The 144,179-nt window shown below is 40.7% G+C and overlaps 2 protein-coding genes across 2 annotated transcripts in view; one reads left to right on the top strand and one right to left on the bottom strand.

Moving 5' to 3' along the window:
* Positions 1–36,571: 36,571 nt before the first annotated feature.
* Positions 36,572–125,858, bottom strand: plcl1 (phospholipase C like 1). The gene is given in 13 exon segments (XM_038721353.1): positions 36,572–39,320; positions 41,337–41,446; positions 42,066–42,141; positions 44,728–44,931; positions 48,848–48,889; positions 48,891–49,208; positions 55,960–56,136; positions 56,486–57,599; positions 58,896–59,287; positions 60,547–60,834; positions 60,953–61,240; positions 61,336–61,410; positions 124,919–125,858. Coding segments are annotated over 13 exon segments (3,471 nt in total). The 5' UTR covers positions 125,099–125,858; the 3' UTR covers positions 36,572–39,113.
* Positions 125,859–142,284: 16,426 nt separating this feature from the next.
* The window catches only part of rftn2 (raftlin family member 2), a 24,930-nt gene continuing 23,035 nt past the window's right edge, over positions 142,285–144,179 (top strand). The window contains exon 1 of the mRNA XM_038721349.1: positions 142,285–142,687. Within this exon, the coding sequence (XP_038577277.1) occupies positions 142,549–142,687 (139 nt within the window). The 5' untranslated portion in view covers positions 142,285–142,548. The remainder of the gene's footprint in view (positions 142,688–144,179) is intronic.

The following is a 144,179-nucleotide window of genomic DNA, read 5'->3' as shown; positions in this document are numbered from 1 at the left end:
TTCATAGCACAGGTGTCTACAGGGTCAAGTCAAGTCAAATTTATTTATATACAACATTTTATACATAAGCTCAATGTGCTTCACACACAACAGATGTGAACAAAATAAAATAAAACATGAACACATATTTAAATACAGAGATCCCAACACCCCGTGCCATTTCCAAACTAGCCACTGTCACTGTCACTAGCTTCGGTAAACCATACAGTCTCTCGTAGAGGGTTTCTTCAATGTTTTTGTTTCTTGAAACATGAAACATGCTCCTGGGGCTTGCTGTCCATGTTCTAAGATATATTAGTATCTATTGCAGCAGCTGATATTAAAACAGCATTGAGTAAGAATTGGCCACGGTAAGAATTCATTAAAACCACTTGACTCCCTAGAATTGTATTTCATGTAATCCCTTCTCTCACTCTTTGACAAGACACTTGTATAAAAACAATTAATTTAAATTATTTTTTAATTATTTTACTTCTTAATTAAAATGATTTGCTTATATTAGTATTATGTCATGTTATGTGCTCAGCTGTAATAAACTAATATTATGTTCTACAGATGCCTGTTTGAACTTTTCAATAAGTGGGAAAAAATTTCCTTACGGTTCCCCTGGGGTTGTAGTCGGCGTTAACGGGCCAGTGGCTAAAAGTGTTACTGCAAGACGAGCAGCCTGTTAACGACAAGCGGTAATCAACACAGTATAACATCTAACAAGTCGCGTTGTTTTAAACACGGGAATAAATTACTTCGAATTCACTTGAACAAATAGTCACGGCCTTATCAGCACGGTGAATGATGTATATAACATTACTTAGTTCTCTCCCGCTTTACTCTTCTCCCGGCCCTGCCCGATACAATCCAAGTCGGAGCTGCTGTAAATCACCTCAGTACTGCATTCCCTGTTATCAAACTGGCCTCTATTGGTCTTGGAGGACCACGTTCACTGGGAGGCTGCTAAACACGGTTCGGTTGCCCGCTGGTCAGGCCCACTAACTGAGCTAAGTAGCTAATGGCAGGGCCTGCAGTTAGCAGAAGTGCCCCTTCCATGAGCGGTGCATGCCGGTAAGTGACTTCCGTGTTACAAGAGAAAAGGCCCATGTTGGAACAATCCTTAACAAGACACGGTTTCCGAATGCATTTTCAGGTTGTTTGTTTTTTTCTGCAACTAACTGACCAATGAAAACTTGGTCGGCTAAGACTCTTCTCATAAACGAATGGTTAGGTCGACTATTAGATGGCACCCCTGATTAGAATATCAGACAATGTGGAGTAAGATCATTTTTCCAGAATGTTAATCACCAGCCTATAGTAGTAAGTATGAACAGGACATTCACAAAATCCAAAACAGACTTGACAACACTGATAATAGACTTTTCACACAGAGACTAAACCAGAGCAATACTGATCCTTTAATCATCCTTATCATTACAGCCCACTCACACTCAACTTGCAGGGTCACTAAATACTCGTATTGTGTGTGATAACCTGCCCCGGAGTTTGTGAATGTTCGTGTCTGCACCTCTGCTCGTGTGTGTCCCTAACAGGTGTGTCCCTCACGCTACACTGCCTCCTGCCTCTCAGCTCGATCTCTGTGTCTCAAACACATGAACATGAACACATACACACACACAGAGCAGCCTAATCAGTCGCGCTTCACATCAAAAAGATGGCACAGTGTGAGCTGGATAAATAGCGGTGGCGCATGTGTCTTTGTTATTAATAGTAATTGTGTGTGTAAACTGTTTCACATCAACCCACTCTATTACAACAGCTGCCCTGCAAATCACCACAGGATGTGGCAGCTGATGACTTGTGTGTGTCACAGAGAAAGAGCTTCCATAAGCACACCCACCTTTTTCACAAAGGTGTATGGATTGGGAGTTTTATATGAGAAAGGGGACCAAGTGCACTTTTATCAGAGGATTATTGCCATTTCATTGGTTGATAAATAGTGGTTTAACAGTCAGGATATTGGAGGGAAGAGAGTATTGGATGGGTGTGTTGTGTGACTTATACACAAGAGGACGGCCCAGGTTGTTAAATTGTACTCATAAGCCAGCAGTTAAATGTTGGTTAATGATGCGCCCAGAAACACAGAGAGACAGACAGCAGAGCAACCTTTGGACCCTGCAGAGTGTCCTCAGGATAATCCCTAGTCATAAATATCACCCTATTCACTCTGCACGTACACGCATGCATGCACTAGCACACTATAAAGTAACTGCAAACACACACACACACACAGTCATTGGTTTTGGCTATGAAGAGGTCCTGTGGTCCATAAGGGTCAGTGGTGGTTGTTACAGTCGTTGCTGCGCACAAACACAAACATACACACGCCATCCCTACCGCCCTGGCCACAGACGCCTAGCCATGCCTCATGATTAGCATTGCCTGCTCCATGCTTTTGTTTTTTGCTTTGTTTGTTTGCCACTGTGCAGAAATATTTCTGTGGAATCTAGCGTGATTGCACCATAGGTTAGCGACACCCATCTATTACAGCAAAGAGGAGCCTTGTATTTAGACTGCCTCAGCGGCAGCTATATTTATCAGCGCATGCCTAGCCGGGGCCAGACGCAGGCCCAGTCGCTCAACTTTACTGCTGAGCTTTCCCCACACATTCCAAAAGCCATCACGATACATGTCTAAAAGTGGCCTGAAGATGAACAGCAAATACACAGATCGCAAAAGTGTCATTGCATGTGTGGAAAGTAACATTTATTTGTAGCTTCATTCAAGGATAATTTTGAAGTACTTCGCTTGAGTATAACATTTTTGTGCCTCTTAACTTCTACTCTTCATCATTGCATTCTACTTTGCAGATTACAACAAGATGTTACAATTCAAAAGATATAATAATAATTCGAAGATGTGCTGTAGATTAGATATTAAACCTAAAATGGAAGAGCTACTGTAATATAGTTTAAAATCATACCACGTGGACCAACTCAAACAATAAAATGATGAGTAGAGTTTACACTCTGAGAGGGACTTTATGCAAATGAGGACCTATACTTATGATGTATAAGGGTGTTTTACTGACCCTAATACCCCCAATTATAAATGGATTTAAAACATTTTATAAATTTTTATTTATCCACATGTAAAAACCCAAAGATCATGGACAACTGGCTACTCTACAATCTGGCAAACTGAAGTAAGGATGCTGAAGTAAGATTTTCCAATGCAACTTGATTTCATCAGCATCTTTGTATCTGAGTCCTTCTTCCACCACAGTTTGACTTTTTTGCATATGTTTTTTAATAGAAGGTAAATTCTGGACACAACAAAGAGTCTGCAAGCGGCATGTACATGTGTGTAAATTGGATTTGTTGTCAAGGTGAGGTTTGATCTGATGACAGTTGGGGGGGGGGGTACTTTGGGAGCAGTTTTGGTTGCTAAAGAGACCCTGTGTTGCTGCATGACTTCACTGCCCTGCCCATTATCGCCTCACACAACCCAACACACTCTTGTTTACCATGTTTGCAGGCGCTGATTCCCTAAATAATGCAGGATAAGAAGAAAGTGAAGGAATGACTGCGTGTGTGCGCATCCAAACCCAAGTTACGAAGATAAAGACTGAGCAAAGAGAAAACATGAGAAGGTGAAGGAGGGAGGGGTGGGAGTAGAGGTGAATCAAGCAAATCATCACTTTGACTTAAAAATGCACTCATTATGTGCAGTCATGAATAATTTTGTAGCAAAACACTAATTTTGCATTAGACTTACAGTGTGCTGATTCTGCAGCTCAGGAATATTCAAACACTCATGGGGATTTTTTTTCTATCCACCACACTATGTTTTTTTCCCATTTAGTGATGCTTTTCTGGCACAGAGAGCGCAGCAGTGAATATAGGTCATAGACGCGGTGGGCTTACTGGTGGCACTAAGGATGGTACTGCAGGTCTCCAGGCGCCAGTACCAAGGGAGTCCCCTCTGCAATGGCTTTGCCTATGTACACACACACACTCCCACACACACAAAGTGGCTTGCACACCACGTTGCTATTAATACAGCCACATCCATTTTAATATTTAATTGCGTTGATGGACTGCATCTGTGCTGCTCTGTGATGCAAACATTATTATACATACTAAGTGGCTTAATTGTAATTAGAGCTGAAAATTTAATTAAACTCAACAATAAAAGGAGATCACAGCATTTTTTTTCCCCTGAGCGGACCCTTTCTTCCCCCTCGCTGCATTTTAACTCCTTCCATGCTGCAGCACTGCTCTTGTCCAGATGCCTCGGCTCGGTCGGTTGGTTTCACTACAGAACAAGTGAGCCAACGTTTTTTATCTAACACTTTAAATACTTGTGGTCAAATATTAAAGCTGAATTTGGAAAATATGTCCTAAATAGTGGCTTAATGCTTTGTTGTTGAAGAGCATAAGAAACACTGTCACCTTATAGTTTATCATTTTGAAATCTGGAACATATTCTACCTTATTAAAGGAATAGTTTGATATTTGGGGAATTGTCTTTTGTGCTGATGAAAAAGTACATATGACTCTAATACCTGAATACTATGATCTAAACAAACAAGTCACCATATTTTGAGAGCTTTAGAGGTGCTTGGTCCTCTTCTCTCGCTCCTTTGTAGAGAGCATATTAATTTTTTGTTCCATTGCCTGGTATTTTACATTGTCAGTGAAAAATAAAAATAAACTGCATAAGATGTCCAGTAAGATTGCCGGGAGCAGAAAACTAGCATGACGACCTGCGAGTCCCGATTGGTGAGGTAGGGGCAGGCAATTATTAAAGATGTATCACATCCGCTATTTGGCGTGTACGAGCTGTTACCATCAGGCAGGCGGGATAGGGTGCCATCCCTCCGACCCAACCAACGCTGATCAGTGAATTCAATTTGAATACTCTTTAGGACGAAAAATGTTCTAAATGTTCTAAAACATTAATATCACTCTTAGTAGCAGAAATATATATTTTCATAATTCTATATGATTATAGTTATCTCTCATGACTCTTTGCATCCTGACCACCCAGATTGGGAACCACTGTCCGTCATTCTCCCTCTCAGTACATCACAATAACACAGACTTAAAACAACAATATATCAACACACTCACACACACACACTGTAGATGCAAGCAGCAGTGGCCGTATGGTGGTGTGTGTATTATTCATCAGGAGCGAGGCCCGTCGGCGTGGAGTGTTGCGGCCTGGTGTGTAAACAGCTGTGTGTTGCTTGACATGCTTTTGCACTCTCAGCTCAGCGCTAACCGGGTCTGTTGGTACTGATCAGACCAGAGCTGAGGCGACAGGACAGCCTGCCAAACAACAACCACTGGCTTGGCTCTGCCCCACCCCCGTCCATACACACACACACACACACACACACACACACACACACAGACAAGGATACAGGCACTTAAATTGTCACATAAATTGACAGACCCTCACATATGGATACATACGAAACACAGACACATAAACAGAAATCAACACGGCTTTACAGTAATACATAAATAAATGAACAGACCTCCAGTGTGTCTTGGTTTTTGTTTCAGGTTACACAACTCTTCTCAAGCTGCTGGCTCCATGTCTGGAGATAATAGTTGGGTGGAGACCAGAGGATATTTACTTCTATAAACTAAGAACAAAGACACACCGGTTCCATAAGGACCAAATGATGTGGTCTCAAGTTAGTCAATAAACAAGGTGAGAGTGTGAATCAGAAAACTTCAGTAGACACTTCACAACATCTTGGATTCAGAGTGCAGTTCCATTTGTCTTCTCTATGTCTTTTTAATCATATTAGTCTTTGTGACCGTCACCAGATTGTCTTCAGGCCTGTAGAGGCTGTCATCACATAGTCCTTTTGCAGAATAAACATGGGTGGTGATGACGCAGTGGATAAGACACATGCCTTTGGTGTGAGAGACCCGGGTTTGAATCCACTGTGAAACACCAATGTGTCCCTGAGTAAGACACTTAACCCCTAGTTGCTCTAGAGGAGTGCGACGTCTGACAATTATATTTAGATAAAAGCGTCAGCTAAATGTATGTAGTGTGTGGTGACTATTCAGCCCATTTGAACAACTGGTACAGAGATCACTGCAATTAGGCCTAGCAGGCAATCAGCATGGACACCATCAAACAGCTGGGACCACCATGTGGGAGCACGCCTTTTACATGAAGGTCTGCTTATACAGTTCATACAATTAAAGAGAAGGCGTGAGAATGACTGACACTGGGAGACAAAGAGAAGATGGAAAAGGAAAGAGAAACAGAGTTAAAGCAGGGTGGGGGGAGTGTGGAGAGGCGGTGTTTGGAAGGAAATGTTCAAATCGATGCAGGGACTAATGTTTTCAATGCCCATTCTGTTTACAGAGCATGTAGCAGGCCTGATGATATCCAGACTCTTGGCTACGATCAAATGAAAACCTTCCACCAACTGCTTCTAATGCTCGTGTCTGAGCGGTTTTAGTCAAAAGCCTCGGCACTGCAAACGCCATGAACAAGATGTTTCAGGGCACTGTACTGTGCTAGAGTGGATAATACTAATACAACTTATTATGACTACGTAGAAAGTCTTGATGCATGGTAGCCTTGACATTGTGATTTAAAATAATTTTCCATCGTCACTGAGAACTCTCGAATTCTGATTGGATGGAGGGCGTGGATTATCTTTTAATAAACGGACAGTATAACCAAACATTTGATGCAGTTATGTAACTTATGCACCAGTAATAAACTGTAGGTAAGGACAGCAACAGAGAGACCTAGCTAAAGAGCTTTGAGCTGAAGATAAGCAGACTTGGAAAAGTCAGAGGTCAGATTGAGAGGAAAAAGAAACAGCGATAGAGAGCTCATGTGTGTGTGCTTGTTTTGTGGGGACCAAAATACTGGACCCCACAAATATAAAGGGCTTTTTGAGGGAGGGAAACTTGGTTTTAGGGTTCAGGTTAGAAGTAGGTTAAAGTTAGGGTTTGGGTAAGGTTAATGGTTAGCACGTAGTTGTGATAGTTAAGGTTAGGGTAAGGCGCTAGGGAATGGATTATGTCAATGATGGGTCATGACCGTAGACTGTATATAAAAAGGTCATGACATGGCAGGAATTTGCCCAGAGCAGTGTGACGCATGAGCTACATCAATGCACAAGCTGAAAATGTTTCAATTCAACATTAGAAAAAAAACAGGAGAGACTGGAGGGAAATAAAAGGTTTCTGGTGAGTTCAGTAAGAGCTGAACAATACTGGAAACTCCCACCACAGACACAGTCAGTGCATCCGTCTCTGTGAAGTTAGTGCAGTACATTGGCTGTCAAATTTATGGTCAAATTGGCACAAATCCCACAAGGCGAAAACCTAAATAAAATACTTCTCAAGATTTAACCTACAATTTTAAATTAGTCCAGGCTCATAATAAATGTAGGGAATACTTGGAACTGAAGAAGAAAAAAGGTTTAAAGTATTTTTTTTGCCTAATTGAAAGTTATTACTATATCGATATATGATTCCAGTGAATATACAATTGAACAAACTGAACTGATTAATGAGGGAAATTTGGTGCTTTTGTTTTCCCCTGGCATTTTTATGTTTTTGCAGTCATGTGATTCGAATGACGCTCAAGGCAAAATGGACGAGATTCTAAAATTTTGGCTAAAAACCTATTTTGAGGTCAAAATGACCTTTGACCGTTGACTGAAAAGTGTCCCCTATTCGGCATCTGACCAAAAAATATGGTCACAATCTCTTCCTTCCCTCAACCTTCCCTCAAAGTGTTCCTGAGATATCGTGTTCACATACTTATGATGTCACAGTGAACTTGATCTTTTGGATATAAAATGTCATCACTTCATCATTTTATCCTATTAAACATTTGTGTGAAATTACATCATAATTAGCATATAAATTCTTGAGTTATGGCCAAAACGTGTTTTGTGAGGTCACAGTGAAGATGACCTTTGACCACCAACATCAAATCAGTTTTTCCTCGGGTCCAAGTGGACAGAAAACTGGAAAACATAATCACTCCGGCCAAGGAGACATAAAAACTCCTGACCCAGTGGCACTCTTTCCTCTTTAGGTACTGCTGAATTCATTCTGAGGCACAGGAAGAGCAGTCATGATATTTGAAACAGAAAAGTGAGATCAAAATAAATCATGCAAGTAAATAAACAGTGGGTATTTTAACTTTGGTTACATGGGAAAGTGGTTTGCCTTTGTGAAACTTGTCAGGGATTTTCGGTGCATTACTAAACACTAGGGCCCAAAATTGAAATACCGCGTTATTGGCAAGCCAAGTAACAGCAGAAACCAATATGTTCATACCTTCTTACTTTACATTTCAGTGCATGTTAAATAGGTATGGGGATCATACCCGGTTCTAAAAGGACCTGGTTCGAAAATTTCTCAAAACCCGAAAATCAATAAGGTCCGATCTTGTCGATACTGCGGGTCCTGTAATTTAAGGTTATGTCTCAAGCGTCAAATCTGATTTAACTTGAAACGTGATGGACAGGATTTTTAATGATGGCAACGAAACACAGTATTAAACGGGCCTGGGACTGTTTATCATCTGGCTGCATTCTCTGCTGCTCTCTATCAGCTCCTACATACACACACACACACACACACACATACAGCGGCCAGCAGAGATAGATGCCGTGCTGTTGCAGTGGAGACGGTGAAGTTAAGTTAGCTCTTTATTACTATATGTATGTGCAATAAAACCTTCGCGAGTAAAAAGACTACTTTATACATATATATATACTCAATGCACAGATCTGTCTGTAAGGTAAACATGTAGAAAGGGTTCATTTAATCATCTCTGTCCTCAGTCTGTCATCCTGTATGTTTTATACAAGCACAGCTAACGTTAGCTTGCCATTAGCCAAGTGTTACAAACAAGCTAAGCAGAAAGCTGTAGCATAGACTGCTCTGTAGTCTTAAAATTTGGCACATTGTTGTAAACTCAGCTGCTGACTGAGACAAACCGGCCGCTCCTCCTTCTACCAGGTAACGTTACCTGCAGGCAGTGAATAACGGCAGAGAAGAAGAGGAAGAGGAGGAGGAGGGACAGATACAGACTGATGTCTGAGTTTTTATTCTTTATTCTATTTTTATTCTCACTCACTATTGTGATGTCAGATGTTTATAGTGACTTTGCTGTTGTAAATGCAGAAACAACAATTCAACAACAACAATTCTAATCCTATAATTAATTGAGCACAAACAAGCAGTTAACATGCACAATTCAGTATTTGTTTATTTATCATCTCAATATATAACAATGTTATCGCATATTGAATATTTTCCTCATACCGTGGGTCTGGTCTTACCAAACAATAATAAAATATCGATAGTGGTATCGATAAAGAATCGGATCGTTAAGCAGTCTCAATATTGGTATCAATGTCAAAAAAAACTAACAATCCCCATACTTAGTGTTAAATGAATAAATCAATGCTTCAAAAATTTGACAAGCAATACGAGGGCATTAATGGTTCAAGAGCAAGGATGGATCGCCATGTGATGTCCGTGACCCGAATTCAAACTTGGAAGCTGTAAGTTTCATGTTGTTGTGCTGTTTATTTTGTAGGTTAGCTAACTTTGCATTAATTAATGTGCTAATATTGACGGACAGTCCAGAGAAACTATGTGAACGTTAAAACTCATTTGAAGCCCATTAAATAATGAGCATTGCAAGTTGAATACATGTTGCTTTTTGCATTTTTCTGTTGCCTCTGGTACGATTTTAAAATGCACAGCATTGTGGGATTGTTAGTAGAAAGTAAACATGCCATGGACACTACTTTTTTCATTCCATTGTCGGGATTTATGAGGGCACTGTAGAGCTTATATATTTCACACTCACGTAAAATGTTGTAAAGTAAATTTAGTGCACTATACAGTAACTACACAACACAGTCCAGACCAGTTCCAAGAAGAGAAAACATCACGTTCTCTCCCTACATCTTCTCCATTGTTACCTTCTTTTAGGACTCTACTGTTGATTATAACTTATTGTATATACACAGGGAGAAGCAGATGATGTGTATTGTAAGCGGGGAAACTGTGAACTGTGGCTGGACGATAGCTGTTAGCCAGCAAACGTCAAACTGCCTCCAGTAAAAAGGAATATTAAAAAGAACAAAAATACATTACAATAAACATTCAAAGCAGCATTCAGTCAAAGGTGCATCCACCAACAAAGCTCTGTAATCTGAATGGATCCAGGAAGTACCTTTCAGCATCATTAGCTAATTGAATCCAGTATTGATTCCATATCAGTAATAAGTGATATATGGGGCTTGTATTAGTTATATTAGGTTAAATAGGCAGCCATAAGGTCATGTGCATGAGACATTTCGTATTCAGTCATAAATTGATCTGCCATGTTTTATTAGATTGGTGTGTTGCAGTGGTTGTGTCGGATACTTATTAAAAGCACAGTGTGGTTGATGCAGTGCAGCAGGTAGCAGAGGCATTTTTACAATACATGCACATGGAGTATATTTTCAGTTGTTACTCATTTTGACATTCTGATTTATGTAATATAGGTTTTTGAAGCACGTTTCTAAACACACGTTACAAATGATGATTTACTTGTCTGTCAAACTGTGCTAAGGAAGTGCTAAATGAGATAAAATAAACTCCAAACGTTCTCTGGTTTTAGCTTCTCAAATGTTTTTCTTTGTCAGTCTAACTGTCAAGTGAATATCTTTAGGTTTTTGAGTGTTGGTCTGACAAAAAAAGCTAATTGAAGGCATCACCATGGGCTCTTAGAAACTGTAAATGGAATTTTCCTCACTGTTTTTCGATAAAATAATCAGCAGAGTAATCAACAATGAATATAATCTATTATATCTTTACTGTGCATCAGCAAGATCTGCAAGTGTGATTAAAATTTTACAATTGACTGGAGTGGTTTTGAAGAATCTGCCGTTTGCAGAGGATAGATAGTCAATTTTATTAGTGAAGGCCAGAAAAAAAATCCTCATAAAAAATTACCTGGCTGATACTCTTCTTGTAATTTCATCCATTTTTATAGGCTGGTCAAGGTTTAAAGTGCGTAACAACCACTGCGGCAATGTGTTTTCCGTGTTTTTATGACAGTTGAGTGTGATGTATTGGTAAATGACGTCGTAGTTAATGACAGCACTGTTTTATGAGTGGTGTCACTTGTCAATGCAGTGTGTAACCAAACCCACACTTTGACCCCTGATGGTGTGATACAGATGTTGGTGACACTGTGTGTGTGTGTGTGTGTGTGCACGTGTGTGTGAGCATGCATGACTGCATGCATCGCTGTGCATGTGTGCCCGTAATGTTCAACGCTGCCCCTTAATCAACACTGCTCAATGTAATTTGACCATTTGTAAGCATTACCGGATTAGTGTGCCCAATTATCTGCCATCCTCAACGCTGATATGAACAAATGCCGTATCCATAACCTGGACTTAATAGACGTATGTTCGGTTGATGTATCACGCAGCTAATTTCGTGATTACATTTTCAGTGACCAGACCTTTTCCTGTCTGCTAATTGCAGCAGGTTAAGTAGCAAGCAAGGCAATACGAATCTATTGGGTCATGTTCCAAACACAGAGGTCTGTTCTGTATGTGGACTCGCCCTCATCAATCCTCAATCATGTACATGTTGTGTGTGTGTGTGTGTGGGTGTGTGGGTGTGTGTGTGTTTGCACATCCATTCCCTGTGAACTCTCGCCTTGTCCTATTGATGGCTTTCATATGACCACCCTCTATAAACCCAGCATCTCCATTAAAATGAAATACATGTTCAGCAGTACGGCAGGTACATTTTATAACTCTAGTAAAAATAAAAGTGTTTTACAGCATTATTGTTTTCAGACAGTGGGTAATGACAGAGATGAGGAGGGATTTTATAGTGATTTTATGGGGGTCGTCTTTATGGAGAATCTGGTGGTTATAGATATAATAAAGGGACTGATTCTCACGCTACCTGCTGACATGACGTGACCTGGGGCGCCTTTGGCCAGAAACTTTATTTAAAACGTATTTCATTAAACAAACTTGATTGAACTTGTGGACAAACTCAATCTCGTTATATATCTTCTTGATGAATACATTCATTAATCACCCGCTGACTGAATAATAATGTGGGCAGCTTCTGATGAATTTTGTAAAACACCCACACCTTATTCTTATTTTACAACTATTAATTTTTATTAACTGGGGTTTGGATAAGTTTCGCTGAGCTCTTTGATCTGATCTTCGTGTGCTGTTCTATTTTACATCTATTCAAAATTAGCTCTGTATGAATGTGTTTGCTATTGTACCAGAGAGAGAAGAGCATGTCAATAACTGAAGTGGCTGAGCGAGCAGTTTCAAAAGGAATGAAGGAACCTCTAATGCTTCTATTAATGCCTGTATGTATATTTTACAAAGAACATACAGTATTAAAATAACCGTAGCACATAAGTGGCTCAGAATCTGCATGAATTAATGACAAGCATCAATGATCAAAAGTCAAATTCAAAGGGAATGCATTAATCACTATTATTTAATTCATATTCATTTAAAATGTAGAAAACCAATATATGATTATGAATGTCTATCATTAGCTGGGTGTTCTTTTTCCTGTATCGAGATATTTCAGACCAGTGTGTCAAACTGCAAATAACATCTCCAAATAAAAACGTCTCACCCCCAAGTCGTCACATATGGACGCTTGGTCAAGACCCTTTTAGCATCACTGTTCAAAGCATAAGGTATAAATTGCAATGTGATTACATTTCCATTAAAAACCATGTAAACCCTGTATCGTGTATATATATCAACTCTTGAGGAGCTAAACATGAAACAGTTTTCAGTGAAACCACCAAGTGTTTTAGAGTACTTCCAACATGATCTAAAAGTGGTTGGGGATTTCTCCTCAGCTCCAAAGGGAGGTTAAAATAGGAAAATAATAAAGGTTGAAGAGGTGAGGTTTTCACGGCACATTGGTGATTCGTGTGTTCTTTGTGTAGTGGGGGCGGCTCACAGCTCGTTTCAGTCTGGGTGTGAGCAGATGCCAAGTAGCGCTGTGGTTACCTCCCCTCTCTCTCTTTCTCTCTCTCTCTCTCTCTCTCTCTGTTGTTGTCCAGTGTGTTTACGGGCCAGAAAAGGCCCTCGTTTGGCCCGGACTGAAGGCGCCTATGTGGGTCAGCTCTGGTTCCTAAACCCCCTTCATCATCTTGACCACAGGCTCAAGCCCTGCCCAGAGCAGCCTGGGAAAAAAACTCCACTGGTCACTGCATCGACAGAGGTGATGGGAAACAGCCAGCAGGACAGAACGGTGTGAGAGGTGTCGGGAGTAGCGGGATAGACTGATTTAGCAGGCCCCTGTGTTCACTCAACCTGCAGGTACAGTTTTTCTCTCCAGATGTCCTGTTCAAACTGGCAGCCAGTTCATCACAGCTTATCAAAAGTTTATCTAAAGCTAATTCAATAATTTATTGACATGTGACACAATGATTATGATAACGTAAAATTTCTTTGATGATTAGACCGCATCATGATGATTTAATGGTGTACCGTAGAGGTACAGAAATCCCCCCCTATGGAGACACTATGGGGATGAAAGTTGTTGTCAATCAATGTTCTGTTGATCAATTCATTATTTTCTAATGATATCATCAAAATACAAGTCTACTGAAGGTCAACAAAGGGTAAAACTGATAATCACCCAGCCTAACAGTACAATTTAAGATTCATAGTGTCATTTATGCTGATATGTAAACTAAAATCACCAATTTGAAAGCCCTAAACAGCGCCTACATGAAATCTTTTGTACCCATACAAAACAGCGATCAGGTCCGTGTCGTAAACTTTGGCATGCTAAGCAGGCCACCATGACATCTACTCACGCTCGCTCCTCAGCAGATAAATTCCCACAGGACACATATTTTAACGCACACTGGTTATCATAAAACATTTGGCGGAGCAGAGCGGCGATCCTATACTTAGCAGAGTAATGACTGGTGCAGTTTTACACGGACATGTATTCCGATTAGACTGTCATTTGGAGGGATGCCTGCGGCGGCCACAAGGCCACCAGATACAGTTCACATGGAAAACAACAGAAAAACAACATGTATGCACAGATTCAGATCCGCTCACCGTCACAAATGCATTCACACAGATGTCCATCAATCACATCTGTTTCAAGCCGGAACTGTATATGCAGTCCTGTGAAGTGATATTTCACAGCACCCCGTCCTCTCTCTCAACACACACATACACACACAAACACCTCAGCCTGATTGGAGGGTGTTGGGTAGGCAGGGTGAGAGTCTAGGCCAAAAGCAGAGGCCAATATTAAAAAGGGAATATGCTGTAGAGCCACATGCTTTCCCAGGTCTCTACTGCTCCCTGTTGGTCGCAGAGGAAGCCTTCCACCTCACTGCAGTCCGTCATCTCTGTGTTTATACTCTCTGTGGTTTGTGAGGTTGTTTAAGGCAGTGGTTCTCAAACTTTTTCACATCAAGGACCCCCTAAACTGACACAAATTTGACCCCATTTGATAAGATTTTTTTTTTTTAATACAGAAAGTGTATGAAACCCATGATCAAAATAGTCCTACATTCTGTCATTGTTACTCAGTGACCCCCTGAAGCCCTTAAGGACCCCAGTGATCCACGTTGAGAACCGCTGGTGTAAGTATTTACACTCTCATGTTCATGTATATCCCTACCAAAATGCCTTCAAACTCAAAACCTACAGCGCTTTCCCTTCAAAAGGCTCCCAAGAACCCGAGATGGAGTTTATTTGATTGCTGTTCAAAATATGTGGTGTCACTGAGGGATAACAAAGCTTGTAACCCCTCCTGCATCACAGAGCGCAGCATAACACCCCATCTGCATCCACACAAGCAGCTAGAGTTACAGCCACTGACCACCGCAACCTGTTATTCAAGCTTGTCTCCTATAAACACGCCACGTCTCTCTGGCTTTGCCCTCTTTCATCTCATCCTCCTTCTGATTGTTGTGGGGAGGTGTTCTTGAGAGAAAACCACCCCCCAACACACACACACATACACAGAGTGAGAGTCAGTTACCACTCTCTGTGAGGAGCAGTACACAAATATATACACACTTGAAAGCATGCAAGTGAGGTCCAGCACAAATATAAGCAGTAGACACAAGGGCAAAAAACAATGCACTGTATGCAAGACGCAGACCAGAGGAACCGCTTTAAAAAGTTTTTGTGTACTTGTGTGTCCACGGCATCTTTTTTTGTCTTAAAGTCAAATCTTGTTTTTCTTGAAATTAGTGAGAGCAGACAGGATGTGGTTAATTCTGTTGCTTCTTCTGTTTCTTCTTCAAGAACAAACCAAGAGAGTTTCCTGAAAACCAGAGTTGCTATCTGGAAAATTACACTTTTCAATTCAAAAACCACGTCAGATTCATTTTCTTTGGAGAATGTCTGAAAAAAAAATCAGAAAATCAGATTTGTTCCACTTAAGATGTTGTCTTGAATTACTTGCACATGTCAGACAGTAGTAAGAAGTAACCATAAAACTGTATTTAAGTACAGTACTCACTTGAGTACTGTACTTAAATACAGTTTTATGGTATTTTAATCAAGTTGCTCCATTTTATGTTACATTCCAGAGGAATATACTACACCATTTTAAAAACTGCTATATGACTAACTTTGCAAAGTAACATTTTACAAATAAAAAAATCCTCTCGTGATAATATGCACAGCAGGGCTGCAACGACGATTGTATTGGTCTGTTAATCTGTCGATTATTTTCTCGATTAATTGTTTTAGTTGTTAGGTCCATAAAATGCCTCATGTCTTGTTTTGTCCACAACTCAAAGATATTTTACTGTCATAGAGGAGTACAGACAGCAAAAAAATATTCATATTAATATGAATAATTTCAATATTCATATTTAAGCAGCTGAAATCAATCCGATTAATTGATTATCAACATAGTAGGCAATTAATTTAATAGTTGACAACTAATTGATCAATTGTTGCAGCTCTAATGCACTCATAATATATACAATAATATAACACTCACATTGCTGTATTGCTATGTTTATTTTAGTAAATCATCTTAATACTTCTTCCACCCCTTTTAAATACAATGTTGGGATACTTTTACTGTAGGTGAGTATTTCCATTGTATGTTGCTTAATACTTCTACACTACTACATTTTAGGAAGAAGCGCTTTACTTTTGCAGTTAAAATGTTATGATCAGTTTATAAAATCCAATGCATGTCATATATTAAAGAACAGTATATTAAGTTATTAAAAACAGCTCCACCTCAATGACAATTGAGACAACTGTCCAGTCAGAGGTTTTTGCTACTTGTCACTGTGCAAAAGTCCTGTATAATGAGAAAAATGTAACCAAAGGTGAAAGCACTCGTCGTGCAGAATGACCCATTTCAATATTTATTATTGGATCATGATAATTCACACACTAATGTGTTTGTAGCTTTAATGTTGCCATTGGTAAGGGTAGAGCTAATGTGAATTTACCCCCGTTGATCAACAGTCTTATCTTCACCTACAATAATACAGCATAATTTATGTGTTGATTAGATATTGTATTATTAATCCGGAACTGCAAAATGCCTAGCAACTAAAGTTATGAAATAAATGTAGTGGAGTAAAAAATACAGCGATTCTCTCTGAAATGTAGTGAAGTGGCAGAAAATGGAATAATTAATGAAAAAGTACAAATACCTCAAAATTATATAGTAAAAGTAGTTAAAGAGTAAAAGTACTTAGTTACTTAAATTAGGGCGAAGGAGCAGATGTAACTTTTCTGTGGAAAAGAGAAGGTTTTTTGTAAGTTCTAAAACATCTCTGGAGGAGATCTTCAACATAAAAGAAGCATTACTTTTGATTGACATAACATTTTTCTGTTCACTTTTTACCTGAACGAAAGATTTAAACCACATTTTGAATGCAGGACTAATGCTGTAGTCCTGGTTCAAAATATGTCTCCCCCCTCTAGCGAGAGTCAACTACAGGGTGTGATTTCACTCCTGCCTGTTGTTCATATGGAGCTCCAATCTTATCAGAGAAGGCTATCTAAGCAGAAGAGGCAGGGGGGCACAGGGGAGTGGAAGGTATGACACACTGCCTGGTCTGAAGCCCAGACACCCAGCTCCTGTTACCAACGAGAAAGACAAGAAGAAAAAACACACTGGTGGTGCTAGGAGTGGAGTACAAGCTGAGATCTCCTGCAGAGTAAACAACTATCTCTGCTAACTGTGCTAACTGTGGGTGCCTGTTTGCATGCACTTTATGTGCATCTGTATAAATATGTGTGTATGTGTGTCTTGACTGATATATTGGAGCCTCTGGGTGTCCAAAAATGCATGTCCCTCATTTGTGTGTCACTTGCTTTTTTTTACAAATTGCTCAAACTGAGCATTTGAACTTATAGCCACACTGACAGCAGGAAGTTGTGAGAAAACCATCAAAGGGAAAGAAACAACCAAAGAGTTGACAGTGGAGAGGGGGGAGGGAGAACGAGAGTGAGGGGTTCGGGAAGGAAAAAAAAAACGGAGAGAGACAGAGCTGGAGGAGAAAGAAGATGTCGAGTCAGAGCGAGTCGGCGACATGTGTTATTTATTTCCCCCATGTAAACACAGAGAGAAGGCAGACATAATCAATAGGAAACTCCAGATTGTAAATAGACGGCTCTAATAGCCTAAACACTGGCCGCTATAGTTACAGTCACACACACACATATCAGCAGCACTTAGACTCCACACACAGAGACGAGGAGGGAGGCAATGCAGTGGAGGGGGAGAAGGGATGGGTTGGTGGAGTAAAAGAAAGATGTAAGAGCATAAGGAGCGAGAGAAAAAGGAGAGAAAGAAGGGGCCAGGCTGGGCGGGCCACCCTTATTTACCAATAAAGAGCCCTGATGAGAAGATAAACACACAGGAGACAGTCTGGGTAGAAGGAGGGAGGGAGGGGGAGAGTGAGATGGGAAGGAGAGAGGGGATTTGAGCTTTTATCCTCCACTTTTTTCCAGCAATAAATAAGCAGCAGTGAGAAGCTGAGAGCAAAAAGGTGTGAAGGTATAGACTTTGGAAGTGTGAGGAAACAGATCCCAATTCCCAAAATCATTTACATTTGCTCCATACAGACTGTATGCTGAGGGACCAGTTTGTCCGTTTTTCTAACCAATCCTGAAAACTGCACTAACTTTTAGTAGTAGTAAAATTATGTATGTGTAATGTCAAACTGTGGATACTGTATTTTGCATCTTTTTAGCAAACCATTTTAACTGCCCACAACCATATTTCATTCAGCGTGACAGCCAACTGTTTGCATACTGATGGACGCCTACCTGTGACTCATAGCATCAGCCTTGACAATGACACATTGATTAATTGACACACATACAGACAAATCAATGTTGAATTCAGATGCACAGTGCATTGTTTTTATATTAATGTGTGGGACAGAACATGACAAATGCCTATGTAAGTGTTGAAAACAAGTGAAGTATTATAATTGTCGGAAAATCAGGACACTTTTGTAGTGAATTTTGAATTTTTGTCTTTCAAATACTTGTATGGACTCCCAGCTTAAAACTGGGAAATCCTGGACAAACTGGGACGTCTGGTCACCGTAATTTAGCAGCTAAAGAGCCAGATATTTCCCTCAGGAGACCAGAAACAGAGCTAAAAGAGAGTGAATATTTTACTAAAATTCATAATGTGGCTAAAAACATGATGTTAATCCGTGTCTGCTGAATGTGTAGTTAGGCTTCTGTTTGCTAAAACCATAGGCTGTAAAAAACAGAGCACACACCTGTCACTCAAAGAGTGAGTTATATAAAAATTCACCTTCTGCACAGTTTTAATGAACAGGGAAATTAGCTATAGAGACCAAAATAGTTTTTTGTACCAGGCTGTAAACATGTTTATTTCTGCTGTGAAGTTGGGCATTTTAACAGGGTGGTCTATGGGGACAAACTCGCTCTGGGAGCCAGCTTTAAGTGGCCCTTTGTGGAACTGCAGTTGTTTTTAGTTTCCTTGTTTCAGCCACTTGGCAAAAATATTTGCCATCTCAACTTAATAAGGTTTCAAAATGTCAATGCTGTGTTTACAGTTTGTTCCACTGCCCCCAAGCGGCCAAACACATCAATTAATGCTGCTTTAAAAATAAAATACTATTAACTCAACCCAGTCTCCTACAAATTATGTCTGAACAGAACTTGTAATAGCAAATGTGTCTTAAATTATGCACAAGACTAGAATATAATATATAATATGTAGATATATAATATTTACATTTACAAGCCATAAAAACACGCAGTATTGGGTTTTAATATTTTACTGAATGCAAACATCATATACCATAAAGCTATAAAAGGACAAATCTAGATTTTAACTTGTGTTGTGATTTGTGAATACGCAGTATTGTGTAGTTTAACTTGGGCAATCAGCACCACATGGCTTTAAAACAATGTAGTTTTGGTAGCTAATAGCTTTCATTTTGTCACTCTTTAGAAATCAGTTAAGTTGAGCAACTTTGCCAAATACTTTCAATACTTACTGAAGTTGGCAAAGCAACTGTCACTGCTCCACTTGCCTCTCTGTTTTTTCTCTTAGTATCAGACGATTAAAAAGTCTGGAGTACTGTTAAAAACATGTATAATACGTGAGTACATTTAATTTTTAATTACAACTTGTCTGAGACTGGTACGTTTAGACATAACCAGTGAGTAAAATGAAACCAGTCTCTTTCAGAACCCCAAATTACTGCTAATTTGGTGATATGATTAGAGAGCAACCTTCCCGTAAACATCAACCATAAGTCTGATGTTGACCCATTAATTGTTTGCAACAGCTGCATAGAAATTGCTTCCCATAAAGTTCATATTTTGTAGAAATTTTCACAGGGTTTTGTTCGTAATGTGAGAACATGCAGTGAGTCCATGAGTTTGTGCTTTGTTTAAATAGCTGCTCTTTTACTTTTGAATTGATATTTGAGCAATACTTGTGCAAGAGTAGTTGTACTTGAGTTAATTGTATCAATGCTCCAACAATCCCCAAGGATGTGGCTTTCAGGGCTCTTGAATTCAAATCCAGTGTGTGTGTGTGTGTGTGTGAGTACACGTGTGGTTTTGGTTGCTCACGCGGTGTCAGAAGTCATCAGGGTGAGGCTGAGCGGCGACCCCATGACCCCCATCAGAGATCAGAAGTGAAGCACTTAGCGGTCGCACCCCCCCCCTTTCCTTCCTCCATGATCCACGCAGACAGCCTTCTCTGATTCCACCGCTGCTGCTAATAAAGGCAGCAGGAGACTAATTCAAGTCAACAGTTGAAGGGGAGTCCTTGAGAGGAGAAGAAAAGTTAAAGGCTGTGCTGTCACTCAGCTAGCAGCTCTGCCTTTTTTTAAACAACTGATATTATACTGCAAGTGAAACAGGAAATTCATTCCAACAGGACAAATATGAAATAGAAGCCATCACATACCTGAGGGAGCACAAGGAACTGCTGCCGTCCTCTGTATTTCAATAGTTTCTAATAGTATGTCTTGAAATAACATAATAACTTAAATAAAGCTCTGGGTCAGGTGTTTCTTTTTGTCTTAGGGTACCAGTCTAATCAATTGCTATCAACAGGTACATATACAGGTAACTACTGCAACTTTGCACAAACATTTTCACAACCGAGACAGAGCATGAATTGCAGAGAAAACTCTGGAAAAGTTTTGATAGTGCTGTAGTAATGTTTTGTTGACTGCTGATTTATGACAGCATACGGTGTGTAGATGCTGCATTTTTAGCTATTTTTGACACTATATTAATTGTAGAATATTTGAAGATAATACATTGATTTTTGTTGTATTTTGGTTTTTATTTATAGCTATTATTATTTAGTCAGATTTACTTTAAATTTCCTATTAGGCCTGCACTGGTCCAGTTGTTGTTAGTGTCAAGAATTCTTTGTGCACAAAAAGGGATAGACTATGATTTATCTTTCTCACTTGAATAACAGTGTCTGCAACGCCCTCAATAAAAGGCTGAGCTCTATTGTGAGTTGCTTTTTTGCTTTGAGGCGGAAATGTATCGTATTGCTGGTCACGCTTTCTGCAACAGAGAGCACGAAATGATTGTTCAAATTCAGACACTTGTCCTCAGCCCTGGCTCATCAATTAAACAGCGCAACCATCAGCCACCTGCATACAGTATACTATGATCACTTTGTGCTACAGAACAGCAGACATAGTTTGATTGCACCTTGAGAGTGACAGTGTATAGCATAGCCACACTGAAACATCCACCTGAGGAAAAAAGGCAGAACAAAGACGAACAACAGAGAGACAAGTGATGATAAACCTCTTTGCTGTACCCTGTCTCCTTCCTGGTGGTTGTTGTCTAGAACGATTAATTGCTGGTGCTGTGTGGGACTGTGGGAGTTTTTGCTCATTTCCCTCCGTTGGAATGCCTGCTTCATTAAATTGACTGAGCAGGACGGTTTTGAGGAGAAAAATATGATAGTTTCTCAGGGTAATAACAGGCCTCAGGATAAGCTATGTTTAAGAGGCTACCGCAATGGCTACCCTGTCCTGCACCGCAGCACTCTCATGACCCTGGCTGCTGGGGACGCACTGGCCAGACACAATTAGTGGTCACAGATACCTAGGTGTGTGTGTGTTTGTGTGTGTTTGCATGTGTGGGTGGGTGGATGCTTGCATGCTTGGACCAATGGGCATGTACACGTGTGTGTGTGTGTGTGTGTGTGTGTGTGTGCATTTGTAAGCCCATAAATCCCACATTCCACATTCAGTATCAGTGTCGGTGCGTGTGTACTGTCTGTCTGTTGTCGACGACGACAGTGTCTACTGTCAACGTGTCCCTAAATAGCAGCTGGCCAGACTGTTGGTCAGTGGAAATCTATCTGCCACCTGTATAAGGCTAAAACATAACCTGATAAAATAATCTTACACATCAGATTTTCAGTTTTTCTTCCTTTTTTTGGTAGAACTATTTTCTTTAAAACTTAAACTCTTTAAAGTCAAACTCCATTTTACTGAAGCTGTGGGGATTTTAAATGGAGTAATTCTTATAATAAAACCAACTACTTACCTCACTTTTCAAAGATTATAAAGTCCAGAAGAAAAAAAACATCTTATTTTTCATGATTACTGATCATTGTACATCATTACCTCTGAATACATTCGTCCACTGTCCGCTTTCAGCACTCTATAGCGGTTCTTTTCAGGCTTCTTCTTTTCTCTCAGATTAACAAAAGGAGAACTCTTTATAGCAAAAGAACAGGAGAAGACATGGAGCTAAGTGTGTGAGCAACGGGGGTCTGATCTCGACAATTTGGCCCTGCAGGAGACGTGTGTGTGTGTGTGTGTCTGCATTAGTTAATCAGAGATTAAGAATCTGTCTATTATGTTTGCAAAGCGTAATTTGTTATGAATCCAACATATTGCAAATTATATGAATTTTTGTGCCGTAATGTAATTTGATTACTTTGACTTCTCAAGCTGATTGCATCAAGTCCATGCAGATATACTGTATTTGCTTGCATCATCATTTTTTCTTTCAACTGTTAAGGTCTTTAATCACTTTCTCATGTCTATTGTCAAAATATAAAATCTTGTTGTGCCTTTAACATATTTTCTACAACTTTGTCATTTATAATCTTGCTCCTCAGCATCCCTATAAAATAGTTCAGATGAATTAACTCTGTTAGGCTTTTTTAATCTATCTTAAGACCTACTGTTTCTAGGTATTTTAAGGTATTTAATTGATGCTCACACTTTTTCTCGTTTATCCTGGGCTTTAAATAGTATGTGATACATTTATTGTCATGTAATTTATTTTATTATATACAGTGTCTACATTCTAACATGTGTAATATTTATGAGGCAGACTGTGTTTTAAAAAAGTTGTTTATTTGTCCTTATAGGTACTCACTCTTACCAGCTGGTTGCAGATCACTACCAGTTCAACTGACATAATTCAGCCACATCTTAATGTCTTCCCTTTATTATAAAAACTGTACAGACCACATTTTGAATTTATGTGGAATTTTTAAAAAATAAAATGTGCATTTCAGCTGCTCTGTGAACCGTGTCGAGGCTCATGAAAGCCTCTGGTTAGCCTCACTATACCTGCTTGGGACCAACAGGCTCTCTGAGACTTCATACACACAAACAGCCAGACTCCACCACTCTCTTCCAAACACACACACACACACACACACACACACACACAGTCTATGGCAGTTCTATTGGGGCTCTTCACATTGTCCAGACGGCCCAGTGTCAGGCAGCGAAATGAATGGCTGTTTATATTAGAAGGCTGGTTTAATGAATTAGACCCACAGCTCCTCTGTGTCAGCTCCAGGCACATACAGACCAGACCCTCTTCTTTCCTCAACCCTCCTTACCCCTTACAAGGTTGGAGGGTGGGGGTGGGGGGGTGCACCCTGATTGCGTCCTTCGGGACGGGTGAGTCAGGACGCCCGACGGCGCCCCTCTAAGGACTCCCTGCTTATTTACAAAGGGCATCTGGCAGAGGCTTCGCATGCCCCCTTCCCTTACCATTCCCCTCCTTACTAGCCTCACCCATCGCATCTCCCCCATGTTAGCTGAGATGGGCAGAGGCCTGCCTGTTTATATACATGTGTGGGAGGGGAAACAGAGTGGGGAGGATTACTGAGCAACTTGCACGTTTGAACAAATATGTATACAACATGAGGTTTGCCACCCAGCCGTACATATATACAGGCCTCCAACGAGACCCACCTCTGTTTCTACTCATTCTGAGTGAGCGGTTCTGCAGAAAAACGGCTGTCATCTCACATCTTCATCAGCCCACTGAGAAGACGAGCTCCTGACTGTGCCTCAGGATAGACAAGAAATAACAGATGGAGAGGAGGAGAGGAGAGGAGCAAACAAGAGAAGAGAGGAAAGGATGAGAAGAGGACACAAGAGAGGAGAGGAGGCTAAAAGACAATAGGGGAGGAAACAGGAATGGAAAATGAGAGTGGGAGTGGGAGAAAGAAAAGAGGGGAGAGGATGAAACAAGAAGGGGCAGGGAGGAGAGAAGGAAAAAAGAAAGGAGTGGAAAGAATGAGAAGAGGAAACAACAGGAGAGTGGAGAGGAAACAAGAGGAGAGAGGAAGATAAAAGAAAAGATAGGAGGAAACAGGAAATGAAAAGGAGAGGAGAGATGGAAACATGAGAAGAGTGGAGGAAAAAGAAGCGGGTGGAGGAAATAAGAGAAGGGGGGAGAGAAGATTACAAGAAAGGAGTGGAAAGGATGAGAAGAGGAAATGAGAGGAGAGAGGCTAAAAGACAATAGGGGAGGAAACAGGAAAGGAAAATGAGAAGAGAGAAGGAAACAAGAGAAGAGAGGAGGAAAAGGGTTAGGGAGGAGAGAAGGAAACAAGAAAGGTGTGGAAAGGATGAGAAGAGGAAACATGAGAGGAGAGAAGGAAACAAGAGAAGAGAGGAGAGGAAACAAGAGGACAGAGGAAGATAAAAGAGAAGAGAGGAGGAAACAGGAAAGGAAAAGGAGAGGAGAGAAGGAAACAAGAGGAGAGAGGAAGATAAAAGAAAAGATAGGAGGAAACAGGAAATGAAAAGGAGAGGAGAGATGGAAACATGAGAAGAGAGGAGGAAAATGAAGCGGGTGGAGGAAATAAGAGAAGGGGGGAGAGACGATAACAAGAAAGGAGTGGAAAGGATGAGAAGAGGAAACGAGAGGAGAGAAGGCTAAAAGACAATAGGGGAGGAAACAGGGAAGGAAAATGAGAAGAGAGTAGGAAACAAGAGAAGAGAGGAGGAAAAGGGTTAGGGAGGAGAGAAGGAAACAAGAAAGGTGTGGAAAGGATGAGAAGAGGAAACATGAGAGGAGAGAAGGAAATAAGAGAAGAGAGGAGAGGAAACAAGAGGACAGAGGAAGATAAAAGAGAAGAGAGGAGGAAACAGGAAAGGGAAAAGAGAGGAGGAAACAGGAAAGGAAAATGAGAGGAGAGGGAGAAAAAAAGAGGGACGAGGAGGAAACAATAGAAGAGAGGATGAAACACAAGAATGGAGTAAGATAAAAGAAAAGAGAGGAGACGAAACAGAGGAGAGGAGAGAAGGAAACAAGAGAGGAGAGGCAGAACAGAAAAAAGGAAAGAGCAGTGGAATGGATGCAAAAACAAGTTTGTCTCTCAAGTGAAGTGAGTCTTGGGAACTGTTTCAATAATTTGATGAATTGGAGTAAAGACATGGTAAAAGAAAAACGAAGAACATGCAGATGTTCTCTGGATGTCAAACACAATTAACAACAGAACGAGACAAAGGAGACACACACATTTCATAATCAGCAATGTTCTCTAGCGTGCGCACACACATTCGAGCTCATACTGGAGCAAATCACCTACTGTCCACATACAACCGTGTGCTATGAAATGATTCCCTTCATAAACCAGTAATCATTTTTTTTGCGCTCATCTCCCCTCATTTTCTTTTGTTGTCCTCCCTCGCCTGGTCCCTCTCTCCCTCTCGTCCTCGTCTCTAATTTACCCAGCGTCCTGCAGTGCACAGGAGCCGCTCAAATTGCCTTTGTCCATTTACGGAACGAGTCTGGGGACAGTGTGTGTGTGGCGTCTTGTTCCTGAGTGTGTGTGAAGGGAGTCTGTAGCAGCGGGGTGGTGGGTTGAGATTGCTGTAATCATGGAGTGCTACCTGTTCATTAAACACACAGTGGGGACTCTGCTTACAGCGTTTACGAACCAATTAAAGCAGCACAGGCTATTAACATTAGCAACATTAGCTAGAGGAGTGTGTGTGTGTGTGTGTGTGTGAGTGCCTGTTTGTGCCACTACAATTCAATAAGTGTGTTTCAGTCATTTGCAAAGCAGTTCCTACACGACCCAAGCTCTGATTCAAGGAGTCGCTTTGTGTCCAACTCGCTGACTTACTTGACTGATGAGTCCACGAGCGTGCAATCAAGTGAGACAATAAATGAAAAGTGTGGTGTAGGTGGGGTGATTCAGGAGGATGATACAGGGATGTAAATTCAAACTTTTTAAAGTTGTGAATGGCTGTGATTATAATACAATGTCTCTGAAGATGCCGTGTGATTGCTCGGGGGGGCTCAGAGAGGTGCAACAGCGATTCGGGTGAGTATAATTATCCACGTAGGCCGCTCTCCAACTCCTCTCCACCTCACACAATGGAGTGTGATTTGATAGCAACGAGCGGCTCTGATGGGACCTCCCCTTCCTCACATCCTAGGTTCATTCATTCATTCATTCATTCATTCAACAACAAACACGCTCCGGCTGCTGCCTTTTGCACATTTAGTAGTTGTGGGAAAGAATTGACTTGAGGTATTTTGTTGTAATAATCTTCAGCTGTTTTGAGACGCATCTCTCTTTCAATTTCAGTTGCAGTGGTTTTGATAAAAGCGATGTATTTGACCGATATCTTTCAAAATGGATAGAAGGATAAAGAGTGATGGGGAGACGAGCTGAACCCCACCAGAGAAAGTACATAAAAGATTAAATGTCTACCGCCATGCTAGTTTTTTCATGCTGCACTTTGGCACAAAGGTGGTTTGAGCTAAGTGCCAACACCAGTAGGCTAACATGCTCACAGTGCCGAAAATATCTTTACTTGTACCTTAAGTCTGGACCAAAGTCATAGACCGATCAATTGACAGACAGACAGTGCCATCCCTTGAGCCACGCATCCCTCAGCATGGTCACAAAACAAAGAAAGAAAAAAAGATTCTTGTAGACTGACGATGCAGGAAAGGCCTGACACAATGTGTGTGTAAATTAAAACTAAGAAGATGCTCCACCCAAAGCTGAGGCATTTAAACTAAATCAAAAGGCCTATTTGCATCAGGCAGGTCAAATGTGGTCTGTGAAAAAAACAATACATTTAAAGTTTAAATCAAAACTTTTCCATCAAAGCTTCACTCTGTCATCTCCTGGGTGCCCCATTTAATACCCATAAAACGATGGACCAGATAATGTCTTAGCTATAATTGTTCACCAGGAGAGGTAGAAACATGCAGTGCCATTGTCTGTCTGCCTTTTGTAGTTAGTTAAAAGGTGGATAAATAAGATGCAATTTAGAGACTTTTAAGACGTGTTTTTTTTCCTCCCTCCTGCCTTAATCACGGTGAAATTACCTCTGGGTGAGGGCTGTCATTAAAATATAAGAGGCACTTGCTTCTTGGATGCTCAAGGCGAGCATGAAGCGCTAATAGCACAGTGCCTCAATGGCACTAACGGTTTTAACAGGCCCTGTATTATCCTGCTGTGCGTGCAGTCGCAGCTACACCACCCACTCACAGAGGACTTCTGGTGATTGTCTATTTGTGGTTTGTCACAGCTGTTTGATGGGATATATACGCTGAGAAAGATGGCTCATGATGTCTTCCAAAGCTGCTAAACTAAATTTATTTTCCTGATAGTTTTTAAGCCCTTTACAATACATGCACATTGACCCACTTAAACCAGTTTATACTCTGAAACTTTATTGCAGCTCACTCAGTATTACCCCCAATATAAGCTTTATTTTTCTGCTTTCACTTATGGTAAAAGGCAAAGTATCTCCTGTTGTACATACACCTTTATTGCTGTCTGCTTCCGGTCTCAGAGACCCAGGTTTGGCCCTTGGTGTACGTCCCTCAGGGTGGCTTCTGGCCCCGGGCTAGAAGACCCTGCTGGCAGGCAAGAAGTGATGTGACCAGCAACCTCCAGATGTTAGCCTGCATTAGGGCCTGACAGCTTGTCATGTCACCGCCTACACTACCACACAGTTCCATCACCGCCCATCTGCTGCCCAACACCTCCTGAGGGAGAGAGAAGGGGGGCCAGATACAGCAACTATGAGACTTTACTGCCCTTCAACAACAAATAAGAGACAATAAATAACAGCATTAACAGGTATGTCAAGATACTTTCCACAAGCACTCATTAACTACCATCGAAATGGCAGTTCAATTAATCGATTAGTAGATCAACAGAAAATAAATCAGCAACTGTTTTGATAATCAATCTCTCATTCCAGTCAAGTAAAAATAGCAAAACATATTCTGGCTTCTCAGGATTTGCTGCTTTTCTGTCACATATCATTGTAAATTAAATATATTTGGGTTTTGTTGGACTGTTGGTCCAATAAAACAAGCAATTTGTGGACATCAACTTGAGCTCTGTGAATAATAAATCAGTAGATCAATCAATAATGAAGATAACCCTTAGTAATAGCCCTAAAATAAACTGTTGATTTTGTACATGTTCAGTCATGATTCAACACATCACTATAAACCTTGATATGATATTAAAAAAGGTACACCCTCCATCCATCCATCCATCCATCCTCAACCGCTTATCCTGCGTACAGGGTCACGGGAAAAAGGTACACATTTCCACAAATTTAAAAACATATCCCTACAACGGACATTGCATTAGATATATGGATGCACTGAACTACCTGGTTGAACTATGAGATAGCTTGATGTTTGGCTCCCCCTCCTGGTAATACAGAGTATCATCACGCACAGCTGATGAGCCAGGCCTTGCAGTCTGTCATGACCACGCACCATATCCATACATGGTCGTAATTATGCATGAAACTGACAGCCTCTCTCTTTTTCATTGAAAACTAGACAATTGTAAATGTGGAGCCTGCTGAGTAGTATCTTAATTTTATTTATACACTTCATGTACATACATTTTTTTTACCATTTACCAACATTTAATAAAGTAAATTTATAAACCAGAACCAGATTACAACCTGTCTAGAACATTTCTCTACTGTGGTTACTTATCAACATGTCTTTAATAAGCCAATAGTGGTGAATAACATGGGCTCTGAGATGAATAAATCTAGCTTGATATATATATATATATATATCAGCTGGATCCGACATGTCATGCAGCAGATAGTTATTAAGCGTATGAGATTCTTCTAAATGTTGCGTAGTATGGACAAGCAGCAGATGCCATAGCTCAGAAGTTTATGATACTTCACGAAGATTAGCAAAGCACAAACCGATTGCTGTTGAGATCAAATATTTCTGTAATGCTCTGTCAAAACCTGTCTGTCCAATGAGCAACAAAGCCATGTCAAGCATTCCCATAAAGCCGATATTATAGAAAAATAACCATCAGAATGGGCTGTGAAGGACAAGATACAACATCACCTCCAACCATTGCCCTGTTTACAGTCAGCCAATGGTAACATCAAACAAAGAACATTCACAAAAGTTATTAAAAGACAGCATTCACACATCATAATGCACAAGCCAGACCACAAGCCAGAGAAATCAAGCTAAGCCACTACAAGAAAGCAATAGGAAATGCAACTACACCACTGTAGGTAGATGGCAACTGCAAGAGCACAAGCTAAGACATGACACACAATCAGATCTGCAGAGAGAAATAAGACAGCCAGCAAAGTTACCTACACACAAACATCGACTGAACATCTGATAAGCATGTTAGAGCAAGCAGCGAAAATACATGGCTTTGGCGAAGGTAAACATTTGTCCCCAACATCTCTGGTTAGAGAAAAGCCTTTTGGGTAAAGGGTCACTCTGGTCCCACGATACAAAAGCAGGGCCACAGCTATTTTGGCATCCCAACAGAGAAAGAGAGTCCCAAATACCAGCAGCAGCGGGGAAGATGGTGGCCCATAATCTGATAAGAAACCAGGGCACCAGTGTGAAAAGTATATCAGACTTTAGAGACTGTGTGGAGGGGGAAAAATGGTTTTTAGTTTTTGAGAGAGCTACTGGACTGATTACCCAACTTTACAAAATAAAAATAGAAGAAAGGAGTAAGAAAGTGTTGGCAGGCAAGTTTAACTGGCAGGCCTATGGATGAACAACAGCTGCAGCAACTTGACTATAGCAAAGGACCATTTTAAAGGAAAACTGGCTTATCACAATTTAGGGTCTTTTTATGGTTTTGGCCATCCTTTCCATCAGTTATGATAACATGGTACTCACCAGATATGTGGAAACATTTTATCACTACAACCAAGTTCTGCAGGGAAAAGAAACACAGTCAGATGATCAGACAGGTTGTAAACAAGCCAAGAGTTTAGCCACATTGTCTAATGAACCACTTCATTTGAAGATAAAACTCACCTGCGATATTGGTAATATTGTACACAGAAAATGCTCAATGTTAGGTAATTAAATCAACTATTTTGACTTAGCTGTGAGTTTGTTTAAAAACATGGAGGATTTTCTAACCTCTTGCCCTGTGTAGCACTTTCATTTTGAATTTCCATTTCCCTGCTGGTGAAGTACCTGGATAAAGCTCACCGGCATTAGGTTATGTAAACGGATAAAACGTTATACAGGCCTCAGCTATTGTCAGCCAAAGATTGTTTGTGTAAAAGAAACATCACTCTGTAACAGTGCATTTCAACCAGGAGTGGACTGTTCATGCTGGCTAGTTCAACCAAACCAACAGAGTGGCGACTCATCTGTACAGAAAGGATCTGCACCATTGCGGGAAAATCTCCCAGTTGAACTTTTATTTACTCTCACAAGCTAAAACCATTGGTCAACGAAGTACCCTATTCAGATACTTTATTTACACACTGTAAAAAATATACTGACTCATTAGAAGTAAAGTCATGTAGCTTATATCCAGAAAAATGTAGGCATGTTACTTCAAGTGGGCTCAATGCAGTAAAAAATCTCTCCTTTGGCTGTTATACTATATATATCATTATAGGGCTGTTATTATTACTCATTCATTAATGTAAGCATGATTTTACACTTCATTTGTAGTTGGGTGAAGCAGAGCTTATTTTGAATTACTTCAACAGATGATATTTTTTATGGATTAATCTGATGATAATTTTCTTGATTATTGGTTTGTAGAAATACTCCTTTACGCCTTTACAATACTTGTTTTGTCCAACCAATAGTCCAAACCTTAAAATTATTAAAATAACTAAAAGCAAAAGCAGTATCTGGAACCACTTAATGTTTGGTGTTTTTGCAAGAAAGATTACTGAACGACTATCAAAATAGTTGCCAATTAATTTTCTGTCAATTGATTATTCGACTCGTACTAAAAGTATCTTTGAACTGCAGTGGAGTGGAAGTAAATAGTAACGTAAGATTGGAATTTATTGGAGGAATGCTGTATTAGACTGCATTTTGCTAGGTATACCAAATAAACTGACACTGCATATCATTCCAAAATTTCAAGCTCATTACCTAATTTCTTAATTAGGATCTCCAGTATGAAGGTATGTAGTGCAGGTTACCTGTGGAAAAATAAGGTGTGAAACTAAGTGAGTAGGCTACACCTGTTGTTTTATGGTTTTTGTTTAAAATGTTGGAGATGCAGGTTGTGAAAATGAATAGTTCTTTTTCCAAATTAAGCCCTGGTCGTTTCCTCTTATTACTTATAAAATTTATTAGAGCTCTGGAGTGCATGTCAGCATACACAGACGGTGTCTTGGCAACTGTTGTAACTGATTCAAGCTGAAAATGTCAAACCAAGGTGTACCCAATTTTGATCAGTGCATCAGAATGTACTTTATTCAAGGTCTAACACAGGCAGAACTTACACTGTGTCTTTCTGTTAGAGTTAAAGAGAGATAACATTCAGATCTGTCCTCGTCATTTAAGGAGAAGACTATCCCGGCTGCAATTTCACAGGCTAGAGCACTTCAGTTTATTTCATTAGTAGGCTACAATTATTTCTCGTTATTTCGAGAAATTGTCCTTTTGTTTTCTCAAGATAATGAAGTAAATTAACCCTTTATCACAAGAAAACAAGCTTTGTTATGTCAAGATTTTAAAATGATTGCAAGCACAACTGCTCTCGGCTTCCGTATATTTTAACTTGTCATAGTGTAAGTGCTTTTACTAATATAACATAATTGATTGCTCTTTTGCTCTGCCCATGACAGTGTGACAGAGAGCCAGCATGCATAAACCCCAGGACCCTGAATCCCGAGCATCTGAATGGAATCATTAACTTTATTTATTTACGCCTGTGCTTATCCTACTATGACGTCAAAATTTCTTTCGGGAAAAGGCCTGTTAGGCAGCCAATAAAAAATGCAATGTTTATTGGCTTCTCAGACAACCAAAATCTGATTACAGATATTTACAGAACAACTTTATTAACAGACCAGCGTGTTTCAGCTGGTGGACAGAACATCCTGGTCTCACAATAAAGTTGTTCCATATTGAGTTGCTGGAGTTTTGACCTCTTCTGACCTGATCCCTTTTCCACACATGTTGGTAGAAGTAGACGCCAGAAATCCCTACTTTGCTTTTAAAATTTACTTGTAAATGATGAAAGTTATACTTACCAATATGGGCAAAACTTTAACTATATGAAAAAAGAGCCAAGTTTTTATATTCTTTTAATGGTCACCGGTGGAGTATGTCATGTGAGTTTAACAGTACAATTGTGTGCCTGAACAAGCCTGAGGTCATCTACATATTACACAGTGTAACAGTATTAGCACAGAGGAAGACAAATTAGAGGCAACAAGAAGATTTGGTCAGGAAAAGATAACTTTATTTAGTCTGGCATACATACTCTTGTTATATATAATTACTTGTCAGATAGAAAACACAGTAGCTTTTCAAAATAAAAGCAAGGTCCGTTTAATTAATTAGATTTATTTATGGTTTTTAAAACACACTTCAATAAATAGTTCTCTTCTTTTGGTCTTTTTTTTTCTATTTTACAAAAACATACAGTGACTGTAAGAACAGAGAGCAACACTGATTAAAAGGTCGGCGGCGTAGACACAGGCCAACACAGACACTGCAGTTGCCACGGGTAATATAGAACCTAAAATACCTTTACACATTTCCAAGTGTTACACAACTTTGTCCACATCACTATGACAGGCATAAACGACTCTCCAATTCAAATTAATGTTAAGCGCTACTTGACCACTGGTCTGCAAAGCTAGGAAGCATCACACACAGAAGAGCAGAGAGAGAGCTAGCTCTAGGTTAAGACACGTGGGTAACAGAGATACAACGCAGCCCAATGCAACACCCTGCTCTTTAGCACAGATCTGTCTACCACTCCCATCCTTCAAACTCAAAATTTTAAATTGTATCACAGTGAAAGACAGATCTTTACAGAGATCTGTTCCACTTTTTAAGGGTATAAAGGGAAGTCGAGAAGTCCACACTTCAGGGATCAGGGTGCAGCATTTGGTTAGAAATTAGATGCAGTATAATGAACATCATAGTAAAGCACTGTAGTGAGTGGCAGACCCCAGTGCCCCTTTGCAGCGGTAAACATATCATCAGGTAAGGTAAATGCAGTGACATATGAAGCAGAGTGTGTGAGAGGCATGATGAGGGCAGGAAAATGCTTCATACCTAAAACCTATTTTTGAATGTTTGAAGGATCACACTGGTGTTTCTGCAAGTTCAGTTAATTTACTACAAATCATGTACTTTGCCTGACTGCCGACTATTTTCCCAAACTTTTGCAGCCTCTGGAGACCTGTAACATGCTTGAGAGAGGCGATCCATCACAGTGAACATCATGCTCAGTTATATTGTTATGAAAGTGGCATGCTGCTGTTGGGGAAATCACAAGTTGCAGAGAACCTCAGAGTTGGTTACTGTCGCATTGATGAACTCTATCGTTACAAATTCAGACCCAGACACCAAATGATGTACATTGTGAGAAAGGTTGTGTCAGTCAGGCTTTTTGCATATAAATGGCTTAAAAATGGGGACTCTTTTTTAATGCATATCACAGAAATTCAGTTGCTTTTATTTGCATCATCACGATGTGATAACATAAACCAGAGGATGATGTTCACTGAAATGGAATTACTTGAAGCAAGTCTGCAAGCTGACTTTTACTGACATTAACTGAAACCAATAGCGGCCTGGAAGGTATACAAGCACATCTATGCATCTACAATGGTATGTTTGCTACTGCAAGTATACAGTAAATGATTTGAAGTAAGTAGGTTAAATCATCCATAAACACAGGTATGGTCCTTTTGGATCATCAGGCTACAAATCAGTGGCTCAGACGTATCTTCCTGACGCACTGCAAAGGTCGGTCTCCACTCAAAAAGCAAGCTGCAAATTTTTTCTTGTTCATATTGCTTTCCTTTTATGCTGCAGCACAGTTGTCACTATCCACCATAGATCTTCTTTGTAAATACAGTGTGTACCTAATGAATTATTCTGAGAATGAAGTACTGAAACCTGACCCTGTATTTCGCTTACGTTCACCTACAAAAAGGTGAACCCTATGACCTTCTACTTCACTGCGTCTCCTCAGGTACAGTAGGCCCCATCACATGCTCACTCTTTAACCTAGTTGTATTACCTGTGTCAGGAGGTATGTAAACCGGAACACAGAAAGCCAACACCGTGGTTTGTTTTACTTGAGCTGATGCATCAATAATGCAAAGAGATCCTCCCTCCAAGCAGATCTCTGAGAGATGACAATGAAAACTGTAGTTTTCATATACTTGTGCACACCTCTCAGAGTAAGTGAAGATCCTCCTGAAGATGCTGTCTGCTTCAGTGCAATTAGGAGAAAATATGGCAATTAGTTTGGCAATGAGGAGAACCACTTTGCATCATCAGGCCAGGAATTAGGGCACCATGGTATCATGACAGACATAAGCACACCAACATTTACACACATACCAAGGCCCCCAGAGAGTCAGAGTGTTATTATAGACCACAACAGCAGGTGCTGTCATTCTGTCTATTCTCACAGCCAACTAAGAGGCTCTGCAGGTGTGCATAGCCAACAACACATGTAATCAAACGTTAGTCCAATATCAGTCCATTTTTACACTATCTTTCAACCTTTGCTCTCTCTTCAACATACACTGAACAAAATTATAAACGCAACACTTTTGTTTTTGCCACCCATTCATCATGAGCTGAACTCAAAGATCTAAGACTTTCTCTATGTACACAAAAGGCCTATTTCTCTCAAATATTGTTCACAAATCTGTCAAAATCTGTGTCAGTGAGCACTTCTCCTTTGCCGAGATAATCCATCCACCTCACAAGTGCGGCGTATAAAGATGCTGATCAGACAGCATGAGTACTGCACAGGTGTGCCTTAGGCTGGCCACAATAAAAGGCCACTGAAAATGTGCAGTTCCATCACACAGCACAATGCCACAGATTGCAATTTGCATGCTGACTGCAGGAATGTCAACCAGAGCTGTTGCCCATGAACTGTTTGTTTCTCTACCATAAGGCGTTTCAGAGAATTTGGCAGTACATCCAACTGGCCTCTAGGGTTGACCCCTCAAAGATTCAATGCTTCAATGGGTGGAGCCTGATTCGACTGTCAATCTCACATTCGAAGCTTCGCAGTGAAACAAGGATCATGCCATTTTTGGTGATATGGGAGTGCTCAACGTCTGATTTTACATAGAACTACCAGTTTTCTACCAATAAGTTAATATACAGCCTATTACAAACGTTTAATGCTGTAAATAAACACGTAAAAAGAAAAAAACTTCCAATAAATGTTTTTAAAGTGTGTGAATAAATCCAAAATTGTAACCCTAACACTGGGTCGTCAGTGCGCATGTGTAGGCGTAGCGTGTATGCGTGTAGTGGCAGTGGAGGAGCACTTGCAGAAGAGACGGAGTCAACAATAAGCCTCAGTTTAGCTTTGGCTCGCAATCGCCGTGCACAAAAACACACATGAATCGACTATCAGTCGACTATAGGCAGGACTTGACAATTCTGATTCCACTATGTAAATCCTTTGGGGACTGCCCTACTGGCCTCACAACCGCAGACCACGTGTAACCACACCAGCCCAGGACCTCCACATCCAGCATCTTCACATCTAAGATCATCTGAGACCAGCCACCCGGAAAGTTGGTGCAACAATCGGTTTGAATAACCACAGAATTTAAGCACAAACTCTCAGGAACCGTCTCAGGGAAGCTCATCTTCATGCGGGTCGTCCTCATCGGGGTCTCGACCTGAGTGCTTCTTCGCACAGCCATTGAAGAGGAGTGGACCAACATTCAACAGGCCCCAATCAACAATCTGATCAACTCTATGCGAAGGAGATGTGTTGCACTGTGTGAGGCAAATGGCGGTCACACCAGATACTGACTGGTTTCCGGACCTCCCCGGGCCCTTCCAACACAGTGAAACTGCACATTTTCGAGTGGCCTTTTATTGTGGCCAGCCTAAGACAATACCCATGCTGTCTGATCAGCATCTTGATATGCTACACCTGTGAGGTGGATGAATTATCTCGGCAAAGGAGAAGTGCTCACTAACGCAGATTTTGACAGATTTGTGAACAATACTTGAGAAAAATAGGACTTTTGTGTACATAGATAAAGTCATAGATCTTTGAGTTCAGCTCATGATGAATGGGAGCAAAAACAAAAGTGTTGCGTTTATAATTTTGTTCAGTGTATGTCTTTTAAGAGCGTATGCCTTCTCTCTCACACACACACACACACACACACAAAGAAAAACACTCACACGCAAATGTTAGTAGGTCAACCTCCTCCTGTGGCTATGACTCAGTACATCAGCTCTGTTACTCCCCACCTGAAGCCTCCGGAAGAGCAGCAGGAATAACAGGATGGAGACAAGTGGAGGTACAAAAGAGGTTAATAGTATTAAAAAAAGGAAAGGGATGTGTAGATAACTGAAAGGCAACAAAACAGAATACAAAAATATGGGATGTCATTCAGAAAAAAACAGTAGTCCTGCACAAGCACTTAAAAGGGGCTTAACAAGTTGGTAAACCTCAGTGTCCTCCCCGTGTTTCAGTGTTTCTCACCCCGTCTACTGCAAAATGCCACCGGCTGGTTGATCTGTTACAATGTTTAGCTGTGACCCTCGTCTCTCATCGGTCGACCTTCCTGCCTCCCTCAAAGGGCAGAATTAACATTCAAAATGTCCCACTCTGCACTTTCAGCTCCAGTAGATTCAGGTGGGAATACATTTGTTCAAATCCACTGTTTAAAAAATACCTATGGTGCACTAGATCATGAGTAATTGTTAATCAAACCTTTTCAAACACCTGCCTTACTTGTCTTTTTAAATTACATCAACCAATGCAAAACCAAAATGCTAACGACTTGGAAATCAAGAAAACAGCGTAGTTTTAAAGCTGGATGATGATGCATTCTGAGACATGTATTTCCATTTCATTTCAAAGACTAAAAAATCCCCAACAGTGGAGATATACTTTTGTTCACCAGAGAATAGTAAGGTGTGACAATATTCAAGGAGGTAAATCTAACAGCTTAGTCCTGTGTGTTGCTTGGCATCACTTTTGTCAAGTTTGGTTCAAACGCAGCATTACAAGATCCAAGAAAATGAGTACAAAAGCTGAAGTTAAAGAACAAATATCAGGTGTTTTCCTGCATTAAGAAGAAATACACAATTACACTCAAAGACCAAGAGGTGGCCATCACAGACAGGTACGCACAACTACAAGCCTTGATCAGTAGACAGCATTTTTGTAGTTGTTTTCATACACATTTATAAGCATCACTGAGCCATACAGTTAGTAATATTGTTTTCAATCTTTCAGCCAGTACACAGCCTCATTGACTTTCTTGTAATGTACCACTATTATTATTGCTACATCAATACAGTGTACTTCATCAGTGCTGCAGGAATCTCTTCTTCCTACACACAAACGCACACGTACAGAGTCCAATTACCTACATGCTGGTGTCGTGAGGAGGTTATGTGATCCACACATGTACTACAGCAGTACTACAGTATCAACACACTTCTCCAATTACTCTTCTCCACAACACCTCATTCCTCCTGTTTCAAGCTATCCACTCTCCAAGCGAACATGACAGACTCAAAGGCTATCAAGTGGTGATAACAAGACCCTGTGTGTGAGTGCTTCTGTATTTTAGTTAAAGTTTAGAAAATGTACTAATCCTCGGAATCTGTCGAATGCGGTAATTGATGTTTTGCATGTATCAACTAATCTGTGGAGTTATTTAATGCCTTTTAAACAAACCAGGAAAGAGCTTAGTATTTGCTAAGAGACTGAAGTCTGAAAAGACAAGTCAGTCAATTAGATAAAATCAGCTGATGTTCAGATGTATGTGACTTTCTACAGCTCCATACTCCCAAACCTCATTGTTGGTACTTTAGATGAGGTCTATTTTTCATCTGAAATTCAATGAAGAACAAAATTTGCAGCTTTGACAGCTTTGGAAAAATGTGATGTAACCAGAACAGCCACCATGTTTTTAGCGTTTGAGGACCAAAGACAAGGGGTACGCTCAGCCAATCAGGTATAGGAAAAGGTTTCATGTGGACATCAAATACTCCCTGTCATTTACTGTCTGTTATATCTGTCTTAAGTTGAAGTTTTATTGCAGTAACTTTAGTTCTATCTAAAAACAAAAGTAGGGATACCATAAAAGCTTTGTGAGTTTAAAAAAGTAGTATTACACCATAAATCTAGGCTACTTGAATTAGTTACTCTTCATCTGTGTTTTATGTGGGTCACATCCTGTCAATCAATCTCTTAAAGAACCTTTCCCTCTCCGCCATGTGCACACACATACAAACACACAATCACATATATATCTTGCTGCCTTCAAAAGGTACATGCTGAAATGCTGAGGCAAAGAATAACTCGCCCCATCAGCTCTATATCAACTCCATTCTGCATTCTATCTCTGAACTGAAACACTAACAGAACCATAAACGTCAGCTCCACAACAGCCCCGTTGTCACAAATTATTCAGGTGTCTATGATTTCCCCTCTAATGAGGGAAAACCCTGCAGAGTTATAATGTGAGTCACACTTTTTTTCTCAGAAAAAAAAAGTAGGAACCATTCAAGCACCTGCGTGGAGTGCCTTTCTATGTTTCACTACCTCAAAGTTACGACATTCATGAAAAGCCTCTCCGCAGGCTGGACCCTCAGTGATAAATTGAACTCACTATAAGGCTTTAACAGATATACTGCTCTGGTCTAGGCTAGTCTAGACACTTACTGCACTGGATAAAGGGATACACTCTGTCAGAAAGAAAATCATGTCTCCTGTGGTGCTTTTTACACCAGTCTTTCTCGCTCTCCTGCCTCCTTTTCTCTCTTATCCTCTGTAATTATTCTGTCCACTCCCTTTTCATCTTTGGATGGGGGAGGGGTATCAGATGCGTCCGTTGCCGTGTGTGCTGCTTCGACGGCCTGACAGGGGGTGGGAGGAGTAGTGCAGCTCGGCAGTGGAGAAGGTGGAGGACGAGGAGTTGGAGGAAGAGGACGAGGAGGTGAGTCCACAGGCTTCACATGCCAAGGCCAGCTGCCTCAGGGCATCCAGGGAATCCATCTTAGCTCCCCGTAACAGATCACTCTGACCCTGCAGCACACAGGGAGAATACATTTCAACTAGAGCTGAAGGTGGAAGTATAGCATTTGATTCTGTTATACAGGCTATTATTAGCTGGGCTTGTTTCCTGGGATGTGATTGGCAGGAGGCTAATCCTGAACAACTGCAGAAATCTTTAGCAATAGATTTAAAGCTGCATTCATTTATGTTTTTTGGGTCACTTGGAGGCAGCTGACCAAGCATTTCCAGTCCAAGTCCAACATTCACTCTCCATTCAGTTCTGTTTTTGTTTTCACCAACTCATGAAGAACACTTCTGACTCTTTAGCTGTGAGATGCTCTGCTTGATTCACCAGCTAGTTGCTGTTTTGTGCTGGGCAGGTAGTCTTCAGAAAACAGCTGCCTGCTCTAGGTGGAAACAAGGTTAACAAGCTGATTCGCAGACTGAAAAACCAAAACAAGAAGCTATAAGAAAGCTTGGAGAGCTAAGGGGAACTGCCAGTCGTGTGCTTTTTCTCTGTGGGTCTGTCACAAAGAACAACCTCTTTCACATATACATAATCATTTAATCCATTGTTAATATAAAAGTAAATGATTACACCAGCTTAAAAATTTTATTAAAGATATTTAAAAAATTAAATCCTGAAAATCTTAAACAAAACATTTGTAAACATGCAAAAAGCTGAATTGTTGCCTCTTCCTGTTTCATGTCAGCATGTATAAAGATCCAAAATGCACATATTGGCTGTTCAAAATGGGCTAAACTGCTGTCTCAGAAGGTGTCTAACAGGACAGCGAGGCATCGAGTGCTGTTCAAAACGGCTCGAACGATCTCTTCCTGTCTCCTGAGATGCCTTCAAGCTGCCCCAGTAATGGCCAATGGGCAGCATTGATGGTGACTTGATGCTGACTATCAACCACAAAGGAGTGCGGCTGCAGCCGCCGCCACCATAGCTTTCAAAAACTGCCAAGTTGGCGGACAAACAAGCCGAATTTGAAATACATGTTTTTAAAAGTTTTTAGTAGTTTTCTCGCTTAGATTTTTGAAAATCTAGTGAGAACTAAAGACTGAACTATCATATTAGCCCGTGACTGTAACCAACCAAGTTTGTTCAGTGTGATTTCTGAGGCGTCTGTTAGCCGTTTGGCTTTTCAATAGCTAGTTAGCTGATGCTAAGGCTAGCGTCTCTTCTGGCTATCAGAGAGAAGACGGCGTGCCGACGCCACACGTTGCCCTAAGTGCTGGCCTAGAAGGCTGTTCGAAACCAATGTAAACAGAGCTGCCTTCACTTGAATGAAATGCCTTCTGCTGCAGCTGTCTATTACAGTATCGAGGAATCAAGGCAACTGCCTTCCGTTTCGAACACAGCCATTAAGTCTTTTAGCAGGTGAACATTTTTGTGCTGAGCAAATTTAATACTCCCTGGTGAATAAGTACACATACAGGTTTCATCTGTCCTTTTCTTTACATCAGAACACAACAGCATCTTAGGTTAAATGCAGTTAATGGGGGACAATTTCACAGTTTAGATTCATTGCAAAGAAGCACATCAACCAAAGCCAGCATGGTGATAAAGTGGTCTTCCGTGTCAAATGAAAGTGGCCTTTTCAAAGCCTAACAGAGCATTTTATTGCAGTGATGAGGAACAGATGGATGCCAAAAGGTAATTAGGGTAAGTGCCTATTTTAGCAATGAGAACAACTAATAACCATTTTGAATGTACTATGACAGACTGCTATTAGCTTTAGCTGAACCATGGAGTGAGTTTGTTCCTTTTTATTGCATTCAACTTTGTATGGACAGCTGGAGTTGTGTGTCCACTACAGTACTGCAGCAGCAAATAAAAAGGTTTAATTCTTCTTTTAAAATGAAACACGGAAGAAAACGTCTTTCAAAATAAATTTTCAGCCTTATTTTAAACTCTTTCAGATTCTCTCAACCGTCTCAACCCCTAACCCTTATTACCACACAGCAACAGGCATTTAACTGCCACAGATCCTATAAAATCCAAGGGTTTTTCTATCATTATGTTTTGCTTTGAGGTACCTTGAGCACAGTGATGTTCCAGGTGAAACTCTCCACAGCTTTGCTTAGCTTGCGTCCCTTCAGTCCCTCCTTTTCCCCAAGCCGAGAAAGATCCTCATGGAAGTCCATGCCTGAAAAACCCAAAAGGGAGCTTAGCATCAGTTTACAGGCGTGGGTTGGCATCAACAATTCAAATTCAGGTGAAATATAACTGTCAGGCTAAGGGGTTGAATAATTTTTGTGACTAACTCGAGGCAAGTGTCAAAAACAAGTCTTTATGGGTTGGTTGTCAGATACTTAATTTACATATTTATGCAAAAGAACCATCCTCATGACATTTATATTGGCAGTTAGAGGTCAGGACTCAACTAAGGCAGTGAGAGGGTTTAAGACATCTACACATGTTTGGTTTTCACTGTAAAGGCGCAGCTGTCATACTGGTGCATTACATCTGAAACAGAACTGCAGTGTGTTACGAGAGCAGATTTATGACAAATGACAGCGCCTTTAGACTTTTCTAATTAGAAACCCATACTGAGAAATTGGGAGTGTCCAAATCTAAAAGGTACAATATCTCCACTTGTTGTGTTGTTTACTGACAGACTCATTCTGTGAGGAGTCGCCCTCACTAAGTTCAGCTGTTTGATGTACATGTCAGACTTCATTTTTAGGGCATATCCTGTCCTGTAGTTGTTTCATTCCTGAGCGCTCATCAAAACCATTCATCTCTCACTGGCCCGTGCGCTTTACCTTCTCTCTGCACCTGGGCGATCCTCTCCTGAACAGCATCTGCATTCTCAATCAGCTGTTTCTGGGCGGCAATCATCTGCAAATGTAAAGATTTACTTTGGGCTCATTATGTTCAATGCCATGGTGCTTATATCAACAAGTGGCAAAGACTTATGGTGACGAACAGTGGGGAATAACTTTTGAGGGGAGGACAGTGGTGTACCATCCTCTCACCCCGCTGTTAGACGTTGTTGCAGCTGCCTCTGAAGCCTGGGGCGCTCTGCCCTGGGCCGCAAAGCATGTAAGGGGCGTCTTTGAAAAGACGAGTCAATGCAACTAGGGTGTTGGTGAGGCTCTCGCCATGCAGAGCGAGCCCTCCGTGGTACCAAAGTTATTGTATCAGAATTTGCAAAGAAACTTAAATGCTAACAATTTGGATGCTCAGAGTTGCAAAGCAACACATAGAATGAAGTTAAATAAAGAATCGGTGGAAAGAAACGGAAGGAGGGAAGAAAAAGACAGAAGTCTCCAGGGCAGCAGATAATCGAGAGAGGAGGATGAGTGTGATGACTAAGCCTTGTATGCGCCCAGAAAGGCTGAAGAGGTGTGATGTACGACTGGAGATCACACTAACTGTGGCTTCGTGACACTGACCTGCTGGGATCACATTTGCTGGGTTCACACTCAAACATCATTAGCTCCACTGACGTGCATAAACACGGTGTGACGGTTAAAAACAAAAAGTACTGAGGTGTGTGTAGGTGTAATAGCTGAGCACTAAAACAGGTGGGAGAGATCCGTCCTGATCTGATGCAAGAGGAGATCGAGTAGGAGGACACACAGCTTGTAGTCAGGGGGTGTGTGTGTGTGTGTGAGTGTGTGCGCGTGTGTGCTTGAGGAGGAGTGTGGGTGACTGTTTCATGCATGTCACCTCGTCTTTCTGCATTTTTAATGCCTAAGGACAGTGTGTTTGCATGTGGGTATGTGTGTGCACACTCGGTGTTGGGTATCACAAAATGTAGATTTTAAACAAGCCAGGGGCTCTAAGCATAGCAGTGACTGGTGAATGAATGTTCTTTTTAGTGCTGATTCGCAAATGTTAGCATTTTAACTTGCTAAGACGGTTAATATGGTAAACATTGTCTGCTCAACGTCAGCATTGTCATTGTCAGCATGCCGACATTACCGTTTAGCTCAAAGTACAGTCTCACATAGTTGCTTTGCTAGTGTGATGGAAATTTTATATTTTACTGTGTTTACTGTTTCACCTTGCAAGCTTCATTATTATAGACCAATGTTTAACTATGTGGTGTTTGATCATGTTATTAGGTTGCAGTTAGTACCCACTGGAAAGATGCTCATTAGAGAGTTTTCTTATCTGACTGTCCATGAGAGGGCTTCATCTCAGGGCAGTTGGTCCCTACTCCCTTCCTCCCTAAGATAGGTGTAATACCCGTACAGTATAAAGTCACCTGTTCTTCACTGACTCTTTGTCTTACATTCTGCAGACTCTGTATGTCTGTCTGACCCTTTGCAAAGAATAAAACCCTTACATGACATCTGGATTGAATAGTTTAGTAAGACTCACTTAAGGACATATTTCCATTACACTAGCAAGGCTTTAAACTCTTAGTCTTTTTTATTTTCAAAGTTAACACAAAGGATAAAGAGCCGCCGCTGTGTGACACAACAATCCATTTTAAACCCATTGAATTTAATTTTATGGATTGGTTTTGCCCACAATTTCAGTCTAGACTCAAATTTACCACCAACTAGATGGGCACAGTACTTTAAAGGAGCAGTGTGTAAGATTTAGCAGAAAGGGAATAAAATATTCATAAATATGTTTTCATTAGTGTATAATCACCTGAAAATAAGATCAGACCTTAGAATGAGCCCTTTATAATAACCCAGAACTGACAAACCAAACACAGACTCTAGAGTGTTTAGTGTTTTTCACAAGTTTCGTGGCTACCGTAGGTTCTCCTACACTCTTGGAAGTGGAGGGTGACGTGAGTCTTATTCAGTTGGTTGCAATCTGCAACTACACTGCTAGATGCCACTAAACCCTACACACTGGTCCTTTAAGTTGGGTACTAGTTAGTATTTTAATTGGCTTAACTAAGATGGTGAACATTATACCTGCTAAACATCAGCATGTTAACTGTAACTGAGGACATGTTGGCATGCGGTCATTAGCATTTAGCTCAAAGAACCACTGTTCCTGAGTACAACTTAACAGAGCTGCTAATGTGGCTGTATACTTTTAGTACTGTATTATACACCATAGTTTTAAGCAACATCTCTCAAACAGGAGTAAATTAGTTGGTGACTATTTTCAGACGCTGATTAATATATATTGGTGCAATGGTGACTATTTGCGCTGTACATGGGATTGACTCATTGCAATGAAGAATATTTCACCCAGTGCGACAATGTGGCTCACTGATGACTTTAATAGTTTAACAGTGAAGCTCTGTGGCACAAAAGGAATAAGTTATATCAGGTCTTTTCACAGGGTTTTGTTGACAATAAGAAAAACAGTCAGCCTTATTGTGGCATTCAAAACTAGTGGTTACCCATTTAAATGAAAGGTCATTTGGGTAAAATCTACTATGCAAACAAACAGGCAGTGTAGTGGGTCCACATCTCTATGCACGCCATGCTCATTTGTCTTACTGACCGTGTCGTAGGCAGCAAGCAGTTTGCGTGTCGGCTCTGAGAGGCTGACCAGAGGCTCCAGACACGGGTAACCCTCCTTCAGCACCATGGTGGCCCCCATAATGCCCTCGGGGCTCTGCAGCCTGGTGGCCAGGCTCTGGATGCACTGCTTCAGTTTGGCCACCGTGGGGAGCCCACACTGCTCTTTGAAACTGGAGGTGGTGCTCTGGAAACAGTATGATGGCAAAATACACAGGGGGGGAGAGAGAGAGAGAGAGAGAGAGAGAGAGAAAAGAGTTTGGGATGGGGAGGAAGAGGAGGAGAGAGAAAATAGTATTAGATCAGATGTACAGTTCCGGCTGTAAAACTAAGCTGGGAAAGGTCAGAAAGGGTGACACCCTGTGCGCACACACACACACACACACACACAAACACACACACACACTACCCCTCCTTTGGCCTGTCATCTGCTGTCTCTCTTGTGAATTAAATCAATATGGCAGTCATTGCTGCTTTTAATCTAGTGAAATCAGCCTTAGCTTAAGCGCATTTGGCAAAAAAAAAGTCAATATGGCATAAATGTGGACCGGAAAAATCATAGCATTTAGATTATTTTTAAACTGCTCCAGGTGTGTCAGGATGCAACACTGCGTTGGTTAGCAGATCTGACATGGATAACAAAATAGGAGTCATGTGTCAATCTGCTGAAATGCCGTTTTGGGTCACTTCATTATGAAGGTAAAAGATATATTTTTTGCACATATAAGCACTAGAATGGAAACTTCTGCTGCCTAACTAAATGCACTTTACCACCTGGCAGAGCCCCAACTGGACTAGCGGTTATCACGCCCCACCTGTGTGGAAGTGTGAGTGTGTCTGTGTGTGTGTGTGTGTGTGTGTGTGTGTGTGTGTGTGTGTCAGACACGCAGCAATAGAGGCATGATGAATAATAACTGACTATGGCAGATGAGCCCACAGCTGGACTCATGGCAGAAAGACAGGGACAGAGAGAGTTTAAGTCGGAGGGAAAGGACAATGAGGAGATTGAAACAGGCAGATTAAAAGCCGTTTATGAATGAGCAAATGTGTTTCTGTGTAGGACTGAGTGTGTGTGTGTGTGTGTGTGTGTGTGTGTGTGTGTGTGTGTGTGTGTGTGTGTGTGGGTTTGTGTGGGAGGATGTCTAACAGAGTGGTTGGTTCAGGGTTGGGTGATACATGATACGATAGGGATTTTGCTCTACCGTTTATACTGAGGAGGCTATTCAACTATTGTGGGAAATGCAAACGCAGATGAATGAGCAGGAGTCCTTTATGGCAGTTTAGGAATTACAGGATTTGTGCCATCAGTGTCATAGAACATCTTGATTTTTCGGGGGACCAAATATAAACTTTAAGTTATTTAATTCATAAAGCTGCACTACATGGCCAAAACTATACAGACACCTAAACATATACACCTGTTATGAATGTTGAAAACTACAAAACCAAAACAAATGCATTCTTGCCAAAAGTCTGAAGAGAAGATTAACACCACTCTTGTGTCTGTGCGTTCGGTACAGAGCTTGAGCTAGGAGACAATTAGCTTAGCTATACATAAATTCAGCAGTGGGAAATAGCTAGCCTTGCTCGCCCCCCGTTCCTGGGCCGCCATCTCCAGCTTCATCCACATGTACTTTCGTTTCTTTCTCTCTCTATTGACCTCCTGCAGCTGTTTCTGTGTCTCCCTTGTTTTCTCTTCTCTTGTGGGAATGGTTTTGGGCTTCCCTAGGGTGTGTCCAATCCAGCCCTTTTCCTTTTCCTCATCTGGATGCATGCTTTCTCTTGATTTCTTTTCTCCCACATATCTTTATTTATGATAGTGTTTGGCCAATGTATCATCAAGATGGTTCTTAGGCTTTTGTTGACAAAAGGTGGGGACTTTTTAGAAGGAGGATTTTGTTTTCTCTCTATGTTTCTGAACCGTAAAGCATCACTGATTTAATGTTGGTGCTGAATATCCAGAGTTTGGTGTTTTAGCATATTTCTTTTGAGATCCAGATGGGCCTTACTCTAACAAAAGCGGCTCTAGACTTCCCAATTTGGGCTTTAATGTCAGCATCTGTTCCTACACCTTTGCTCACAACACTTCCGAGGCTGGTGAAGGTGGTAATGTCTTCTAACTCTGCTTTTTCCAGTCAGATGGAGTCATCGCTGGTGTTGTAGATGCACGTTAAATTGGTCTTAGGTTGATGGGGAGGCCTGTCTTTGCTGACGTTGTTGCTAGCAGGTTTGTCTTTGCTTGCATCTGTGTGTGGGTGGATGGTGTTAAGGCTTTGTCATCTTTGTTTAATCCATACACAAACAGAAATGTCTTTTGACAATTTGTGGTCTTATGAGGCGTTACGTGCTGTAACTATTTCTTTGTGAACACCAGATGAGACAGTGACTTCCTAGAAAGTTGTCGTCACAGAGGGATTGTCAGGCGACCAAGGGAAACACTACACTGATGTACTAGGTGGATGGATAAACTGTTGTTCGACAAGAAATTATTACAGCAAACAACTCCCTCTAATACCACATAATATATTGCCATTTGTGTATGGAACTATTTTAACTTTGGAGAAAGTCAGGCTATCTGCCTCCCCCTGCTTCCGGTCTTTATGCAAAGCTAGGCTAACCATGTCCTGACTCTTCATCTAACTCTCATGGTAGCCAGTACACTTGTTTCACCAAAATGTCAAACTATTCATACAATAAAGAGCCTCTGATCTTCTGGGATGGCTTTGTGAGGGATTTGCTCCCATTCAGAGAGCATTGGTGAGCTGGTCTGGCTCACCGTCGGCATTACAGTTCACCCTAAAGGTGGTGGATGGGGTTGAGGTCAGGATTCTGTGCAAACCAGTTAAAAGTTCTTCCACACCAAACACATTTCTTTATGGATCTAGCTTTGTGCACGGGGGAATTGTCATGTTGAAACATGAAAGAGCGGGGGTGTCCACATACTTTATATCTCATAATATGTACCTCTAATAACAGATACACAGTGAAAGAGGATTCTATTCACATCGCCCACCTCTAGATTGTTTGTATTCAGTGATAAGCTGGTGGGTGCTGTGCGACCAGGTTCTATTTTTGCAGGTATTTATAGATACGCCTCCTCCACTCTTCTTTTGTCACTGGCATTCCTCCTCCACTCTCTTTCTCTCTGGTTTCTTTGCCCTACAAAGATACCTCAGGTGGTGTCTGATTTCAGCACCATCATGTGAGCTACTCCAATTGACCCTCACAACCAGACATCTTCATCAAGAAAGCCTAAAAATACAAAAGCTAAGTAACACCTGATCTGGTGACTCAGCTGTTAGCATTTCTTGCCTGGCTGGGGTTTGCCACATAAGCCAATTTAACACAAAGTGCCAGAGAAAGTGTTTGGTTTGGTGTTCTCACTCAACTCCAGGAGAATCCAGTGCAGGTAGTTTTGATTGTATGTGCCCAGGTTTTGAGATGAACACGATAAAGATAAATGGAAATGTGTTTGTGCTGCTCAAAGCAATGAATGATTGAAAAACTCTTTAAACTTCTCTTTCCAGGAGAATGTCCTGGTTACTCTGGATTATCCAAAATCCTTACTGGACACTTTTAATTTCCTTTCTTTTAAAAAATATCCTGAATGTTAAGACGGTGGTCTGTGGATTACCCAGTGTAGCCAGTACATTCCAGTACACCTCCCCAGGGAGGTGATTTGAAGAGGCGCGTGAGGTTAAAAGGGACAGGTGTATGCTGGTCTTCTGATGGCTCACTTTATGGAGGCAATTACGGTACTTCAAGTAGCAAAACGATGCCATTTATTGTTCTGTTCAGATAAACAGACGTGTGTTTGGAAGTGTGCCTGTGCTCAGACTCTGACTGAACTCAGAACCAGAAGTGCTTTTGTATGTTTGAAGTGTAAATTGAAACATTTTGAAATACAGTGTCAAACTAAAGCCTTTGCCTTAGCACATAAAATCTACACCATGTGCATGGCTTGATACAATGGGATTAAGTGTTATTTTTATGATTTGGATAAACTTTTATAAAAGTTAGTCTATTAAGTCTCCCTTCCTGCAGCTGGGAGGAATATATATTTTATCAATGGCTTGATAATCACAATTCATATCCCCTCTCACCTGAGCATCCTCCCGCAGGTCCGTTGCCTCTTTGAGGTGCACTAGCCGGCTTGAAAGTCTCGTCCACCACCTTGATGCCAGTGTGCCTTAGTGTGACGTACTCCCGCCCACGCCTCCCTACCCTCCTCACTGACAGACCTCGTCGCTGGGCCTTCCCGCCTCCTCGCCGGTTGGTGATCGCCACATGGACAAACAGGCTGGTGTGGGGTAAGGGGTCCCCCGCCATGCCCAGCAGGGGCACATTGCGATAACCAGGCTGAAGGCACTCAAAGGCCACACTGTACTGGCCAATGAAATCGTCCCCAATGTAGTCGTCATCTAATACCACGAAACGCAGCAAGGCCAGCTCTGGCATGTTTACCTAGAGACAAGAAATGAAAGAAAGATGAAGGTGAAATCCATTCATACTGCTGTGAAGCAGTACAAAAATAAAACCACGGCCATACATAGGCAGAGCCTTGACTTTCCAATTATAAGAAGAGGAATTACTAATTCCTTGTTAAATCAATGTTATTTACCTCTCAGAACTCCTGAGCTCCAGTAAATTGCATTTTCCAGAAGGAAGCTCATTTGTTTGATTATCTAGGCTTTTGAAAGTTTAATGTTGTGTCACCTGAGGAGGCGCAGACACCCACACAGCATTTAAATGTATCTGTACATTAATCATCTCTTGATTTGAAATCGTCATGTCCGCTCTTATTAGGAAGAAAAGATGCACTTCATTAAATGTTTACAGCAGCAAATGATGATCAATTAGTCACAATATTCAAGTGAGAAGTTCAGACACTATTTCCTGTTATTGAGTGTCACTCATGAAGCTATTCAGGCTCAGCATAAATGTTAATTACATGCTGCAATGAAAGGAGCATTCTGGTGCTGCTGCAAACGGCTGGTTGAATTATTACATTTCAGATAACACCTTCAGAGGACTTTACCTTCCCTTCGTTTAATAATGCTATAAAAACCAGGACATGTTCATGCAGAGACATTCACACAAACATGAAAATGCACATGCACACACACACACACACACATACACACAGAGTAAGTGGGAGGACAAATGATGCTAGGTGTGTGTCTGTGCATATTCATTCTGTGCAGGGGAACAGAGAAACTAATTTCCCAATAAAATATTATCAACAAATGTCTTTTTTCTCTTCAAAAAGCATGGTAAAGTCACACACACACAAACAAACATAGATGGTAATCTGTGTCCTGTTTATAGTAGAAAACAATCAATAATTTCCTACAGAGAATGAGAATTGACTTGCCCCAAGCCACTGTGTGTGTTTAATCTAAAAGTCTGATGTTAGAAATGTTCTGTACCGCAGCATTAAAGACATTTCTTTTTGTTCCACTCTGTGGTAAAGCGCACTTATTGCACCGGAAACAAAAAACAGCAGGACTATTGTTCATTCAGTTCAAGATTTATATTCATAGAACTCAGCAGCTGTGTCCCAATTCAGAGGCTGCTGTCTTCGAGGGACATGTCCCACAAAGATGTAGCCTACGGAGGTCTGAGCCGCCTGAGCCTTCTCCCAAACTGGGACTGTCCAGCCTCAGAAAAGCTAAAACTAACGCAGCTTTACATTGGTTCAGGCAGAGCATCAGGTGATTGGCTAAAAGCCTTTATTAATCCTTCAGAATCAGTGGCTTATTGACTAATTAGCAGCTGACCGGCTGACCATTAACGTTTTGTTTATTTCTTTGTATTCATTTGAGGATAACACATTTTATACAAATATTTCAGTTTTGTATCAGAGGGCAGATGTCAAATCAGTAAGTGAGGACTAACAAGGTTAGTGTTAATCCCAGTGGTGGAAAGTAAATTGACTGAAAAAAGTACTGCACTTGAGTACAATTTTGAGGTCCTTCTCGTAAGTAATTCTATTTCATTAACAAATGTATGATCAACTTATAAAATATGAATCACTGCAACAGGCTGTGTCTACATAGCCTGTCCTAACATAGCCAGAGGGACTTACACTGAGGTAGAAATGTAATTTCATGAGAAGGTAATAAAAATCACACAGACACAGATGCATGCAGGTTAATGGTAATTCTATTCTAGTATGAGGGACAAGCTGGTGATGGATGAAGGAGCAGAGAACATGTCACACTGACTGAAGGAGGACTGGGCTGCCCCCCTTAGGCTTGGACTGCACTATTATAAAGAATATACCCCGTGTGTGTGTGTGTGTGTGTGTGTGTGTGTGTGTGTGTGTGTGTGTGTGTGTGTGTGTGTGTGAATGTGTCTCCACTTCCATAAACTGTGAGTGAGGGCTGAGTGGTTGAGAGAAAAGCTGAAGTTTCATGCATGGACAAGCCAGAAAGACAGCTCCAACAGACTGTGTGTGTGTGTGTGTGTGTGTGTGTGTGTGTGTGTGTGTGTGTGTGTGTGTGTGTGTGTGTGTGTGTGTCCGCCAAATGATGACTCCAATCCCATTCTCGGTTTTTCAGCAACAAGCCCGTGGCAGAGCAGAAAAGCTCTGTGACAGTTAATTCAATCAGTTTCAAACCAAATGTTCTTCTGAAAAGACAATGAGGCACAGGACACTATCTCAGACTGAATCTCTACTCTTACATTGTCCTTATATCTGGAGTTGTTATGTTACATTCATGTCACAGCTCAGTATGATAGACAATACCGTGTTCACAGTTCCATACGCTCACAGAAACAAATTATGGCTGTAGATAATTTCTTATTTATTTCTTCAAACGCATTAAATTGGGGATTTTCAAACTCAACCAAATAGCTTTTCTGACATAATTTTATGCAAAATTTAAATTATGAAGTCTTATATTAATAAAATAAAGTGGATCTATATTTACATAATACAAGCCTGAAGGGGGAAAAAACATCTAGATGAGACTGTGCCCATTAAGATAAAGAGTGAATGTCTGAACTGGGCTCAAGTACCATTTTGCTAAAACTTCAACTGGCCATAAAAAATAATTTCAAAAAACACATTATATATTTCTGTATAAAAAAGAAAATAACATGAGCATATCAACAAGCAGCAGTTGAGACCAGTGACAGTGAAATTCTTTCTTGTGAAGACCTGGCACATACATTACCCACAATGCAACCCAACTTGCTGACAGTTGGAGATTCAGGTGTGTTGTGCTAGTAGCCTTGAGCCTCTAGCCTGCAGTAGAGATGAGCAGCGGGCTACAGCGGTCTGGTAAACTCCCTCAGGAGCCACTAAATGCTTTATACAACTTTTTCCACAAGACCTGCAGACAGACTTTGATGTTTAAAATCGAGTTCCCCTTTCATGCACTGTACGTAAACCAAAACAATAAATTATCCAGTGTTCAGTTTCATGATCACATTTTTGTTTCACAAAACATTGCACCAGTCACACCCGTTAAACACACACTTAATACGTGTGCATAGGAGTAACGCGTTGCACTGCGTTTAGGTGTGTGTGTTCAGGAAGTGTGTGCTGACATGGCTGCCCAGTGTCTGAGCTGTGTCAAAGCCTGGCAGACAAATGATTAAGACATATGAGAGCATGCTTCAACAGGCTGATACGCACACTTAACCAAACAGCATGGCCTCGACTGTGCCTGTGTGTTTCCTGTGTGTGTGTGTGTGTGTGTGTGTGTGTGTGTGTGTGTGTATGACATGGCACACTGCCCTCCGGTTCATTTGGTTACAATCCTCCAAATGCCAGCGAGACTTGCTCCTTGCTGAAGCTGGGCAGACACAGTATATTAATCTTGTACAGATTTACTAAACGTTTGCGTGAGTAAAAATATGTGCAAACCTGATATCACCAGCAAATTAACATGTAAGCTGATCTAAAGTATCAATATTTCTGATACCAACGTTTCCTGCTCTAGGATCGACACTCAAAGGATCGATATCTAAACTCAGTAATTAGGACTGAGTGTGTGTTTTATCATAAGTATCTTACTGTCACCAGGATGATCTAATTATATTCGGTTGATAGGAACTACTTCTCCTTCCGTCTGTCAAAGTCATGCTTGTGCTACGGCTCTGTGACGGAGCTTCTTTGAAGTGAGCCGCTGGGTCACATTAAACTAGAAATAAAATATGTAAAAGTATTGGTTCGCTATCGGCAAGACCACCCTGGGTATTACTTGGTATTGGATCGTATAAGAATTAAGTGGTATCACACATCACTATTGCGCAGAGATAGGCTGTGGTTATGGTTGCGAGAAGGAGACACAGCCCTAATGAAAGAAAAATATTAGATAATATTATTCTATATCCAAGTGGCACTGGCTGCTTTCCTTCCGGACTGTCCATGGCGGACACCATTAAAACACGAAAAACCCTTATTTAAATACTGCCACCTCCATTGTGTTTGCTCCTGTTCTTAGTTAATTCTTAGTAATCATCCAGGTGGCAGGTAGCCTAATACAATTAGCCTACACGTGCAAAATTTTAGAATGCACACGCAATTTAGTACTCTTTATTTGGGATGTTAGTAAATCCAGCCCTGTGCCTCTTGTGCTCACATTGATAAGCATGGGAACCCCTGGTCAGCTTTTTATCCAGTGACAATTCCAATAAAGTTTATTAAAACAAAACAGCCACGCAACGCAAATGCAACTTTACTTTGTGCAGTTCTACTATCAATGGAAAGTGAGAAGAAAAAAAGAAAATATGGAGCTGAAGGTCTCAGACTACAAATAAACATGTAAAAACTATGACTAATATTTAAAAAACACACTACAGTTATCTTTTGACAGCAGCCATTAAGGAAAATGGACCACGGACCTGCTCAAACTAAAGACAACGACCAACATTTCTGACAAACCCGCTCAAGCTGAATGTCAAAACAACCGATCTGGCAGAAATTTGTCCCGATTGTGAAATTAGTCCAGGCCGCTTTCTACCGTCCTCCCATTTGAAACCCTTTTATTTCTTTTCATCACTAATAAATACTTAAGATGGCAAGAAAACAGCAGGCAAAAGGCTTATCATTGTAACAGGTAAGGGTGATTTCACATCCAATAAGTTTGGTGACGTGGGTCTCAGTCTGCTTTTGCATTTGTGGACCAACCAGACAGTGTGGTAGTAAATACTGCACGTGACACATCTGAATTCGAAAGCCACTCAACATGAATTTAATTAAGAGGAGTATACTGCCCTACAAAGTCTAAGTGCAGTAACTACGCAAACACTGAAAGTGAGAAAAATGCCTATAAAGTTTTGAGACTAGCCAGTCAAACATGTTGTGGTTAGATTGGTGGCAACGTATTCATGTAATACCTTCTTAGGTAGACATTTTTTATAGATAAAAACCAGGACCGCTGATGTGCCCTTTGACCCTCAAAAAGTAGATATTGCACTCTGCCTGGCATTTTTAAATAGCCGGCTACTTGAAAAAGACCCGCGAGGAACCGCGACGTGCATGCAGTTGTCAGCAACACGGAAAACTCACACAAGACCGGTGAATGACAGGCAGAGAGAGAGAGAGAGAGAGAGAGAGAGAGAGAGAGAGAGAGAGAGAGAAAGGGCCTTCAAAAAGCCTCAGTTTAGCCAGAAATTTACAGTGTAAGTTGAATGTATAGCGGCAGCTCTGCAGCTTCTCAGATGGATCTATAGTATAAAACATCAAATAGCTAAATTAATGAAGTAGGTCTTGCACGTTAGCATCGGTTGCATTTTGCAAGCATTTGTGTCAGACAGCCAAATTGTCCGTTCAAATTTTACTTTATGTCTGTCTCTGCCAAAGAGCCAATGTAATTACAGTCAAATACTCTTTTGAATTACAGATATTATGCAACTCTTTGTGAAGGTACATTATGTCAGGAAGCTGAACATACACACACACAGGGAACATGCCATATCAGTTGTGACAGCTTGTCATTATGGCTCAGCCGCACTAATACAGGACTGTCAGTGAGGGATATAAAAGCCCAATCAGCAACATCGCCGTCATAAAATCCCGTCTCCTATAATAAATTCACTGCAGACATAAGTGTATTCATTGGAGCACCTAATTTAAATCTTGATTGTCTTGACCCCCCTTCAATTAAGTACTCTGGGCTCCATTTTCATGCAGGTGCAAAGCCGACAGAATAACAGACGTAGGCCTCTCCAAAATCACATAAGCCTCTTTTACGTTGTTGACAATCTCCGCTTTGGCTTTCCCATAAATCATTAATCTAGCACACTTTTAAATGCACATTAAAATGTAATTTATGCAATAAAGGTCTGTGCAGGGTTAAATTTATGGATGATTCTTAACAATAACCTCAGACCACAATATGCTTCTGAAACGGCACCAAGCAAAAGCAAAATAAGAGGACCAACTTTTTCAGTGAAATCATTGCAGAACTGGGACCTCAGAATGCATCCTGAGCTCTTTCTTTAAGAAAAATAGAAAATTAACAAATTTATCTAGAAAATTAAAATGATATTTTTGGTCCCGTAAACAGGATTATTACTAGGAGCTGTCATGCAGTTATGTAAATGGCTTAAACAGGCTGTATCTTTTCTCAGAATTTCCTGTATGGATATTACTTTGCACATGTGAACAACCCAAATGTAACTGTCTTGTGAATGCAACCTTATAAATACAGTATTATGATGAATAGGATTTCAGTGTCTCACAAAACACTTACTTAGTTAGGTTATATTTTAGGTTATGTAGTGTATAATAATATTTAGGGGAGCTGTATGTTTGTGTTTTGTGACTCTAATTTTTTAAAACTTATTTTGAAAAGAGATTAGAGGAATTAATGTGACACATCTTTACCATCTAACCCAATAATAAATTCCTCCTAAAAACAATGCATCAAGGCTGCATCGTACCCTACTCAAGATTGGAGCGTGGGGTGCCACACTTGCAATCATCTTCTGGTCACCAAAACTGCAAATTGCAAATGTATTAGTTGACAATACCTGGACCTGGACACAAATTCAGTTAACTTTTTATTTATATGCCGCCAATTCATAACAGAAGTTACCTCATTGCACTTTTCATAGAGCAGGTCTAGACCGTCCTCTTTGCAGTATTAATTCCTGTTTCATGATATAAGTAGCTTAAATAACTCTAAATAAACTCATAGAAAATGCAGCAAACAAAAAGAGCAGCATCTGTTCCATTGAACAGAAACTCACGCCTTACTTGAAACTCAAAGGTCTCATCAAACAGCGGGTCGTCCTGGTTCTGAGCAGCGGTGCGTGTCCGCTGTTCAGCACAGTCAGCCGGTACGCCATGCAGCTCCAGAACCACGTACGGGTCAATGACCTCACCTTTAGCCCCTGATCCCTGAGGCTTGGGCAGGTTATGGGCACTGATAACCTGGAGACGGTGGAACATGAAGAAGTTGATGTTAAATGAATTACGTCAGATCAAGTATGAAATGTTTCTTGCATCACAGCAGCTCCATTCACAAAATCACAGAAAATATGAAATGAAACAAAAATGTACACAATTAACAAAGCAGTACAATCACAGAATTCCATATTTAGGGCCCTTCAACATACATTTAATCTGAGATTATGCTCCATATTTAATTTCTGGATTGACTGGTGTACAAAAAAAAGCGCTTCAGTGAGTAAAAAACAATTAAAATACTGCAGCGAAACTCACTCAGAATCAAATGTGTTAGCATAAATCAAATCTGAATGTTAGAAAACAACATCTACACCTTAATCCGTAGAGTTTGAGCCGGCACTCCTGGCACACAGCCCTGCGTGTGGGCACTGAAATACGACACCTCATCCCTCATTACAGCGGGTCGGAGAACATAACCACACCCTCCGTTCTGTGAGAAGCGACCTCTGTGAAGGTCCAGCATGGCGCCGGGAGTCTGCTGGTTCAAGGCCACAAGCTGGACCCCTCCTTTCCAGTATCCTTGAGGGTTGGGGTTACTGGAGTCCAGACGCACTGAACTGGGTCGTACCCGGGTTAGGGTGCGCTTGGTGAACACTACAAGGTCCTCTGGACTCTCAGTGGACAGCCGCCCGGCCTCTCCCTCACCCAGGGAGCACAATGTCCAATAAGGCGGCTCAGGAAGCATTGGCGTGCTGGGAGAGGAGGGACTGCTGGGTGGTGACTGCTGCTGTTTGTGACTGGCTCTCTGGGCGTAGAAGCTGCGGCTGCCCGTCCGACCGATAGCCACCAGGTCTGACAGCTCTTTGTGGAGCCGCAGCTTCCTGGGTTGAGAGGGCGGAGGCACTACCAAGACCACACCCAGTTCTTCCTCACCAGGGATGGTCATTCGCCGTCCTGCCAGAGGCCCCCCTCCTCCTATCTCCTCATCCTCCTCAGATATCTCCCCATCAGAGCCCGGCTGCTCTTGAGGGAGCTTCTTCCCCACTATCAGGATGCGTCCCTTCAGCTGCTCAGGGGAGGGTAAGGTTGTGGCTCGCCCTCCCAAGCTGACAGGGAGGGCCTCTGGAGTGTAAAGACGGGAGCCAAACACTTTCTTCATGTGCTGAGCCATGGTACGCTGCTGGGCAGGAGAGCAGCGCTGGCACAAGTACAACAGGAGTGGGTACTGAGAAGTCAGGAAGGCATACTTATTGACCACCTCCAGAGCAGAGCGGATAGTGACAAGCGTATGGTGGTGGTGATGGTGGTGGTGATGGTGACGAGGGATATCTGGCCCATAGTCCACTCCAAGGAGAGGCTCCCCCTCTGGACCATCAGTCACTCCCAGCTCCACGCATCGACAGCCAGACTGCAGGGCCTTGATCAGACCTCCTAGGTCTGCTCTGCCGTGGACTTGGTCATCCAGTAGGTAGGAGCGGTACGAGGTGCTGAGGGTAAAAATCAACAACATTATTCATGAATTACTCCAAATAGTGTCCTGCTTCTAAATTATGTTTAAAAACTTAAATAACATGTAGTGATCTTACAAAATGTTAAAGAAGAAATGGACTAATACCAGTAAAATAACAATATGAAAAGGCACATTTCAACCCGAAGTGAACATTTTCATACTGTCATAAGCAGCTCCGTCTTACTGTATCTTTCAACGTTAAAAGTGTACAGGGGTAGTTTACAGTTTCATTAAATATCCTTATATACAATGTAATACTGGAGCAATATGTCGACAGTTTAATGTGTATATTTTTCTCAGATGTTTGTTTTGGTGGTGGCACCGTAGGACACGGTGAGTAAGCAGAACCATCTGGCGGATGAGTGGACAGCAACTCTTAAAAAAGGAACCTTTGAGTGAATTCATTCAATGACAGTCGCCTGTGCATACACAAACTGTATTTATGTGGCAGTGGTATGAATGTCAGTGGACGGTCGACTGACGTGATTCAATGGATAATCAAACACAATTTGATTTAGGGGTGAACTGTCCAGTTGACTCTTTGCTAAGCCTCGCAGTTGTTCTACACCGGTCAAGTTTTCCATCTAGCCCGCCATATACTGTATCTCACAAATTTTTGTAAATATTTGATCATGTTTGATCACTACTTACATTGTAGCAAAGTGTCATTTCTTCTGTGTTGTCACATGATGATAACACAGGAAGATGTATAATGTCTAAATGTATAATTATTTTTGAAACAATGGGCATTTTATTTTACATATAAGTAGACAAAAGTGGGCTCTTTTTGGTCGAGGAACCTTCAGTTTGTAGGCTGAAGTGTTGTAATTATATCAGCTGTAGTAAGCTAGCTAATTAACCATCCATGAGTTGGTTAACAGCTCTGTGTTGGACTGACTTTTTTAATGTTCCCAATTTGAGAGGTCACTACATACATGGAACGATGCTAGATGAATGAGGCTAAAGCTAAAGCTAACAGGTCACTGGCCAAACGAAAGCATCCTCCCCAGGTGACAGATGTAACGTTAGCAGACAATAAAATAAGCGTTTGTCTGGTTTTATATTAGTCTAGACTTGTCTGTTTAATCCCTTCCTTACGAAATCCATTCAGGCTCCTAAGCGATGATTGGACAATCGCTGTTCGAAGGAGAGATTAAGCAAACGGTTAATTACTAGATTCATTTGAATGGTTCTGTGAGATTTACTTGCCGCGTTGTGACTGACATGTGGAATAAAATACGTTTTATTTTCAGAACTAAAATACCACACGCACCTGATGTAGTAGTGGGACAGAGGCATGTTCATGTCCTGACAAACTCCCAGGTGTTCGGGGTCGAGCACCTGGCACTCCGGAGACTGCAGGTAACGAGCGAATCCATCCAGACCCAGAAGCCCCCGCTCCCTGCCCTGGGCCGAGGGCTCAAAGCGCCTCAGGAGCTCCCAGCAGCCCTCGGTTGTCGCCAGAGACAAACCCTGCTCAGTCTCCAAGAAGAGACGGAGGTCCTGAGGGTCCAGACACTCGCGGTCCTTCGACAGTTGCACCAATAAGAAGTAGACGTCGGGCCGGGTGCAAAGCTCACAGAATGCCTCCTGGAACTCCTCAAGTGTCACGTGGGAGGTCAGCTTCTCCTTGCTGCGCTGGATCTCCTTAAAACGCAGACGTACCTGGAGGAAAGAGAAATTCGGTGAAAGAGGGGAGAGTCAGGCAGGATCGACAGTTTTTAAAGCGAAAGATGAAGTGAGTTAATTAGTAAAGCCTTATTCATTTAGTGAAGCTGACACATTTGATTAAACTTTAGTTATCTTGTTTTAAAAAGGACATTAAATTGACTGACCTCTAATTCCTTATCTCTTCCTTTCATTTATCCTTTCATTTCATTTTTTTTTTTTTGGGTCTGCTTCCTCTTCTCTACGTTTTTATGTTGTTGTGCTCAGCCAAGGTCTGCCAATATCCTCCCACTCCGATATCATCTTGTTAAATGTGTGAGTTCTTGCAGGTAGTCAGCGGTCAGCTCACCTATCTGGGTGGATGCAGATTTCTATGCTCCATGTGTTTCCAGGCTAATTCTGTCTCTTTGTGTCTGTCTGATGTTCAGGCAGCACAGGTGATAATCCAAACTAACTAAAGCAGCAAACCAACAAGGATGAAATACATTCTACTGCTCCGAATACAGGAACAAACCATTTGATCAGGAGATACAACATCCTGCTGTGGCTGTAGTTGACGGGAATTGAGACGTACAGTCCTGAGTAAAAAGATGACAGTACATGGTGGAGTGCTTCATCAATATCTGAGCTTTGTTGATGCAAGACAGCTGGCAAGCTGTGTTTTATTTTTATGTGTCTATAACATTTAGCTAGTTTCGTTACTTTACTATTTTCTGTGTGGAAAGCTTTGTATGAACAGTCTTCCTCTGCAGTGATTGCATCCAGATTATTTTCATTATGGATTAATCTATTGACTCTTTTGTATGTCTTTGGTGCTCTGCAGGATGTGTACAGCGGGTTTTCTGGCAAAACTATGAAAGCGGTGATAGTGAACCAAAACAATAAAGCTGCTGAAAAACCAAAACAATAAGCTGAAACTCACCACAGATTTGAAGCAACTACAGGGTCTGGTGATGCAGGTTCATCACCATGAGCGGCCTCATTCACATACAAGTAGTCATGTGATCAATTGTTAATTTAATTTTTGTTAATTTAATGATTTTAGGTGTTTTATATTATAAAACAGGTAAAATCATCATGTAAAAATGCGTTTTTGCAACTGGTGGTGGACAGCTTCCTATTTGATACCCAAATGCAACCAGCCAACCCAGTCACTTCGGCCATAATTTGGCCATTTTGCTTGCGTGCAGCATTCATGTCTGCGTGAAGGTGTATTTGAAATTATTTCACACTTCTTCAGAAGATCTCCCACTCACCTTGGCTTCCTTGATACCGGGGCAGAGTTTACAGATGGTGGCGACTGCCACGTCCTCTGACACGATGCCGTAGCCATCTTCATCCACCTGGGCAAACTCCGCCGCCAGCCACTCACTCCTAATCTTGCCTCCCAGGCTGCCCTCTACCGCCAGCCCCCCTCCTTCACCCAGCCCTCCTCCTCCACCTCCCCCAGCTCCCCCGATGATTGAGGGGTGGGCCAACAAATAGCGAAGGCCCGTCACCCATATGTTGGCCACATCTGCCGACAATGCAACCAAGTCCAGGGACTGCAGGGTGGGACAGATAATAAAGATTACTAGGTGGATGGTGGGAACTCTAACAGGTTGTATGAATGTAAATCTCTCTGTAGATCTTTAAGGATGAAGCATGTCTCAACATTGGTACCTGGTAGTCATCCCCATGTATGATAGAGAAGGCTGCCTCCTCAGCCAGCTGTTCAAAGAGAGGGCCGTTATGGAGGAATGTCTCGGTGCTCTTCCCAATGCGAACCTCTCGCATGCTGGAGACGTCCAGCCGAGCCCGGTCCCCATCCTTCTTAGACGGTTCCCAGCGTAAGCAGCTAAGGTCTGCGTCCAGGGTGTAGAAACGACAGTAAACCCTGGAATTGGGCCGGATCTTCTTCAGTTCACACCCACCCTGCATGAACGCCAAGCAGTCTGCTGCACTGCTCACCTGGGACAGAAAATCAACTTCAACTTTATGATCTATGTTCAATTACAAAAAGTACAACAACATTTTTTTATCATGTACTAAAGATGCTAATCTACCTTCTTCTCAGAGGGCATGCTACTGAAGGACACAGTCTTCTTCCTGCCTCCGCCCACCTTCTGCGCTGAGGGATCCTGGGAAAAGACAAAGACAAAATGGCCAAGAGGTCAGAATGAGAAGAAGTGTTTCTACAGGTTGTGTTATTTTATATCTTTCTCATCAAGCTTAGAGGACAAGTTCCTCTTCATGGTATAACAAGAAACCACTGTGACTGATGACAGGAGTTTCTGGTGTCAGAGTTAAAGTTTAAAGGTTATACGTCCATCCAACCACCTTATTTTAAGCTTTTTGTATAGAAAACCAGCACTGTTGTCTGAACCTTTCTTAGAGTGCGCAAACACATATATACACACACACACCTACTTTGTAACCCTGCTAAGATCCCTGCGTTCTGCCTCAGTTCCATCTCCAGCTAGTGACAGATTGATTGGCAGCTTCATCTCTGCGTGGTGAGCAAATGTCAATGTTAAGTTAACTTTCATTAGTGCTACAGCATGTCATTTTTGCTAAATGCCCCAATAATAGCTCTTCACTGATGCGTGATGAGCTGCGATGGTCCTAGCTGAAATGTCAGCAGTTATAATACGTGGTGCTGAGTACAGAGAGGAGGCCTCTTGAACAGTCCTTTTCCCTCCTCCTACCACCATCAGCCAGCAGTGTTTGGTTTGCATAGATATACTTTGCTGATTTAGGTGTATTCACAGTAAATGTTTCTCTTCAGATAGTTAAATCTGAAAAAACACTACAGATAAAAAAGAGACACCTGTAGCAGCAACAACCATCCACAGAAATCCACTCACACTTTCTGCAGAAGTAGAAACCTCAGCATATTTTCTATAGCAGACACCTGAAACATGTCATCAATCCAATCAGGGTTACAAGCAGTTCTTATGAAATTAAGAACAGAAAATTACGAGTTAATCACTTACATATATTTGTTTTTGAACTGTATATATACTGTATATAAATATTTTCTATTTTATTTTATTCTTCTCCCGCTACCCTGTGGGAGCAGGTTTCATAACCATCCACATCCTCTGAAGTACAAAGAGAAGCTGCCTCGTGCTAAATCTCGACTACCAATCACAGACAGACAGATTGAGCTGATATGTGATGAAAATGTGTCCAGATTTTTGAACATCTGTGTTTGTTCAGCTTTGTGTCTTAATACCCAGAACCCTTTACTGTGCAGCATAGTGAAAACATGTCATTATGACATCATGTCTGAATGAAGTAGAAAAACATTTTCTCCCATCATGTATGCAAACCGATGTGTATTTCCTACACCGTGAGTCACTGTCGTACTATATGCTTTGTGTACAAATACTCTCTAAACATTTTTTTCTACTGGCTGCAAAAATGTTTGAGCTTGTGTAAAAATGAATAATGTGTGTCTGTAGCCAGGTTTCCATCCAAATGTAGTGCATATTTTAACCTAATTTACATCTGCAAAAGGAAATGCGAATTAATGCGTGTTTCTAGTCCTTTCAAATTGTTGTGCAAATTTTAGAAGTTAGAGTGCACCAAAATAAACAGCTGGTGGCACCAATTCTCCAGTCAGGCGCCATTAATTCATTGCAGAAGAAGAAGGTGCAAGGAGATGACATAGTTAAAAGAGATCCAGTCACACCTCAAAGGTTTCAGTCTCTGCATTGCTTCACACATACCTTATAGGTTTTTGTCTCTTCAGTGGAAGTGGCATACTTCATGTACGTCATGATTTATTCACTGTTTGTAATGCACATTGTTGCATTTTCATTTTCCCATCTTTTCCATCTCAGCCAAGCATAAAAACTTTTTTAAGATATTCAGCTGCATGAAAAGCACCTAGTGTTTGTGTGATTGGATCTTGTGAGTGTGTGACGAGCTGACAAGCAGACATGGCAGTAACCTGACATCATCATAAATAATGAACATGAAGGCGTCGAGGGCAACCTGAGCTTGGGCTGGAAAACCAGGTTTACAGACTCCCAGACGGCGGGCCTGTTTCAGCGCCTCACTCAGCTTCAATGCCAGAAATCTGTGGTTTTATCTTGAACATTCAATCAATTGTTAATATTATTTTTATGTCATAGGGCACAGTGATTCATTGTTTAACAAGCTGTGGCAGGCTGTTGGCTCCTGGGAGATCTATGTGAAAGCCTCCTGTCGCTCACAGCTTATCTATTGTCAGCAGATTATGAATAAACAAGGTCCACTCTGTCCAGCGCTTAAATCTGACAACTTTACTTCCTACACACTGACAACCCACGCACACACATACAGTTCAGTGGTTGACAGAACTGTAATTAAATCAAAAAACAACATCCATAACTGTCACAGATCCTGCGTGAGACTTTATTACGTGACTATTAAGCCTCCTTTCAAAACTACCCAGGAACCAAAGTGTGCAGTATTTCAGCTGAAACACACAATGATTAACTGATCATGAGGGAGCTAAATTTCAGGCTTTATATGATGTCACAAAGTCCTGTAAACACGCAGGGTGGATTTGAGTTCTTGCAGACCTCGGCTCTGCTTCCTGAGGCTCTGACAGGTCAGACTGAAGGGGGAAGCAGGGTCTGGTTGTAGGTGAGACTTTGCTGAGGAGGCAGTCTGGAGCTTCAGGAGACTATACTATATTATGTACATGATTTTATTTCACACTTACTGTGCAATGTATATGTCTGTTTCCCACGAATATATATGTTTATGAGGTGAAAGAGAAAAAAAAGGTTCTATTCAAGAGAATTAACTTGTCCTTGTGGAAAGGAGAGTTGAAAGGTATGGAACTACTCTGACATCACTGATATCAATTCCTCCAAAAGAAATAGGTCATGTTGGCACTAGAGGAAAAGTAAGGGGATGACAAAAGTTGTCAGAATTCATTCTCTGAGGACAATTGTTGTGAGCTGTTTTAGTCCAGATCAAAAGAGGACAAGTCTAGAACCACTTTAGCTGCACATATGACGAGTCATTCATTTTAAAGATTTCCTGTCACATACGAAAGTGTTGGACAAGTGGGATTTTTGATATGTTGGTGGTGTTACTTGAAAAGCAAAGGGATTTCCAATGTCATCTAAATTCATCCTCCCAGGACCATGAATGTTTGTACCAAATTTATTATATAATTTATACTATTTATATCATAAACTGTATATAAGTGGACATAGTCATCATGACGTCACCCGCTGGTTTGTGGACTGCCGTTCTGAAGCCCCGAGTTTGACAAGACGGTGGAGCTAATGGCTGTGTGTGGAGCTAGCTAGCTTGCTTATCTAGGTGCATCTGTAATTCACTTTAATTGTCATTTCAACCGGGATGATAATTTTGTCTAGCAAACAACAGGCTTAAAACTAAATGTACTCACCAGAGAAAGTGAACAGCCAACTCCTAACACGCTTTTTCAACGGCAACATACTACGAATCACTCTAGCCTGATTGACAGGTCGCCATAGTAATCAATCACAGATAACCCCTGCCCTGAAGCATACTCTGCTTTATGGTCTATTTTCCTCTACATGGGACCATAATTTACTAAATGAACATCATGCTGTGTTGAAGAAGACATGAAAGTAGCGACTGAGACCATGAACTCATTAGGAAAGGCTTTACTGAGGTATTAAATCAGGTGAGAAGTAGCAACATTTTACCATTATTTCTAATGGAACCAGACTTCTTGCTTTTTTTCCCTTGTTTTTGCAACCACAGGAGTCGCCCCCTGCTGGCTGTTCAATAGAATGCAGGTTTAAGTCACTTCCGCATTCGCCTCATTTCTCTGACTGGATTTGGATATTTCTGGCTTAATTTGGATATTTTGCTCTCTAACCAGACCAGTCAATGTTGCCAGAGTCTATTTTGGCCAAGGTAAGATAACTGCAAAATCAACACTTGAAATGAACAACGTTTTGGAGAACTTAACCAAAACTCAGCAACAGAGATATATGTCTTAGCTTAGCTTTACAATGCCTAAATGACATCTGTGAGGACACAATAAAAAATGTGTTGGAATCAACAGTGTGCCATGCTGTGCAGACACACGGCACTCTCGTTGCTTGTTAGGCATTCATCTACTGCAAAGGAAGCCACGGGGGGTCAACAAAGATTCAAAGTCTCATTCAGACTCCTAGTCCCTGCAAAGAGACTGCATGTGGATCATTTGAATGAGCTCTGGTTCAGGGTAATTGAGTGGACGTGCTGGAACATCGATGGAGCCACATTTGGGTTGGACTCACCATGGAGGAAACAGGGAAGGTGAAGGTGAGCTAAACTCCCCGCTCCTTTCATCAATAAATTGTGTTCTAAACAGAAAACCATAAGACTCAAAGTTCTTGTTCAAAGCTTGAGGTCCATTAAGTTGCAGTTCTGTTTCCAACATCAATAATGAAGTTTGGGCCTCAGCTTTTAAGCCATAAATGGATGATAATAGAAGAAAAAAATGCCCCATGGCATACATACCATCAACCTACGGTGTACACACACACCATAAAGCAGCTTACTGACAAAAACACATTCATCATGAAGAAACAACACCTGTATAACACCATGTGGCAGGTGTTATTTCTTCATGGGCAAGCTGTGGCTCAGGAGGTAGACTGGCCTGCTGCTAATCTGCAGTCAATTGACCATTTACCATGTTGGGTTTGAGCATTTTTATTTGTGTATCAAAACAAGGGTTCATTATTTTCAGTTTTTAGTTTCACAATTTGGAAGTGTCACAACCTTTAGCATTAAAAATGGGTAAAGATTTGATTTCATACTATAAATAACAACTATAACAGTTGGATCTTAAAAATACTAATAATCTGTGGTTTGTATTTAATGATTTTATTTTATTCTGAGGGGCTTAATCATCAACTCATCTCCCTTTTTTCACTATTTTTCTTCACTTTCTATAAATGGAGGCATCATCTGAGCTGTTGCTCATTTCTCAGGAAGCTCTTTTACTATATGTTTACTACTCAAAATACATACTAATACTTTCATCTAGCAAGAAACTTTTGGTTATTTGTTCTTGTAAGTGCATGTTTTAGGACTCTTGAGGGTTGTTTTCCTGATATAATAAAACTTGAAAAATGTAAGTGAAGCATGGAAACATAAAATTCATGTGAAAATAATTGAATTTTGAATTACATGTACTTTATTACACTATGAATTGATCCTGGTTCCAACTTGTAGTGTTCACTACAACAGAAGTTATTAATAACAGAGAAAATGCAATAATTCTGTCCTCTAAATCCATATCAGTGGCGTTGTGTGTGTTCGAAGGCATTCTTTTAATTTGTGAAGGGGGCATTTTCAAGCTCAAATGGGGTGTTAAGTTGCTCTTTAAACTTCTGCCAAGGCAGACCCCAAAATATGCTTGAAAGCTTTGGAAAGCAACAAGTAAGTTGGACCTTGTGGTCATTATTTCTGACAAACAGGTAGATATAAGTTTAAATGCAGACATTCTGACTCAAAAAGTTCAGAGTATTTTTGGGCAAAAAGTTTGAGCCCAGTACAAAACACACCCACAGATGACGGCAGGACAAACACAACAGACAGACAGACAGACAGAGAGAGAGAAAGAGAGAGAGCTGAAAATCTTCTCCTCAAACCATTCGCTATACAAACATGTATTGATTTCCAATTCCAATATTCCCACAACTCCCGGCACACGGACAGACACTCAGAGAGGCAGCAAGGTCAGTGTTTCCAATAAAGGCTGCTTGCTTGTTTGTGTCTGTTCACATAACTGTACCATAAAATGTCTTTTTTATTAAGTTGGTCAGCGAGGAGGCTGGACAGATGAGCTTAGAGAAAGCAGGTCAGCGGGTATTTAGGTGGACAGAGCCGGGCGGGGCAGCCATGAATGTTAGTGATGCTCTAGGGCAGCATGGACATTTGGGAACATTGACGTCGTTGTGGCTGTCCTTACTAATCCAGTGTGTGCATGCACGCATACGTGCATGTTTCCACTGTCACTTTGACATCTCGGTGCATGACACACGATGCCATCCAGGAAACTATAGCCACGTCCTAATAAAGCCGCTAATGCAGCTCTCTGTGAGGCCTAAAAGGGCATCTATCAGTTATAATCCATAGCCTGCTTTAAGCTCCATCTCCCTCTCTCTGGTTTGTTTGACTTCCACGCTCTCTTTAGCTCAGATGTGATCATTCTCTCCATCACTGAGTTGCTGCCAGGGAAAAATCTCAGCACAGATGGAGAGATGCTGTAGAGAAATGGGACCAAAAGCTCGAGGGAAAAGAGACACGATCCAAAGAAGGTCAGACAAGACGGATCAAGAGAACGGGTTAAAAATGAAAGGGTGTCCTTTAGAGGAAACCAGAGCAATTAGCTGGAAAATTGAGTGTTTACAGCACCTGGCTCTTCACTCTGTATAAACCCAGCACAGACCCTGTTCGAAACCAAAGATGTTTTGTGTTCAGACGTTGGTCAGCGATGGTCATCAAAGCAACACAAGAGGCCAAAAACAACGGCAGCAACAGCGGCCGTGAAACTGAAGAAGTGGTGGAGTCTACAGACTATGACCATCAGACTCGACAAACTGCAGCTGTTTGAGTTGGAAAAACAAAAGCCCAGGTGTGGGAGGCTTTGAAAGGGCTGATTTTTAGATAGACTCAAGAGAAGAGGTTCTGGAAAGCAATTCAACAAATTAGGGGATGAAAGGAGACTGTTTTCCGTAATGGAAACCGACTAAATCCAAACAACATTACTGTATGATATGACTGCAGGCCTATGACCTGGGAGATTTTATCTTTTCCTCCACATTTCCTCGTGGCATAGTGCTTTAAGATGATCTTGCTTTGAAAATGCAGTATTTCTCTGACTATGAACATATGTGGACGCCTGAACATTACACCCATATGTGAATGTAAGTATGGGCATCAGTCTGCTGCTATAAACTTCCACTTCCACTCCTCTGGGAAACATTTCAAAAGATTTGGTAACCTGGCTGAAGGGATTCGCTTCCATCAGCCACATGAGCATAAGTTGTTAGGTGATTCAACTAACTACATTTAGCTGCTAAATAAACTGAATAAGAAGAAGTTTTGGCACATGGTCTACATTTAAGCACATCCTAAAGGTGTTGGATGGGGTTGAGGTCAGGGCTCAGTCAAGGTCTCCCACACCAAACTGGGAAAACCGTTTATTTACGGAGCTGCATGCACATTAATTGTGCATGATGATATTGAAGCCGGAAAAAGCCCCAGACTTAAAGTTAACCAAAGTATGTGGAGGGAGGTGTCCACATACATTCAGCCATATAGCATATATTAAATATGTATAACAGTAAACATATCACACCCCACAAAATAATGCATTTTGGTCCAATCATGTACCAACAACTGATGGGCCCCACATCACCCAACAGTGTATTTTCAAAGCTAAAACAGAGCAATCAGATGCATTCATCCCCGCAGATCATTACTTCCATTACTCTGTCCCCTGTCCTGCACAGTGACCTTCAACAGCAGTACGACAGACACACATTAATTTCCATATCCACATAAATGAAGTGAAAGTAGCAATGGAACATTAATGTGAAAATCCATTTTCAAATGTGACAAAACTCACACTCTTCACATACACCAGCCATTCATCAATCCTGCACCCCGCCTCAGTGTTTCCATCTATTGACAAATTTGTTTATACAATTTGTTAACCTTGTGCATAATGCTCACACACACAGACTGCTGAACACACCAGACGAACACCTGGCAGTTGCATAAATCCAGTCCCAATCTGATCCCATGATCTGGCTAATGATCCCTCAGCACATTGGCAGAAGATTACCACAATACATTTGTGCGCTGCCGCCCGCATCCACAGTCTTACAGCCACTAATCCACAGCAAAGGACTGTGTATCACAGTCAGCACAAGAGCCCAGAGCTGTGCACACACACACACACACACACACACACACACACACTAACACTCGGAGGCATTCAGGCATGCAGGGTAAATACTAATGGCAGACATTTACACTTCATTCCAATTATTAACTCATTCTTCATTAAGGATATTATTTATTGATGTATTCAGTTACACACACTTGTCTGACTACTTTCCGTCAGTGTCGGTGCGCTAGAGGCTCAAATGGAAAAGACCTTTTTCACACGAGACGATTTGACTTTTGTCATAGCACAGGTGGAACTAATATCATTAACAGTGGCTCTGTTCCAGTGAAGTGCCCCAGTAAGCCATGTCAGTGAGCCAACATGAATAATAACGAGGGCCAACAGGCACAGCTGAACTGAATGCAGTCACTATTAATGTTTGGGATGCAAGTCTGGACACACTACAAAGCAACAGGTGACTGAGGCAAACAGTGGTGCACATGTACATTATTGTATGTATGAACTTCATGGCAACTTTCCCTTTATACCAGCACACCAGTTTATTCAAAGTGTCACAGTACACTCTCCAAGTGCGTAGTACACAATGTAATTGAACAGATGGTAGTACATAAAAACAAAGTACCCAAAAGAAAGTAACAGTGTGTTTGTTGACAGGAGGAACCGGCTCTACTGAGAGGTTGCTAGTGCTGGAAATCCTGTCATGCTGTGGTAAGGGGATATTGGACAGCAGCAACTCAGCAGTTTATACTCCGACTAATGAGAGTTAAATAAAAGTGGATGGCTATGCTCTCTCCATTATAAATTCTTAGGCTCTCTGCTCCCTCCAGGGTCAGCACTGTCTAGACAGCTTGCTTTGGTTAATGGTTACAAAAGTTGAACTTGACGCAAAAGATTAGTGGAGATTTGCTTCGTGACCGGACCTTAGTGGGGACTGGTGTGGGGGAGGAGTAAAGGTAAAGGTGCAGTATATCACACAAGGTTCTTCTACACCAGCTTCAGTTGCTGCATGAACGTCATCAAACTGACAATCAGGTTCTTCTGCACAAGCAATTAAAAAAACATATTTATTTTCTCTTGATTTGGCCTCCCATTCACATTAAACCAGCCTTCACCTTCAAAAATACACTCCAGAATGGATGAATCTAAAAACACAGCTCTCACTTTTGTGGTTTCGACGGGGAGAACTATTTAAAATCATGACATAAGCCAACCTTTGTGTTAAACTGTCTGTGATCACTCATTGTTATATGTCAATAAAGTTGCTCTCACAAAATGAGCGTTGTCATGGGTCTGTATCTTTGTGCTTTAAAGACAAAACCAGACACCCAACAACAGTGAAACTGAAAACAGCACGTCACAACAGTTTGAAGATGCTGTTAACCTTTTGCCCTGTATGTGTGAGTGTGAGTGTGCCTCTTTCAGTTTGATTTACCTTCTCTTACGCTAAATTGCACACAGACACCGATGGAGATTTTTCAAAGACGAGACTGTCAGAGTGAGCCCGTGTGAAGGAGCAGAAAGAGTCATAAAGGATAAAAACCTGATCAACACTTTCAGGGAGTCGTGCGAAACTAGAATGATTAATTGAAATATCCGTGACTGGAAGTGTCTCTGTATGAGTCTGTGGGCGGGAGTGTGTGTGCAGATATTTCAGTGCATGCCCACTGATTGTATTCAATTGAGTCATCCAATGAAAGGCGCTATAACTCTGATTCCAACTCTGTGTGGTAGTGTTTGTTGCTTCCTGCACAGTATGGATTTAGTGCTGTGCAGTGAACCGCTTAAATCAACACAGCAAACTCAATTTGAGTCATTATATATAAAAAAATCCCCCTCTCACCCCTTGTGGGGTGGTATGTTTCATCCTCAAGCTCGGGTCCTCTACCTGTCACCTTTTACAAAGCTTCATGTCTCTGCATTGACCTGAACCTCAAGTGGTCTGTGAACAATGTTCATACGTCTCTTGAACTCTCTTGAACTGTTTGGAGGCTTTGACGCTATTGGTTGGCGTGAATATACCTGTCCCTTGTTGACATAGAGGCTGCGTTTGGCTGTACGCATGCGTAATTTGTGTTCATGTGGGCTCTTGCTAGTGGTTATGTTTGGTCTTCGTACCAATCACATGTCCTATACACAACTTTTGGTATTTGGGACAGTCCATTTGATATATAAGAATGTCTTTATGTGGTGTTTTAAAAACAACAGTCTATGAAAGGACAAAGTTAAATTATATTTATTAAATTAATATGTCAAGCATGAGCAGAGGTAGCGTGGATAGATGAGGGTGGCTGTATATGTATATGAGCCTTGAATCTCAGCTCAGCTGCTTGTTGAAACGGCCGAACAAAAACGCTGCATGCCGTTTCCATGTTTTGGTGAACTTTAGCAGCTCTTTCCAAATGAAACAGTCCCTTCACTCCTGGTTTCAATGGTAAACCCCCACAAGAATGACAATTACCTACAAAAATTTTTAGCGGATTAGCGGTTCCTTTTTGTGCTTCTACTATGATTAAGTAGGCTACGTAGTAAAAAATTTTTTTGCCTGATTTAACTGTATTTATTGTTGATATAAAATCGGAAGTCTGTACAGGGTAATTTATTTAGAAAAATGACCGGATTCCCTGCCGTTTCTACTTGATGCTGGGATGCTTCTTGGATATATATATACATATATACACACAGTATATATATCTTGGTTTTCGGCCCAATAAAGTTGCTTTTTAATTTTACTACCACACAGAGCCCGACCCTCAATGGGCAACTTACTAGATGTGTGTTTTCTGATTAACCTTAACCTTGTCCCTCACAGTAACCTGGATTCTTGTGTGTCTTGGTGAAGCTTTGGCCTCATGCTGTGTAGCTGATTGTGAAGGACAGCGGAGTTGATGGGGACATTTCAATCAAAGCCCTTTGTACCACAATCTTGCACACACACACACACACACACACACACACACACACACAAACATTAACAGGCTCTGGCTGCTCTCAGGTTCTCTGCCTGTCTGCTCGCATATAATGAAGAGAATCTCTGATGGATTTCAGCAAGGCTTTTCTGCGTCACCTTGGCTGATTCCCTACTCACAAACAAACAAGCACTCACACACACACACACACACACACACACGCACACACACAGTTTAAAAACGATGCTACTGGCTAAAAAAAGATGTGCTAGAGCGCCTGAAACTAGTGTGCGTGCATGAAAACACAAGGCGTTTTCAGGCATGGAATACATAACATTGCTGGTGTCATCTATCTGTTAAAGTAAAGGCTTTTTGTCATTCAGACATAGGTGACAGGTACAGGAATGTTCTTCAAACCAGGCGGACTGAACAAGATTTTAGTGTTGAATTGGTCGCCCCTGTCAAATTTTATATTCAGGCTGAATTTCAGCCACATCTGTTGTCATTTGATGTGCAGTTTGAGTTGATCTGGCTCTCGACTGTCTTACAGTTCGAGCAGTTCCGTCCGATTTCCAGTGTGATGCACTGTGTCTGTCTAGCTTTACGGCTTCCTTCTGACATTGGGTCACTTAGGTTGCTTAGGTCTTCTGACAAGGGCTTACTGGTCGTTCCTCGTTCCGCGCGACTAAAAACAAAAGCTGATCGTGCCTTTGAAGTAGTGGCTCCCACACTGTGGAGGCTCTTCAAACATTCTGCTGTGTCTCCCTTAAAAGAGCAGCTGAAGACTCTTTTTTTCAAAATTTTTCTCACCACATGCTGTCAAATGTGTGTGAATAGTGTGTGTTTTGAAGGTCTGTTATTGCTTATGTTTTATTGTTGTCTCTTTACTGTTTTAATGGTCTTCTTTCTAATGTTTTACTTTTGTAAAGCACTTTGTAACCTCACTCTGTGAAAGGTGTTATATTAAATAAACTTTACTTACTTACATTACAGGACATTTACAAAAAGAGATACAATTCTTGAGCGATATTTGGTGCATGAGAAGGAAGACACAAAAGAGAAAGAGCAGTGAGTTAAAAATGTTGTTATAGCATGGATGACGACTCTTGTTTACTGCTCTCTGTTCTCTCTGCATCACTGATGGATTTATAAACTTATTTTGCAGTTGAAGCCTCATTTAATGACCATAGTGAGTGCGAGTGACGTTTACCCTTCTCTTCTAGTGAATCCCCAGATAAGTTCCCACATCAATCTCACCGTTTAGCCAAATATTATTAGAGAGCGAACTCTGCTGCCTGTTTTATTTATGTATAGAGAGAAAGAGTGCGGTTCAGATAATTACTGTGGGTGTACTATTTTACTTTCTTTGCATACGAGATCACTGAGATAATACAGTGATCTTAAAAGAGCTACACATGCCTTTAATCTATGAATATTGTAACTTGACCTTCTGCAGTCTTTACGTTAATCTGATGGCATTTAATTCAGACTTTTTTGACTCGGGTGTTTTATTCAGACATGAGAACAACATGTTGCCATCACGCTGTGTTCATAATATCTATTGTTTCTCCCACAATCCAGTAGCTTGTGTCGACACATTCGGTTGTCTCTCTAGCAGCCAATAATGCCCACTGCCTTCTGCAGCACACAAAGCACATAAATTCAACTATTGTGACACCAGAGGACAAACCAAACCCACCCAGACAGACAGGAGAGCAGCCTCTCCTTCATGTCTAGACAATTGCACCTCTCCCTCTGTCTTCGGGCTGTGATGCTCCACCTCCCATTCATTTATCTTTACACCTCTGTCCCCTTTGACCCTCTAAGCTCTGCATCTCATCTGCTCTGCTTCTGATCTGACTTTTACCTTCTCACCGTTCTGTCCTCCTTTTCCATCTCTCCTGTTCCTCGCTATTGTTCAGCCTTCATCCCCACCCTCCTTTTCCCCTTCCTCGATCCGAGCATTAGTGTTATCAAGGGAGACCTGGAGGGGTGTTTAGGCAGTGGCCACAAGGGGCCCTTATCCAAATCAATGACACACTTCCAAGTCAAGAGGACATTTGTTATGTAACAGCTTAAAGCTTCCCGGCTTCTCTGGTGGGCCTCTCACTGCTGATATCTACAAATGTGCACAAACACACACAGATAAACACAAACAGACACACACACACACACACACTGAGGGAGAGAAGGGCGAGGAAAGATTAAGCTGGAACTGAGATCAGGAGGAGGGCAAGAAAGTGATAGAAGAGACGGAGGAGGAGGGCAAGAAAGTGGGAGAAGAGACAGAGGGAAAAAGAAAGGAGGCGGGAGTGATAGAGGACAAAGTGACAGATTAAGAAAGGAGAAGTCAGAGAGAGATATGAGGGGGAAAAAGAGTGAAAATTGAAGCAGAGGGAGGAGATGAGAGGGGGGTAAAAAGACAGCTGGTGGAGGAAATTAGTGGAGAAACTCAAGCCGAGCCTTATAGGGAATAAATAAATAAATGGAGGGAGAAAAGTGGGGGGAAAATCCAAAGAGAGAGAAGCAGGAGCAGTGAGGAGGTCAGGTAGGTATCTCAGAGGCCCAATCAGCTTCTACAAATAAGAGAACAAATACCAGGCAGACATGCGAGTGCTCAATTCCTGCTCTCACTGTGGGAAGGAGACGTGAAAACAAAGATGAGGAGGAGAGGCAGAGAGGGAGGGAGGGGAGAGTAGACAGTTGGATGGCAGCCCTGAGCCCTTCTGAAAAGGAGATGTTTAGTAAATGGCCTGATGAATCTTTCAAAGATGAAAGAAAATGTGTAGAGGGGTAGGGGGAGCAGGAGCAGGAGGAGAAGGAGGAAAAAGAAAAGGCTCATTCTGAATAATAAAAGGAGATAAAAAAGAAAATTAAACCGAGATGATGGTTTATCCTGATACGTGATCAATAACAATACATGTGTGTGTGCATGTGGGCCATGATTAACGCATAAATGTGCAGTTACAGTAAGTGAGCGTGTGTGTGGCGCAGCAGAAATGTCTCCAGAAGGCTCTGAAGCAGACAGCCAAACGGCCGGTCTGTCAGACGAGCCCAGCAACTGGCAGAGACAGTAGTTATGCAACCTCCCTCCAAAAAACCAACATACCCAAAGAGACATGTCAGAGGCCAGAGACTGGGCTGCGCACACACACACACACACACACACACACACACACACACACTCTGTATGCACACTGTTACTATTACAGATCTATTTTCAATATGATTTCAGCCGCTGCCTAGCAACCCCAGGTCAAGGTCATTAGGTGGGATAATGAAAATGTAATAGTCTCAATCTTCTTTTTTTTATGTTGAACAAACACAAAGAGAGGAGAAGAATGGAAGAAAGAGAGCTGCTTTGTGCGTGTGTGCATGTGTGTGCGCGTGTGTGTGTGTGTGTGTGTGTCTCAACTCAGCGACGCACCCATTTCCTGTGCGTGTGCCTGAGAGAGTTTCAGCAAACAAACGTTTGTATTTGAACTCCACTAATTTGGGCAAAAGAAACAACTTTATATTGCCTCTGCAAATATGCCTCTCAAGATACTTCAAGAGCAACTTGCACATTTCATGCAATCTTTTATATGAAGCATAATGCAAGATTTTATATATTTTAAGACTAAGGGGGCAGAAATTAGGCATTTTTGTGCAATGCCCTTAAGAAAAGCTTGATTCCATGACCCCTGCTACAGCACACTGCGTGGTAGTGAGTCTGAGCATTGGTCTTTTAGGGAGTCAGTAGTAACGGCTAGTTTTTACTTTGTGTCTCACTGCTTTCTTCCTTCTGTTTGTGTTTGTGCAGGTTGCACGGTTCTTCTGACAGGAAAGGGAGCAGCACTAGTGTTCTTGTCTGGGTGCATTTTGTGCACCAAGACACCAGAGTTCTTCACTGGTTCACCTCACACACCACTTTTAACCTCATCAGTGTCAAAACTAAGATCCATATTCATTATTGTTAAACTTAGTTCATGTGACGTCAAATCCAGTTTCTCTGTTTTGAGGTGGACAAAAAGATGAGGTAGTGTATATAGTTTCTACATCCTTTTCCCACGCCTGAAATCTTCATGCCTTCTACTCCATGCTCTTACATGATGTTTACGTGGGTTCCCAGAGTTAATAACTATACAGCGACATACAGCTGTGAGTGCATTTCATTTAAAAATACACACAATCTGATAAAAATATTCCCTTGAGCTTTTAAAGTCAGTTCCTCTGTAGTGTAAACCTGTTCATGTGTGAACAAGTGTGTATATTTAGCATTTTTGTGTTTGAAATGTGTGTGTCTCTCTTGAATTAAGTGCATTATAGTGGAACTCAGATGCTTGTGTTCTTCATATAAGCACAGTTATTATCCATGCACATGATTTAGGACACTGAATTTAAACTAAAGGAAATCATATAAAATGCTTCAAAGTAACTTCCAGGTCCAGTCACACTGAAATTCATCTGGGCATTATTGAACATCATTTTATTTAGAGGGGGAAAAAATTGTCTACAAACCATGTGTCTTTTTAGTGGAGACATTTGGGGATGTTCCAGGCACCACCAGCTGGGAGGAGGCCTCTGGGAAGACCCAGGACAACGTGGAGATATTATATCTCATACTGGCCTATTATTTATGAGATCATATCTCCATATCCAGTATGAGGGGACCCCAGGGTCCCCTGCTGGAGCTACTGCCCTCGCAAAATTTTATGATACCAGTACCAAAACCATACCCTTAAAATATGAATACCACTAGAGTACTTAATTCGATACCTTGCGTAAAATGCCACCTGTTGAAGCCATAGTAGTTGATTGGTATTATTATTTTTATTGTTGTTATGGTCAAACAATGTTAACTGTTACGGTTATAAATTTTGGGAAATTGTATCAGATCGCTCCTTATTCTAATTAGGTCATCCACTTTTGTGGTATTTTCAGAGATAGGCCGACAGCTTGGCAGGTGTTTGCATGTTTGACTGCAAGCAAAACCATACAAATAAGCATTTTTTTCACTCTATCTGGTTACAAAAAGTATCGAATGCAGTACTGGTTTGACTGGTGATGTTTCAATACTACTTGATACTGTGCTATTGTGGTTGATACCTTAAAGGTATTGAGCAGCGATACCCATCCCTAGAATCCACTGACTGCAATGAACTGAATTTGGTGTGAAATTTAGCTGACACTTTTACCCAAAGCAACTTACAATTGCTACATACGTCAGAGGTCACACGCCTCTAAAGCAACTGGGGGTTAAGCCTCTTGCTCAGGGACAAATTAGTAGATGTGTCATAGTGGGACTCAAATCCATGTCTCCCACACCAAAGTCTTGTGTCTTATCCACTGCACCATCACCACCCATGAGCAGCAAGCAACAAAATATAATCAGGGTAAATGATAATTTGAGAACATATCTGAATTAGAAAACAAAGCTAAATGACTGAGTCTAAAAAATCTGAATTAAAAACCCAAAACAACAACATCTCATTTAAATTGCAGATCTATATAATGATCATGGTGCCAGGTGTGCAGCGTGCTGTTCACCAGGGCAGTGACACAAAACGCTCTGGGATTTATGGTGATACAAGTCCAGTGGGAAAAAAACACAAGGTCAAACACCAAGCCAGCAGCCCTCTGAACATCTGCTGTAAACTAACTGTAACTGTCTTTGAAATTACAATTATTCTAGCATGGTACAGCCAAACTGGGTAAAAAAAAAAAATGCTGATTTTAGGGTAAGCTTCAGATAAGGCCTCACACAAGCCAAGACTGTCCAGTTTTAAAAAAAGGAGACGCCTGTTAAAAAGTGTAGTTACTGTACAGTTTTTTATTGTTTATATGAAAGCCCACATGAAACAGAGGCCTCCGAGGGTTTAAAATGAAGAGTGAGAGAATGAGAGCCATGAGACAGATGGAGGGAGAGAGAGAGAGTCAATGACAGGATTTCATAACATCTGAGACATTAGGAGCCTTTAGATATAAAGGGCAGCTGCACTAAATGAACACTGTCTGATGTACAGCCTCAGATCTGTTAACAGGAGAAGAGACACAGAGGCGGAGGATATAATATTCTGAAATTATTAATGAAATGCCTCCAAAAGCCCAATTTTTAACCATGTGTTAATCCAAACTCTTATTTTGTAACACACTGACGGAAGCATAAACACAAAAACAAGTGAGAGTGAGAAGAGACATGAGAGGGTGAAGAGTGGGTTAAATGAGAGGTAAGATAGGATGGAGGGAAAATGGTCTTTACTATTACAGAGATAGTAAGGGGAAAAAAGGAAATGGCCTTGAGATAGAAGAAGAGAGACGGGGAGCAGCTGTACTGATAAACAAAAGTATCAACTGTGAGACCGGGTTTGAGGCCTCAGGAGAAAACAAAGTAACATCAATCAAATATTTCAATCTAAAAACGTATTGGAAATCTTTAACAGTGACGAGCAACATACAAGTGAAGTTCTAAAGAAAACTGAAGCTTGTTCGTTTACACTGAAAAACTTCTTAAAATGTCAATTGTTGGAAAATGAGATTCGGGTTTTTGTGACTTGACGTGTTTGAAGTGCCACTTGAAGTGAAAGGGTGATGGGTGTGGTGCAGTTGATTTTTTTTTTTTGTTTCAAGACTAAGCCCTCTCTCTGCCAGTCAATGTGTGTCATGTGTTGCAAGTTGGGACGAGGGAAGAGAAATAAGTGTAACCGATGTGATGCTAGCCTGGCGAGCTAGCAGTCAGTCACGGATAAGAAATCCCCACTATTATTAATATCATTATGTTATATACTGTACATATTGTATGTGCGTATTTTCTTTTCACCAAACGTTCTTCCTTATTTATTTCCTTGATAAATTTATTTGTCATCATCATTTTAATTTTATTCCCTACTCCTCCTATGCAACACACTTTTATGCATGCACATGTTTTGTTGTCTGATTTGTCACCTGTTTGTACTATGTCCCTTTGCACTAATAACAAATCATAAAAAATAATCCCCAGTGATTGGGGTGAGACCATTGGGAGACCATTGGATTTTGGAAACATTTTGATCTTGTTGTGACAACAGATAAAAACCTCACTTGCTAAGTACGGTGTAGGGGTTAAAATGCTATCCTGACATGCAAAAGAAAAACATAATACTGGTGTTAGGAGGACAGCGCCAAATCCATGTAGATCTAAGATGGATGCAGTTCTCTTCCTCCACAACTCCTCCTCTTATACAGCACTGTGATGGTACCTGTTCTGGATTATTACAGTGTGGTCTGTTGCCATTGTCAGATTGTTTATTTGTTAGAAAACCTCACATATCATAAAGCAAACATAACTAAAATATAGCCTCTGTCTCAAGTTGGGTTTGGTTCTTAAATTCTGCAGTACTAGACAGGTTCAGTCGCAACGGGTCTGACAGGTGCAAGTGCAGTCTGAGGTCTGGTGTCTGCTTTAGGCCCATGCAGAATCACTTGAGGAATACCCTCTGAAATCAGTTGAACTGTCATTTATCAGTAATAGATGAAAGTTGAATTGCCAACAATGATGACAATTAAAATTTTAATTGAAGTTGTGAGCATTGTGCACAAGTGTCAGTGGTTGTGTAAGCAGACAAAATGTCAGGTTACTAAACTATATTGGATATTAATATCTGCCAGTGGTCAACAATAACTCTTGATTGTTACTGTGAAACACACACTACTATTATCGGTCGCATTCCTCCACTTCTATCACTAGGAAAAACATATAATTAGAGAAGAAATCCAGTTTCTAAAACAAGCAAAAACAAGTGACATAGAAATCTACAAATGCAAAGAATAAAAATATGGACGATATATTTAAACCAGGCAACACTGAAGTGCAATACGCCTCTTCACTTTATTTACTGTGTTGCGATTTGATTTTAATGGTTTGGAAAATTCACGTCACAATGAAAAACAATTCAACAAAACAAAAAGCTAAGCAAATGTTTAATTATGACATAGTGAATGCATACATAAAAAACAAATACATATAACAATGTGTAATGTGTTTTCCTTCATTGTTTTCAGCAGTTTATTTGAACTCAGAGATCAGTTTTTATTATATTTCCTTTAATTTGGTTCTCACTGAGGGAGTGAGATCAATGCCAGGTGGCGCAGAATAACAACGCAGAAATGCCTGAAACTGTAACTGACTTTGGTCTTGGGCAAGAAAATTGTGCTTAATGAATAAAGAATGTTATCTGAACCAACCAACAAAAGGACATGACCCCACCACAGTAAAACACAAGCTTTTATGAGTACAAGAAGTGCAATGTTGATATCTAATAGGCAGCATTTCTTCATGCTTAGAAAGCAGAGAGAAAACTATGAATATAGGCAAGCCTGGACCTCCACTAGTATTTCTTCAATTAAAAAGACCTGGATATAAAATTTTACTGAGGTTGTATTTAAAAGTATAACAATTCATTATAAATAAATCATTAATTTCAAAGCAAAAATTATGAAGTCCCCTTCCTCTAACATCACAATAGTGATTATACTTGTATGAAAAGTGCTGTTTGTTGACCTTTTTCATCGCTAACTTACTTGATCATGAGACATGTTCTGTGTACCGTACCACCTATTTCCTGAAAGTGTACTCCAGTAAAAGTATGTATGAAACAGTAAAGAACAGGAAACAGGTAGAAGAAAGTGTCCTGTTCCCCCTCATTTTACAGGAACAGGAGCTGGATTTGTGACTGCAGGTGTTTTGAACAAATGTAAAGTGTTTCGTGATAATAACGATACTCATTCTGGTAAAAAAAAAAAAAAAAAAAAAACTGAGTACATGTCTTGTGAAAATGGATGTATCATGTTTTAGGGTTGCTCAACTCTCCTGCTTCAGGAAGTGAGAACACGTTGGCCTTTCCTTTCAGGACATGCAGCATTGTGATTAGCGCTCCATTTTATTAAAGGGAGGCGATGCTAATCAAGTAGATTTGAGTTAATCATCTTTTCAGTTAATCTCTCCAGATAGATGCTGCATGGATATGCACCTCAAACCACCATAGTGTCTGACAAAGGGAAGAGTCAAAATGATGGATGGAGGGATGGAGAGAGAAAGAAGTGGGGAGGCAGCGGAGGAGGCGGCGATGGACAGACTGACGGCGGAGAATAGATGTGTGGCAAAACTGAGACAAGAGAGCGGTAGGGAGCGATACAGCGAGCAAGAAACTGATTATGATAAATGTCAATAAATTCTATTATTGCCCAAATAGAATTTAGGACAGCAGGAGGCGGGGGGGGGGGGGGGGGGGCAGAGAAAGACTGAGAGAAAAAGAGTGGCTGAGGGAAGAAGGAGGTGGGCTGGAGGTTAGTAGAGCGGTAAGTCCAGAAGTCGTAAAATACTGAAACGAACACTCTGGCTAGACTGTGGACCGTCGTCCCTGAGTGATGCAGACAGGCCAGTCCGCAGCGGCCACGGCGTGTTGTGTTGTCTCAGCTGGTAGTCACACAAAATGGATTCATTACTGCTCTTTAGGTCCCACACGAAGGATTTTAATGTCTACAAATCATAACTACACTGCAGCACATTACTGCAAACAAAAGAGACCTTCGCTGAGAACATTGGAAATCTTTGTTCTCGGGTTTCTCAATGTCAGAGTTTCTTTCTCATAATTATGACTCAACAAAAACTGAGATGTACAAGAAAATGATCTCAAACTGGAAGTTAAGAGGAATTTTTATAAAGCCCCAACATTTAAATTACACTTACAAGAATCCTAAGAATATTATCTTATTGAATGTCTGGTTTTGTATTATACAGATCCATTGTAATGGATTTGTAACATGAGTCACAACTCTCTAGCCAGCACAACTTATTCACTCTATGCCAATTAAATACTGTGTGCTTTGCACAGTGACAAAATTAACCTTATCTCTGAATGTTCCATTGATTGTCCCATCATGCAAACAAAGCAGGAACTGTAGGCGGCGTCTACTGTTTGTGAAAAGTTCAACCTACTTGTGGGCAGCGGTGAAAAACATCCAGGAAATTTTTGGAAACAGCTAAAAATGAATCAATTGTTGGAGAGAGTCTTCTCTTTGTTAACAGCACATATTTTTATAATTTCCTATTATTAAAAAAACTACAAATGTATTATTTTATTTACTTACTGCAGTATACAGTATAGATTGAGTGTACACTTTACTTCAGAGTATAGGGTGGATGTAGGACACAGCCGTTCTGTGCCGTTCTGTCAATGCTAAAATGCTGGTCCACAGTTTTAGGTTAGCATATTAGGATGTTAAAGAGGTGGTATTATGCTTTTTGGCTTTTCCCTTCTCCTTCATTGAGTTATATATCTTTTTTGTGTATGTAACAGGTTTGCAAAGTGAAAAAGCCCAAAGTCCAGCCCAAAGGGAGTTCCCATCTCCCACAGAAAACTCTGCTCTGAACCGCTTGAAAACAGCTCGTTTGTAGTCCAGCCGTTTCCCTTCCTTCACTGTGATGTCACAATGAAAACGCGTCAAAGCTTGCCAAGCAGCTAGCGGGTCAGGCACACCGTCAAACCAAGTTAGTCTGAGCGGAGGCCCTTTGATTTTAGTAAAGCCCTTTTTCCACTGCACAGTACCAGCTCGACTTGACTCGACCCTTGTTTGGTTTTCCATTGTAGAAATGTTGTACCTGTACCTGCTTCCAGGTACTTTTTTTCGTATCACCTCACCTCTGTCGAGGTTCCAAGCGAGCTGAGGGATACTAAAATGTAACGTGAAAACACGACAGACTGCTGATTGGTCAGAGAGAATCGTCACTATTCACTGCATCATCATTGCTGCGCCAGACAGAGGCCAGCAACAGAAAGTTTTATATTTTACAGTTTTCGTATGTAATTTCATCACTAAATCCACTTCTGAGAAGTTTTGAGGTGTGAAATCAGCTGTGTAGATTTCGAATATTGACAGTTTTACGAGAAGTGATGGCGGAACAAAAACATGCTTGAATATTTTTGGAGTTTAGGAGCTCCGCAAGTGGCTGCGGGGGAAGCCTGCGCCAACCCGCGGGAAGAGCGTGTGAGGCCGGCCAGCCGCCCGCTCACAGAGCCCTCTGCTCCCGCCGTCACACAGACCGCTGCAGCAACAACGGCAGAGGAAAACACAGCTGGAAGTTTTCATACCGCTTATCTGTCTTTACATTCTAAGGAATGTTGAAATGTTTTAACTTAAAAAAGAGAAAGCTGTGTGGATCGCTGGTGTTTGTGTCGCATTGAACATTACGTTGCGGCAGTTGTGTGTGGCGTCGCTATGATGACAAGCTACGTACTATCTCTGGGTACTATCTGCAATGGAAAACGGAGCAGGGCCGAGTAAAGTCGAGTCTATCGATTTGCGCTATGGTAGCATTTTTCTGCAAGGCAGCATAGATTGTCAGAACACCGACAACAGTTCAACGTTTAGTCCTAAAAGACGATGCAACTCCGACTCTGTTTGGGCCTGGAAATTCACAATCACAACCTGTAAGTATGCTTTATTGGTTGTGAATTATATTTAAAATAAACACGGCAATGTAACTTCACAGACTGTTCAAGTGCGGAGTTGTTGTAAACGTTGGCTAACACAGCTAAAGTTATAGCTATAATGCTCATGTTACACCTGATGTGAAAGCTACTGAGCAAACAATTTTTATGTAAAATTGAGTTGAAATATGGTGATTTCTGTAGTGGTTTAAGGTAAGATGTGGAACAATGATGTTGTGGACTTGAGTGTAACTTATACCATCTGCTAGGTTACGGTCGCAGTCTGAAGCGGCTTTGATTTGGATCACACTACCTTGTTTCTTACGACCCGCCCTTCTCTGCTTCTGATTGGCTAGTAGTCCTTACCTGGGAACTGCGCATGTGCAACTCCCAAAACAGATTTTGAACAAGTAAGATGCATCACTCTGTAGTTCAAGAGCGGAGTGTACAACACATAGGGTGAAAAGACGTGGTGTGTTCCCTCTATAAAACGTCTCTGGTTAAACATAGACATTAGCTAATTAGCACTAAACACAGGCTGATCGGAAAGTCGTTACATTTGCAAGTATAGTGCTGCCTGTTTGTGCCCCCCTATCCCCGTGTCTGCCCCCAGTCCGGCCCGGTGACAAATCAATACATAATTAAATAAATAATAAAACAGACAAAGGAGTATATTAATACTCTCTTGTTAAAGTAAAATCTGTCTGGCACAATATGGTATCCATGTCATCATACTTTATACCAGGCTGCTGGGCAGGACAGGTTTTAAAAAAAAAAAAAAGTATATGGTCATAAACCAAAGAGGAAAGGTGGGAAGATCATTAAACTCATTAGGATTCATCATCTGTACAAAGATTCAAGACTTTGATTAATCTCATCACAATTTATTTGCCATAGCCCATTTTTACTGAGGACATTTTCACATGTCGCAGTAGGCAAACAGAGGTTAAAAAAACTTAATTAATAATGGCTGATTTCCATTTAGTTGTCCAAGTTTCAGAGTCCTGTGACTCACTGTCACACTGTGATGGCTTACACTGATGGTGACACTGGAATAAAACAGAGGCATAGTAACACCTGTGCTGTAATACCTGCTGTTAATGTAGTACATTGTTAAAAGGATGAGTCAAGTCATCCAAAAGAAGAATCTGATTAATCTCTTGAGTAATTTGTAAAGAACACTACCAAACAGACAATATTAACTACTTAAAACAAAGAATGAAGTGATGGCAAAAGGTAAGAAGAAAACAGCCCAAATATTTATCTTAAGTACAAGTTACAGCACTAATTTAACCACCTTCTGTGTAATCACTTTCGATGGAGGACTGTCAGGGAGGGCATCCAGGTATTTAAAGAGAGTGATTGTAATTATAGGCAGGTGCGGCTGCAGAAAGAAGTAACGGGTTTCTGATTGTGTTTGTAGTGGAACACTGAATACAAGAATGTTATTTTGGTTTACATGAACAAGTAGCGTAACACAGTCAACAGTTAGAGTGTGTGTGTGTGTGTGTGTGTGTGTGTGTGTGTGTGTGTGTGTGTGTGTGTGTGTGTGTGTGTGTGTGATAAAATATACATTAAAAAGTTAAAGTAAGAGTAAGAGCAGAGCAGCAGAGAAAGACAGAAGTAGCGTCCAGCTGTGAGTGCCTCACCCTGCTCCCAGCATGTGCTAACTGCAGGATATTGTGTGTGTGTGTGTGTGTGTGTGTGTGTGTGTGTGTGTGTGTGTGTGTGTGTGTGTGTGTGTGTTTGGGTGCAAACTAGGATACAAAAACAATGAAGAAACACCCATAGGTTGTAGGTGGATGCCAGGGGCTTGCCCACTACAAAGTCAATGCTATGCTAACACACACACACACACACACACACACACACATATATTTACCAACACTATGAACATTAACTATGAAACACTACTGTTTGTTCCCTCTCCTTGAAAAAAAACAAAAACGTTACATTACATAATCTTCTTATGTAACAAACTGAAGTCACTACACACAGAAACACATATGCACGCACACAATTGCTAAGACAAATACACATGAGAGACAAATGCAGGATACAAGGTCAGACCCATGTAAAGCTAATGTAAACACACAAACACACTAACACAGGGAGAAAAAAAAAGAACTCTTAAAAAAATAAACATCTGCTCTGCTTCAGTATGTGCAGCGCAAACGTGCTCCATAAATATTGATTTTACCCTTATTCATTCATTTATGTTACTTAAACAATAAGCAACAGGCCTGCACACACACACAGCGCTGTGACCCTGTCAGTTCAGCATCAGCCCACCGGATGTCTGTGTGTGTGTGTGTGTGTGTGTGTGTGCATGCTTTGGAGAGCAACATGAGAACACTGAGAATACACAAACTGTGGGAGCTAATTAATTACAAAAAAGGACTTAGTGAGCATATAACAAAATATAACCAATCAATTAACTGATTCACAATAGTCAAACAGTTGTTTTGTGTAAATATGCTTATTTGAGCATGCTCAGTACAAAATACACTCTCTACTACTACTCTACTACTACACTAGCAGCTCTGGAAGATTTTTAAATAACGTGAGACATAATTTGCAAACAATTTGTGTAGTGGATTAAAGTGGACACGTACAAAGAGTCACATTTACAGCACTGTATAAAGAGCCATTCAATGAGCCTCCTTTGGGACCATCTTATCCACTGTGTGAAAGACAAAGCGGGAGGATATTTTGTTTGTAGCAAGTGACATATCCGTCTATATATCTTTATCAGCCAAAATGGAGGTTGCAGTAGCAGCTGTAAAAATAAAAATAAAAAAGTATACAGCTGTATCAATCTCACCGACACTTTTGTTTCTTCTAATTACTGTTAAGGCCAGACCTGGGCCAGCACCTTTATATCTATCTGAGCTTTTATCCCATAAGCCAGGATGCATAGCTATTCCAAGGGCTAGGCTAGAACCCAAAGGGGACAGGGCCCCTACACTCTGAAGCAGTCTTAGAGGAGATCAGGCTCAGAGTGTGTTCCTGGTTTCATCTCACTTCTTAAGACTCATGCATACATAATTGCTTTCAATGTGTAATTTATTTCTCCATTATTTCAATTTTGACTTGTTTTATTTGTTGCACACCACCTTGTGTGATACCGAATTTTATTCGACTTGTCTATGTTTTACATTGATTGCTGTAAAGCACTTTGTCACCTGTACTGAAAAGTGCTATACAAAGAAATCTATTATTACTATCATTATCATTACTACTACTACTGAACATTTTTTGTTGCTATTTTGGATGGATGTAATTACGTTGCTAGTTATCTAAGTAGGACGATGACATTCTCATTCTTAATCCCACCAACACAGCCCTGATTGGTCAGTTCTTTCTCCAATGTGTGGATGTACCTGTGAAAATGTGGTTCAGATGCCTGAAACCAAGCAACCTGCAGTTATCACTCACAAAATGTTAAGAACCACAGCTGCATTTCTAATCTGTCTTAGTTTTATTGGCTTGAATTATTTTGGATACAAGTATGAACCTCTTTGAGTAATGATCTTTCTTGAAGCAGCTGTCCAAATTGTAAGCTAAATGAGTAGCACTGATAGCAATCCTCTCTTCATTTTATTCACAAATTTTTATCTTTGTGTCTGAGTTACAGAAACGAGTGGAACAGAATCCAGCTATGAGAGGGAGCACGATTTTGGCTCTAAAACTACACAGTCATGCCAACAAACAAATAAAGGAGAAAGCCAATTGACCACACTAGGAAGTAGCAGGATCATGCTTTACATCTGTGTCAAATCCAATTGATTTCACATACTTTTTATGTTCTGACATTCACCTCTGCTCTTTCTCACACACAAACATGCACACACACACACACACTCACAGATAATGCTATATATAGGCCATAATGTTCCATCTGCTTGAAACAGCCCAGTCTCACAGGAAATCCTATATGGCCTTCTCCAGCTCTCTTCCACCTCCACACACTCAGAATTTGTTGAATTTATGTTTATCACATAACAAAAATGTGTTGGCATGCACACAAACACAACCATGCATATTTAGAGAAACACCCTTTGTAATGAGGATCAGCCCATCACATCCAGGAGTCGTTAACTAACAGCATGCATCATAAGACATGCTGTTAAGGGGTAGGAAGTGTTCACATAGCTATTTCCATGGAGAGTCTCTATTTAACAGCTTGATATCATTGCAATCACTCCAGAGTCAGTATGTTTAGTCTGCATGTTTGTATGTACTTGTTTTCCTTATTTGTAAAACAAAGACTGAAAGAGCCTGAACAACAAATTTAGTTTGCTTATAGGAAAGCAATAATGAAAATGGAGGATGATGATGACCGTATTGTACATTACAAAGTCTCTCCATTGGCTACCTGTCTGTTTCAGAAAAGATTTTAAGATCCTTTTATTAGTTTATAAGTCTCTCAATGTTCTTGGTCCTGAATATTTATCAGATCTGCTTTTATCTTATGTACCTTCCGGAACCCTCAGGTCCTCTGGTAGTGGCCATTTAATTATCCCTAAAGACAAAAACTCACGATGAGACATCCTTTTATTATTATGGCCCACATCTGTGGAACAGCCTTCCTGAGGACCTGAGGGCAGCAGAGAACGCTGACATTTTTAAAAGCAAACTAAAGACCTATCTGTACAACCAGGCTTTCAGTTGAAATTTATTATTCTATGTACTGACATTTAGTCTATTTTACTGATACATTGTCTTACTTTATTTTAGTATCCTGTTCTCTTATTTTTATTTCTATTATTTTAAGTATTAAATTTTATTTATCTTTAGTTTTTCCTCCCCTTATGTTTTTATTATTATGATTTATTTCAATTTGAAAGATGAAACAAAGCTCTATCAACATGTGTGGGGATAAATACCGGGAGCTGAGATCCCAGTATTTCCCAGGAATTGTCTGCAAAATCTGTTTTTGTTTCCCGAAAATATTATCTGTATGATCCCAGGATGTTTAAAATGCATGTGCTTGTAGGTTGCCATACTGAATATTATAGTAAGTACTGAAACAAGACCCCATTACCTTCACAAAGTGGTCATATAGCCATATCACCTTGTCACCTGAAGCAGTTTTCTCCATTTACTTAATATGGCCAAATATTTGTTAGGTCAAGTGGACAAAGTGGAGTACAAAGATCAGATATTAATCTGATATGCTGGCCTGCAGAGCATGTATACAACAGGTGGAGCATCGCCTGCAGAAAATTTGCCCAACGTTACAACTACATGATATACAAATATAATCCCATTCCTCAAATCTCTGAAATGGCTTCATGCAGTGGAGACTCCCTCCCTGTCATTTTACATATGCGTAAAAAAAACTCCGGTCAGCCCTCTCAAGACGGTCCCAAATAAAATTTGACCAGAACAGGTTTATATGGTTTCATTTTCAAAAAACACCATATTTTTGTCATACTGCACATTGCTGCAGCTCCTCTTTTCACCCTGTGTGTTGTGGAGTGATGCATCTTACCTCTACATGATCTTTGTTGGGAGTTGCACATGCGCAGTACCTAGTTAAGGACTACTAACCAATCAGAAACAGAGTAGGGCGGACCCTGAAAAGCCGGTAAACATGGCTTCGGTTCAGTTGTACACGTTCCCCCTATCAGCTTAGCAACATGGACTGGAGCAATATTTTCAGAGTGGTGAGTTCTTAAAGTGGGGTTTGGGAATCCTAGGGGTCCTTTGTGGGTTTCCAGGGGGTCCCCAGCAAAAAGGGGAATCATTCATTTTCACTATAATTCTATCAATAGGTAGCACAATGACAGAAAGTATGATTATTTTGTTCATTGGTTTTATACACATTCTGAAAGAAAGCATGCAAAAGCCAAAATCCTATCAGCGGAGTGACCCTGAGACAAAATTGGATCAAATGGGGGTCCATGGTCCAATTCTTGTCAGTTTAAGTCCTTGAAATGAAACGGTTTGAGAACCAGTGCCAGTGTTTCCCCTATATGCATTCAACAGTGGCGCACCGCTGCTCCTGAATCACGACTGCCGCTACTAAAATTTCCCACGATCATTAAACTATGTGCTACAAATGTTTTCACTCGCACACTGTGCGAGCACGGCAGCACTCAATGCTTGGCTAGCTTCTTCTCCTCGCTCTAAGCAGAACATCTACGTGACAGATGAGAGCAGCGTAATTCCTGTAAGGAATCAGGAGGTGTGTAGCGAGTGTTTGATTGTCCGGGCGACAGAAAGTGACAGTGAACGCGAGCGGAGGAAAATATTCTGGCAATAAATGTACCGTGCCGGTTACAGCGTGTTAGCTTCTCAAGACCAAGAAAAGTCTGTCTGTTGTTTTCCCACCTGCTGGAAAAGTGAAGCCTGTTAGCGCTAGCTAACATCTCCTCTCCCCTTCAGACTGCGCAGCTGAGCAGGAAAGCTTCTACAGCTTGGCTGCTATGTAACTGAACATTAGCTCAATTTATAGAAAGTAACTGGTAGATGTATTTTATTACTGCCTACTTGTCCAATGTTGAGAACATCAGTAACAAACTGAGAGTAAACTGACGGAGCCTGCAGCTCTGTCCTGTACAGACTAATTCAATTATTTTTCAGTTTTCAGGTGAGAGTGAAAAAGTAGTTGTTAGGAAAGGAAAGGACGGAGGTGACTGGAGGAGCTGAGGTTAGTAAAGCTAATTAGTGATGCAAACTAGTAATTTTAAGCTAATGAGGAGACGTTTCTTTTTGGATTTTAATGTGCAAATAAAATGCACCTCAGAAGGGAGACTGTTTCTCATGCTGCCTATATTTTATATTAACGTCTACAGATAAATGTCAGAAGCTGTAAAATGAAGACACAAAAGGCAAACATGAACAGTCGTATCTATAATGATTCTGAGGTCACATTAACAGGGTTTTCCTGCCGTTGTGGAGAGCATCATAACCAACCAAATTAAAGGTTGTATTTCCTCCTCAGTAGACTGATCTTTGGGTGTTGGTTATTTATTAACTGCTCTAGTTTTCCAACTATTTGTTCAGAGAAATGGTGAAAATAATGGCCCAATATGATGTGAAATTACATATTTGTCATTGGAAAACGTAAAAGGAGGAGCCCCAAACCCCCCCAACCATGACCACCACCAAAACATTAATCTAAAGCTCACATTAAATTATGGGAAAACACTGAACTTTTAAGCTATTCTAATGTGCATCACATGCTCATGGACACAAGAGCAATGTTGCTGAGACAGATTGTGTTGGGGTTTTATATTGAAACAAAAATTTTGCTTCACCTCCGCTGCTACAACTCCATCCTAGGGGAAACACTGACTGCTCTACACCACAGTAACAACTTTATGCCCATTGACTGCCTGGAGGGTAGCTAGTGTTCGGAAGGGAGAGGAGAGGCAGCATGCAGGCGTCTTGTCACTGTGTGCTACAGCTCAGAGTGTTTTTCCACCTGTGTTTTTGAGGCCTGTCAGACTAGCTGCTTGGCGAGCATTATGACATTATGGCATCTGTGACCTGCCGTTCAGAGAACAAAAGGAAAAAGGCTGGACTTAGGGCTGGACAATAAAACAATAACAATAATTATTGCAATTTTTTTTTTTCAGTAACATTATAACAAATGTTCAATAAATATTGAAGAAATGTTTGATTTAATTCACTTAAATCATACACAAATAAGGACTTAATTTTTGTATTAAGATGTTTATTTTGTAGAGGAAAAGGGACTGAAAAAAGCTTTTACTTAATTTTACTCATGTATATTTGTTGACAAAGATTTTATCACAATTGTTTTGAATGTTCTGCCTCAGATTTGTGAAGTGATCAACTGTTTGGCATCAAGTGTTTCAAGCCTTCATCAAGCCTTTAAACTCAAAAGAAATAACGATTTAATACCTATCATGATAATTATCGATATCCAAAGATATGAAATTCGTGATAACATTTTTGGCCATATCGTCCAGCCCTAGCTGGACTACAAACAAGCTGTTTTCAAGAAGTTCAGAGCAGTGTTTTCTGTGGGAGATGGGAACTCCCTTTGGGCTGGACTTTCAGCTTTTTCACTTTGCAAACCTATTACATGCACAAAAAAAGATATATAACTCAATAAAGGAGAGGGAAAAATCCAAAAAGCATAATATGATCTCTTTAAAATCAAAATCATATCACTCTCAAAGATTTCCACCCCTGATATTCTGAATATCACTGACAATATCGATCAATAGTTCTAGACAGTGTGGTTGTAAAAACAAAAAATAATTTCAAATTCATACAATCTATAAAGTATGGCTTGGATTGCTCTCTTCCCATTCTAACTCTCAGTATCATAACTCAGCTGTCTTTTGTTACATTTTTTCATCTCTCAGCATCAATCTGTACCTCGCTGTCGTTTCATCAGTGTATCTCAATTGTCGTGTTGAGTGTCTCTCATGAGAGGCCCTACAGCGGTTTCCCAACCACTCACCATCAATTCCTCCCTTCCTTCATTCCCTTGTGCTCCACTTTCCGCTGTATTTTTACTCCCATACATGCATCTTTTCTCCCACAAGCCCTGCATTGTCGTCTCACTCTCCGTTCCTCTACAACCCCCCTCCCCACTCTCACAGCTGGATAGGACACACACAGGGCAGTAATGAGAGCACACAACGATGTCTGCAGGAGGCACACTTTCATAGGCCATCCTGGATCACCGTAACCATGGAAATAAGCACCACTGTGGTGACACGTACACACACACACACACACACAGTGCTCTTGACTCCTCAGACACAAAATGCATTCATTCTGAAAAAGCTTTACTCAGAACAGCTTGTCGGCATACTACTCCACAGGGGCAGCTTGGACCCCCAAGAACACATTAATGTATCAGGGGACAAAAATGCCACCAACACCCTTCCAACCAACACAGATGTATAGACGTCATCTTACGTATGCATTATACATCACAAGACGGACTGACAAAAATATGAACATCTACTTATCATGGCATCAGTCTTTTATGATGAGTACCACAGTCTAACATAGCCAGAAAGAAAAAGCAGGTATCAGCCGCTACATCCAGAAGCTCAGCCATGGCCATAGTCTCCTGATCCAGTCGATTTGACCAATTTTGACCAATTTTGGCATAGCCCTTTAAATCAAATCCAAAAGACATTCAGTTTCAGCAATAAAGCTGAAAAAAGAAGCAGATTAAAATAAAAGTGTAGCGAAGATTCACTTACAGACGCTGCATCTACATAGCAAAAAGACATCATGTACAAAATGACTGAAATACTGAAGTTCTGCATGTCAAAAGTACAAGCTGTATATAATATACACACACACACAATACAGTTCGCACACAATCTAACACATTCACACACAAACAAGCCAAGTCAGCTATGAGCCCTGAAGCCTAAATACAAAACCCTGGAAGGTGCTGACCATGAACCACAGCTAACAGGTAAACTAAACAGACAATTATTTCACATATAGCTTTTATACTGCTGTCTCAAAATGTTAACAAACCAACCTGTTTTGTGAAGCAGTTTTTATCATGGCAGAGCAGCAGCACATTAAGGGTTATATAAATTAGATGTTGCAACACAGCTAATGTAATCCCTTCTTCCATTTGGCCGTATTTTCATTCCGTCAAAGGTCAGCATTGTCAAGACGGTTTGGAGTTGGTCAGCAGCACAAATTCATGTCTGAGGTCACCCAAGCTGAAATTTACCCATAAGCTCTGCATGGATTTACTTCAGCTCAGCAAGCAAATCCACTCATTACGTCCATTGTAATGAACTGATTCCCCTCCGAATTTGCCGTTAGTAATGCTGGTGCGACCAGGCTCTGATACTGATTTGCCTTTTGATGGGCATCATCAATGGGAGATTATGGATGCGATGTGTGTGGAATGGACAAACAGATGGAAAACAAGAGGGGGAAAATTAAGACAGAAACAAGAGATTCAATACGGTTACAGTAAAAACTCGCCTCATGCTCAGCAGGCTCAGTCCTTGGCTAATTATATCAAAATCCACTTGGCTGCATGGAATAACCAACCAAAACAGAGGAACACCAATCGATAACCCTGCCCCAATTTTAACATGACGGATACAACCCATCCATCCATTAATTGTCTGCCACTTATAAAGGTTGGGTTGGCAGCAAGCTAAGTAAGGTAGCCAGGACATCCTTCTATCCCTGTCAGCTCCTCCAGTGGGATCGCAAAGTATTCCCAGGCCAAATGGGATACAGTATGTAATCCCTCCAATATGTTCTGGGCTTGCCTAGGGATCTCCTCCCAGTTGGATGTCCCTGAAATACCTCCACAATAGCCAGACTAAGAATGACTAAGAAAATTTAAATGGTTCGAATGGCTTGTCCATTGAAAATGTGACCGCCTGTGAGTGACGGTTCAACAGGCACCAAGGTTAGAGTGCAAAGTTGAGCTCATTTTGAAGCTGGAAGAGAAGAAATGGAGAAAGAGTTGACAGCAAGATCTGTTCTTGCAGTTTATTGAAAGCTGGGAGTTTCTATTTGGCAGGGGTAAATTGCAGCCAGCGAAGAGAATATGAGGCTGAAGAGCATCGCTGCACAGCTAATGGTTTAGTACGACAATGTTGTGGGTCACGCCGTTCCGAATTTCATTACATCTGGTGACACACACACAAACATGCACAGTCTATCTGCCTCATGCGGCTCTCAGGTGTGCAGTAAGAGTTTTTGCATTCACCCCAGTTTCATGCTTCACTGACATGCTCCAGACCAAAGTGATTCTCCACTGTAGCACTGAGATAAGACCTGACTTCTCTCAATAGAAAGGTAATTGCTCACACCAAATAATAAATAAATAAATAATCACATACTGTATATTCATAAATTCTAGGGATGCACCGAAATGAAAATTCTTGGCTAAAGCCAAAACCAAATATAATGAAAAAATGTGCCGAATACTGAACAAGTACATTCACATTTTTTTCATTTATTTTGCCAATTTTTTTACCATGCCATAAATTAAATAGTCAAAATGTGTTTTTTACTCAGTGTTTCCAACAGGATTTGGCTATTAATTTCGGTGGCCGAACATTCGGTGCATCCCTAACAAATTCACACATTTCCACGCACACAAACATCCACCAGGTAAAAGAGCTCATAAGGGGGAAATCGCGTTTCAAGTTTCTCTGTTAGACAGTCTCTCCTTGGCATTGCATGTTATTGACTTTAATAAGACGTCTACATGAAACATCCTCAAGGAGCAAAGAAGGAAATATGGTGACAGAAAGATTGCACAACAGGCAAAGCAGAGAACATAGAGACTGAGACAAAAGTGAGAAGAGTCAAAAAAGCAGGAGAGCAGAGCAATGAGGAGGAGAGGCTTAATCAACTGCTACTGATTGTGGATCCTGATTGAGTCCTACTCATGTTTGATTCCTGGTTCAGAGTCTTGACATATTTATAGAGCAAAAACAGCAATCAACATACATTAAAAGCAAAAAAACACTGTTGTTTTAGCCAGTCATTTCTGCCATAAAGAGCCATGACAGACTATTTTGAACCTTTGGTTGATTCTTACTTTATAATCCTCATGACTGAATCAGTATCGGCACAAAAAGCAGTAGGGCTGTCACTTTTTCAAGAAGTTCAAAGACATTCGTAGTGTCGTTCGAATTAACTTGAGCTTCTTAGACGCTTCTGTGTCTTGATGATCCAATCAGCACGGCTTTGCTCGCTAATGTCATCCTGCATATTTATTTAGTATCTCAGTTTACAGAAAGGTCAATAGGGCATGCAATAGGTCAGGTCTGTTGTGCTTATAGATCGTACATGTTGAATTTGAATAGGTCATCACTGTTTGCATATTTAATATATTTCCCAAATGACAGCCCTATTAAGCAGATTGGGTTTCAGCCATGACATGACCGATCCACATTAAATACAGCTTCTTTGTTAATGTCATAAAATCCAGTGTCTCTGCCCTGACAGCTCATTAAGCCATGGTGGGCCGCCAACTCAGTCTTTAGTGCCACATCAATCGCTGGCCTCATGTGATCTTACATAAAAGTTATTCCAAAGGGTTCAACACAGTAAGGTATAAAAGACAGCACTGGTATCAGATTGGTACTCAGTATCGACATGTAGGAGGAGATGTTTTAATTCAGTTTTAATTCATTTAAGTTAAAAGGTTTGGTTCGGTAGTTCGGTCTCACATGTGTGACGGAAGATCCACCGAAATGTTTCATCACTGCAACTGTCCATACCAGCTTTATTAATGTCTTTTTTCTTCTGATCACATGCATATCTACAGTGATTGTGTACTGATCCGTGAGCACTGCCAAAACACATCTGAGCCAACAGCAGTACTGGGCCTGAACGCATCGTGTGAAGACACTGACGGAGGACTGAAGCTGCTGATGTGCTGCTTTTATTTACACGGCCAAAATTTAATTTAAACTGTGTTTAAATGTGTTAAGGGGCTTAATAAGAACCAGATATTTTCTAAAACACATTTGGTCATCTCTTGTACTGGTGATTCAAGTGGAAGACTTTCATGCCCATTAGGTGCTCCAACTGCTACCCACCCAACAGTTGTCCATGCAGAAAATAAACTTTCACCTCTACAACCCAGGATGCCTGAAATAACTCCTCCCACTGTTAATTAACGCATCATTTGCAAGTTAGACTGTGACACAACACAAGCTCAAATGGTAGAAAAAGACACTGTGAGGAATCCAACATGTGTGAATATCAAATACACTGCAAAGGGCAACCCATTTATCACCCTTAGGAGAGCAGGAGAGAGAAAAGAGAGATTTAAACAGAAGCTACTGATGAGATAAAGCGCCGAGGCTAAAAGAGGGAGGTGGGACACAATGGTAACAGGACAGGAAGAGAGATGAAGTGAAGATGGAAGCAAAGAGACAGTCAAGTGTGTTTGTGTACATGTGTGCTGGAAGGGGCTTTCAGCGAGCGGGAGTGACAAGGAGAGACAGAGATGGAGAGGACAGCTTTGTGCTCAGGCAGACATGGAGCATCGCTAAATAAATCAGCCAGCGCTGCAACTAAGTGTGACTGAAATGTTTACGATACGCCAGCATAATGGGAGAGACAGTCGGGGAGAGACAGAGATACAACAAGAGAGGGAGAGAGAGAGAGATGGAGGGGAAGCCCGCCTGCCTGTCATGCAAGAGACAAAAAAGTATATAAAAAGAAACAATAGGGTGGAGGTGGCGTAAGGCAGACAAAAGAACAGTGTGGCTGAGTTAAGTGCTGTGTGTGTGTGTGTGTGTGTGTGTGTGTGTGTGTGTGTGTGTGTGTGTGTGTCTAAAAGGTGCTTGTTAAAACGCCCATGCCTGTAATTATCTACATAAGCCCACACAGCGGCAGCCTCAAGACGAGATGATGTGTCTCACCTATGACCCCTGAAAAACTGTTATAAATGTACACAGACAGCCAATGCATGCATGTTTCTGTAAATGCTACACTGAGTGTCGGATGCGTTCCCGTGGGCGCAAAGAGTTCAAACAGTCATGAATTTTGGGCAGCGCCGACATGAGCAGCTGACAGAATTTAAAGCACACAGACCTTTAGGGAGCCTTGCAGCTATGCAGATCAGCGTTGCCAGATTTGACTGAAATAATCTTAATTTTTTGTCCAATCTCTTTCTCGCTCTCTCACATATATTTAATTGAAAATTAGCTTAAATATCAGTATAATTCATGTATATTTTTCTATGGATGTTACATTCAGACTGATCCTGTAGTGTGAGCGGTTGGATCACCAAACATGTTTGATATTCTCAATTTAAAATCCTTTAGTGTGAAAGGAACAGCGATTGAATATTGATCACGAAACATCGGCAACTGTCTGTTGTATATTTTCTCGTGCTATAAATGTGTAAGCCATGCTGATTTCCAGCCACAACTTCTTTTTTTGTTTTCTGTGCAAAACATGCAAACACACACACACAAATGCAACCAGCTGACGACGACAGTCTGCCTCCATGTTTGTTTATGTCTAAAGTCACATTTGATCACGGGAGTTTCTGTGAGATCCCAAGTTCCTGGAATCACCACTCTGATAAAATTGTGATCAAGTGCAACTCGACTTATAGTGACCAGGTGACATCCCTGTCTCTGTGTCTCTCCTCTGCTCTCTGTCAGGTGTGTGTATGTGCTGCATCACAACACAGACCTTGGCAGATGCAGCAACAGTAACTAAGACAAGGCAGAGCTTAGTCAATAGTCAATGTGTTGACCAACATTAACTCCACACAAGCACATTAACTTCCTCCCGCTCCCTGGATTGGCACAAACTAAATCGTGATTACTTCTTCTGCCTGTGTGATGCGTCAGGTGTGTGCCAGTGTGTGGGTGACAAAGGACACTGTGTGATGGGTGATGCCCTTAAGCATGAAGTTGGAACAGTCACACAGGAGCCAGCTAATTACTACTAATTGGTGACATAATGTCACTAGCAGTTGTGTTTAATCTATAAATAGTGACCTTAACTCCATGTGTCATCACTGTTTAAATTTGTCCCAATTAGTGTCCCCAATCAGTCAAAGAAGCATTGTGAACCTTGAACCTTTTTGAACCAAAAGCTCAAAATGTACATACATGATCATCAGGCTTCCACAGTCTTTTTAAAGGTTTTTTTCGATACGTCTGTGTGTCCAGTTTCAGAGAGCGTTTACATGTTAAAAATAACACCAACGTACATCATCTCAGGCCACTTTAATGCAAACACATTAAAATAGTTTTTAGACAGAAACACTAAAACAGAAAAAAGAAATAAAGAGTTAAAGTGTGTCGCATTCAGTGGCATCTAGCAATTACAGATTGCAACCAACTGAATACCACTCTTCCTCCCTTTCCAAGAGTGGTGGCGGAGGTAATGGCTGTGAGAAAGGCCCTCTCTTAAGCTAGTGTTTGGTTTGTCAGTTCTGGGCTACTGTAGAAACTTGGCAGTACAACACGGCAGACTCTGTGGAAGAGGACCCGCTCCCTCTGTAGATATAAAGCGCTCATTAAAGAGGTAACAAAAACACAACAATTTTTATTTTCAGCTGATAATACACTAATGAAAACATACTTATGAATATACATTTTTTCCCATATTTTACCATTAGATCCCCCTTACCTTTAAAAAGTGGTGATGCTCAAAAGTTAAAAGAAACATGTTTTTTTTCTATTCTAAGCAGATGGTTAATCGTAATAGACATCTATGATAATATCATCGAAAGTTCCAGTCATACTGAATGTAAAAATGTGCGTATGATGTTATGACTCAGAGTAAGAGTGAGATATTGATATTTTGCAGCAATTGGATGGTAAGAGTTTTAAAGTACCTTCACTATGTGTCACTGTGGCTGAAACTGCTGATCGTGGTGATAAGCCGCCAAATCAGAAGCCAAACTACAAAACTGCCTTCCTGTTTTAGCACACCGCATGCACCAGTCCATTTCACCTCACAGTACCGTTGCCTGCCCCTGGTGTACACATTTGTTTTTGTTTATGTGCTGGTTTTATTAAATCCAGATTGTCATATATAGATGTTTATTCTGAATATAAGAACAAAGTTATTGAAAAGCTTGTTAAAAAAAAAATCCCATTTCTCTCTTCAGAATCAGAATCAGAATCGGCTTTATTGCCAAGTAGGTTTACACATACAAGGAATTTGCTGCAAGTGCTGCAGGTTAAATAATCATAAATCATAATATAAAATTGACAATAAGATATGAAAATGTAAAAGAATAATAAAGCATGAGTTACCGGAGGCATTTCCTGAGCTTTCCTTGCGGAAAGTTGTAAACGTGGAAACCTTTTTTCATGTGCGAGAACATAAAATCCAGGTAAAAACAAACATGATAAGCGTGCATTACGTGTTAGCTGCCTGGTAGACCGCTGACCTCTCACACCATGTATGTGAACAGGAAGGGATCCCTGAATAGGAATAAGCAGGTATTCAAATTGAATGAACGTACAAGTTAAGCCGGGCTCTCAGTAATCCTGTCAGAGTTACCTACAGCCGATTATCATCAATGAAGAGCTTACTACCACTCAGGTCAAACTGTGAGAGCCAAAGGAGAATAATAGGATTGAAAAGCCACAGAAAGAGCAGTATAGCAGGACCCCTCACTAATATAGAAGTTCTACAGACAAAAGCCTATTGCACTGTAGCGCTGTGTAGCAAGGACAGTTTAATGTTCCTAGATGCAATATTTTCCAGTCTGTCTGACTTGATGTCAAATGGATTTCACTGATGAATTAATCCTTATGACTATCAATCTGTCACACACGCATAAACACACACACACACACTCACACAGATATATGCTGTAATTGTGTGTGTGTATATCGTGTGTGTGTGTGTGTACTGTTACATTATATAATGTAACAGTACACACACACACACACACATATATATATATATATATATATAATGTAACAGTGAGCTTCAAAAAGAGGCATTCCATCTTTTTGTTGCTTCAGAAAAAATGCTGTTGCTTCAGGTGCCGTCTCACACAGTCATCAATAACACACACAGAGAGAGAGTGATGAAGACTGGAAGCAAGAAGAAATACAAAAGAAACACATTACGTACACTGTCAAGCATATTGGATCTGCTGCCTGGTATGAAGCTGTAAGGGTGTGCATGCATGCGTCCTGGACTGTGTAGTACTGTGGCCATCCTGTCACATACATACGATGTGAAATGAAATGTACGCAGTCTGAGGCACTTTATGGGTTCACTGATAAAGTCTCATGTGATCTCAAGCAATTATGTTTTTAAATAGCCATGGTTTGGGGGATAAATTCTACTAGAGCTGCAGCCAACGATTATTTTCGTTATCAGTCGCAGCTCTAAGGGTGGAAATGCTGCTCTGATTGATTGCATCCATAAGGCCTGGAGGATAAATTATAAAACTTTGACCTGATGATTGCACTACATGGCGCAGGATCAAACACTTTAATCTGTCCAAAATGTTAGCATACTAAAAGACTAAAATTAACATAGCAGGCTAACTTTGTCTTTGTGAGCATGTTAGCATGCTGTTAGCGTTCAGCTCAAAGCACCTCTGAGCCTAAGTTCAGACAGCTGCAGACTTAGTCTTGTTAAGAATAATTCTTCTCGTCTATTAAAAGCCTAAAGCCCACGACCGTTTCCCACAGTTGTAAGTACTTGTTTTGATCCAAACCACAAACATATTCATTTTACAGTGATTTGAAAAGAGAAAGGAAACAATTCCTAACATTTAAGAGGCTGGAGAATGTTTGGTATTATAACTTAGTGCATTACTTGAACTGATGATAAACTGATTATCAAAATCATATGAGTATCATTTTCCTTGGTAAAAAAAATAATTTCTTCAATATCAGAAATGTAGACATTTACAGAACTGTGAACTTATGAATTCACATTATTCAGCTTGTCAGTGAGGTTACATAAAAACCTATTTATTTAAATGAAGCATATCCTTGGGCTCAATGACAACTTCAACACACAAAAAATGCCTTGAAAAAATACTGACCGACAATTTAAGGGACAAAAGAAACAGAAATTACCACAAAGGCAATGTTTGCAATAATGACTTAATGAGAGAAATGAAAAGAAACGAGGGCAGTTGAGTGAAAAGAAATGAAGAGATGTTCATAGAGAGAAAAGACTATTTCAGGACTGAATAGACTCCTAATGATGGCTCCATCCTGCAGCAGTGACAAAAAAAACAGAGGGGAAAAGAGGGGAGAAAGAACATCTCTTCATGCTAGGAAAGTGGTAATTATTTTAATTAGCCCTTCTTTAAATCTGAATAGAGGCCCAAAGCTGGAGATGCAGCACAGACGTGTGTGTGTGTGTGTGTGTGTGTGTGTGTGTAGGTGTGTCAGCTATGGATGTGTCCCATGTGTCTTCCTATCCTCAAGTGGAATTACTGCTTTGCAAAACATTTTTTTTATGCCTGGCTGTTTACGTACCAGCCGGATTCCCCTGCCTCCCTGCCTGCTCATTAACAAACACGTCGGCTTATCAGCTTCTCCGTCCATCACTGCAAAAAAAGTCACAAGCTAATCAGAGTGATGAAGGTTAAGAAAATAATATCTAGAGAGTTAACAGAGCCGTGAGCAGCGCTTTGTGGTTATGGATCATCAGTTTTAGCTTGTTTGCATCCAGATGTAACAAAAACAGACTGCAAAATAAAATCTAAATGTATGTGCAGTTAAATCAAGTACTGTTATGCGCAAGACGTCTTCATACCTAAACGACAGAACAGGTCATTTGCAAGTGACTTAAAATGACGTATATGACGGTTGTCAGAGTACAAGGTGTATCGGGCCTGCGTCATCATGGTAACATAAATAAACATGTCTTTAACATTGTGCAACGGTCGCAGTTTGGTTAGGAAAAGATTATACACTGACTTTTGGCATGCAGCAGTCTCTTGTGTGAAAGTTGTGAAACCAGATTTTGGACAACTCTGTATCTGATTGGCTTGTACTCGTTGCCTCCGTTGGGTAGGCTGGTCATGGTTAGGGTCAGGGTTAGCCACTCAGCGAAAGAGTAGGGGGCAGAACTTGACACAAAGCTGGTGTCTGTCAAGTGAGAGCTGATCAACTGGTGGGAAAAAACGCATCCCTCCTCCCTATGTAGAGCAGCAAGAGGAGGCGAGGACAATATTCAGTTATTACAACAACAACAATAATAGTTGGGCGCATCAATCGTTGGTGCCACTAATTCTCCAGTAGGGTGAAATTAAACCATTGCAAAAGAAGAGGATGAAACCATGGATCATGACTGGGTGTCATGAATCCTTACTGATCCACCTGTGTTTACATAGTGCTCATGATATTTCGAGGTGTTTTTGTCCCCACTCTGGCTTTTCTTATGCACAAACAAAGAATGTGCTTAAAAAATAGGGGTCTGGAAACACATATTGTCGCCATCGCAGTCCTCAGCCACCTACATTCAACACTTTCAACTCAGACTGCCGTATACGCAGCTGAGACCCTCCAAGAATCTGCTGAGAGAAAAAAATGGGTGTGTGCATGAAAGAGAGAGCCAGATGGAGAAGTCAGAGAAGCCGTTATTTTTTCCCCCTCTCAGTAGCCAAGGAAACCAACCAAAGATGTCCTCATTGGAGGTTACAGGTCACGGGTGACGTACAGGAAATGGCTGTTCGAGGACAGAGAAGCTGATGGAGGGAGAGATTTGACTTAACCATTTACACTCAAGTGATACAACAGAGTGCGGCAGAGACAAAGAGGAGTGCCTTAATGGTCTTAATGAGGAGCTTTTTATGGCTTGTGTGAGATGCGACCACTCCACCCAGCATGTCTGGGAGCACAATGACCTCACCATCTAAATCCACAGAACGATATGTGGAGCAGTGAGCCGGCGGCCTGCACACTGCAACTTGACTAAATTAGTCATTCTGTTCAGACAAAGTACCCTAATGTGTCTGTTTAGTCCCCTGTTTGGAGCCACATCAGACTCGATCCAGCTGTAAAAGGTCAATTTACCCAAATCACACACACACACACACACACACACACACACACACACAAAAAGAAAAACACTTTATCATTTAACTCTTTGTTGTAGGAAGTCATTAGCAGAGATATGTTGCTGAAACTTCTGCCATCAATACAACAAAGCTCTAGAATTAAAGGGTAAGGCAGCGACTATTGGCAACTGAAAGGGTAGACGGCATTGCAGTCCGAAGTTAAAATATTAACTTTTTGCCGTCCTACACAATGGAATTTCAACCAGATGTATGTTTTCAATGCCCGATGCAAATATTTAGAGAGCAGTGCGCGATGGCCGAAAGATGATGCCGATATTAAAACAAAGAAAAGTCATGTATCATTCCATTATTCCAGGCAGAGAACAATCTAATATACATTTTATCTTAGCCATTAATGTGAGGTTTTAGATGGATTTAGATTAATGAATGAAATACAAACTTCTTCTGCTGTAGATTTTAGAACGTGGCTGGTGTTTAAGTGAGAGCAGGGTCATTCAGCTGCATTATTCTCTACAGTATATAACAATATATATTTAACTCTAGCCAGTAATGGTCTTAGATACGATCTGCTGTCCTTTAGTGAGATATATCGGCATCCTGAGTGCAGGTATCAGCCAATGCCATTATCTCAAATTGCTAGATACTGGCCTGATTAATTGGTCATCTATCACTAGCAACAGTATTGCCATCCAGGCATCCATCCAAGCTAAAATATTTTAAGTTCTGCACTACATGACTGATTTTCAACCGGCTGTCCCTCACACAAGGAGAAAACATGGTAGAAGCCAATAACTTTATCATCTGTTTTTCAGACAAACAGTAACGAGGGATACACCGAGTGCAGCTCTCCTATCTCTATCCATGCTGGAAATGAATGAATGACTTTTACAAAACAGGTAATTTAACAATTAGAATAATCACATAAAATAACTAGGGGTGGGAATCACCAGAGGCCCGACGATACAATATTATCACGATATTTATGTTGCGATTCGATTTTATTGCGATTTTAAATATATTGAGATATATTGCAATTTATAACCTTTTTCCAACTTCCAATTAGGTCCCTAAAGTCAAACTTTGTCAGCATCTGTTTATCTAAAAAGATACATTTCTCTGTTTGTTCATATCACTTTTTCAGTCCTCTATATGGTCCTGTTAAGTTTTCTAGTGGACTAAAAAAGCAATAGATTTTATTATTCTAGTACCAAAAAGTTAAAACTCCCATCTGCAATTTATATAATAAAATATCAATACTTGGCATCCGTGTATCGATACAGTATTGCCATGGCAAATATCACGATACTATGCTGTATCGATTTTTCCCCTACCCCTAAAAATTACAGACATGAAATTATTTTATTTAATATATTTTATTTAATTCTTTGTAAACAATATGACATCACCATAGGACCATAGCATTATGCATGTTTCTTTTTGCCGTCCTGATATTCTGTCACAGCGGTTTTGTTTTTCCAGTGCCGTCCAGAAGGTGTTGTCTGTCTGCCGTCTATTAGCATTAGTCCCAGATTAAGATTAAGATTAAGCCCGAATTTAAAAATCCTGGAATTACCATTTAAAACCAAGATGACTTAAAAATTAATCAGCAAGGATTATGATAATTGATTAATTGTTAGTCATTTACCAAATAAAAATCTGCTTCTTTGTTGTTTGGATTGTCTCTGTATAAACTTAATATCTTTGGGTTTAAGACATCTACTTGGACTCTGGGAAACATGATGGACATTTTGTACACTATTTTTTGACATTTAATCCACAATTACTTGTTTCATAATGTAAACAATCGTTACAGATCTATGCAGGTCATTGGAAAAGTGTGGCCTCAGGCTCAAAGCATCTGAAATGACCACAAAATTATAAACTCAACAGCAGAGCCCCTCCCCCTCTCACAAGCAACGTCCCATGGTCGCCCCACTGGGGACCATTCTCATTAAAACTATTTTCTGCTGAGGAAATAGAAAATAGACCCAATTAAAAGTCTTCTGTGGTTTGTTCTGAGTAACTGAGGCATTCTTTCTAGAAAGAGATGTTGCTCTTCAAATGTGCTGAGGTGGTGAAGGAGCTCACAGATAGCTCAAAACAAATATCTGTGTGTGTTCAGGTTCAAAACCCCATTATTCTCTGCGGCCCTCTCATCACTTTTAGTTTTTATGTCTTAATCTTTATTGCTTCTGAATTTGCAGGAACTCCCACTTCCTCTTGTATATACTGTATGTATAAATAATACTGTATGCATAAATAATGCTGTGTAATATTGCTTTGCCTTGTTAGAAACTGCTGCAATTAAAAGGGCTAAATGTAGTGGGTTTTTTATGGATTTTTAATATATTTTTGGGGCATTTTCTGCCTTTATAAGATAGGACCGAGGATAGAGCAGAAAGTGGGAGAGAAATAGAGGGCAACCCGCAGCAAAGGGCCACAGGCTGGATTCGGACCCGGGCCGCTGCAGTAAGGACTCAGCCTTGTACATGGGGTGCGTGTTCTCCCAACTGAGCTAATCGTGCCCCTAAATCTAGTTTTTTTAAATGAAATTAATCACTTTTTTATTGCCTACTTTTGAATGGGTTGAAACCTCACATAAAGATGAGCCATTCGCCAGCTTTCTCGGTTACCTCTGACAGCCTCTATGCTTCTTCCTATGTGAAGAAATGGGGCCACCTTTGACATGAAATCGATTGGCTTACGAAGGCTGTGACGTTCTCCCGAGCCTCTTGCCTATTGATTCTGCACTCAGCCACAGCAAAAAAATTACCAGCACGACAAAGACTCCAACACAAACTCAATGTTGTGCCAGAGTCCGTCAGGACAAACGAGTAGACATCAGGCGAAAACGCGGCCAACATCGGAAAGGTGTTTGAGAGACCACTGTTTTGTTTTCATAACTGACTAACTTAGCTCACCGGCTAACGCCAATCAGTTGCTAACGTTATCCGTTCCAAAATACGATGGCTGTAACGTTATGGCTGCTTGCCACATTACTTACTACTAACTGTTATGTGTACCGGTATATTAGAGTTGATTTAGCCTGCAAGAAAGGCTGTAACAGTACAAAACCAATGTGAAACGGTTAGTTTCTAAAACCAATAGCGAATCAAGGCAGCCAGCTACATTAGCAAGGCTCTGTGTTCGCTTCTTAATGTTGAATTTAGATTTATTGTCGTTTTACCGATACTCAGTTAGACAGCGGTCTCAGTTGCCATAACTTACACGGTACGGTTTTACTGTTATACTAAAGTGCAGTGAACATAACATATGGCCCCTTTAAGAAAACATTTTTGTGCTTTGTGCGAGCCAAAGTCTGACCCAGCTCTCACTGCTATCCAACACGATGCTCTGACGTGGCCAATTTGGTGCCTTGCCCAACATTATTGGCACATACCAGGAAATAGTGTTTGTTATTGTTGAAGGAAAGAAGTAGGTGTGATCTCTTGTGTTTTCTCTACTATTTTTAACATGTTCATTCATCTTTCCCTCATATTTACTCACTTTCTTTCTTTCTTACATCAGGCAAGGAGAACAAGGAAACTGTCCATTACTTTGCTCCTTTTCTAATGTTAATCTCTCTCTCTCTCCCTCTTTCTCTCTCTATGAATGGTTGCTGCTGCGAATTACTGAAGGAATAAGACCTCCACAGAGCGTTTGACCTGTTACCCTTACTTTCACAAAGGGAAACTCTGAGGAATTTAATTTAGGTCAAGTGGAGAAACTTCAGATTAACTTCGCCACAATGTCAACTTTTGCTTCTATTCACATGACCCCCAGACACAGGGGCATTCTGGGTAAAACTTCATGTGTAAAATGAGCGTTTGACTTGTCTGTGACACAGAAGCACAGCCTCTTCACACTCACGCTGCCACCTCTGTGTGTGTGAACTTTCCACATCCTGCACACAATGTCAACCAGCGTCACAGCATGTGAAAAGATTTTATAAAGAATTCAGTGGAGGTTAGGGTTGGAGGTTTTATATAGAAATTTTAAATCATACAACACAAAGTGAGCTGGAAATGGCGAGTCCTTGTATGGGATGTCATGAGTGGTAGATTAAGGAAGGCAGAGAACGGCCCACAGCCTCCACTCCAGCTCATTACTCTTATCACGTTTTCTATCTAATCTACAAAACACTGGATCAAATCAAATGTTTCACAATGTTCTTGAAAACAAATGCCCTTATTGAGTATGTGCCATGTAAAATCTGCTCACCTCCCATCTGTGGACAAAAACTGGTTCCCTAAGCTTCACTTCAGGCTTAAAGGATAAGAGTGGTGTGGTTCTGCATTTTTCAGATTGTCAGTAAATCCCATGAAAAGATCAACAGTGCATTAGTTCATCTCTTAATACTTTCAAACATCAAGAAAATGAATCTGTTCGTTCCTACTGAAGAAGTAAATCTTTACAAACAGCTCAAAACGTTTTTTGGAAAGTAATTTTCAACATGTTGCTTTGACAGTAAGCTAATATATACAAACGTTTCATCATTGTGTGTTTAAGAGCCAATAGTTTTTTTGGCCACTTGGCCAAGCACACTACGCTGGGCGGGCTGTGATGTGTGCAGTGGTAAAATCACTGACTATACAGCGCTTTATGGGCTGTGTTATGGATTCTCGCATTTACCAGAACACTAGTTACGGTGAACAATAAACCTGAACAGAAACGCAAGAGCATTCTTTGTTATTTCACTAGACTAGTAGGCTGTGGCGGTGGTGGCAAGAGCGTCAATAAGATGCCTGCCTAGTCAACCCTCAGTGACTTCAAGTTTAGATGTAGCCACTACAGTCTGTATTTGTTCATTAATTCAACAGTGAGACAACATCAGGCCAACCAGCAATTTCAAATTACCCGCTATACAGAGCAACTCTATGGGCGTTTTAAAGAAAAATATTATAAGACACTAGCTAGATTTCCATCCAAATAAATGTATGACATTTCTTTACAGGATATTGAGGAAATCAGCAAAAGAAAACCTGAATGAATGCTTGTTTCCGTCTACGACTGTTATGCGATGATATGATATTTATGTTTGTTTGATGTATTAATTTGAGGGATGTTACAGTCTCCTCATCGCTCCACACAGATGTGATGTTTTGTGCTGGTCTCACACTAGAGGATATTGGGCCGATTTTAAATCAGATTCGCCCTCCCAACAATCGCAGGCGTGTTCCCAATCCAAGGCTGATCAGAACCGATTATCAACCTTATTATTATCCTGTAGTGTGATGGGTTTACAATCTTAAAGTTGGCGACTGGATCGGAGGCCCCCCCTGATTTGATCGCGTTTGATATTTACGATTCAAAACCAGGGTGCGTCGATTGGAAACCTGCAACACCCCATTAGAGCAAGCTGACCAGGAAGTGTCACCAGCGTGTTGGGTATCTGTATAAAATCATGCTGATTCCTTCTTCTCAGCCTTGACTTCATCGACAGTTTTATTCGCTTACTTTAGTTTTTCCTCTGCAAAACAAGTGCAACCAGCTGATGATGACAGTCTGCCTCCATGTTTGTTTATGTCTGAAGACATGTTTGATGACACGAGATTCTGTGGGATCCCAAGTCCCCAAAACCACCAATCTGAAATGGTTTCGTATAAATGCCGAGTGTGTGGTCCTGCATCTTGACTGAATTGTCTGGTGTGCATTCTTAAGATTAAAATATTAAAAATTGGTTAATTCTCTCTGATATCCTACGTTTTTATAACAGTGAAGATGTGAAAATCCTCAACTGCGCTCCAGGCATCCGTCTGCTACCATCTATTCGGTGGAGAGAAAGCTTCACTAAACATTTTTGCTTTTATTGATGCACAAACTTTTTCATTTGGGCAAGCGTTTTTGCAATATTTAGAGATAACCTACCTATTGACACCAGAGCATTATTAAAAATGGTTTTAAGGAATACCAGAGAGTTGAGCGCTTAATTGAATGAAATTAATGAAATTGACAGCGTGTAATATATAGTAGTCCTAGATTAATGCACTTTAAAAGGGGAAGTAATGTACTGTGTGTGAATCACTGGTGAGCTGAAAACAGCACTCTCAGTCAAAAGTAAGTGGAGCTCTGCGGCTAAAAGCTACTGATTCAGTCAATTACAATGATGATTCATTACGGCCAGTTTTTGAAGATTAATTGTTAAAGATGAATTTGGACGTGTACTGAACGCCTCTACAACAAATGTGTGTTTCATCATTAAGTCCAGACATGTTTGAGCACAGACAGGCTGATGCCGTGTTCCCAATCTCTCTCTCGTTCACTCATTCACTGTTTCCTACATAATAAAAGTAAATTGAGATTTTGGACGAATCATAATCATTTTCTGCCATCACTAACAGGTGCACTGTCATGTAACCGTAACTCTCACATCTCTCAAAAGCCAAAGCACTACATCGTTTTGGATTGGATTTTTAGCAAGAAGTGGAGTACGTGCTACTAATACTTTCCATTTCAGGGCGGTAGATAGAGCATTAATTTCACACCAAGAATCTGAACACAAATTAAGCTGTGAAAGTAAATCTAGTGCACGTGGTAGAAACAGGGAATGATTTTGCCTTGAAACTAGAATAACACAGAGGGATGAGGAGTTTAAGAGCTTTGTAATGGATTGTACAGAGAGAAAAACATGAAGGATAAAACTGTGGGAGACAGCAACACCTGAAAAAAGAATGATAGCTCAGAGGAAATGTTATTATTTGGGGTAAAAACCACCCTTCAACAACAGCAGAATGTTATTTTATATTGGGATACAGCAATATAGTGCTGTGGGAGGATGCACAAGTGCTTCTTTTGTTTGTCTATTTCCAGTCTACCTTTTGCTCCATTTCTTCTGCTCATCTGCCCTTTTTATATATTTGTTTGTATATGTTGTATACTTCCACATGATGATTCACAGCGATTTGTGGCTTCCAAAAACACCTGACAGTCCTTCTCCATTTGGGTCTCACACACACTCTGAATCCACCACCCCTCCATGTCATTATCATTTTCCTCTTTTGTCTCGCTCTCCAACTATTTGTTCTGCAACGCTGAATACAGCTGGTGACAGAGAGGCCGACCATGGCGATGAAATGAGAGTGAGAGAAAGAGAGCAAGCACTAGTGTTAAAAAAGTAATAATTTCTGAAAAGGACTTCTGCCAAAAGCATCACAAAAACTGAGACCACAACCAAGAAAAAACAATGATAAAATGTTGGGAATAAGTGGACATTTAGTAGAAAAACATCTTATGTGAGTTTTAATTCAGGTTTACTGAGCTGTGAAGAATATCACATTGATAGATGTAAATACTGTGTATATCTGTTTTGTTTTAAATTTTCTTTTTCTTGTATTAGCAATTCAAATTTGTGTTTAACGTTAATAGTGTCTCTACACTGTGTGCACATGCAGATATCAGGGCTTGTTTCTTTCAGAAGGAGACATTTGCTTCCACTCTTCCTTGTACAGCTTTCACAAAATAAAATAAACCATCACAGTAAATATGAAGTCCTTAATTTCAGAAAACATTCGTATTCTACTGTCATTTCACTGTTTGGAGTTTTCAGCTGATTGCAGCATCACATTTCCCTCAGCTTACTGTCAATCAGCTGACATCCACAACCAGAGACAGGACACCTCCACAAGAATATTAGCGGTCAAAATATATTGACTTTTAGTGCATTAAAAGCACCAGAACTTGAAGAAATTGTGACATTCTTGGATTTATAATTTAATGCAGTTGTAAAATAACTCCACATAGCAAACTTACATTTGATTCCTGATAAATGCTTAAGAACATGATGACTGTGTAAGAACCTTTATGCGACATCTGAATTTCAGGTTTTATCCCATGTGGTAAATGCAAACAATATATGGTGTAGTGTATTTTAATCCAGTTTATTGCATTTATTCGACTATTTATCCCTCACACTTTCACCAATGTTTTGTTTCTTATTTGCATAACAATGTTTTTATTAACAAGTCAGAACATTTCCATTAGTGAAATCTGTCGAGTTTTTGACTACTAGTAGTCTACTACTACTAGTAGTCAAAAAGTAGGTCCCGGTTTTGAGTGGTGGAGTACACTGGTGACACAAGGAATGCGACAGCTGAAACAAACAGCTGTCTTGCATACGTCTGTGCGTGGTGGTTCTTGAAGCACTGTCTCCAGCTGCAGTCCACTCTTTGTGAATCACATTTTTGAATGGGTTTTGTTTCACAATCCTCTCCAGGGTGCGGTTATCACTATTGCTTGTACACTTTTTTTTCTACCACATCTTTTCCTTCCCTTCGCCTCTCTATTAATGTGCTTGGACACAGAGCTCTGTGAACAGCCAGCCTCTTTAGCAATGACCTTTTGTGTCTTGCCCTCCTTGTGCAAGGTGTCAGTGGTCGTCTTTTGGACAGCTGTCAAGTCAGCAGTCTTCCCCATGATTGTTTAGCCTACAGAACTAGACTGAGAGACCATTTAAAGGCCTTTGCAGGTGTTTTGAGTTAATTAGCTGATTAGAGTGTGGCACCAGGTGTCTTCAATGTTGAACCTTTTGACAATATTCTAATTTTCTGAGATATTGATTTTGGGGTTTTCATTAGTTGTCAGTTATAATCATCAAAATTAAAAGGAATGAACACTTGAAATATATCAGTCTGTGTGGAATGAATGTACACATTATACAAGTTTCACTTTTTGAATGGAATTACTGAAATAAATCAACTTTTTGATGATATTCTAATTATATGACCAGCATAAAAGATGGTAGATGTCCATCTTATGCAACTTTATACTTCCACTGCACTACATCTTACTTAGATGTAATAAATTAAAATGTGTTTAATAATAAATAATAATAATTTAAAATAACTGTTTCTGCTGCCCCCAAATGGCCCCAAAAAAAGGATCAGTTTATGGAGGTTTAAGGAGCCGGAGTGAGGAAGAAATTGCTCATTAAGATCACACACAAACAGTTCTTGAAGTGGAAAAAATAGATGCCAGTGTAGAGATTGTGTGGCATCACTGACCACAATTGAGGAAAATGTGTTGAGAGGAGGTAACTGTTCATAGCAGCTATTTGTAACATTTCAACAGCTTATTAGTTGAGATTCAACTGTTTACTCATAGTATACCACAGGGGTTAAGGTTTGATTAGGGCTAATGTTAGTGTGTTGATTTTAATTTCAGATAATATAAGTTAAAGGGGCGAGCACCACTTGGACCCTTCCACCCCCACTCGTATAGAATTTATTCCAGTTACAGCAGTTTCATTTTTGTGAGTTGTTTTCCTTCATTAAATCCTCGTGCAAGAAAATGGTCTCTGCTCAGTACTAACTTTTCAAAAATCATATCCATTCATGCAGAACAACGAATTCAACATTTTGAAAGTTTGCTGTTACATGTCAACCTTTTTTTAATGTCCCGGCCCATCCAGGCTGCAATTGGTCGGTTTACGAAAAGTGACATTGATGAGCAACTTTATGCACACACTTGGAGAAAAAAAGCACCCGAGCTTCTCCCTTGTCCGTCTCTGCGTGGAGTGGTTAGAAAAGTCTACAACCAGCTTGTGAGAAGTGGCGGTACACAAGAAAGAGTCACAGTACTCCAAAGAGTAAAATGTATAAGTGCCAGTACTGCGTACCGGTGAGTACTGGCCCACTTCAAGCACTGCACACAAATGGTAATTACAGTCCTAAATAAAAGACATTCTCCCATTGATTTACCCTGCCAGTAAACACACACACACACGGAAAATATCCACAGGACCTTTGCATTCACCAATGCGCTCATTTTCAAGCTATTCAAAAGGTACAGAGAGGTATTCAACCACATACACAGTTTTGGGGTGTGGAGGGAGTCTGGGTTGGGATTAAGGGGAAGGGGGGTGTGGGGGGGGTCATCGGTCCTGTATGTGGTTGCCATGGCAGCAGGTGCGCAGTGCCAGGGATCTCCGCTGGTCCCAGTGAAGTCACAGCAGCCGACTCTGGCAGCCACATAACATTCCTCGGCTCTGAAAAAGCTGAAACATGCCCGTCACACACACACACACACACACACACACACACACACACACACAGACAAGAAGAAGCCCACGCAAACTCAAACACACACACACACACACACACACACACACTGAGGGACACACACACCTTTAGTCTGTTTATTGCAATAACAACACTCTTTAAGTACAGATGCACACAGACACATATATAACTAGGATGAATTTTCGAGTGAATCTGGACACACCCATTGGCTTCACAAACCCAGATGTCAGCTCGAGTGGACACACTAATAACATAACTGTAATGATGCAGGAAACATACCGATAAGACCACAAAGAGGCTTCAGGAAAAACTACATTTGCTCTGAAACTGGTGGTTTAGTCTGAATCCAGGAGCAGTCCACATAAAAACGCAGTGATTTGAACACTTTTTCTAGTTACCTGGTCTGAGATCCGTTCCAGTTGAACTGTGGTGTGCACAAAGAAAACTCAAGACTGCACATTGTGATAACATCATTAGTGACATTCCTGCACTGCCGGGCAAAATAAAACAGGGGTAGAGATAAAATGCCTCAATGCCCAACGTGATCCACAACAACTTTCTCTCTAGTGGGATCATTCAGGGAATTCGTTTTTGTTTGTTTTTTTTACTTCTTTGTGGGTCACATCCCAAGTTGTGCTCCCCAGGCAACACATCCACAAAATCTGCAACTATTTTCATAATCAACTAATGATTTAGACAACTTTTCAAGCAAAAAATACCAAACATTTGATGGATCTTTGTCTTGGTCTTACAGTAACAAGAGATTAAATCAAGTCACCGCATGGGCTCCTGAAAATGTGATAGGTCTCACTGTTTTCTAGATCAAACAATAAATCAATTAATCAAGAAAATGAAAATAATTGTTCACTACAGCCATAATGAAATTGCTGTGTTCTGCAGGCTGTTTTGACAAAACTGACCTTTGATGAGCCAGAGTCCAAAATGGCGGAAGCTCTTGAACCTTATTAGCTGTGTTGGACTATCCAGTTTTATTTAACCTCCTCTGTCTGAGTATAAACTGCTCTATCAAAGAGAAATATTTTGTAGATAGTTATGAGACAACTAGCTGTGTCACCTTATAGTCACCTTTAGCAACCAAGCTAGTAATTGTAGCTATTGTAGATAGCTCGGAGAGTTTCTTCCCGTCTTCTTCAAAAACTTTTTACTGAATGAAATGATTAACAGTCCCAAGAACAAAATGTCAGGAAGGAGGAGGAACAACACAGCACAGAGAAAACCGAAAGAAACTCTAAGCAGTTTTGTGACAGACTAACGTTAACACCTTCCCCGCTTGCTAGCATGTTAGTTTTCTCATTACAATACAAAGCCTCTAGCACCACCCATTTCACAAAGAAATGCGTATAAACTTCACTGTGCCACTTTCTAGCGTGACCAGTAGAGCCCAACCGATAAAACAGCATGCCGACATTATGGCCGATATGAGCTAATTGCTAATAGATAAATCTGTAGCAGTGTTTATAACAGACGATAAATGACAACTAAACAGGAAAAGGAAGACGGCTCCTTTAAGTCATGTTATGAGTGTTGTTGTTGCCTAGTTTGTCCACCAGAGGGCGCTCTACACCTTCTGTGTTGACAAGTGTCTGGTGTCTTATCTTGGTGAGGTCTTATAACTTCATATAACAAATGTTAAAAATAATCTTTGTATTATGTTATGCGTTGAAGAAAAAAAGAATACTGGCCGATATATATGTTCAGATTATTGCTGCATCGCATTTCGCTCAGGTTGCTGTCAATCACCTGACCAGACACTTCCACAAGGAGATTAGCTGTCAAAATATATTGACTTTTAGTGCATTAAAAGCACCAAAATTTGAACTTAAAAAATAATTTAAATAAGAAAAGCTTAAGAAAATAGAGATGTAAGAATGTCTAAGAACCTTTATGCCACACCTGAATTTCGTATATATCGTATTTTCCTCATATCAAAATCAGCATCAGTCTTATATTATCTTATATATATATCTTATATTGTCTTATATATCAGTCGGGCTCTAGTGACTTTAAGGGCACCTTTGTGGTACCTGGCCCATTAGTAAACACCTGCAATTTGTAGACGAAAGGAAAGCGCAAAATGTGAAACAGAGGTTCGAAAGCAAACCTGAAAAATGGCCTCAGTTACATCACCCAGGATCCGTGTGTGCGTTTGTGTGTGTGTTCCCCTCTAGTCTGAAGCACAAAACAATCCGACATGGAGTCTCTAGAGTTTTCCCCGATCCATCCACCCTGAGGTTAACACCACGCACTGCAGAGCTGACACACACAGCGAAATGCATCTGCCTGGATGACTCTCTCTTTTTCTGTCTCTCTCCCCTCCTTATTCAGTATTTCCCCCTTACGCTGAGTCCTTTGCGCTTCAATTTCGACAACCTGTTGAACCACGTTCAGGGTTCTCACTTTATCTGTCTGCCGTCTGTCTGTGTGCTCTGGAGATGCTGCCTCACTGCTTCCAGAAATGTCATATCCTCCCTTGTTTGCTGCATGTTTGAAGGGAAAACTCAAAAGGACTGACAGTGATAGAAAAGCAAGGCACCTGTGTGACTGACAAATGTGTTTACGTGGGTGTGTGCGCAGGGTGAGAGCTAGGTAGAGGAGGTTTAAACATGGAGCGATTTGTAGATAAACAGCTTGCACTCCTATCTGTCTTCGTCACAGTCAACCATGCAGCCACTCAGCTTTAAACTAGTTTTCAGTTATTCAAATCCTCTTTCTGCTCTGGTGTTTTAATTCCAACACTGGGAGCCATGTCGCCTGTGGAGTGAAGGTCACTGGTTAAATCCTGCTTTAACACTAATGATGTTATTTCCTTCATATACACACTCTTACAAACGTGGCCTTCTTGTCAAACTAAGATTATAGCATGTTATCAGAGCCCATAAAATAAAAATCCATGCTATATTTTTGTTTGTTTTTTATGATGCCACCACCGCTCTGTGTATTTAGCAGTTTCAACCTTCACTCTAAATACAAGCTTAGCTGACAATCAAACACGTACAAAAGACCATTGAGAAGGTAGGAAAAAAAGAGAACTAGGTGCTCTAAATGTCACTAATCCAAGTATTAGGCCAGAAATGAATACAATTTTAATGGAAGTACAGGTAGGAAAAATCTGCACAATCAATAAATAAAAATAACCACATACTGATAAGATATCTCATGGCGCTTGGATTTTTGACATGAGAGCCTAGTGTGATGTGTGTAATCAGTCAATCACACCATACAAACGTTTCACACATGGAGCTCTATTTCTAGACAGCGGCTTAGCAGCTGAACAGAAATACCTGCGTGCTTACATAATGTAAGTTTCCAACAGCCAAAGGACACTGTTTGGAAATGTATTGGCTTTAACTTTCAGTAAATGCATAGTGAAAAGTTTTCTGGACAAGGATCTCCTCTCGCATGAGGTATGAAATAAACGGATGATATATCGGCAGATCTCAGCTTCAGTATCGGTCTTGGACGATAATTAAAAGGAAACTGCAAAGCAGAAGTGCCAAACTTTGAGGTAATTTAGAAACAGTGTCACTATTACATAGTTCACCAAAGAGAACTGTCAAGATGATATCAACAGTACATTAGTTCCACTCTATCTTGTCAACAATTCTTTAAAAAAAAAATCTAAGGGATCCGCTTTAAGATTGTTTGTTTATGTTATGTGTTTATGTAGAAAAGAAACCACTATTAGTTGATAGATTGTTATCGAATTTTTTTAAACCGTCAAATATCGATATTAATCTCAAAAATTCACATCTGCTGCTGGCATGCGTGTCCATCTATCAGGGCCTTAAGAAGAGTGCAGAAAGCAACACATTTTAAATTAAATAATCTAGCAGCTGCAACCACTAAGGCACATAAACGTCAGATTTCTTTTACTGATTGATGGTAGCAGCCTCGTCACCACTTTAGCAACACAATGTGCGGGATCTGCCAAGGACAACTGGAGGATGTTTGTGTCTGTGGCTTTATGACCTGGAGATGGCGTCAGTAACCTTCAGCATCTTCAAATCACTGCTCAGTGAAATTGCCATCAGTCAGTCGAGTGACATGAACACGAATGAATCGTCTGCTGAAATGATGAATCCAGGACAGGTGCAACCCAACAAACCCAATCAACATTTTTCATTTTCAGTGTTTGCCTACTGTCCACCGTACAGACTGATATGACAATATAACAACATTTGAACAAGTTTTGACTAGCCAAAAAAAACTTGTTTCCTTTTGTTACGCTCTTCCATGACGACGTGACGTTGTTGGCTTCATCAGCTGGATCTGTTAAAGTAATGGCTTTAAGGTCTCTCTTACATAAACTCAGAAACGGCTCTAGCCTCTCATCCCGCTGACAGACATTTTCGCAGCTGCCTCTGCCGCGTAACATCGGAGGGGTGTCTTTGAGGAGACAAGTTGAAGCGAGAGGGCCAGGGGTCTTTGGTGAGGCTCTTGCCGTAGAGAGCGAGCCCTACGCAAACTCTTTAACGTAGTGTATTTGCTCACAGGTGCAGAGTGGAGCCACACAGTTTGGACTTTTGGTATATAGATATTATAGTCTGCACTACTGGCATAATCTTTTGTTGAATCAAGTTTGTATGAGGGACAGTGAAGTGAAGTCACTGGTGTGGGCAAAGGATAAGAAACACAAGTCAACTTAAGGTTCTTAAGCAAGATTTAAAAGGACGACTTAGTGACTAGGTCATGACACCAAATTGTAAAACGCATTTGCGAGGAAAGGGGCAGAAAAACCTCACAACTGACAAAAAATAACACATAGCCCCCAATGAGAGCTGCCTTTATAAAGCTTCCTATGTTTTCGTGTCTGAGAGGCGTCGATGTGTGTTTTTGTAATGAGTTGTGTAATACTGTGAGGTGTTTTCAGCTACATGTGCTTTGTCTCTCTTGCAGTCACACACATCAACTCCTGACTAGCAGCTGTGATGATGTGGTGTGTGTTCCCGGAGAGATGTGGCACCAGTAGCAGAATGATACTGGGACACAGAGGGCCCTCAGTGGCCCTAATTGCTTTGCATGCACACACAAACACACACACACACAATCACAGGGAATACATTGTCATTACTCTTGATCAGTTTCCAGGAGCACGTTGTTGTAAACAAATCGTTGTTCACTTCTCCACACAGCAGCAGGGAGATGGAGAATTAGAGCGAATGGAACAAAGTGAGAATCACAATGCCAAGAAAACAACAGAAAACATCAAAGTGCAACTTGATGAAAGAGGGAGGAAAAACTGGGATTGGAAAAGAGAAGGACAAAAAGAAAACACAATGAAGAGTTTCAGACGCAGAGCAAGGAGTGCAGATGGGAGGGGAGAAGGAGGCAGAGGGGGAAAAGAACTCCACAAGGCACTCTGTCTGAGAAGGGACAAAAATAACCTCAGCTCCTCATCTCAAACATAAACAGGGCTCCCACCGTGGCCTTGATATGAAATTCCATGACTTTTCCATGACTTTCCATAATGGAGTGAAGGCACATTTCATTTTTAAACAGTTATGATTTGTTAAGCTGTTTCTCAGCTCATGATGATTTACCAAGACAGAAAGAGATAACCGGCCTGTTTCACTGAAAACAAGCAGATGTAAATTTAACCAACAGTGCAACGTGAGCCGGTCCACCACTTTGTTTCGGACTGAAAAATCTCAACAACTAATGGATTGACTGCTATTACATTTTTTACAAAGGATGAATCCTAATGATTTTTCACTTGAGGGGGGGGGGGGGCTGAATTAATACATTCCCAGTGTTTTCTAAGTCGTATGATTTGAATCCCCATATATTAGTATATTATTGTTTTTTATTATATTAGTGATTTAGTTAATATGAAATTATATTAAAACATATTAGAGGACTGTTGAATAGTCATTAAATTTGATAAACACATTCATGTTCACTACAGGATGATTAACCCTAATCTAGCGCCACCATCAGGTCTTTGGTTTATGACCAAACACCTGGAAAAACAGTGACATTCCCATCAGCCTCAGCCATACGTTATGTTCAGTGCTAATTGGCAAATGTTAGTATGCTAATACACCAAAACAAGATGTTGAACATGGTAACCTGGTAAAAATCCGCAAGTTAGCATTGCAAGGCCAAAATGACGTCAGCAAGTACAATCTCATCCCCTTACAATGTGTCCGAAAACACTCCCTATTTACTGTATAGTGCACCATTTTATTTACCCTCCACTATTTCTTTTGTGTGTCCAGATTATGTGTAGTTCATGTACTATTACTTGCACTCAAACTTCCTATAATGGAACAAAAAAAACAAGTGCACATGGCATGGACAGCCCTTGTTTTTTTCCATTCTGCTAACAATCCCACAATTTAAAGCATAAAGTTTTACAGATGCAAGAATTACCTTTGTATGCCAATACAACACGACGAAAGCCTTGACGGCTGCGTTCCCATGGAAAGAATATGACAGCGGGTTGGGGATGACTTCAAAAGATGATGATTAATAAGTGTGGATGAGTGAACGAGAGGCTGCTCCTGGACACGGCCTGAGTCTTGTTACTATATTTGAAGTGACTCATGAGAAGGATTTGGATAATTACACATAATGCTTTGATTCCCTTTTAAATTCTCAAAAAAATTGGATCACCACTGGAAACTGGAAACCCTGCAGAAATTACTAAATGCACACTCTGGCAGTCAAACAACACGACATCAAGACTCTGCTCTCCAAACGCAACAGTCAGAGAGAGGCGGGCGACCTTCAGCGTTGTTACAGCAGGCAGTGAGGCGACACACAGGCCTGTCAGAGACGTCCAACCATGCTTTCCCCTGAGCCTCATCCTGGAAAACCGTGTTAGCCTTCTGGCCACACTGCTGTAAGATAATTGCTGGTGGTTTGCTGGGGTAAAATTAATATAACAGCCTGAGCCTAATGTGTTTAACTTGATTGAGATTAACGTCCCTTTAACTCGCTCTTTATACGTGATGAAGCAGCGCTCTGGCAGCCGCTCCAGCACATCCGGGTGACTATGGCTTGAATAACAAAGCATGAAGGAGTGAACATGATGGGTGGAGGATTCCAGATGTCCTTAATTAGTTTTGGAGTATTTCTGGGCGAAATGTTATTATTATATAGGAGAAAAGCACCACAGTATACACTACTCTATTAGAAAGATACTCAAGGTTTCATCAGCTTCTTTTGTATTAGCTACAGAGAAAATGACAGTTTGAAGTTATGATAAGCTGGTCTTCTGTTTTGCTTTCCTCTACTTTAGCTCGACATCCTTAAGGAGTACCAGAATGCCTTTTCTCTGAAGTCAAGCACATGTAATTATTTTCTTATTAAACTTGAGAAGAAGGAAGAGTTATTTCTGGCAGTAAGGGTCAAGAAGGTGACTCGCCGTTGGAGCCTTTTCAAGGGTTGGATGGACATGAAACTCTCCCGGATGAATCAGCGGTACAAAAGATGAGCACTGCACTTTATCTTTCATAAAAAGTCAAAGATACAAGGTTGTGTAATAAATTCACCATGACTCTAAAGGAGCATTGTGGTGAAAAACATTCAAACACCAGTGTTGTGTCTCGGATACTTCATCCATGTAGTACACTGTGTGCACTATGTACTAACTTGAGAAGTCAAATCCCTAAATGGATCATTCTGAGTACTTTTGGTATTCTAAATGTATTTGGTGCTAATACTCCTGTACTTTTTTGTACTTTTTCTTCTTTTAATTAAGATTTTGAATGAAGGGCTTGTAACAGCGTATTTCTAAACTCTTGTGTTAAGTAAAAGATCTGTGTGCTTTTTTCACCCCTGCTGTGATCCATGGTTACTACAGTATTTACCAGACTTAACTGACAGAAAACACATGAACTCTCAGAACCTAAGGTGACACATTTATGAACTTTCTAACATCACATAGCTGTAGTATCGTATAATTGTTAATTAAAGCATGCAGGAGACTCGTGTTTGTGTTTGAATGATTCACTCAATTCACTCAAACATCCTAAAGCTTCAATGAAGATATGAAACAGGCTGATACAAGAGATGATTTCAATTACTTTAAAAGCCAGCCGCGATACCAATGTAAACCCTGCTACTGCTGATTGACCGAAGCTAAGCAGGTTTTGTCTTGGCCAGTACCTGGATGGGAGACCCCCTGGGAAAACTAAGTTGCTGGTGGAAGTGGTGTTGGTGGGCCAGTAAGGGGCAGTCTTCCCTCTGGTCCTAATAATAACATCCCAGTGCAGAGATGGGGACACTGCGCTGTAGAAACTGCCATCCTTCGGATGAGACGTAAAACCGAGGTCCTGACTCATTGTGGCCATTAAAGATCCCATGGCACTTGTTGCAAAGAGTAGGAGGTTCCCCGGTGCTGTGGCAAAATTCCCACCCTGGCTTTCTCCATCTGGCCATCTAATCATCCCCTGCAGTAATTGGCTCAATGTTTCTCTGCCTCAAGCTGATGTGGGGTGAGCGTTCTGGCGCTAAATGGCTGCCGTGCATCACCCAGGTGGGTGATACACATTGGTTGAGGTGAGTCCCCCCCACTTCACTGTGAAGCGCTTTGAGTATCTATGATGAAGCACTATATAAATGTAATTCATTATTATTATAATAATAATAAGGGGGAAAAGTCAATGTTAATAGTAAAGCACATAAAGAGTCTCACTGCTGCTGCTGCTGCTGCTGTTGCTGATGATCCTAACCATTACCTACATGTAGGCTTTTGAGCTGAAGATGCAATTACTACATCCATGCAACAGTTCAGGGCTTGCAGACAGAAAATAAAGGCTGCCTTAATTGCCTGTGTGTGTGTGTGTGTTGTTGTAATGTGAGACGTGCAGGTGCTAACCTAGCACGTTCCCATCATTTCAATGGGTAATTCCCCTTAAATGAAGAGGTCTGCCGGTTTCAGTCCTTACTCCTTCTTCTCAAGCTCCGAACCACCTTGCCCTCTACTGTGAGAGCTCTGTATTTATTTATATACATTTAAGCTACGAAATCAGTTTGTATACGGTTGGTGTTTGTTTTGACTTACTTGCTTATTTGGTTAAAATTTTATGTACAAAAAAAGTGCAAGTTTTATTTATTTTTATGCCTAAACGGTGCTCCCTACATTAGTGTTCTCTGGAGGCATTTTTAATTTAAGTGGTGCAAGATCTGTGTGGACAAGCACTAAAAATAGTTATGTTATATCAATTAAAGTCCAACGGACCACACACAGGCAGTTAACCAGCTTGGGGGCCGGCGTTTTAAGCTCTTGTTTCGTCCCATCAAGGACTCGGGTGACTCTGTCTGTTACTCCGTGTTGATTCATTTCCTCCGGATCTATCAACAGAAATATGTCACATAAATGAAGCTAAAGACGCTCTAGTTTCCATTTCTCTGTGACTTTAACAGCACAATGGCTCCTTCCAAATGTTGAATGCTGTAAAGGGACAGGTGCAATAAATCGACAGATGTCTTCGTAGATGACTAAAGGCATGTGTGCTTGTTGTAAAAGGGAAAAAATTGTCTTCTACCATCTCTCAGATGTCACCCGACTTCCTGAAGCTAAGATATGTCCAGCCACACTTCTTTGAAACATGGAAATGTATGCACAGTAGCCGCAGTCTCAATAAAGTTATTTGGAGAATATTTCTCTACACAAAAAGTGAGGAGAATTCAAATATCAGTTTGACTTTATTATTTTCATTATCGATTAATTATTTTCTCAGTTAATCAAGTGAGGGTTTTGTCTTCAAAATGTTACAAAATTCTCCATTCTCCATTATAAAATCAAAGAGCATAATTGGCTTCAAATTGCTTGTTTTATCCTACCAACATTTTTCATATTTTGGAGGAAGGTGGAATGAGAGAACGTTTGGAATTTTTGCTTTAAAATGACTGAAACAATTATTCAGTTATCAAAATCAAAAACTAACTTCATGATTGTGAGACTTTGGTGCCAACTTCCCGTCCTTGCCAGTAATTGATATTCTGACATACAGTATTTCAGTCAGTCTGAACAGTATTGAGGTTCGATACCCAGCCCTCGCTGCTACAGCTGACCGTGCCTGTCACTGACATCACTCCTCTCATCTGCCCATCCTTTCATCCACTTCCTCCCCAGCAGCAGTCAGAGGAGTCTCTGTTCAGCTGTGTCTTCCAGATGGGGCTCGCTGGGCTGCCTCACAGCCCCGCATACAGTGCGGAGGCAAGCAAAAATCCATCAGCTCCCCCTGTGACTCCATCGCTGACAACATGAAATATGGAGCGTGATGTTAGCATCAGATGTGAAACAGGCTCACAAGGTCATAAACCTCAGTGGCGTCTAAAGCGTCACTCTACTCCTCCTTCAGCCGGAAATCGTCCTCGTGCCTGATTTCTTCTCAAACGATCTCGCAACACAGGTGACACATAACCTGAGGTGGTGAGGTGAGCGGATATGTTAGACATTAAAGGTAATGATGCCAAAACATGATCCTCACTTCCCCACCCTGCTCCTTTGTGGAGTTCCGCGACCTGCAACCTGAGCACAGGTGAGGGTGGAAAAGTAAGTAATCAGTAGGATGGGTCTTTCGAGCAGTGATGGAAAGAAACTAAGTACCTTTACTCAAGTACTTGATTACTTCTATTTTCTGTTACTGTATACTTCTACTCCACTACATTTTAGAGAGAAATATTGCAATTTTTACTCCACTACATTCACATGACAGCTGGAGTTACTAGTTACTTAGCATGTGATAGGATTATAAATACAACACGTGATTTTGAGGCTTGTGACACCTAAAATCAGTGTGCGTGTTTGGGGCGTTTTAACAACTTTCAGAGGTCTACAAGACATATTTCCCCTCTAAACTTATAAGATAGTGTACTTTAAACAACCATTTGAGGCCCAGAGACCTAAAATGATCCGATATTTCATATCTAACAGCAAACTAATTTATATAAATGTTTGTAGCATAACTACTCATGACCCGTTAGATTTATCTGGTGGCCCTGTGGAGGGGCCCAGCTCTGAAATTGGGGATCACTTAACTAAACAGTATATCAAGTAATTGACTTTTCATATTGTTTAAACTGCTACTTTTGCTTCAGTAAATGATCTGAGTACTTCACTGCTGCTTTCCAACCTTCACCAAGATATAGATATGAAGATGAAATTAATCTACAGGGTTAGGATGTGTTTTTGGTCATGTAACATTGCCACTGAACTGTTGTTCCTTCTTGTCATGATATTTAAGGCTTAAAAATGTATTAAAGCTGGTTCTTATAAGGAGAAACTAATCCTTAATGAGCTTTTAATTGCATGTTACTCTGAATCCACTTTGCTGCAGCGTTCAGTGTCACACAGGAGGCTCACGAGTCAAAAGTTTTCTTTCACCTTGCACAACTGTTATCTGAGAATGTGGCTACATGTAAAACCCAGTCAACTGGTAAAGGCAGAGACGGCGGGATTTGAAATTACGCACGCGTGACGCGAATAAAAGGACTCAAAGTGAGCAATGATTGACAGTCGCGTGCCACAAGAGGAGCTGCTGTCATATACGCGCGTCAAACCCAGTCTGGCCTTGGAGGACGCAGGTGGACCCAGTCTGTGAACCGTGGCCGTGACGTTTGGACAGACAAAATTAAAACTGACATTGTCAGAGCAACCCAAAGCGAACCTTTCTGGATATTTCTCTATTGTTTTACTCCAGATTCACGAATTTATGATTTTCACTTGTTGAAACATTTAACAGCGTTGCCATAAACATGTTGGCAGTGTCTCCTGATGTCCTATTTCACACCATTATTTGGCCATCTTGAACAAAACGGACCCAGTCAGCTTTTGGTATTTCGACTAGGCTATATGCTTCAGGTGGGCTTCACAGGTAAAATGGAGCCACCATGTCAGGTCGGGTTTCTTTACCTTAATGATACTGCTCCGGCGAGGTGCTGCCTTCACCGAATCCAGGAGGATGGTCTCGGTGTCCTGGCCGCCACCAGGGAGGATGACACCGCTCCGCCGGCCACGGGACGCTCTCGGCGGGACGCACTCCGGCGCGCCGTCGCTGCACAGCCCGTCTCCATATCCATCACGCTCAGACATGTCGTTGAGAAGGAGGGCTCGATTTGAAACGCCGTGGAGAAGGGAAATTAATTAAGTCGTCGGATCTGACCCGAATAAGGTTTGACTTGGCGGCGCGCTGATGCCATTTAAAGGAGAAATGGGCTCTTGTTTTCCTAAAGCCTCAGCCGCTCAGCAGTTCACCAGTTCACCAGCAGCTGGAACACACCAGAGGAAACTTATCACCCCAATTCCGTTAATTATGAACAGATTCTCATAGTCACTGAGCACCAAGCCCTGCTGACTTCAGGCTTTTAGTCTGAGCTGCTCTCCACAGTCCATCCCCGCTCCGCTAAATGACTCACTGTTGGAATCAGAGCATCACACGCAGGTACAGTATATCGACTTGGATGAAAACTGGACTGGTGCGCTCCCCGGATGCGCGCAACAAGTCTTCAACGTGCCCAGTCTTGCTTGTCCTCGAGGTGGTGTAGGTTCAGTATGTGCACCAAAAAAAGCCTTGGTGCGTGACGAGAAACGATGAAAGCGAGGTGGTGTTGGAGGAAGAAAAATGTTTGAAAACAATCCGACCCGAAACCCAAGGCTACTCCTCTCCCCAACACACACCGATGTCAAAGTGCAGAAAAGAGCTGCTGTTTGCGTCAAGTAAAAAGGATCCGTTCATCTGTCACCGCGGAGCGCATTGCTCTGACTAAACACAGATACTACGTTCGCCTTGGCTGTACTCAGAGCAACAACAGCCGACTTTTGACGAGAATAGGGAACACAATTGACAGTAGCACCGCCTCTCGCCCGCCACCTCTCCCTTCATCCTTCCACCCTGCTCCTCCCACATGCCGCCCGAACTCATGATTGATGTGCGGGATGGCCAATGCGCTCGGCCGCTGGGAGATTTGGACGCAGTTAGAGGCCCTGATAGGTCAAGTCTCAAGTCCCATAGATGGAGACAGCCTCCCTATGAAATTGACCAGGGACCAGGCACTGGGAGCACTGGAGGGTGGTCAGGTATGGTTTAAACGTCAGGGAACATGAGCACTAAATAGATATTTGATTCAGAGTTTTAGTCTGAAATAGTTTTTGGCTCTTTTCATCATTAGCCTACTTCTTTAAAATGATATCAGATTCAGCTTTATGTAAGTGTGTTTATGTCTAGTCAAAGATACAGGCTACAGCTAAAACTAGGACAACAAAGCGAAACAAAAAACTATTATGTGCATAGAAGGTGAAAAACAGTCACCTTAAAAATCTTTTATTTAAAATTAGTCAATCACCTATTTTTATAATCAAAGTTTTCAAGTTGGGCAGGATGGTGGTGCAGTGGTTAGCACTGTCACCTCACAGCAAGAAGGTCGTGGGTTCAAATCCTGGTTGCGCCGGCCTTTCTGTGCAGCATTTGCATGTTCTCCCCGTGTCTGCATAGATTCTCTCCAGGTTCACTGTCCAAAGACACGCAGACTAGGTTAATTTAGGTGACCCTAAATTGTCCTTATGCGTGAATGGTTGTTTCTCTATGTTTGGCCCTGCCTTTCGCACGATGTCAGCTGGGATTGGCTCCAGCCCCCCGCGACCCTGTACGCAGGATAAGCAGTTGACGATCGATGAAAGCTTTCAAGCAAAAATGCCAAATATTGTGATGGTTCGAGCTTCTCATACATTTGGATTTGCTGCGTTTTCTTGTTCTTACATTCCAGTAAACTGAAAATCTTTAGGTTTTTGTTGGTTGAATGAAAACAATAATTTGAAAACTGACTAAACACCTTGGGCTTGAAAAAGTTTCTGGAATTTTCACTTTTTTCTGCTGTTTAATCGATAATGAAAATAATCAAATATGAAGTTATATCTTAAATAAAAGTTTTAAAAAACAACACTGTCTAGCTACTGCTGGTACATTTTAATGTGAGACGTCAACACAACCCTCAACAGATAAATGGAGGAGCATCGCAACCTTTACAGTACTGACATTATTATATTATATAGAGTGAAACAAAGCATCAGACTTTTCAAGGACAGCGTGGCTTCAAAGAAACACAAAGCCAGACTGTTTTCCTTGTTGTGAGACTGTGGATCCATGTGATATCTGAGGTGTTTGTTCCCAGTGACAGCCAGACCAGTAAAGATTGGTAGGTTTGGTAGACTGTGTAGAGGTATAATAAAAGACTGATACATTATTCATTGCCGTGGCAAAATTGCCTTTTCTTTCTTGGGCCCCTTCCAGGGAGGTCAGAGATCAGGGTCACGGCAACAGGGCTGTAAGGGATTTAATGTTTTGCTCAAGGACATATCAGCAGGGTGGATTGTTGCACACACAGAACCCTGGTTGTCTTACAGGCTCTTTAATACGATTCCCAATCAACTGGTTGGCCTACTTCTAAAGTTGTAAGGGAGTGCATGGAGAAGCTCAGCTGTTGAAAATAATTATATAGGCCTGCTATACAGCCAAAAAAAGGGGGTAAAGACCAGGACGCAAAGCTAAAAAAGACATGAGCTCCCCTAAAAACATGATTTGTGAAATTTGCATGAGGGTGATTTCTCATGCATACTATTCTTGTCATCACCATTGAAGCTTGGCAGTGCATTATCATAAACATCACTCACTGTAACTCAAAGATCAGGGGAAAAAACAACTTTCTTAGTCCCGCTCAATCTGCACACCGAATCACCATAATTAATTGAAGACATAGCACCAGGCAGGATACACCTTCCCACCTCATCTGAGTGTGAGAGGGAGGTTTCTGCCGTTAATGATACTGACAGCCAGGCACGCAATAGGTTGCATGGAAACAGCCACACATCGCTCATTTTTATGGATCTTAATGGACCCCCTTTGGCAAGTTCAAGCTCTACTTTTTTTATCATCTCCACTTTCCATTCCAGCAGGAATGTTTGCCATCTTAGTTTAGTAGTGTACTCCCATGCTAACATTTGCTAATTACAAGTTTTGCAGGTCATAAACAAAGTAGACTATTTGAAATTTTTACGTGATGCTGGTGCTAGATGAAAAGTCAGAGGATCACCAAATATGGGAATTCATCCTGAGGGGAAAATGAATGTCTGAACCAAATTTCCATAGTTGATATTTCAGTCTGTGGTTGGCCAAAGAATGACACTGTCGTCCCTCGAGCACTGTAGATAAAACAACTCTAACATTACCTACTTTTATATTGTGTTAAAAAACATCCAGTTTAATATCAACTCGTGTGGAGCATGAAGAGTAGTGCAGATGAAGAAGTAGGGCTGTGGGGGGAACCACTGCTCTAATTGACCATCATGCAGAACAAATTGTAAAAATCAAAGTTCTTCAAAAATACTTTTTATCCCCATTTGAAGTAATCGACTTTTATCATCACAAGGCCAAGATGAAGGCTAGGTACGTATCAAAAAAAGCGTACATCCTGAATCCCAAATGAACTGAGCACCCCTTTCATATAGTGGAAACTCTTTGAAGGAAGTTGAGACTCGCTGAATACCCTGAATTATTTTTTAAAGGTGTTCCCGACTTGGCAGATATGAGGGCGGCATGAATGTGTGTGCATGCGCGTGTGTGTGTGTGTGTGTGTGTGTGTGTGTGTGTGTGTGTGTGTGTGTGTGTGTGTGTGTGTGTGTGGACCTTGAGCCACACAGCTGTGGAATGTGGTCAGCTGGTGAGGCCTATTAGTGCATGAAGCCCACCAGTAGCACCTCACTGTTAGTATTTGTGGGACCGGTGTTCATTCGTGGAAAGAAAGTATTTGCCATGTTTGTATTTTCTCATAAAGACAGAGAAGCAAAAATAACATTTTGTACCACCCCCCCAAACCCATACCACAGACTACACAGTAAATGCAACATATGACATAGCCACCATGACACCACCCACTGGTTTGTGGACTACTGTTTTGAAGTCTCGAGTTTGGCATTTTGGCCATTGTCATCTTGTTTTTTTGGAACCAGAAGTGACCATCTGTTATTCACCCAGGGTGGCATTAGCTAAATCCAGGGGACTTGACTTGGGAACCGAATGCCGCCGGTTTTGAGCCGGCACTGACCCCTGCCAAAGGTGTCCGTGAGTAAGGCCCAGACTGCTCCCCGGGTGCAGCACAATGGCTGCCCACTGCTCCTAATTAGGATGAATTAATGGCAGAGCCAGATAATTTAACAAATTTCCCCTTGGGGATGAATAAGGACAAAAAAATTATAATTCATATTAATTGGGATGCTAAGTGAGAGTCAGCACTTCTGCCTTAGCTTCACTTTTCAGACCCAGAGGTTGCCGCTTGGCTAATTCTCTTTCTTGCCAAGATGAGAAGATCAATACTGCTCTCATGCCTGTACAGTAAATATGAAGCTTAGTTTAATATACAACATTCGATCTTCTCATCCAACTCTCTGCAAAAGCGAATAAACACATGCTACAAAATGACCACACACACTTAAGACTGGTCAGTTATAACTCAGCATTCTGGAGTTTTATGCTGTAGATGTTGGATTAGAGCAGCTTGTTGCCTCCTTTCCAACTTTCTTTTTAGGTAAAAGTGGCGTTTCATGTTTGATCCTTGAAATGCATGATGGTGCAAAAGCTGTTGTACCACATTTCACTTTATCATGGAGCTATTTATACACAGAGAGATAAAGTAGAATTACAGCTGAAATAGTATTGGATACTCTGATCATGTAAATAAATGGCTTCATCAGCATTTATTGACAAAGATGATAATCTTTGCACAAATGAACTAAAAACCCACACCATCTGCCTCTGCCTGTGTTCCCGTCATGCCGCTTTGCATGCCAACACCATACCGTCTGATCATTATCCCACCTCACTCTGCCCTTTTTCACTATGTGCGGCTGCTGTCTGATTGTTCATCGCTTCACAATTGGTGGTAAAGGAATTAACAAATGTGCTAACATATGATCATATTATCTCCTTTAAGGTGTGACAGACTGCGTTTGCACATCAAATCTCTAAAAAGGAAGACACCTGTAGCACAATGCTAACGCTCACGGAGCCAGTTCAGTGAAAGGAATAACTGCAAGTCACACCCATAATTCAAATAGTTCATATTGCTTTTAAATCCTTGATTATTGGTTGTTATTGTCGTTTATTGTCATCAGTGTATTCCATGCGACCTGTGTGTTAATGCCTGCAAAGCAAATTTCCTTCAGGATGATAATACAGTTGAAGTTGCTTCCATTTGAAACGGAAAAACCTTCAGCTTCATGTTTACGTCTTAAAGAATGTGAGATTTATTCCGGGCTTATCGTTGACATTTAAATGCCAGTTCACTCAGCTTTGCTGCCACATGACAAAAGGCTTTGAGATGAGGTGACAGTTAAATAAAAGAGCTGCCTAAACTTGAAAAAAATAAGAATAGTTTTAAATCCCAAGCAGAAAATCAGCACAGGGTGAAAGAGGAATGTGGCCACGTCTCCAAGAGTCCCCCTGCTGAAACTCGTGCCTTCATGCTACGCTGCCACCCTGGTGTGAGTAAGTCACAGCAAAGGCCTTTCGGAGGTCCAGTGCCGTGTGTGTGTGTGTGTGTGTGTGTGTGTGTGTGTGTGTGTGTGTGTGTGTGTGTGTGTGTGTGTGTGTGTGTGTGTACACGTGCGTGTGTGTGTGTGCAAATGCGTAAAATGTTCAGTGTGGTCAGTAGACAGGTGCATGGTGTTCTCTGTGGGGTTTGTCCGCTCGTCTCTTCAGGACCTTGAAAAGAAACAAACCCTAAAGCAGAGGAACAGGTCATCCGATTCTACAGACTCCTTTTCTGTGTCATGTAAACATTGTCGTTGAATTTATATTCTCCCTACGCCTCTGTTTACTTTTGTGTTTTCATTGGACCGAATTAAACATATTAGAAGTAGCTACTTTGCCTTTGTTTACTCCACCATTACTCTTGTAGACAGCTTTATAAAACATTTAGCTGTAAAACAGGCCACAGTAATCCGCCACCTGGGTGGCTAATCAACCTTTATCCTTTTGTTTCCCATACATCTACACCTGGTGAGTGAATGTTAAGCCATGCAATCATTAATTTGTTAGTGTTATAAATCAGCATGCAAGCGATTATCAACAAACGTACACGCTTTTGTTTCTTCCAAGAAAATTCAGCTTCCTCTTAAATGTGTAGCAAACGCCTCTCGAAATGGGGATATTTTTCTTGCTGTGTGTTTCTCTGTGGGGGAGGAACTGAGTGTGCCAAAGAGTTCAGGATGCTCTGTGGGGAATATTTGCATGTAAAGAAGAACAGGTGTTGTGTACCAACCTTATACATATCCCATAGTGTTTTATAAGTCTCTCTCTCTGACAGCAGCATTTCACACCTGCACTCTAAAGCACTGTTCACTAAACTGGTCTTTCCACAGCACACAGGATAGACAAACCCTTCATTGTTTTGTCCACAGCTTATTACAGACAATATTTCTCTGTTTCCTTTTGATTTAAAGGTCATGATGACACCAAAGGCCTATAGACATGCCAAGAAATGTTAACTAACATAAAAAATAAAAAAAGAAAATAAGAAAACACGCAATGCATTTTAAATATAGAAGAAACAAACGTACATTGTTAAAAAAAAAAGTAACTTAAGCTAAAAACAAAGAAGCAGCTGATTACTGCATTGTTAAAAATCTTTTCATCTCGTGCATCATCAAGTGTATCATCACACCCCTAATCCACGTCCCCACCACTTTTCATCACAAAGTGACACCCTTGGGCTGCCATGTCGTACATTTATGCGGCATTACTTTGCAACAGAGATCACAATAAAGTCAAGTAATTGCTTTCAGCTAATGCAGACAAGATGTGTCACTGCTTCAAACGTGTACTGATTGCTTGAATCTCATTAAAAACAGATGCACATACAGTGGTGGAAAGAAGCGAAGTAAATTTACTCAAGTATGTGCTGAAGTACAAATTTGTGGTATCTGTACTTGAGGGAAATATTGTACATTCTACTCCACTGCAATAATTTGACAGCTTTAGATACTTCGCAAATCAAGATTTTTACATACAAAACGCATGAAAAACCCACAAGTATGTCAAAATCGAGCTTAAACGATAAGTCAGTGAATCAGTTAGTTGAGTTAGTGAGTTTCATCAATTGTAATTTCATATTTCAAATTCTCAAATGTGTTCAAATTGCAATGTAAAAAAGTATATATTACAAAATATATTATTATATAGTAAATCCTCATAGGGGCAATTTCTCTGCAATGAGTACATTTACACTTTGATAGTACAACATCCTGATTCTTATAGTTTTTCAAAAGTAGAGCTAATTTTAATCTCTTTGTAGTTAGCCCTTCATATTCTAATATGTTTTGTGTGTAAAATTTTGGGAAAGTAACTAAAGCTGTTGTATAAAGGTAGTAAAGTAAAATGACTAAATATCAAGAAATGTAGAGTACAAGTAGGTAAATTTTGTACTTGAGTACAGTACTTCAGTAAATGTATAATGTAGTTTCCATCACATGTAAAGTTACAGAATATATGTTAAACCTGTGTGAGAAAACAACACAAACGACTCCAAACTGAGCATGTTCCACTTTTTGTCACATGGTGTGAGCAGAACCATCTACAGCTTAACGTGACAAAGACTAAGGAGCTGGTCGTGGATATAAGGAGAGCAAAGGCACCAGTGAGCCCTGTTTCCATACAGGGGGTCCCTGTGGACATTGTGGAGGATTACAAATACCCGGGAGTGCACATGGATAATAAACTGGACTGGGCCAAGAACACTCATAGCCAAAGCCGTCTCTATTTTCTGAGGAGGATGAGGTCCTTCAACATCTGCAGGACGATGCTGAGGATATTTTACGAGTCTGTGGTGGCCAGTGCTATCCTGTTTGCTGTTGCATGCTGGGGCCGCAGGTTGAGGGTAGCGGACACTAACAGGCTCAACAAACTGATCCGCAAGGCCAGTGACGTTGTCGGGGTGGAGCTGGACTCTCTGTCGGTGGTGTCAGAGAGGAGGATGCTGTCCAAGCTACATGTCATCTTGGACAATGTCTCCCACCCACTCCATGACGTGCTTCTCAAACACAGGAGCACTTTCAGTGCAAATTTATTCCCCCAAAATGCACCACAGAGCGCCACAGGAAATCATTCCTGCCTGTGGCCATCAAACTTTTTAACTCCTCCCTGTAAGTGTCTGACACACGGACACAGTTAGTATTAAACTGGACAATATTATCTGTTTTGTGCAATAACACCTGCCTAAATTATAGTGCGATACTCTACTGCTACTATTTATTCCTTATTACTGTTCATCATAACAATTCCTTAATTATGTAAATACTGTATCATAACAATTACTTTAACTATGTAAATATTGTACATATCCGCACTCCTTATATTATTTTATTTTATATACTTTGCTATATACCACTATCTTTATTACATTCCTTTGCCCTTTGCCCACAATGTTTGCAACTGTAACACAGAATTTCCCTTTGGGGATCAATAAAGTATTTCTGATTCTGATTCCTCCAACTGTGACAGTGGTCAACACTAGATGGCGCCATCACCAAACACACCAACACAGATGAACCAGAGGAGCCCACAACTTCAACAAGATCATCCCCTTTTCGTTTAAAGAAAAACATCTTGCATGCACTTCCTGTGCTCTTCTTCTTCTATCCCCTACAATGATCTTGTATTGATTACACTTTTTTGTTTTGATTGCACAGGGTGGTGATGGTGCATAGATAAGATGCTTGCCTTTGGTGTGGGAGACCTGGGTTTAATTCCCACTGTGAGACATCCACCATTGTGTCCCTGAGCAAAACACTTAACCCCTAGTTGCTCCAGAGACGTGCGACCTCTGAGATGTATAGCAATTGTAAGTCACTTTGGATAAAAGCGTCAGCTAAATGTAATGCACTTTGTTAACACTTACTTCCTTGCCCAGGTATTTACCCCATTGATGTGATATGTACTGTGAGCTCTTACTAGTATTTATTGCTGCTCTTACTAGTATGTATTGTCAGTTGTAGATCTGTATTTGATGCTCTGTTGATGCTTGTATGTTGTAAGTCACTTTGGATAAAAGCGTCAACTGCTGCACATATACAATAGATTGCACAGCTATTTGCTGTGTTGAATAGCCCTTTCTTTATCTGTTTTCACTAAAGGATTTTCCAATCTCACCTAATCTTAAAGGTTACATCCTCTCTGGACATGTTCCATGACATGTAAAAATGCTCTGCTTTGAATAATATCTTTTGTCTTGTATGACTTTTCCACAAAAACAGTTCAATTGCCTGTTTTAAAATAATCAAAACTGAAAAAAAAACTTCTCCTACTCCACTGAAAAGTCTGTTCACAGTGTTTGTGCATTGCAGGTTTTATGTTTTCATATCACGTTTGTGTGAGTTTCAGATTGAACCATTTAGCTTGGCTTCCAAACTTGATCATCTCTGAAATAAACATCCTAAACTCAGATTTAAGGTGAGAAACTTTCCATCTTTAGAAGATGGACGTGAAAACAGTTGTATAGTGAAAAACAAACTCTGCACAGATGTCATTGTACACAGTAAAGCAGGCCTTGAAGTATTAATGCAGTCATCTCAACACTACAAGACAAGTTGAGTGTGAAGGTTTACATAGACCTTGTAAAAACAGTAGTTTGACAACATCTAACTGTCTTCATCAGCAGTTGTCACACACACACATTGCTCCGTTGTTAAATATTCCTACCATATTTAAGTTTAAAACTTTGGTCAAATGATCATGGAGCCCCCCATCTTACCCAGAAGACCATTTTAACAGAAACACAGGTTATAATCCCTGGTATTCAACCACCTATTACTATGTGACCAAAATTTCATTGTAATTGACATCTCTGTAAACGTTGTTAGGACCTTGAATTATTTTTATCTTGTCAAACTAACAAAGCTAACTCATTTTCACAGCAGACATTTTGACTTATCAGAGCAGGAAAAACATAGGTGCTAACAACATTAATCATATCACAGTTAGTAATGTTAAATAGCCGCAAACAGCTGTGTTTAAGAGAGAAAAATTGAATTAAAAATAGATTGCATCCTTTCATAATTAGGCAGTGGATACACTACCGTTTTTGTCCACAGGGCCGCCAGACCTCATAATGTGAAAGCTCCTTATAGTAACTTTAATATACACATACACATTATAATATTTAATATAGTAAATAAAACAATAGGCATCATATATGAAGTTACCTGCAATCTAATCATGACGTTATAAATCAAAGTTGAGAGGCAGACAGTCAACAGTCAGATGTCATATTAAGTGTTTAATGTAGTTTTGGATAAACAGGCCAGTTCCTTCCCATACTGAAGTCTGTGTTTAGTGAAGGAGGGCCCCAGGTTTCCTTCCCAAAGCGTCTTGGCCGGGTGGAGCTCCTGAATGATAGTGGTTTCCTGCTGGAGTCAAGTTTAAACCATTTGTGAGTTATTTTTGAAGCATGCTTTCATCCCAAAGCACAGTGAGTGCGGCCAGCATGTGTTCCTCAGGCAAAATCCTCAAGTGTGTGTTAATATTCAGCTTCTCAGCTCCTCAATGTTTGTTATTGTACGTACAGGCAGTGATGGAAGAAGTACTCCGAGCTTATACTTCAGTAAAAGTAATAATGTGCAGTGTGAAAATACTAAAGGTCTTGCATTCCAAATATTACTGAGTATTACTAAGTACAAAAGTATTACATTAAAACATACTTAAAGTACCAAAGGTACAAGTACTCATTATGCAGAATGGCCTATTTCAGAATCATATATGTGACATTACTGGATTATAACTAGCGATGCATTAATCTGTAAGCATCACCAGTTTTGCAAGGGGTAAATGTGGAGTTAATTTTGATTACTTTATATACTGCTTTGTATCTTAATCTATAATAATTATTAATTGATTATAATTTGAAACAAAATGTTGACCTGCAAATTAACTAGTAAAATTATATCATAAATGTAGTGGAGTAAAAAGTACAAAATGTGCTTCCACAATGTGGTGGAGTAGAAGTATAACATAGAATAAAATGAAAATACTACTGCAGATAGGTGGATCTATTAGCAATCTGTAAGTTAATTGTTATTTGTCACTGTACACAGTGCGATGGAGCATAGTGCAAAGGATGCTGGAATAATTAAGTATTATGTGCAGGTATTATGTACTTACAGTATATGCAATATACAATGTGACAATATAAACAGTACGGTGATGGGGGGCAGAGTGGGGGGGCTCCTCCTGAAGTCTTCGATCATCTCCACAGTTTTGAGCATGTTACGCTCCAGGTTGTTCTGACTGCACCAGAGAGCCAGCTGTTCAACCTCCCGTCTGTAAGCCAACTCATCACCGTCCCAGATGAGGCCATTGACCGTTGTGTCTTCAGCAAACTTCAGGAGTTTGACAGATGGGTCCCCTGAGGAGCAGTCGTTGGTGTAGAGGGAGAAGAGCAGTGGGGAGAGCACACACCCCTGGGGGGCGCTAGTGCTCACCTGCTGACTCCTGTCAGTCAGGAAGTCTGTGATCCACTGACAGGTGGAGGCTGGCACAGTGAGCTGGGTGAGTTTGGTGCTGAGGATGTCTGGGATGATGGTGTTGAACGCCGAGCTGAAGTCCACGAACAGGATCCTCGCATATGTTCCTGGGGAGTCGAGGTGTTGCAGGATGTGATGCAGTCCCAAGTTGACTGCAGCATCCACTGACCTATTAGTCCTGTAGGGAAACTGCTGGGGGTCCAGCAAGGGGTCAGGTGGGCCAACACCATTCTTTCAAAGGACTTTATGACCACAGATGTCAGGGCGACAGGCCTGTAGTCATTTAGTCCAGAGATGGAGGGTTTTTTGGGGACCGGGATGATTGTGGAGCGTTTGAAGCAGGAGGGAACTTCACACTGCTCCAGTGATCTGTTGAAGATCTGTGTGAAGATGGGGGCCAGCTGTTCTGCACAGATTTTCAGGTAGGATAGGACACACCGTCTGGGACAGGATCTTCTGCTTCTAGAAGAGCTGGTGCACATCCTCTTCACAGATCATAAGTGCAAGTGAGTGGTCGGTGAGTGGGGGTGACGTCGTGGCAGTGGGGGAAGGTGATTGTTTGAAGATGGTGTTGGAGTAGGGGAGAGGTGTGGCTGTGGGCTTCTGAAACCTATTCAGCTTGTCAACCATATTAAATATATTTTTAGGATTTCCCCTGCTTTCCTCCTTTCCTCTGATAATGCCTCTCATCCACCCAGCTGCTTCCTCTCCTTCCTCTCCTTCCTCCCTTCCTCGCATTCATGCAGACAAAAGTTAATGTGGCTGAAATCATCAGACAGGAAAACACACACAGCGCTGTTAAGTCATCAAGCTTGACTGATGTCACTCACACCAGAAGAATTGTATCATTATCCATATCTACGTTAATTAATATCTTGTACATAAAATAACATCATGTGGTGTAAAGGTCTGTGTCATGTTCTCTGAAATAGCCAAAGGAACCATTCAAGAACGATTACCTCTCTAGTCCTCAGCAATGGGAGCAGTGCTGCATGGTGTGTGTGTGTGTGTGTGTGTGTGTGTGTGTGTGTGTGCGTGTGTGTGCGTGTGTGTGTGTGTGTGTGTGTGTTTGACAGGCACCACCTGGCAGTGGTTTTTGCATGAGCGTATGCAGCTGGTGATACTGGACCAGAGCCTCAGCTGCCACTTTAACTATTACTCTGTGTGTGTGTGTGTGTGTGTGTGTGTGTGTGTGTGTGTTTGCATATTTTATTAATAAAAATTAATTATGTTATCATAAATTTTATTTTACAGATTCTGATTAATTTAACACAAATGTAAATATAATCAGGATTACCTACCCAGTACATTGAAATGATTTATGATTAAGATTAGATTGGATTAGATTCCACATTATTGTCAATATGAAGAGTACAGGTACAAAGCGAATGATATGCAGTTAGCATTTAACCCGAAGTGCAGAAACACAGTGATTTTATACAGATAAGTTTTAGAAACAACGTAGACAATCAACGATAGACAACAGCTAGACAGTAAATAAACATAATAAATGTATTCAAGGTTGCAATCATCACTAAACAAATAAATAAAAGAAATTAATAAACGCTGATTCTATATCAGCTGTAAAACTTTATTCCTCTAAGTATGTCCAAGCTATTTTTATACTGCTTTGTTCTACATTGGGATTATAAATCTTTGTCTAGATAGAAGAAGCTGAAATTCACTGTGCAGAGGGCAGGAGTCATCATTTAGCATTTTCTCGATTCATCGTTTGATAACGTTCCTTAAAAAGTCTTCTTTTGTCTAGAACCCAAAGAGATTCAGTTTAATGTCATAGAGGAGCAAAGAAACCAGAACATATTCACATTTTAAAAGCTGGAATCAGATCATTTTTTGTTAAAAAATGACTAAAACTGTTTAATCAATTATATAAATAGTTGGCGATTAATTTAGTAATACTTGGATAGCTTTACAGATGAACAGATACAGTTGGACGAACAGAGAAATATAAATTGTTCATGATTTAAACAAAGGAAATACACTGGAGAGATTTTGAACAGTTTTTAAGAAACTTAGAAAATAAACCTTCTAGATCTATTTCGACAGCAGAGCAAATTGGAGAATATCTCTTATTGACTCACAAAGGGGACAATTACTTGGTTGTCAACATTAACAGAACTTTGCAGAAACCCTTGGCTGCAGAAACTTTGAGTACATTATCAGAGTCAGGACGCCTGTTCAAAATGGAGGGAATTTTAGAATTTATAACTGATATTTTATAATTTTTATAATAACAATGTGAAAACAAAGTGTCAAAGTTGTGTCTGGCAGTAATGAACCCACAGAGAATTCTCAGCCTAATCTGCAGCTCCCCGCGGCTTTACGGAGCTTCATAGTTTTCAGCTCATTATTTATCTGTCCTGCTGCCACTTCACTGTTCTCACCACAGAAGGCAGCTGTTTTTAGTGAAAAAGCTCTGAAAACCCACTGAACACTACCTATTCAGCAGCAAACAGCAGGGGATAAACTGTGCCTTGAACATTTTGCACTTCATATGCACATGGAAACCATTCAGAATATGACACAAGGATTTATTTGCAAGCTCTTGTTTTGATGAGAAGTAAACCTGCAGGAAACCGATCATGCTGTTAAACATGTCTTTAATATGCACCTTTCCATCAGTAATGAGAGACTTCAGATGGAGTGTATACTTGGTCACCTGCTGTGCATCAGTCTTGAACTCTGCACTGTTAATGGACTTAAGTGGAAATCAGTTAGTGACAGAGGTCAGAGGTCAGCAGTATTAAGGTGTGTGTGCGGGGTGACTGAGCAAAAACCGACTGTTTGATGCCATATGTTATGTGACCCCTCAGCACGGGTCCGGATGGCGTTGCAGATTCATTAGATAACATAAGAGCAGTCAAGGCAGCAGTCAGGGTTTGAGTTACAAACACCACAACTCAATATAGAAAACCCTTACAGTCTCGCAAGACAACAGTGATAAATGATCTCTGATTGAATTACTAACTGGTAATTATGTGGTAATTATGGTTTCGCATGGGACTCAAACATCAGTCTACTGTCTACCTCAATCATCCATCAATCTTGACAGTTGTATGACAGAATATTTTCAATTTTGATTAATCAGCATCTTATTTTTTGATTCCTTTGATCCCGTATAATGTTAGGAAGTAGTGAACATGCCCATTGGGATTTCCTAAAAACCTGACATATTTTAAATGCTTGTTTTGTCCAATCAACAGTCCAAAACCTTGCTTTCATAAAAGAATAAAGCACTAAATATTCATATTTGTGGAACATGGTAATATATTAAGAATAAAAAGATTTCCACAATTAATTAATGATGAGTTGGGGTGGTGATGGTACAGTGGATAAGACACATGCCTTTGGTGTGAGATACCTGGGTTCAATCCCCCTACATCCACTGACACATCCACCATTGTGTCCCTGAGCAAGGCACTTGACCTCTAGTTGCTCCAGAGGTGTGGGACCTTGCTGGTTAATTTTCTGTCAACTAGGAAAGGAAAAACAAATACACCAAGATCCTCTTCATCGATATCAGCTCTGCATTTAATATTATGTTTTATACCACAACAGCTGGTGGAGATGTTGCAGTTGCTAGATGTGGACCACTGGCACCTGCAACATGGTCCTCGACCTCCTGATGCAGAGGCAGCAGACAGTGAGGGTTGGCAGCCACACATCAAAATCCATCTCAGTGAGCATAGGCTCATGCCAGGGCTGCGTCCCGAGCACCCTGTTGTTCACCCTGTTAATCCATGACTGTACAGCAAGATCTAACACCAATCACATTATCAGGTTTGCAGATAATACAACAGTCGTGGGTCACGTTAAAAATAATGATGAAACTCCAAACAGGATGGAGGTGGAGCTAACAGAGTGGAGTGGATCCCACAGTCCCTCCCTCAACGTCAACAAAACAAAGAAGAAGGTGATTGACTCCAGGAGGCTCCAGGAGGCACCAGCATGCACCGCTGCCTATCGAAGACGCTGCTGTGGAGAGGGTCAGTCAACTTTCTCGACCTGACCTCAAACATTAACACCTCAGCCATTGTTGAAAAGGCCCAACAGGGGGTCTAGAGACGTAAAAGTGCAAGTGGATCACATCAGGAGCCAATTAGGCACAGACATGCAAGCAGGTGAAACCAAATGAGGGGAACAGACAGACCAAAATGCAGAAACACAACTGAACACTGAAAGATAAACTAAACATGACAGGAAACAAGCACGCAAGACTAAACACAGTCAAATAATAAATCACCAGACAGAGAACACAACTCAACACAAGGTTGACAGAAAACTAAATCTTACAAATTAACTACAATCAAAACAAAGATCAATACAATACAAACATTGAACAAGGAATGAACTAAGACAGAAAACCAAACTACAGGACTAAAAACTAAGATGGAAGGCAAGACAGATTCTAAGAGAACTAACCAAACTGAAATAATAAACAAGGCTACACAAAACCACAAACCAAGAAAGACAGAAAAAACACATGAAAAACAACAGCACAAAACCAAATCCTAACATTTTCATGCCACTTTCTACTTCTACTCCACCACATCTCCATGGGAAATATTGTGCTTTTCACCACATTTATCTGACATCTTAAGTTATAATTTACTTTACTGATTAAGAATTTTTGCACATTAAACATATGAATAAATATAAATTTAAAAGTTTATACAAGTACAGCTGAAATGATTAGTTGATTAATTAATCAGTCAAGTGACAGAAAATAAATTGCCAGTGATTTTAATCATTGTAAAAAGACAAACATTTCATAGCTCCATCTTCTCAAATGTGAGTATTTGCTGTTTTTCCTTTTAATTATTTAAATAAATTTTTCAATATTTTTAGTGATGACAATTATGGCCCTTTGAAGGGAGCGGCATCTTATGGCTCTGTTCCTTTTTCCTCATTAGGTACCACTTCTGTTGGTCACTGCACTACATTTTTATTTGTTGCATAAATAAATATGCAAGATTCTTCATCTGCACTTCATTGAAATATTTGGTCATATTGATGTTTATATTTAAAGAATAACTATCCAAGTTGTCTAACTCTATACAGACACATACTGCAAAATTTAAAATAGTAAAAGTAATTAGTAGGTATGCGTGTTAGGGAAATCATTTTAAGCCTGCTCAGGGAGCCGTAGATTTTACTGCTTTGAGAATTTTACATTTTTGATCATACTTGGCTGAAGATACTAGAACACATTTTGTCCCTCATCCAAGAGACTTCTTCAGTTCTGACATCTTCTGGTATCTTCAACCAAGTCCAGTTGCCCTTGATTTTATTTTTTATTAAGTACACGACATTGCGCTTTTATCCAAAACAACTTACAAATGCTATATGTGTCAGAGGTTAAATGTCTTGCTGAGGACACATTGGTGAATGTGTCACAGTGAGAATTGAACCCGAGTCTCTAACACCAAAGGCATGTGTTTTAGCCACTGTTCCATCACCACTGGAAGTAACACTACCAAACTATTTTTACACTGTGGTATTAGTAATTTTACTTATGTAAATTAACTAAATACTTATTCCACAACTGGTTGAACTGTTAAATCATTAATATTCAATATGGAGTGACAAACGCGTTTAGTTTTTTATTTATTTACGTACTTTATTTTGAAACATTGACAGGAAGTTGTAATATCCCTGCTAGCTTGATTATGAGGGAAAGTTTTTCCAGGCACCGCGCGCCTCCTCTCCACGCTTCAGACGTGCGGCCACATCAGACGGACACTTTTCTAAGAAACAACCGCCAAGTGAAATAATCTTTCTCTTCGTTAACTGGCGGGTCTTCTGTCCCAACTTTTGCGAACGATTATCTGCGAGCACAAGGAGGGATTAACCGGGAGGACCGCGGAGGGATGGAGCGGTCCCGTTAAAGTTCAAGGCTCAAGAGAAGCTGAATCTGTCGGCGGCCCCTCCGGTTCCCTGTCCCCGCCTCCGAGGCCATGGGCTGCGGCTTGCGGAAACTTGAAGACCCGGAGGACAGCAGCCCCGGGAAAATCTACTCCACGCTGAAGAGACCCCAAGTGGAGAGCAAAACGGAGACCGTGTACGAGTACGTGCTGCTGGACTTCAGTTTGGAAGGTAGGCTGAGATGATCGATACTGCCGCCGCGTTCAGACCAAACTCAGTTAAATTAATCTCTATTTATAACGTTAGAGACAACACTCCCATTATAGGGAGCTGTCATGTTTAGCAAGAGAAATCCAAATCAATACCGGAGCATATCTGGATGCCAAATGCCAAATATGTTTATTAAGTTAATTAATTAGGCAGTGGACAAAAAAATTAATCGGCGACAGTTTTGATATAATTAATTAATCATTTACGTCACTCGGTTAAGCAAAATAATAGGGCGGTTTTTCATCTGTTCATTCAATTATTTCATTCATCTGGGGAAAAAAGCAAAAAAAAACATTTTTTTTTACATACAGGCTTTCTGTAGACATCGTGTTTCATCTTAAATGAGCAATAACATAAACAAAAATAAACATAAACAACCTATGTCTGGTTTCTGTTTATTTTTCGTTTGTAGGCTACTGCCCTGCCATGCCATGAGCAAGATTATTACTAATTATTAAAAATGAAATCCTGACCCATTTTCCTTTTTTTGTTTGTTTTCCAGATAAAATGAAATAAATGAATGAACGTAAATGCCATATTATTTAGTCCTAGCTGTTCTTCTGTGTTCATTTCTCTTGTAAATGGAATACACTTTATTTGGATGTTGGACAGTTCAAGCATAAAAATTGGATCTGAAAATTATTAGCTGATTAATCGATCAACAGAATCTGCAACTAGTTTAAAAATCGATTATTAATTTCAGTCACTTATCAAACAAAAGTTCCAAATATTTCCTGGTTCCAGGTTTTCATATGTGACGATTTGATGCTTTTCTTTGTCATAAATAAAAATTTTTGACATTTTACATTGCGTCTTTTGACTAAGGCCAGGTTAATACCTAAAGGTCCAGTTCCTGAATCAAACAGTCCAAGCAATGTGGTGGAAATGACATTCGATTATTGGTCAACTCATCCAAATAGTGTTGATGCTGTTTTTTAACTTTCACATGACTCTTCTCAACAGATCACTAGAATATATTCTCTTTCGTTATGGCTGAGTATTTTGAATATGTCACTGTTCTTATGCGTCTTCTCTAGTAATTGAGAAATTCTCTCTTTAGCCCAAATATTCATTTAATATTAATATATAATATTCATAAGTCATCACTACAGGAGTAGAACACGTTAACCAATACGGGTGGGAATCACCAGAGGCCCCACGATACAATATTATTGCGATTTTAAACATATTGCGATGTATTGGAATTTATTACTTATATCCAACTTTAAATTGTGTCCCCAAAGGAAAGCTCTTTTTCTAGGGCCTGAAAAAGCAATTGATTTTATTATTATAGTGCCAAAAAAGTACAATTTATATAATAAAATATCACGATACTATGCTGTATTGATTTTATTTATTTTTTTCCCCCACACCTATTAACCAATGAAATGACACGTAAAATAGTACGCTTCTTGTGATTGGTGCGAATGGTGTTAAGACCTGAAATGAACAT

This window comes from Micropterus salmoides, unplaced genomic scaffold (assembly GCF_014851395.1).
Source record: "Micropterus salmoides isolate LMB-PRFRI ecotype aquatic unplaced genomic scaffold, ASM1485139v1 Ms_hic_scaffold_15, whole genome shotgun sequence".
NCBI classification, from domain to species: domain Eukaryota; kingdom Metazoa; phylum Chordata; class Actinopteri; order Centrarchiformes; family Centrarchidae; genus Micropterus; species Micropterus salmoides.
The sequence above is the reverse complement of the archived record's forward strand: the minus strand, read 5'-3'. Positions and strand labels throughout refer to the sequence as shown.